This window comes from Pieris rapae, chromosome 18, assembly GCF_905147795.1.
Source record: "Pieris rapae chromosome 18, ilPieRapa1.1, whole genome shotgun sequence".
NCBI classification, from domain to species: Eukaryota; Metazoa; Arthropoda; class Insecta; order Lepidoptera; family Pieridae; genus Pieris; species Pieris rapae.
This window is the reverse complement of record NC_059526.1, coordinates 1,318,896-1,425,665: the sequence shown is the minus strand read 5'-3', so window position 1 is coordinate 1,425,665 and position 106,770 is coordinate 1,318,896. Positions and strand designations below refer to the sequence as shown.

The 106,770-nt window shown below is 33.2% G+C and overlaps 5 protein-coding genes and 3 non-coding genes across 10 annotated transcripts; 3 read left to right on the top strand and 5 right to left on the bottom strand.

Moving 5' to 3' along the window:
* The first annotated feature begins 2,138 nt into the window (after positions 1-2,138).
* On the top strand, positions 2,139-3,678 carry LOC111002314 (facilitated trehalose transporter Tret1-like). Its single transcript, XM_022272467.2, has 3 exons — positions 2,139-2,233; positions 2,422-2,557; positions 2,747-3,678. The coding sequence occupies exons 1-3, from the start codon at positions 2,198-2,200 to the stop codon at positions 3,676-3,678; spliced, it is 1,104 nt and encodes a 367-aa protein (XP_022128159.2). The 5' UTR covers positions 2,139-2,197.
* A 4,328-nt stretch (positions 3,679-8,006) lies between these two features.
* Positions 8,007-33,284, top strand: LOC110991608 (glycine receptor subunit alpha-2). Its single transcript, XM_022257042.2, has 9 exons — positions 8,007-8,261; positions 13,044-13,191; positions 16,370-16,452; positions 16,740-16,966; positions 23,270-23,404; positions 26,117-26,217; positions 27,046-27,206; positions 28,683-28,755; positions 31,898-33,284. Exons 1-9 carry the CDS (start codon positions 8,182-8,184, stop codon positions 32,024-32,026), a joined length of 1,137 nt encoding a protein of 378 aa, XP_022112734.1. The 5' UTR covers positions 8,007-8,181; the 3' UTR covers positions 32,027-33,284.
* On the bottom strand, positions 9,288-10,540 carry LOC123689974. Its single transcript, XM_045632227.1, has one exon. It carries the CDS (start codon positions 10,184-10,186, stop codon positions 9,422-9,424), a length of 765 nt encoding a protein of 254 aa, XP_045488183.1. The 5' UTR covers positions 10,187-10,540; the 3' UTR covers positions 9,288-9,421.
* A 2,476-nt stretch (positions 33,285-35,760) lies between the features above and the next one.
* Positions 35,761-90,147, top strand: LOC110991603 (chloride channel protein 2). 3 transcript variants are annotated; one of them, XM_022257034.2, is made up of 24 exons: positions 35,761-36,057; positions 70,974-71,136; positions 72,650-72,772; positions 73,897-74,025; positions 74,531-74,664; positions 75,146-75,302; positions 76,625-76,713; positions 78,314-78,435; positions 78,842-78,943; positions 79,558-79,660; positions 80,321-80,449; positions 82,009-82,171; positions 82,753-82,844; positions 83,406-83,544; positions 83,964-84,067; positions 84,617-84,817; positions 85,417-85,510; positions 86,379-86,520; positions 86,747-86,870; positions 87,312-87,428; positions 87,857-87,952; positions 88,270-88,356; positions 88,561-88,728; positions 89,176-90,147. In XM_022257034.2, exons 1-23 carry the CDS (start codon positions 35,989-35,991, stop codon positions 88,714-88,716), a joined length of 2,835 nt encoding a protein of 944 aa, XP_022112726.1. In that variant the 5' UTR covers positions 35,761-35,988; the 3' UTR covers positions 88,717-88,728; positions 89,176-90,147. The 3 variants fall into 3 exon arrangements, with proteins under 3 accessions (XP_022112726.1, XP_022112725.1, XP_022112727.1); XM_022257033.2 differs by lacking the exon at positions 35,761-36,057 and adding an exon at positions 53,590-53,741; XM_022257035.2 differs by lacking the exon at positions 35,761-36,057 and adding an exon at positions 54,667-54,754.
* On the bottom strand, positions 80,628-80,709 carry Trnas-gcu. The gene has a single exon. It is a non-coding gene; the product is annotated as a tRNA-Ser (tRNA).
* On the bottom strand, positions 81,048-81,129 carry Trnas-gcu. Its single transcript has one exon. It is a non-coding gene; the product is annotated as a tRNA-Ser (tRNA).
* Trnas-gcu lies at positions 83,748-83,829 on the bottom strand. Its single transcript has one exon. It is a non-coding gene; the product is annotated as a tRNA-Ser (tRNA).
* A 4,283-nt stretch (positions 90,148-94,430) lies between the features above and the next one.
* LOC110991618 (inhibin beta B chain) lies at positions 94,431-104,076 on the bottom strand. The gene is made up of 5 exons (XM_022257060.2): positions 103,694-104,076; positions 97,138-97,244; positions 96,786-97,004; positions 96,073-96,348; positions 94,431-95,726 (listed from the first exon to the last, which is right to left on the bottom strand). The coding sequence occupies exons 1-5, from the start codon at positions 104,001-104,003 to the stop codon at positions 95,565-95,567; spliced, it is 1,074 nt and encodes a 357-aa protein (XP_022112752.2). The 5' UTR covers positions 104,004-104,076; the 3' UTR covers positions 94,431-95,564.
* Between the last annotated feature and the right edge of the window lie 2,694 nt (positions 104,077-106,770).

Genomic DNA, 106,770 nt, shown 5'->3' with positions numbered 1-106,770 from the left:
GCATCTTCTACCGCATTTACCATGGAGAGTGTTCAGAGGAGTTGTCCGGATTAATACCTGCAGCTGAGTTTCATCATCGGACCTCAGCTGCAGCCTATCACCTCGACGTCCACCGTTCCGCAACTGCGCGTTTTTCTAGGCTGTTTTTGCCGCGCACCACCACTTCGTGGAACCAGCTACCCACTGAAGTATTTCCGAACCAATTCGACTTAGGGTCCTTCAAGAAAAGAGCGTACCAATTCTTAAAAGGCCGGTAACGCACTCGTGAGCCCTCTGGCATTGAGAGAGTCCATGGGCGGCGGTTTCACTTAACATCAGGTGAGCATCCTGCCCGTTTGCCCCCTGTTCTATAAAAATAAGAATAAAATACAATGTTTATCTCAATTAGACTTTGGTCTTTCTATCGAGTTTTTACTATGATAAAGAGAGATGGAATATCTTATATTTCGTTCATTATAGCTTAGTTTGATGACCGGCTTCGCCACGATGTTTTCGTTCATCCTTTAAATTCGCACATACATAAAAAGTCTATTGGTACATAGCATAGGGGGTCAAAAGACCTCTCTCAATTGTCTATATACAAAAAAAATATTACTTTAGATTTACAATCGAAATTATTCCGGCTAAAGATATATTAAACTGCTGAATCTAGGCTAATCGACGATCCAGCTGTTTACCAACCTTACAAACAAAACTCTTAACAAGTTATGTGAACTAGATTTTGAGTATACGAGAAAAAAATGTTTTGTAGAATTGGATACAGATACCAGCAAACTTCTTAAGCATTAATAAACAAGGGAGTGGGGGGAAAGTTTACGAATCGTATCGCAGCGCGGGACAAACTCTCCCGTCTCAACTGTTTTACGAATTACGCGATCACCACCCTCCCATCGCTCCCTCTTAAAAATTGCTTCTGGCGCAAGCAAGGACATTTGTTCAATATATGTTGCCGGTATCTATAGTAGGGGTAGATTGAAAGGATCTCAGAAATGAGGACTCTTAGCGGATATAGTAAAAGTTTAAGGACAATTTAATCACAAAAGGAATAGATACTATTGGGTTAATAAATATAATATTGGAGAGCAAAGAAATTATCCAATTTAATTGTATAGAAAAAGTGTCGCCTGATTTGGCCATACTGTGTTTTAAATAATTTGCTTGTTTCTTCGAAAAACCTTCCAGAAGGCGGAACTAAAATTGATTTCTTTAAAAACTGAACGAATGACTGCCATGGTTCGTTACTTATTTATTTATTTATTTACATAATCCAAACAATAATAATATATAGATAAACTCACGTAAAAACAACTTACATTAATATTAAATATGTATGTATAAGGACTGGTGATATAATAAGTATAGGCCATAAGTAGAATTGGTGACAGAGGCCAGTTCGTGAGCTATTGTCAGCCAGCAGATCTGAAATACTTTTCAGGCACAGTTGGAGACCATGTTCCCCTCCTCCAAATATTTAGTTCACTATCCGTACTTCAAGTGATCACAAAGAAAACTAATATCCACATTACTTTTTCTACTAGCGTTAGGATACTATTTTGCCCTTTCAATATTCAACCACATTCACTCGTTTTTAGATAACAAACACGTTTATGAATAAATTATACTTTACTGTATTTTAATGTATGTTTGTTCGTCTTTACATCATCATACTAGCTAGCATGATTTTAAATGCTTTTTATTTAGTGATAAGCAGCGATCCCATTGCCTGTACGGATGGGGTTGGATTTACAAGTATACAAAGCCGATATTAAACGTTTTCAATAAACTTGATTGATAACTAAGATGAAGTTAGTAGTAGTTTTTATTTTAGATTTGAATTTTTATGTATTCCATGAACTGTATTGTGTCTAGTTTATGTGATACATTGTGAATTGCTTTTTATGTAGGTTTACAATAAAAAAACTAAATCGTAAAGGAAATAAGTCCCAAAAAACGAAATTCTTAAGAAATCATACTGTTTCTATTCCAATGTTTGTACTTGCGCAATCCAAAGAGTGAATAAATTATCCACGATCCAAAAATGTGTCTGCTATATGCCCCATTATTTTATAACCGTACAAAGTCGTACAACGAATTGTTATTCCATGAATTTAATTAATAAACCAATATCACCTGTATTTTATAATGTTTCGATAGTGCGGACGATTGATTATTCGAAAAATAAATAATTGTTACAAGCATGAGCTGCTTTAAAGACGTATATTTTTGGAGACAGGTATGTTTTTGATTAATAAAATAAAGTTTAAACCAAATTTCTTATTAATGATGATCCCCACAAATACAACAATATGTGAAGATGAAATTAAGTATAATATGCATTGATAACGGCTCTCAACGAATTTGGTTCTTACATAGAAACTTGGTCAAAACCAATTTATACTATGAAATTGTTTTATTTTACAGAGTCTAATACTTATAGGAGACAGCATACACTCAGCCGGAACTGGTCTTATGCTTAGTTTCTCTTCTGTCCTGAACCCAGCTCTTCTATCAAACTCTACGGACATACGAGCTACACCAGAGGAAGTGTCATGGATTTGTAAGTATGCTTGTATTTTTAACTTTGATTCACGTGGTTAATCAACATTTAAATATGTTATGAAATACCGATTACTTTACATCAACAAAAAGACTACCATGGTATTTGAGACTTAAAGTACGCTTGTGAAGAGGAATGTATGACTCTGGATTTACAATATCAGACACTGACGAAGCCCCCTTGTTTCAGCTGCAAGTCTTGGTTTTGCGGGATTGGTGGGTCTAATATTTCTCCCACCTTTCTTCCAACATTTCGGAAGAAAAACTATACACATCGCTCTTAACTGTCTACTTTCTATTGGATTCCTTTGTTTCTTCTTTTCAAATAGCATTACAGGATTGTTTATTGGTAAATTTATTCAAGGGATTGATATGGGTGGCGTAACTATAACCATTTTTATTATTGCCGAGTATTCACATCCCAAACGACGTGGTTACTTTATGACTATAAAGAAAGCAAGTGTATCACTAGGTTCTTTACTCTGTCATTCTTTATATTTCTCGTGGACTTGGAGACAAATCGCACTTATAGCTGTGGTACCTTACACAATATCAACAGTTATGATATTATTTTGGCCAGAAAGCCCAGCCTACTTGGCTATGAAGGGCAAGTACAATGAATGTGAGATGTCTCACACTTGGCTCTTTGGAAATTCCCAGAAGAGTATTAAAAATCTACATGAACTAATAACAGCTCAAATGGAGAGACAGAATAAAAAGCCAAAGACTCCAAAGGAGATGGTTAAAAGAATTGTGGGAAAATTCGCTCGGAAAGACTTTATGATGCCAACATTGATTGTCGCGTTACTAACATTGATGGTGGATGCTTCAGGGCGATATTACATGATACTGTATATAATACAGATTGTTGTAGAAATAACTGGTGATACATCAACAGCAGTATACTGTTCGATAGCTGCTGATATATTTACCATGATCGCTTTGATCCTCCAGGGCTTTGTTATCAAGCGAATGTCACGGCGAAAAATCCTTCTCTATTTTGGAATTATCAGTACAGTCCTCACATATATTTTAAGTCTTATGATTTACTTGCAATCGAAATCGCTTTGGTTGACGCCTTCATTAATCGTTTTCAATTCGTTTATATATTCGGCTATGTAGGAATAATTCCAACAGCGTTTACTGTGATTGGAGAAATATATCCATTGGAGCACAAAGGTACAGGTTCCTTTGCAGCCGGTGTATTGTTTACTGGCTTATATGCGATAACTGTAAAATTTATACCAAAAATTATAGATGATTTGGGCGTCGAAGGGATGTTCGCGATTTTTGCAACGTGTTTACTAATATGTGTTATAGGTTTATATTTCACTCTAATAGAGACTAAAGATAGAACGCTTCAAGATATAGAGGATGAAATAAAAGGCATTAAGAGGGAGCACGAGCAGTGTTTTATAAGTGACACGTAGAGACTATAATCCTTTTGTCGTCATAATAATTAAGCAATTGATATGGCAGCTATAAGTGACTTCATCTATGTCGAATTAGTTCACAGCCAGAAGTTAAGATAATAACAATATCACAGGACCTTAGATTGCATTTTCTTCTACTATAAACTTTTCTTTCTTCATTAAAGAACTATTTAATATCATCTAAGTATTTAACTTTTGTACGACCTAATTTAATGTATTTATACGATAATATGTTTGCTTGTGATGGTATTATTGCTACAAATACTTCGATAACGTAAAACACCTGTTTTTTTTTAAATACCTACCATTATATAACTTATATTAATGTAATAAAAGATATTACTAAAATGTGTTTGATATCCATCCCTATTCGTATATATTTAACGGGCTCGCTTACAATATATGTAATTACTAACTACATATAATTTTTTTTATCTCTGAATAACACCAAAACTTGGCAATTCAAAAGAGTGACGGATTTTCTTGCCCGCTCTATTACCTTGACTTGAACTGGTAGTAAATGTAAATTTAAAATCAATTTCTGTTTACGTTCATAAGTGTACTTAGTTACCTATGTGAATAAAGTTATTATCAGCTTGACTTAGATAGTGTTTAAAGCAAGCAAGCAAAATATATTGTATTTCAAAATGCAAAAAACTGTAAATAAATATGAATATCCCTTGAACTTATGTTCAAACTTATAAAATACGAAATCTAAAATGTATATAAAAGTATGCCAGTGCTATGAGTCGGTTAATATGCAATTAATATTATGCATTGTGGGTCTACTCTCATGAATATTGGTGAAGTTTTCACGTTTTTCTAGAAGTTTATATTACATTGTCGAGACTATATGGGCTAACGAGTAACTAGAGGGTGTCGTTGCTCGCACTTAACTTTGAGGGTACTTACGAAAACCAAATTTATCTTCCCCATTGTATCCCAACATAGGGAGAAAAATCTCTAAGAATAGGAACATTTTTAGTAAAAATATGTCCATCATTCAAATGCTGTTTACATTTTTGTAATGTAATACTAGAATAACAGTTGACTTCTAATGACGTCTGTGACAGGAAAACAAAAAGCATTCTTTAGAAACATACTCTTCAAAGAAAATTTCATGAGAACTCAAATTCAATTCAAAGCCTTAATTTAACTAATACAAGAGAAAGTTTACAAAAATATATATGTATACAAAAAAAGTTCTTTAAGAGATTTGTTGCGCAGCAACTTGTACAGCTTGCCTTTGTGGCACAAAAGCCTCCAACTGTTTCCAGTGCTTCCTATCCCTGGCAAGTCTTTGTCACACAGGACCGGAGGCTTTTTTAAACTTATCAGCCCACCGCGAACTTGGTCTTCCTATATTTCGCTTGGTATTGTAGCGAGGTGTCCATTGAGTGACTTTTTTCGACCATTTTGCTCTCTGGCCTCTGAAAAGGTGTCCTGTCCATCTCCATTTAAGGCTTTTGGCTCTGGTCATTGCGTTGCATTCATGAGATCTAGCGTTGTATTATTAGTAAGGGTTTTCTGTTCGTTTATCAAACTAAACTAAACTATAATGAACGAAATATAAGATATTCCATCTCTCTTGATCCATAGTAAAAACTTGATAGAAAGACCAAAGTCTAAGGGCCTGTTTCACAATGTCTGGATAAGTTCCAAATAAGCTATTTATTACTTATTCATAGGATAAATAGTATTTTTGCGTTTCACGACTGTCAGATCATCAGACTGTCGGCGCTATACGTCATGAAATTCGAAGTATCTTATTTGGAACTTTTATCTATCGAATAATTTATGTGTTGCATAGCTATTTGACACTTTATCCATACATTGTGAAACAGGCCCTAATTGAGATAAACATTGTATATTTTAGTTTCTACATATCGTAAGACTGACAGATGACGAATCGACTATACAGTCAAATTGTCTTTCGGCCCCTTGAAAAATACTTAATTAATTGAATAGGACGATGATAAACTAAAAAAGGAATATTATTTTGTTTTTAGTGTTCCAAATTTTAACTAAGTTTTTGAATTTAATGTTGGATAATTCCTATCTTCGGCAGGCACTCATTATTCCTATTATTATTAATATTAGTGCAATCTGTAATAATATCATAAGAACTTAAGTAATATGAAGCCATAATAGGGTATTGAATTTAATTGTTACATAAAAATAATACATAAATAATAAATCACGAATTTTGATAAATCTCTTATTTACTTCATTCCCAATTCGTAGTTACTTAACCGTTTGTTTTAACTCTTAGTTATTTCAATATTTCTCATCCCTTGATTTTCAAACTATCGAGATACGTCTGTAAATATCAAAATAACACTCTTTATTTTGAATCAGTCAAAACAAAGGTACGCTTGGTCTAAGAAGTTGAGATGAAAGCCAAATTGGTAGAGAATCAATACAAAAGTGGTTTGAAACGTGCCTGAGTGACAAGCAAGAGTCGCCTCAAGTGACTGCAAGCTAGCCGCAACGCGACGCAATAAGTATTTTATAATTAGCATCATTATAAATAACTATTATCTTTGACCAACTAAATTCAGCGCGTATTTTTAATTCCATCCGATCTCCATCGGACCCTAGATCTAGAAGGCGTCACAATAATAAAAAGACTGCTGGAGCCCACGAATATAGATAAAACACAAGACTAAAAAGGACACACACAAACGCTGTTTCCTCCACAAAAACGCTTCACATGTTTGTGACGATCCGTAAAAAAAATTACCCTAATGCGCCTAAAGAAGTTTCACTTCAAAAATAAAACACAAGAAGCGAGTGTCTTCCCCTTAATAGAAACTGTAAGTAGTGTTATTGGACATTTTAATGTTAAATATCCTTATTAGTAAATAAGGTTAGACTTAAATTACTTATTAGTCTTAAGGTTAGCTCTTGCAAAATGCTTTAGTACACATATACTGAGACATCATAAAAAATTGTGACTTAAGTTAAAACATTGTAAATTTAAACAAAAAAGGTTTTTACTGAAATAAAGTTTCTTAAAGTGGACGCTAGGCAGTCACTTGTGTAATTTTTATTGTGAAATTGTTTTAGATTTAGGTGACATTAATAAATTAAAAATTTACCTATTATAAGTACACACAATACTGGGAAATTGTTCTGTATCTTAAGATAAGTTGAATAGAACTTATTTATTTATTTATTTATTAACACTTAGTTGCATTACATAAAAAGAAAATATTAAACATAATTTAATGACAAGCAACTGGCGGCCTTATCGCTTTAGAGCGATTTCTTCCAGACAACCACTGTGAGTAAAGGAAAAAACCACTATGAGTATATTAGATAAGGTAGGCAAGAAGTGCAAAAATAGAAAAACTTAGCAAGTAGTCAAAGTTTCATCAAAACCGGTTTAGTAGTTTGTAAGGCAAATAAGTCGATTAAGATTTTTATACTACTTTTACGTTTACTTTTACTATTCTTTTCAGTGTAAAATATTTTTCAAAAAGATATGTTGATTCTTAATAAATAAAATAAAAAAGCCTTTTATTTCCAGTATTTAACTCTCGTCTGAAACCCCAAGTTGGGTGTAGGCCACCTCCAGTGATGCCCATTTATCTCTGTCTTCAGGCACTTTACTCCAATTTTGACCAGCTATCGCTTTAATGTCGTCCTCCCATCGTGTATATATAATAGGTCTACCTTTTGTTCTTTTGCCTAGTGGGCCTTTCCAGAAAGTTACTTTTTTAGTCCATCTATGATCAGTTAGCCGGACAACATGTCCTGCCCACTTCCATTTCAATTTTTTTGCGTAGCTAAAAACGTCTGTTGCTTTGGTTATTTTTCTTATTTTAGTTTGACGTTGATTCTTAATGCGAACACGAAAATATAATCAATTCAGGATTTCCTTCACACGATATAATCCACTGGAGTGTCAGTATAAAAACAGATAAAAATACCTGCTTATTAAAAAACGCATGCGCGGAATATTCATACAAAAATGAATTTTTACCGCCTTTAGTTCGCTCGTCCGCACGCCGTCAATCAGAACTCAAAAAAGTTACCAACTTCCGAACGCGTTTATCGTAATATTCATGTATGGAAATTTAAAATGATAGATAAATATATGCAAAACTAATGAAATAAGTGAAGTTAAAAATTAGGAGAAAGACTATTTTTATAAATTATAAAAATGTACTTATAGTTAATATTAAAAATGGCGGCCGAAAGGTATCTATGGTTAGCTACTGCTTTGCTTCGGCTGTGGTTGGGGGCTGGCGATCTATGTTATGCTCAGTAAGTTATACACTTAGATTAAGAACCTACAATTAGACCAAGATCTTTGACTCGTCACAAAAGTTGGAGTTTAATGTCATCATAATAACTAGAATAAAACTCGATAATTTCACGAATGTTTCAATTTCATCCTATAACACTGTATAAATTGATATTATGTACAATGTATTTTTTAAATGTCAGCATGTAAACATTGATGAGCCAAAAGATTTCTTAAAAAATCGAAACCGAGATTTACCCATATGAGCCCTTACTCTGTTAACCACTAAGCCTGAGAGATAGGCAGGTAATAAAATTCCTAAAGTCTATCATTTGCAAATTGTTTACTCCTATATGAATTTAAATGTACGTTGTTGAATATAGAATTGGTTTAAATTTAATTCAGGCGCATAAGTTTAGTACGAAGTGATTTAATAAAGTTAAAAATAAAGTTCTCTAATCATTTGCAATTTATTTTCCCTCTATTAAAATTAATTTATTTTATCAAGCATTATTTTTATAACAAGGACTTTGTCAATTGGTCAGATTTGAGTAAGTCAAAACGAATTGAATTTGATATCGCGTATATCTCTCGTCTCCTACGCCTAAACCCAATAACCTACCTCAAACTATTTTTGACAATCTGAGGGAGAGATACTAATCCAAATATTGATAAAAGTGTGCCAATAACCAATCGACGGATTGATATTGGATAGGAGTATTAAATCTGTTTAATATTAAGTGGAAATTCACGAATTTACACTTAATATTTTTGTGGAACTAACAAAAAATAAATAAAATAAAATAAAAATAAAATAAAATAGCCTTTATTGCTGAACTTATTTTTACAGTAATTTTTCTTACAAATACGTTTATAACTTTTAACAGTTTCTTTTCTTTTCATAAATCAGGTATCGGTAAACGGTCGTTTCTACATTTCAGCTTGTCTTTCGACATAGGCCTCCTCTAAAGATTTCCACTCTGTTCTATTTTTCGCTATGCGCGTCCATATTGGGCCCGCCCATTTACTTTGTTTTTCATGTTAGTGTTATTTTTTCCTTTAGAGGGTCGTGGTCATTTTTCCCCACGATGACCAGTCGGCTTGGGGAAGTATTTTGTTTTGTTATTTTATGTTGGTTCATGTTGAGCTGTTTATTTTTCCGTTTACCGACAGTTAATTGTTATTCTTTGTTAGTTGTTGTCTTAGCGGGAAGAGACGAAAGAGAATTAGCTCTAATCCTCATTACGTCGAAAGCATTTGGTCTATTGTTAATCGGCGGCATTAGAGTTTGTTGTTTCCTTGGTTGAGCATTGTTTTGTGGGGATGATGATGTTTCTCTTTTGCGCTTTTCCTTATTTATGTTAGTATTTTTTCCTTTTACTACTAGTTTGTCAAATTTCAGGTACGCGATATTTCCCTTTTCTCTCTCCTCTTTTAGCTGCGCCTGCAACGTTTTCCTTTTCTCTATTACTTCCTTTGTGTAGTCTTCTGTTACATATACATTTTTGAAGTTTTTCTTCTTTCCCATAACTTCATTCTTCTTCCATTCGCTCGTAAAGGAAATCAGAATTGGTCTTGGTTTTCCAGAAGACTTTCGCTTTCCTAGACGATATATTTTGTTTATCTCATGTTCTTGTAATTGTATGTCAAGGTCAGTTTTGAAAATATGTATTGTATTTTGTATTAATTCTTGTGTAGACCTTTCGCCTTCATTTACTCCAAACATTATCAAATTGTTTTGCTTCTTTCCTCTTTTTAAACTTTCTACTTCCTTTTCGAGATTTTCTACTTTTATTTTTAAGTTTCTATTTTCTGTTATAATAGGTTGAAGTTTTTCGTCTAATCTCTCCATTATATTATTTGTTATCGAATCTTTCAATTCTATTGTTTGGTTCAAGATTTCATTCTTCATTTTATCAAACAATAGTTGAAACTGATCCTCCATTCTTGTAAACTAAATCTGCGTGTTATGGAACGTAATTAGTGGTAGTTTTTATTTACTTGCTCTGGCAACACTAGTTAGCTGTTACTGTGACAAGTGTCAATGTCATTGATCTTTTGTCTATGCTCAATATGATTGGTGGATTTCTAACCTCTAATTATCACTTTTTGGAGATACTTTTGTTGAAATTCAAGAACTTACGTGATATTGTGTGAAATCGGTAGTTCCACTACACGGACGACACTTCAATTTGTGTTTTGTGACGTCGCAGTCTCAAGAACAGTGTACGAAATTATTTTTTAGCACTCAATAATACGGAGCTACACAATTACGATGCTTACAGTATGACAGCCCAACTTAGTTTTCAACAAACTTGTTACTTGTTTTTTTTAACAAACTACTAGTAAAATAGGTCTTACAGTAAAATTATTATAAATTATTCACTTCAAAATCAGTTTTCTTTAATCTTTGCTATTTATTTTTCCTTCATTATTATTATGTATGCCTGTAAGACCCCGTCACATTAATATTTTTTTAGAATTTACGTAAAAAAAATAATTTCTTTGGGTAAAATTATTCTCGGTGAGAGTTGTCCCGAATTTTGATCCCTGTTTGTCAAAATCACACCTTTTGACATCATCAGATTTTTACACTTGGATTTCAGGTACTTGACATGCATAGTTTTTATTAGCAAGGAGACTCGAGTAAAAATTTAAAGGCTGGCAACACACTTGCGATCTGACAATGTGAGTGTCCATGTGCTACAGTATCACTTAACATCAGGCGAGCGTCCTGCCTGTTACCTATATAAAAAAGTGCGTGCAATCAAAGCATGTCATTGTGTATATTTCTTCACACTGTCTACAAAAACTACTTTTTTCGACAAAAACGCTGCATATCTTTGTGACGTTTCGTGAAAAATTTACCCTTAGGCGCATGCTTAAAGAAGTTTTATTTCAAAAAAGTCTAGACAATGCTTTACATGATTTTCGTCACTACCGGCACATTTTTTACATTTCCTCACAGTTTTCACAGGTTGGATTTTTAATTGCGCACATATAATTTAGAAAACTGAATCCGTAACTTACGTATGCACTAATATATAAGAAATGCATATAATACTACTAAACCGATTTTGATAAAAGATTATTCCGATATGATTTTTAGTTTCCGACAAATTTTGTATTACAGAAACACATGCTTGGAAGCCTTAATACATTTATTTTTCTAATTCTTCTACATTAACTAATGCGATAGAACGACATAATTATACTCCCCGATTATCCTACATAAAAAAAATTAAAAAAAATTAATACCTAAATCTTATGACTAACAATATAGCTAACTATAGCTAATATAGCTAACTCTTCTGAACTCAGCTACTGTACAAACAAATATAGAAAGTCGTTAGAAAATTATGTTTATTATTAATTGTATTGTTTGCATACATGAAGTGAAAACATTTGAAGCCATCCTATAAGCCACTAAGATTTCCCTTAATAATAACATCAGCAAGTGAGTATATCAATTTTTTTTATAATGTAAAATGTAACTTGTTTTTACCCGCTAATATAAGCTTATAAACTCAGTTTGATGCTAGTTAAATCTACTTAACTGTTGTTAAGTACATTTAACTAGTAAAGTTAACAATGGAGTTTAAATTTTAATTAAAACCTTTCGTTACGGCTTAACTGTTACAATAGTTCGAATTCCGGAAATAAATTTAGTCTCCCGTAACAGGTTATATATAAATAAAATATTTTTTAACATAAATACACTAATACCTATTGCTGAACCACCCACTAAATTGAGTGACCATGGGCATGGACATGCCTGAATGCGTTTCTGCACAGCTGAAAAACTCGCACAATACAAAAATGTGCAACATGGTTATGAAACGTTTATTATTTTATTGAATTTAATAAAAATGTTTGTATTTTGAAATGTCGTTAATTATGTGTTGTTCTCTTTTAGGGCTATTGTAGGAAAAATGAAATTATAAACGCTTTAAATGGTAAAAAAAGCATTGCGTTTCTGTAGCCTCCTCTGGGGTTTTATTGCATGCATTAAACTAATAAAGTATTGTAATTTAAGTCATTAATTAACTTAATATACAAGGTTATATGTTTTTATATTACAGTAACAGGTACATCTGTGTTCATTAGCAGGCTCTTCCCATGAATCGAATATCTTGAAATATTCAATTGAGTGTTGCATCCTATCTCCTAGTGCACACGATATTGCAGGCGCGCTAGTTTGTAGGGCAACTTCTCTGGCTTTTCGCCATTCGCACGAGTCTCGTTTAGTGGTTAATACCATGTCTTCGTGATGAACCTTATGTTAAGTGATACCGCTGCCCATGAACACTTACACTATCAGAAAGCTCGCAAGTGCATTGTCGGCCTTTTTTTATTTACGCTAAGCGTAAGTGGGCTCTTCAGTGGGCATCTGACTTAACATAGTGGTAGCCAAAAATGTCTTTAAAACTTTGTTGCATCAACGACCGATGATGAAACTCAGCAATAGGCAGTAATAGGAATCCGAACATCCTCTGAATATCTCTACGCAATGCGAACATATAAACCCCGCCCATGAATATTGTTAATAAAAATATTACCGATGTAGTGGGGGCGTAATTCCCGACGCGTTAAATAATAGCAGTGAAATATAAAGTCCCTGGACACTATGGCAGGGGAGTAGAGGGAAAATTAAAAAAAAAAAAAAAAAACATATAAACCCGCTCTGAAAGCGCGGTCATCCAGGTACTATTATATTATTTACTATATTTAGTAATATAATCAGTCAGTGATCTGACTGATTTTATTATTAATAAATAAATAAAATGATCTTTTATTATAAGGTCTACGCTGCTCTCCTTCCAAGACCTGCTGCCTGATGACCCAAGGCTGTATGACAAGATGAGACCCCCAAAGAAGGATGACCAGCCAACCATCGTGAACTTCCACGTCACAGTCATGGGACTTGATTCGATCGACGAGAATTCCATGGTTAGTATAATTTTCAAAAATGAACTGCTGTATTTCTTTTTGCATGAAATATAGCAGCCAATACAGAAGTCTGCAAATACCTTGACAGCTTAACGCGCCTTTTAAAATGAAAACAGAGTTTTGTTTATTTTGGTCGCTGAATTTGTATCCGAGATAGGTTTGCAGTTTAACATCTTAAATTCTACAGCAAACATTGCTACTACGTGTTATTTATAATTGTGAACAACTTGTAATTATTTCCTATACAAATACACTACAGGTCAGTACTACAAATATGTTTCGTTCAGTTCAGTTCAGTTCAAAGCCAACTTATCGACTATCCCCCCATATTTTCAAAGAATAAAATATAAAAATTCGTTCCTTATTCCACATTTTTTTTTCTGAATTTCATAAATGCCATACGGTCAGATTTGGGTTTATAGGTTTTCAAGCGTTCCTCTATGTCAAAAGCAATTTTTTTTAAATTGCAACTTTCTTTTTTAATATATTTTTTATGCTTTAAAGTTAAAAACAAATTTAATCTTGTTTTTGTTATTTAAATATATAATAATAATAATAAATAAAATAATTCTTATGGCATTAATAAATTGATCGTTAATGACTCGGATGCGTTAACGTGTTACATGTAGATTATATCCATGTTTTATTATCTAGATTATAAAATGGAGCTGGGAGTAGCAGTAGAACTAGGGCAGCTGAAGGCAAACTAAATAGAGCTATGTGCTTAGGGAATTTAACAGCTTTTCATTATTACGCTCTTCATTACAAATTATATTATGTATAACATAGTAGAAAATAAAACAGATACTAGACAGACAACAGTTAAGTAAAAACTGAATTCATATATTTTTTTTCTATGTGGAGTGACTTCTCATCTGCATTCTACTCATCATCATCATCATCTGCTGCTATTCTAACATTAGAATATGGTGACGTTTTAGTCGTGTCACATACTGTTCTATGTGAGTTGGTGTTGGCCAGTTCGTTCGGGTGACAGAATAACCGCTCTTTGTATTTAGCTGCCAGTCTCCGGAAAATACTTACATTTCTGTAGTTGTCATAATACAGAGGAAATAAAAAAGATATCTTAAATGAAACACTGAAGCTGCTTAACTAGCTTTAATTCTTTAAATCATGAGCTCATACCATAGATTAGATTACCGTAGATAGATATTAAAGTACACTCAAAAACAGTTGTGAGAACAACAACTCTGACCTGTCTAAGCTTTAATAATTAATGCCTTTACTCGTGGAGAGATTTCAAAGACAAAGTTAAAGGAAAAACAAAAGCTCGTTGCAGTGGCGACGTATATTGTCTTATAATTGGAATATTTTTATAGAACTTAGGGCCTGTTTCACAATGTATGGATAAAGTACCAAATAGGTATGCAACACATAAATTATTCGAAATATAAAAGTTCCGAATAAGATACATCGCGTTTCATGACGAATAGCGCTACCTGACAGTCGTGAAACGCAAAAATACTGTTTATCCTACCAATAAGTAGTAAATAGCTTATTTGGTACTTATCCGGACATTGTGAAACAGGCCCTAAGACTATTAAACGTGTAGGTGACCAAATTAGCTGTTTACGTTATGTCGTTTGATACGTGAATAAATTGTTCTGAAAAGAACAGTTTATACGTTTACGTTATGTCGTTTGATACGCGAATAAATTGTTCTGAAAAGAACAGTTGTACGTTTGCGTAAGATACAGGTGTGTTCTGAAAAGAACAGTTTTATCAGTGTTGTCGCATAGGCTGTAGGCATATCGATAGTGATCTCAAGAGAGCACATCCGAACGCTTCAGCCGCTGCGCGCAGAAAAGGGTCAAATTTTTGCCGCGCCTCGCTTTTGTTGAAACACGAGTCAGGTAGCGAAAGATCCCTTTCGACCACACCCTGCGCGTATTGGCTGAACGTTTTAAGTCAACATGTCATTACTACTTTTAAGGATAGTCTAAGTTTTTTATACAAATGTATCTATTTTTGTAAAATATTATTCATTCCATATTCAAGATTCAATATACACGCTTATATACTCAGTTCCATCTTCAACCTCTTCTCGGCAAGTTATTAGGGAGTTTTATTTATCTACAACCAAACATCTCCTAAAGAAAGAACACTTCCTAAAGTGGAACAATTTATTCACGTATCAAACGACATAACGTAAACAGCTAATTTGGTCACCTACAAACGTCATTAATCAGCTGTGTTCGTAGATTTGTATGAATGAAACATTAAATACCACGAAATGAAGCATTCAACCAAAATATTTAATGTAAATACAGGTTTTTTCTAAAGCGCCTTTGAGTGGCTTTTTTAAAAGTACCCAGTTAACCTATAAACCTATTTAGTTGCAAAATGTATTTAAATGTTTTACAAGGCGTATGCCGAGTGCACATTTAGTGAGAAATTTTGTGGAAATATTAATAATTGGATATAATATTTTTTGCTAGGGATGACATGGTAGTTTTAAATGTAATGTTAACAAGTATTTAGAGTTCTTTATCTGAGTTAATTCTGAGTAGTAACATTCCTAATGTTACAACTCAAGATTATGTTAACAAACAAACTATTTAGGCAGTCTATTCCTGTAGGACGGATAACTTGGAGACCTTGGGTTTGAATCAATAATCATTATAGGTGTTCATGTTATTATGTATAGCTATTAATATTAAAATAATAAAGGCATTTTAATCCCATACTGTTAAAAAAATTCATATGAAATAGGTGTTCATAGTCAAAAAGCCAAAGTAAATAATTCATTTTATACATTATCTTTTAGTATACTCGTAGTCTATACTTATTTTCAAAGATTACTTTCTAGAACAGCGTTTCCTAACCTTTTTTGTCCCATGCCCCACAATAGTACATTCTAAAATTCTCATCATACATAATTTTTAATATAAAAAAATTTAGTTGTTCATTTGAGAAATTCTTATTCGCTCTCTTACTAAATGATATGTTTATATACAGTAAGTAATTTTTCAACACCTATAATGAAACTGAAATTAAAATTCCAAATGATTTTTTAGAAATTTTCGAATAGCTTAACAAATACGTTGCCCCACATTTGCATTGTAGGTAGGCCCAAGGTTGTATAACACTGTTCTAGAATATTCTAACTAAATCCCTATTCCTAATGGTAATATTATTTGTAAATATTGTCTTTCAGACATACGCAGCTGACATATTTTTTGCCCAAACTTGGAAGGACTTTCGTCTGAGACTACCTGAAAACATGACAACAGAATATAGGTATGTTGTGAAAAGTTAATACTTGATATACGAAGAATAGCACTGATGACAGCGACTTCATCATGCGAATTTTTTCCCCGAGGTCGTGTGTTCGATCCCCGGCTGTGCATCAATTCCCTTTCTTTCTATGTGCGCACTTAGCAATCGCTTGAAGGGTGAAGGAAAACTTTGGGTTACTACCAAGTGACTTATTAAACCTAAAAGTTGCCATTTGTTGTTGTGGTGTAAGGTTTTGGACATTATGTAATACTTTAACGCTCACAAACGCATATTTTATTATTGTCCAGGCTTTTAGAAGTGGACTGGCTGAAGCATATGTGGCGTCCAGACTCCTTCTTCAAGAACGCGAAGTCTGTCACCTTCCAGACTATGACCATACCAAACCACTATGTCTGGCTTTATAAGGATAAGAGCATTTTGTATATGGTGAAGCTGACTCTGAAGTTGTCTTGTGCTATGAATTTCCTCATCTACCCTCACGATACCCAAGAATGTAAACTGCAAATGGAGAGCTGTAAGTATGGTTTGATAGTAGTTCCGTGAAGTTAATAATTAAGCTTTTACTAACTAATTAACGATATTCAATCGAGCAGATATTTTGTCTAGAGCAATCGTGGCACAAAGGTAATCAGAGGATTTCTCGGTTTGTATTTTTGTACGATTATGTACCGTACTGCTACACTAGTACACTGCCTTTTGTCGGTTGCGGCATCCAGGCACTAATATACTGGTTGAAAAGTATGGAAGGATCACCTTGCCATTATAGTTTGATTTTATGTATATATACTGCCAAGACATTTTTGACAAATTTGGTCGAATTTGGTTGACGTCCGATTATGAAGCTAAGCTGTAGGCAGCTCGAATAACTCTCTCCTCCGGTGGGATTTAAACTGGCTATGCAGGTTGAAACTAAGCTATTTCTACAGTTGTGGTGCGGGTCCTTATATGCACATGAAATGGATTCTTATCTAGTTTTCTCTTGCTATGGAAACTTGTGAGAGGACTGGCTAATAGCCACACAATATTTCTAATAATCATAGGTATTCTTGAATGTATTTATTTATTAACAGTTTTACAATTATAAAAAAGCTGATTACATAAGTTATCAGGCCATGGGCGGCCGTATCGCTAACAAGCAATGTTTTCCTGGCAACCCTAATTTGGAACAACAAAAATGAAATACCTACAATGGGTACATGTAGTGTATAAATTATCAATAAAAAGATCATAAAGTAACACGTAACACGAACTATAACTAAAATAAAGTCAAATCTAAAGAAAATCTCAAAAGTTGTTTTAACTTATCTACGAATTTGTTCATATATTTTTAAAGGTTGAGTAATTCATGTTCAAATTCATACGCTTTGATTGCTTAGAAATCTTTGGAATTCATTTTAAAATCTAACGATATAGATTACTATGTCAAGTATCTCTTAAAAAAGTGAATTTAAATGTATTTGAATTAGTAAAAAGGCACAAATAGAAATCTCTATGTGTTTTTGAAATACGATGCAAAGCTGTTGTCTATTGACGCAGAACGTAGAGTATAGCAACTTGACATAATATACTATAGCAACGTAAGGTTTATGTATAGACAACGAAGAGTCAAACAATGGGGTTCACAATTTTACAGGGGTTTTACACAAAAAAATGTTTTTGTTTTTCGAGCGTTCCTTTTTTGACTTGGTTGAAGGTCCTCTTGTCTCCATTTTTATAAGTATAAATCTATCGTCAATGGTTAACAAACACGAAATTTTGTTAAAATCACAAAATAAAACAGTATATCTAGAAATCGGAGGAGAAGCCATTAACTATTCCTAGTTTCATAGATAGTGTGGTCTAAATCATTTAAATATTTTTTAATTAATTAAGACGAAAATAACGCTATATCTATAAAAAAATATTTTATTTTAAAAGAATTATAAGTTTGTAAGCAATAGTCGAATGAATATTTTTGCAGGCCTCGAATAGAAATTCGAATTAAAAACATCTTTGTAATGGTAGGTTTAGATACTCTAAAATTGGTGAATGCAAAAAATAAAAATAGCGTGCTTCTTAGAAGAGTTTAACGTCCGAAATTGTTAATTTTAATTAACTTCGTAAACTATTCAAAATTTAAGCAGACTGAATATTAAATAGTATTTTAAAAGGAATCCAATTATAAGGCTTTCTTAAGATTGATTCTATATATTCTATGAAATTTTGCTAAGCCATATTTTACTTTGAATAAGTTTAAAATTATTGTTGCTACGACAACCATACGCGAACAAGTGTTTGCAGCTTGTTATTTTTAAGTTGCACACTTACAGTTTTAAAAGCCTTTGAGAAGCTATAAAATATATAAGCTAAAAAACTTTTAGATTTTTTACTGGCATTGGCACAGTAGGTAACGCATATATCCAGTAAAGACTTTGATTCTTGGATAAAACTACTTTCGGAAAATAAATATGTATTACCCAATCGTAGATAAAGCGTTGGAACCCGGATGGCAATAGATATCTTACATTGCTGGGAAACTGTCTAGCCATAGGGAAAATCCAGAGAGATATTAGTGCTTTGTATGGAACTCTTAAACCTCTTCGCAGATACGTTAATTCGTGAAGTCTCGTCTTACCCCGAGTTCTCTTATGTCTTGTCACCTGTCTGGCACAGAAACTGATACTCTAATCTTCCTTGTAAAAGATCAACAAAACAGAGGCTGTAATCTGTGGGAGGTGTATGGGGGGAGCGGCGTTGCATCGGTCACAAGTTTATCCTAATTATGCAGAAATCGCATCAGCTCGTATTTTAATAATTAGAGGCAGCCCTGAGCTTAGGTCAACACCTCTTGCATTATTCAAGCGGCAACCCTGAATAACGGCGACTCAGCATATTTATACTAATGAGGAACTAATTAAGAATTTTTTCTGCATTCACCGCTAGCCTTGAGATTTTGCTTAAACAAATTGATTGAATAGTGTAATTTGTATGCAACACAGTCGTGGACTTAGCCTTCTATAAAAGAGCAATTTTATTACTTCATTAGTACTTCTGATTTTTTTGTGAACACTGGCTCAGTGTGAAAACTTGAAAACGAATTTTCATCATAATCAACCCAGAAAGCGGTTGATCTAATTGAAAGTAAATATATATTATAAAAACTCTCAATTTAATGTGAATTATTTGAAATGCACTGTGAAAAATATGCCGCAATAATGAACACTGCTAATGAATCTCAATTCGACGGAAAAATAATTAGGTCAAAGATCAGGTCAAAAAGATCTCATAGTGACATTCATACTGCTTTTACTAAAAATGTGTCTGCTTTTCCATGCAACAATGAATCATATATTCACGAGCAAGTATTATTTCTGTGATCCTTAAGGACCTTGTCCTACTACACGGGAAAAAAGACGCTTTTGGCCCTATGATATATAAACTTATATACGTATAGATAGTAGTAACTTAACTTTGATATTATGATTATTTGAGTTATTAACCAATAGTTTAATCAATGACACTCCAAACAGAGCTGAGTAATAATAGCGATTCTGATTTCTATTAAATTTCCTACTGCGTAATTAATATAAAACGTTTATTAAAAAATTCTTTGTTTAAGTTCTTGAAGTAATCTTGCAAGAGCTAAACATCGTTACTGTCTTAGCTAAACTCATTAAAAACCCTGTAAGCAGTCTGATTTCTGCTTACGTTTTCTAAATAGTCCTACTTATGATTTGACCTATTTCTACGTTATTTAAAACGCAAATAGACAAATGGAAAAAGCGATCCCAGGATACAATAGGTGCTTACGCACAAGTGGTGGAAATGTAGGTAAATTTTGTCGGCGATACAAAATTGATTCCTTGAGTATTCGGTATGTAGGGCAACTGGCAAGGGTCCTCAATGCCGTTCAGCCTCTGATGTCAGCTCATTTTTATCGTGAAGATCAGTCAAGAGCAGTGATTGAAGCTTAATGTCGTGTTGAAAGAACTCCATAAATAGGTGAGGTGCTTCAGTTATTTTGGTTTGGTTTTTTTTAATTAGAATTTTTTAATTAGATGCCGATCTCTGACTAATGATGACCCTAGTTCTTTTATTTAATTTTGTATATTTATGAAATTTTCGTATGCTAGTTTTGAAGTCTATTTTAGTTGAGATTATGTAAAAAACACGTTTTCAGGCGTTTCATTTCACATATAATCAAATGGCTTTTGTAAAGACACATTTTAAAGATTAGATAAATATTCAATATCTGTTTAATATAAAAATACAGGGCTCCCTTTTAACGCTGAATAATACTATAATTGAATTGCCTTGATAATTATCTTGCACTATTTAAACCAGGTCAATTAACGATCGCATGACCATTCAGCAGTGAACGATGTTCTTGTAAAATCTGATAAGATGACCTGCAATTTGTGAAATCATAGTCAGGAGAGGTATTTCCGAAGTGATCAGCTAAGAGCGTATTTATATTGGGCCATGGTCCTCCACTTCCTACAGTCCTTCATAACATTCACCATGCATGCAGGATATGGGTAAAGCTTTAGCAAACCATATTCTTAAAGACCTGGCCCATTTATTCAAAGCTCTACCCGCTCGTTTGCCTATTCTACAAAAAGCTACACAATTCATGGTATGCCGTCAGATCTACAGTCAAATGCTTTTGACCTAAATAAGTCATCAAACAACGTAGGACGTTTGAAAACAAAAAGCTCGTTTTAATGGCACAGACTATAGAATAGTCTAGTCCACGTCTGCGCTATAAATATCGCAGCTGCCAGAGAAAGAGATATGACACGTTTCATAGACAATATCTATTTTAGAATAATTTTGATTTTATAAACTTTGCATTCAATTGTGAAGCTCGTTAAACTCAATATTATATATAACAATGTTTTCTTATTCTGTAAGAACCGTATTCTTTTTTAAATGCCAAATCCAAATTTTCATTTTTAATAGAGGCAAGTGTAATGATAGAAGTAAGTAATCACTCCCGCCGCCATTAATTGTGTGATTTGCTCAAAAACAAAAAGTGTTATAGTGCATTAGATACTTGTAGTGAAATGTATAAATAAATCGTGGGGAAATGTAATTTCAATTTCGTGGAAAAAGAAGTGAAAAATAGTGATCGAAAATAAGATAGGCTAAATAAATAGGCTTTTTTAAACTGGGGTTTCGATAGCAGGCCATAAAATAAAAAATGCTGGTAATTGGAATAAAAATTAAGATTAGGGATGTCGACTAGTGGTAAAAGATGCCGTTGCTCATCGGTTAGGTTCTAGAAAGTTTACGGAATAGTGCTTCTAGTGTAAACACCTTTTGTAACTTGGGATTACTGTTTCTATTTGCCTTTAAAAGCAAAATAACGTTGCTTTAGGTCAATTAATGATGAGAAATTGGAGTGTTTACGGACAGAATCGCTATTATTACTGAGCTTCCTAAGACTATAGTCTGTTGGAATTGTCATGAATAAATATTTGATTTTCTGCAAACACTAGTCTTAATATATAGGATTATACACAATATTCTTGGCATACAAAGTAATAATAGTTATAAAAGAAGAAATGGATAACTTAAATAAATGTAAATTGTTTAGTATCTGGCAGTGTTAATGCTGGCAACATTTTCTTTTTATTTATATTTATATATATTTAATATAATAATAAATATATTATGTACGTGAAATAAAATGAAACTTACTTTTAAATAATTCATGTTAAATTACGTAATTCAAAATACTAAACATAAATAACTCTATTTTATATGTATTTCAACCTTACAGTAGGTACATAATTCACACTGTATAAAACCTAATACAGCCATAGCACATACGTATTACATACTTGAGACGAACCTAATGGGAAAAAAAATTGATATATATATATATATATATATATGGGACTGGGACTAGTGCTGGGCAGGCTGCCTCTAATTAATTTGATATATTTGTTTTAAATATTGTTTGATGATTTGCTTTTTTAAAAGAGTACCGAGAGTTTTTTACGCCGGCTTTTTCTCTCGGCCTACACCCTCTGTATTTGCCGATGAGTAGGGATGCCTACAAGTTTGAATTGATTGACGTGGAATAAGTGATACCTAGAAGATCTTATGTTCCAAAATAAACGTATTTTTTTTTTTTTTTTTTATATATATCTTTTATTTATTGTTTTCTCTTTGATTATTGGTATTTTGTGTCTTTATGTGTGTGTGTTGTTCTTAGTAATAAATGATATGTCTACGTCTATAATCTATATCTTAAATTTCTATTATTTTTTGAGTTTATCTTGCTCACGGAGTCAACTTTGAGTACAATTAGCGTTTTAAATTTAGACTGAGAATATCGATTTTATATTTTAAGCTTACAGTCAGCAATTTTTTCCAATTGACCTAATATTAAATCACTAAAGAATTCGCTCAAACGGCGATTATAATTTTGCTTACTTAGAAAATTTGCCGATTAATTCGCGTGCATAAATTACTACGATATTAATATTTAAATTTGTACATTTGAATTATTCATGTATGCCCTAAACCTAAGTTCCACCCACTATTAGGGGGATGAAGTTTTATAAATATATTGCTATTTATATTGTGAACACATCGAGTTGTTTTAGGCATGCTCAGAAATTCAAATTAGTCTTTCTCAGTGTAGTCGCTACAAAGTCAAAATTACTACACAGTTTGATGATGTATACAAAACATTTTTTTTTTAAATTTCTTATTAACTTTGAAGCTACTATATGTTTGTACAGGCATTATATTAAGCTTGTGTGAAATGGGGGTAGGTCGTTTATACGATATAGTTGTGAAACAAAACAAAATATTTTTTTTTCAGTGTCCCATACAACAGACGACATGATATTTCAATGGGACCCCGAAGTACCGCTGGTGGTAGATGAGAACATAGAACTGCCCCAACTAGAGCTGGTGCAGAATAGGACAGCTGATTGCACACAAGTCTACTCTACTGGTAAGATAACCGTAGACGTGTGTCTGTCCTAATATGACTAGTGGCCCATCCCAGCTTCGCACGGGTGGAATTTATGTTATGCCTATTAGATTGTATATTAGATTTAGAAGTCTGGGATTTGATGAATGATAATAGAATAAATGATAACAACGGTGCAATTATGTGTCTGATAATATAAGAGAATGTATGCATTTAAGTACTTATGAGCATTTATATATATATATATATATATAAAAATATATATGTAATGTTAGGTTACATAACTGTCGTTAAGATTTATTAGCCTAATAAATAAATCCGTTTAAATATTTTGCTATTGACGTGGAAAGAAAACCAAGAAAATTTATTGGTCAAGGTACACACACACTGTTTAATGCCAATGTATATGTTCATAATAAATATAATTGTCTTTGATTTGATATGAAAGCAATTATTTGTTTCGTACTTCACATTTACTATACTTTAGATACGGTCGTTCAGATGCAAACAGTAAATATATTTAGAAATAGGGAATAGCTTTTTTAGTTAAAACAGATCACAAAGGGTTATGTTTACCAACTAATGAGGTTTTAAGTATTTACAAGTAGTCTATAGTTTTATTTATTTCGTTATCCTACGTCTAACATATATTATATAAAACGAAAAACTACAGGTATAGCCAAGGATGGAATGCATAATTTCTACAAACATTCAAAAATTTACGTCGATTTTACGAGAAGTCAATAAAAATTATTAAACACATTTAACTAAGTAATGTGTGTGTTGTGGTATGGTGTGAAAGTGAGGGTGTGTACTAGTAAAGTATGTTATGGTAACTCACCGGTCTATGACTGAACGAATTGATTCGGGACATATATAAAGTATTTTTATTACAGAAAATAATTCAAGTGTTGCATGCCATCTGTGGCTTAAAATTATTGACTGACTTTAAAAACACGAGAGCAGTGTTGGCCTAGTGGCTTCATCTTGCGACTTTTATTTCTAAGGTCGAAGGTTCGAACCCCGCTTGTGCATCACTGGATTTTCTGTCTATGTGCGCTTAGTGTTTTTTTATTTGTTTATTTACACGTAATTGTTTTTTTAATAGATTAGGAAATACTAGAAATAAACGATATAAGAATAGAAAATAATGGAAACAGCTGGCCTGGCGCCTCAAGACATTTTATTTATTTATTAAGGGAGCTAAGCAAATACATCTTTATACAGAAAAAAAACAAAATAAATACATTGGATTTATCTACAAAAATTTAACTGAAAAAAAATATAATATTTTATATATATAATATGACGAAACATCCATTGTATGCACAGAGACATACATATTTTTAACTCGAATGTAGAAAAGGAAGTAGACATGGGGGGAAATTGGCTGTGCCAAAAATCAATCTGGAACTGTTTAGGAAAAACACCACAGCACAAATAAGGGACTACAATAATTTACCAAAAGAATCAAAAAATCTTCCGACTAGAATCTTTAAAAATCGTCTTGTATTACTTTTAGAAAAAAAAAATATTCAATAAATAATTATTTCCGTGAGACACTGTAGTTGATATACATTTATAATTTATGATATGATATGTACGATACAATCAATGTTAGAATTTACCAATTCATATGACTATGTAGAATTCCTTTAGGTACAAATTTGGGCGCGTGTGGCAGAATATGAGAACTAACGATTATTATTATTATTCTTATACAGGGCTCGAATCCGCTAACTCAGGACTAGACTTGGCGTTTTAAACACTAAGCTAATTGCTCTTTTATGGGTTATAAGAGTATTTGACTTTAATAAAGCGAAGTGGATAAGAAATTTTGTTATCTTAAGATTACTTCGCGAAAAATGGGCCACAAATGTTTGTTCTAAATTATGTTGATTTTACGATTGTTTCGTAGATTAGATTAGATAATTGATTTTAATTGTTTAATTTATTGAACAATGACTATTAAATAAACAGATTTTATTATAGTAACATACAATATTTCTATGTTTTTCATCAAGCAATCGACAAGTGTCCTCGCGATGTTTTACCATGTTCATTGTGAACATTAAAGATATATTTAATCAATTACTAAGACTTAACTTAAAAAGCATGTTTATTTTAAAAAGTGCAATAGCCTAGGATTCCCTGTGTCGTGATTTAGTCTCATCCATTTAAAAGGTTGACAGTACGTTTTTAATTAGTCTTATGTAAATACCATTGTAACCGGTACAAGAAAATATTAATTGATGTATTCTTTTTAAAAACATTTTACGACTAAACAAACACTATAAGGGTCTGTTTTAAAATGCCCGGATAAGTTCCAAATCAATTATTTATTACTTGGTAGGATTCATTAGTGTTTGTTGCGTTTCACGACTGTCAGATAGCGCTATTCGTCATGAAACGCGAAGTTTCTTATTCGGAACTTTTATCTTCCAAATAATTTATGTGTCGCATAGCTATTTGGTACTTTATCCATACATTGTGAAACATACCCTAAGAATACTTTCAGTGTCAGCATAAGACAGGTAGAGCTGTTGTTTTGAGGTTGTTAGTGAATGCATAAAATTTTGAATTTGAATGAAAGTGGTTAAAGCTTCTAAATAGGCCGATAGATTAGATAGAAAAAATGTACGATGAAAAGCCGGATAAGAATGCCCCTTTGGAAATCATATGCTTAGGCTCTGTATACACGAATGGCTTCTAAACTAACATTTTATTTTGTAGGTAACTTTACATGCCTAGAAGTAATCTTCAAACTGAAACGTCGGCTGGGTTATCACCTCTTCAACACCTATATACCGACTTGTCTCATCGTTATAATGTCTGTAAGTTATCTATTTATACATTATTAATATCTTTAATGATTGACATTATTAACTAAATTCATAGAATTTCTTTTAAAAATTTTCTACCTGTGTTTCGTAATCAATTTCTTGGTAACTTCTTCCTAAAGCCTACCATTTAAGATTCTTACGTGAACAATTCAACATTTCAATTAAAAAATTGTACATTATTGAGTTATTATTTCATTAACATACATTTTAGAAAGGCTAAAGTGGGCATGGCACAGAAATGTGCCGAAGAATTCGTCTTTTAGATATCGGAGGCAAACAATTTAAAAATTGTTTATCATCGTACTCACTACATAGGTAATACAATTCGTATTTGAGGTCTATTATACAGTTGAAGCAAGCCACTAGAAAGATATTATGTAAAACAAAAGATGTCAACTAGGCAGCATATAAAATATTGAAATTGTTGCTCGCTGAGAAAGTTTCTTTTATGTACTTTATAATCTTAGAATAAAAACAGCAGTAGTTTGTTTAAATGTACGAATTTATTAATTCACATTTACATTCTCCCAATGTAAAATTTAGTTCCTATTAAATATCGTTTCAAGTGTTTTTGATTCAAAAATAAATTAATGTATGAAAAAATTTCGCTTGGATGTTTATAACAGTAGAACAGCTAAAATTTTAAATTAATTAATTAAGCGTACGTAATTACCACCTTTTGATTACTACCTTTTTTTTGTAATTTTAATAACTACCTTGCTAAAAGAGAGTCTGACGTCATCTGACCATAAAACAATTTAAATCAAGTACACAGTTTTGGTCAATGCAGTTCTTTTTTGATTGATGAATTTCTTCTAGTGGGTGTCATTCTGGATTAAGCCCGACGCTGCGCCCGCGCGAGTGACACTCGGTGTGACGTCATTGCTAACACTTTCCACTCAACACGGGAAAGTTCAATCCCAGCTTCCGCCAGTTTCGTATTTGAAAGCTGTTGATGCTTTTATGTCCGTATGTACTGTGTAAGTATATAGCAACGTAAAGCTCTTGTTTGTATAGATTTAGTAGAAATAGCAATACATACTTTAGTGTTAAGTTTCATAAAAGCAGTTTTCATTGCCAAGTGTAGATCATTTTTCCTGCCACGCCGCTCTTAAACTTAACTTAACATTTTAAGCAAATATTATGGTGAAGATAATGGCGTGCAAATTTGTATTACATAATCAAAAAGTTATTTTTATATACATAGTAGTTATATATTTCATTTACAATCACATCATCATAGTCAATTCTTATATTCCAACTACATCACCTAATACATAAAAATATATCTAATAACTAACCTTAAAATTTAATTATTAAAAAATATTATTAAAAGGAGTCCCTTATATTACTTTATCACTACATCATATTATTAAAATATTAAATTATTAAGTAATAAAATAAATCAGTAGCGCTACAACCTCTTTAGGTCTTGGCCTAAAATTTCTGAATCTGTTTCATGATAATTTTTGAATCTAATAGGCAAGAAGGTGATCAGCCTCCAGTGCCTGACACACGTCGTCGACTTTTTGGGTCTAAGACATCTCGGTTTCCTCACGATGTTTTCCTTCACCGTTCAGGCAAATGTTAAATGCGCACATAGAAAGAAAGTCCATTGGTGCATAGCCGGGGATCGAACCTACGACCTCAGGTATGAGAGTCGCACGCTGAAGCCACTAGGCCAACACTGCTCAAAATTATTAAGTATGGTTCACTAAAAAAAATATTTTTATATAAGCTCCATTTTTAAAAACTCTAGTAGGTACATACAATATATATGAATGTTTTGGTTGGAATCTTAATAGCCATACAAGAAGAGTTATTTCTTTACAATTCCATATTAAGTTGTGTCTTAACCAATTTCTCCATAGTAGTCCATATTAATGTATTTTTGAACGAATAAGGACATTTATAAAATTAGCTTTTTCATTATTATTATACGTATTCGAGTAGGTATTATAATAATTACCCTTATACCTTGAAACATTTAACTATTATTACAAAAGATTTAAGACAGATTAGAAACACTTAAAATTTTATTTTTCTAAGCAATTGTTGTCAAGTGTTTAATTATATTAACATAAAATAGTTCTATTACTCCGGAATATATATATATAAATTAAACAATATTTCCTTTTTGACGTGACGTCTAATGTCAATGAACGCCGGCTACACGCACCAAAGAGCATGGCTCGTTGTCACGTTACGCTCATTGTCCCGCTATCTTTCTTCCACTCGATAGACTTTGTGTCCGAGGCTTCACTCCTTTTTATCCATACAAAAAAGCGATAATTCAATAAATAAATTGAATTTTATTCATAAATGTATGCAATTATTTTATCAATGTTTTGTTATGACGTTGTCTCGTTAAACTATTGGCGGTACTGACTTTTCTTTTTTCCTACATTCTTTCCTGAATTTATTTAATTTTTTAAATAAGTGCTCATTCTTTTCAGGTTCGTGTTCATGGCACTGATGGAGTATTGTCTGGTGAACATCATACTTGATGACGGTGGGAGAAAACCAAAGGTAACGCATACAATTAGACAATGAAAATTGCCGCCGCTTTAATTTGAATTACACATTGTGTATTGCATATCACAAATTACTATCTAGGATTTATACCCTGGTTTATTATACCCACCAATTCGACTTACGCCCGAACCCAATAATGTATTCACAATCTGAGATCAGACCGTGACAGTCGATTAATCTCCTATCTGCATCCCAATAACCAAACCCTACGAAGAAAATTCATTTTTGGCGACGGATAGAATGCAATCTCTTCACTCTTTACACTCATATTTGATAATCAATAAAAGCCAAATAAAGTAAATAAAACCGTACAAATAATATAAAAATATACATGTCTATGTTTCAAACATATAATTTTTTTTAAATTATTTTAAATATTTTAAAAACTGGTGTAAGTTAAAACTTTTAGATACGTCATTTTCTACAAAGGTCTATCTACATACATCGATCCGACCTACCATGGATAGTTTGTATCGACAGTTGGCTATTACAATCCGTTGATAGGTTATTGGATTTCTTAAGGATTAAGATGTATATCTCATATTATCAAAACTGCATTGAGATAGGTATTCGGGGGTTAGGGTCCTTCAAGAAAAGACGAGCCTCTGGCAGTCACAATGGTCGGCGGTATTACTTAACATCAGATGAGCCTGCCGGTTCGCCATCTGTAACATTAAAAACCCTTAACTTATAATATTTAAATTCTGAACAAAAGTTATAACAATATTTTATTCACACTTAACATTTTAAACACTTTCCAGCTTCTCAAAGCGTAGCAAAGAACAATGCAAATGTCACAAAGCACTATAGAAGGGTTGAATTTACTCTAAAGTCATACTTCCGACTATGCCTTTGATTGCGAACAAGTTATGAAGCGGGTCAAAGTCTTTATGATGTGCATGAATCGAGGATGTCGGTACTTGGAAAATATCAGTTTTTCTGAGAGTTGGGATTACGAGTTAACTAAGTTATTGGACGATTGACTAGTGACATTTTGAAAAATGGGAGTTATAATTCGTGCTTCGACGATAAATACTGTCTATATTAAGTTTAGAATTATTAAAATTAAATTTGTTTTGATTCAACCCTTGCTTTTGCTACGATTTTTACAATTAATTTTGCAAGGTTGTCCCGGGCTACTTACAAGGCAATATCTTCCAAGATATCGATAAAGCTATCCTTTTCATGTTATTTTTATTTTTTTGGAGGCAAATGGATAGGAGGTTCACCTAATGTTAAGTGTTAACGCTGCTCAAGGTCAGTCAATTAGGAATTGATACGCTCTTTTCTAGAAGGACTAAGTTGAATTGGATATCCGTAGGGGGCGCGCCAAAAACTATCTCAAATACATTCAGTTCAATATATGTATATGGATAATATATATATATATGTGATATTTATTATATTATCCGATTCACAACCTTTTAAATCTGATGCAACGCTATTACTTTATTTTTATGTGTATCTTTTGCTTGTATGACGAAAAACAGTAGAAAAGAAAAAACACTCAGCGGAGTTATATGAACTAATACCTACACTCTACAGCTAAGTATTACTATCGCACGTCAAGGCAAAATAAAGCATACCATCCGTATTACCTCGACGTCCGTCGTTCCACAACTGAGCGTTTTTGAAGGCTGTACTTGCCGCGCATCACCACTATGTTGAACCAGCTGTCCACTGAAGTATCCGAACCATTTTGACTTAGGGTCCTTCAAGAAAAGAGGCTACCAATTCCTAAAACGCCGGCAATGCACTTGCGAGCCTTCTGGCAATATCCATAGGCGCGGAACAAGTCTTGCCCGTTTGCCTCCCATTACATAAATTGTGATTTTCTATTTACTTTAAAACCGACATGTATATTAAAATATATTTGTTTACCTTATGTTCTATCATTACAAGTTTTACTTCCGCGATTCCAAGGCTGCCACATCAGCGCTATAGATTGAGATAACTTCAACCAACTTGCATACAGAAACGTCACGTTCATGCGTGCTGTTTATCATTATAAATAATCATTGCTCATATGAATCCAAAACTACATAAGCTATACAAATACTTGCTGAAGTATGAACATATCATCAATGGCTAATCAGCCCCTTGTGCCTAAACCTCCTCAAGTCTACCCAGTGCTTGCTGAACTTCGAACCCCTATTGTTTCTTGGTCCTTAACAACTCCGTCCCACCAATGCAGCCTCAGACTACCGGTTTTCTCATGCCACCGGGGTGAGTTCAGTAAGGACCTTTGAGTTCTGTCGCCGGCATTCACACATGCCCCAACCACTTGAGCCTGAATGATGAATTGTTGAATTGACGATGTTGGTGTCGTCAAGGATGTTACTTGTATATAGTTCTTCATAGTAAAAAATAAAAATAAAATACGTTTATTTTGGAACATAAGATCATCTAGGTATCACTTATTCCACCTCAATCAATTCGAACTTGTAGGCATCCCTACTCATCGGCAAAGATAGAGGGTGTAGGCCGAGAGAAAAAGCCGGCGTAAAAAACTCTTTTAAAAAAGCAAATCATCAAACAATAAAGTATTGATGTTATATAGTTCTATAATATAGCTATTAAATATACAATTTTATTTACTTTAAAAATTGTATTTGTAATTAAAAGGTGTTATCCATGTTATCAAAATAATTTAAGCTAATCATAAACATAGACAATTCAATTCTTATGGTTGTTTTAGTAGGTTTAAAGTACTAAATATAGGATTCTATATAATCTCTTTGATTGATTGCCTCTTCTGAAATATTCAAGGACATTAATAATTTTTCTTTTCTTGAGGCAGTTTTTCCCGTGCACGAACATGTGTTAGCTAAAATAAAAGAACTTTGTATATTTATTAAAAAAACTCTCATACCTGAGGTCGTGGGTTCGATCCCGGGCTGTGCACCAATGGAGTTTCTTTCTATGTGCGCATTTAACATTTGCTAGAACGGTGAAGGAAAACATCGTGAGGTAATCGACATGTCTTAGACCCAAATAGTCGACGACGTGTGTCAGGCACTGGAGGCTGATCACCTACTTGCCTTTTAGATTTAAAAATGATCATGAAACAGATTCAGAAATCTGAGGCCAAGACCTAAAGAGGTTGTAGCGCCACTGATTTTTTTTTATATTTCAGGAACCAGCTGAAGCGGCAAAAGCGAAACTGCGTGCTATCAACATTGATCGCTTTTCTCGAGTTTTCTTCCCTCTTCTTTTCTCTGTACTAAACGCAACATACTGGATCCAATTCGCCCAATATATATGATTAATTAGATTTCAATCAACATACGTGTCAAATGACAGACTTAAAGCAGGTGTTATTGAGTTACCTACCGTGTACCGTTCGGGCGATTGGAAAAGAATTATGAAATTTAGATATTTTAAATATCTTACTTTAAGGTCATTGGTAATTGGGCCTATATAGTAAGACCTTTATAATAAGAATCTGACATAGTTTGGAAGATTTTATTTAGACTTTGTTCTTTTCCTAATTGCAGGATCGGTACCCTTACAGCACATAACTTAGAAAATATTTTTCTTCTAAAACTTTAGTGCTCGATTTTGATTCAAGACACCAACAAGTAACTATGGCTCAGTTTTATTAAAAAAAAATATTTACATATTAAAAAAACTCGCTCTTTATGAAATGTTCTTTCGAAGGCTGGCTGTCACCATAGATACTTTTTGGATGCCGCACTTGGATTTAATTTGTGAAATGGTCTTGTTACAATTTTCAATAACCTCTGAATTGCCCAATGTAAATTGCTTTATTTTTATGAATTACTGAATGCAGAATAAAATGGTGACTATTATTTATAAGTAAGTTAGGTTGAGATACTTAACGATGACTACAATAATATGTTACTACGAAAATACAGAAGAAAAGTAGCGCCGATTGATACAATTTTGATTCTCTAGATCGTGTTATGTAACTGAAAAGTAGAGTAGTGTAGTTGACCTTTCAAATAATATTTTAAAAGTAGAAAATTCTGCTTCTTAAGGTCTTGCTTATATAAAACTCATAATTTTACCACAGTTAAATTTTTGGAGTAACAAATTGAAGAAAGCTTTTCGAAATCCTAGACCATGAAGAGAATAGTTTTCTAAAAGTTTTTCTTAATTCTAATATGTTTATATTGTTGCAACATCACATTATGTAAAAATTTATGAATAAATAAAAAAAATAATATGATATCGATAATAAATTAATAACAATTAATAGATATTCAACCAAATGAGATTTAAAAAAGCTTGGGGCTAACCAGCCGAGCCATGGACTTTATTCGACCAAAGGCTCGCGATTGCGTTACCTTTTAGGAATCGTTTCGCTCTTTTTGTTCGTTAACTAATTTAAAGTGTATTGCGATTTATGTATGTCATACAAAATTAAGATTTAAAAGTAGTATATCATATATATAAGAGATACAATTCAATATGCAGTAAGATTTAAACGTATTTAATAGAGAATGCAAGGGAATTGTTTTTAATTATAAACATCTATTTGTTAAATCTTAGTTTACGTAATATTAATATTCTATTAGCTTCTAGATGGAATAAGATGAAACTTGTTAAGTTTTTATATTATGTTGAATAATCACAGATTATAAATACTTTAGCAATTACTTTTTCTTAGTGGCCAGTAATTTTAAAACTATAGATAATCAAATGTCACTTGTGATTTATATAAACAGATTATAATCTAAAAAGATAATTCTATTTCCTATGTAACAGTTAGATATCGTTATGAAATAACCTAACGTAGATAATGTTAAAGTTTTATTATAGTTTATTTTGTTTTTAAATGTTGTTTTATTTAAACCTTCTTTGTAACAAAGATTCAAAAACAGATTCAGATCAGATCTCAATTCGTATTTTTATGAATTAGGATCTCCAACATCGTTGAAGCGTTGAATCGTGTGATGCTCATAAAATGCGATATTTATTTAATGACCTCATAGCATGTAAATCCGCCTTCACTGGAGTATCACAAAAGCATGTACATGACCACTTTACGCCGCTTAGTAATTGTAATCTTCGAATATAATCTTGTCCTAACAGGGGACCCTAAATCAACTATACCGATACTGGAAGCTTTACCAATCGGTAACTCATAAAGTTATCAAATCAAATTTAATTTTATTATCGATTTTAATTTAATTATAAATTTATTATTACGAAGCTTTTAGCTAAAAGAATTCTTATACACAATTCGTAAAAAGTTGGTTCGACATAATTTGACTTTTATAAATATCTTGAAATCAGTGGCTGTTCAAGCTTTTAAGGCTTGGGTCTCAGATTTATGTATCTGTTTCATGATAATTTGTCAATCTAATAGGCTAGTTTCTTTTGACTTTCTAGTTCTAAAGCATACAGGTTTTTTTTGGAGATGTTTCCTTTACCGTTTCTGTCGGAATGATAAATGCACACATAGACAAAAAGTCAATAGGTGCATACCCACAACGTCAGAGATTGGAGTCATACGCTGAAGCCACTAGGTCATCACTGCTTAGTCTAACGCAACAAAAAGGCGCCATTCTTACTGCACAGGATTTAAATTAACGCCGTGAAACGGCGTCGCACGGTAATGTTTCTAAATGTTGGAGCGGAGCGAATTCAATAATCGGCCGTAGCCAATTGATTTTTACCTGTACCTACAGTATTAATAAATCCCTAACAATTACAGAACTCGTCATGTATAGAACAATGGTTGTAAGGCAAACTTTTTGTTATGCTCTACAGAAATAATGACTATTGTTTTCATTTGTTGAACAATCCTGTTAGATGTAAGTATATAATGCAACGGCTAATAAACAATGTTCCATATTCGTTTAAGGAGCTTGTAATGGGTTCAAGTTTTGTTGGGTAGACATATTAGTTTCATCACGATGATTTTTGTGTTAGGTACGGCATTTGTTCAACGTGCATATATCAGATTTGGATCCGATATTTTTCACTATGTTTGTTTCAGAATATTATGATTACAAGTCCTTCTAAAATTAGGCAGTGAAGTTGACATACTATTTAGGCCTAAATTAGGGGTGAGTTTAGAAACGAGGCGCTAAGCTTGACTCACTAACGTCACCTAATTTGACATACGGGAGTCATAGTTCCCTCTCGTTTTCTAAGTCTCTTACCCTAAACGATAACTTGAAGAAGTATATAAAATCTCACTAAAATACTTGTTATTTTGATAACTATCCTCGTCTTGAAGTCTCTACAATACATTGCCACGATGGTAGGAATAAGTCCAGACAAACGAACAATGGATTATTATTGTCACATGAATTTTGCGACTAAACCTCATTTGATAACTTATCGGATAAAGACAACGATAGTGGTTTTACTTTGCTTTTACAATATTGTGTAGACGGCTAAGAGGAGTTTCTCTCTCGACACTCTTTTGAATTAGTTAATTAAGAAGAATGTTGGCAGTATAAGAATTGCGTAGGTTCTAACTTTTATTAACTTATTTAAACTGTGTGTTACATAAACAAATAATTTAGTACAGAATACAATATCGATTAATAAAACCAGCAAATGTAAATGTACGCTGGTATATTAGACAATATTTATTGGAAGAAATTATATGAGTATTATTAAAATTTGCAATACTTATGTCTTTTTTTTTCGCCATTACCGACCTGTGTATCGTTAGAATGGCTAATATAATAAAAGGATAAGTAATAAAATATCATTGAAATTTAAATAAATTCGAATAAGAGGTGTTTTTTAAGTTGCTGAGAATATTAGTAGTGAATAGTTAATCGCTAAACTGTAATCGATAAGTTTTTATGTTGATTAAATAAAACTAATTCAGAAATATGTCTTAATCTTTCCTACATAATTAGTTTAATCCTAAGTATATAAATTGTTGATAATGCTAATTGTTTGCAATTATTTGAATTTCGCGATCCGTTAGCTTATCTGTCATACTGACATTGATTATATTTGTCAAGCGTCTTATATTATGTATTTGTCAAGTTGTCAGTTGGTCAGCGCTCGGCACGTAATTTGAACGTGTTTGGTGTTTCCGGCGCGCAAGGGCAATTTGCATGTATTCGCATTTATTCAATTACAAAATAATTTAAACAGAGTGTTGTGAATAGGGCGATGGGCGTATGTAGCTGGACATTCGAATGAGTTAGGAAAAACTATTAAACTTTACAAAAAGTTGTAAACTGTTTTCAAAACAAAAGTTGTGTACTAATTGTGTGAATTGTTTTTGTGATGATGAAGGAGCTAAATAAAGAGGAAGGGTCAGACGATGAATCCGGACTTGGATATCAGAACACTTTGGTAACTAAATTTCTTTTCTAGAGAATTTCTGTTATGTATATCATTGATGTAATTGCATGTTGCCCTACAATAATAATATGTATGTTTATTAATTATCTTGCTCAAAATTATCTTTACATATTTTTTAAATACTATCTTGATTAAGTCATGGACTAAATCAGTGCAACGTTCTCAAAGAATATCATTCGTGTAACGTGCTATAAGTGCGCATACGCGTCTGCAACCAAATTACTTGTTTCAATAGATCCCCGCGATGTTATTTCTATAATATACAATGCAAATGATTACCGTAGTAGATATAATAATATATTTAATAGAGGTTGAAGAAAAACAAAATAGAGTGTTTACTTAGAACTGGTTTTAATGTTTTAGGTTTTTCTTAAATTGTTTTGAATTATCTTGATCTTAAGAAAAAGTGTCTTCATGTATTGTTGATGTTTAATAAATATTATTTCTAATTCAATCAATTTAATCAATCACAAAAAGTTCAATGGTCACAAATTTCAAAACAATTCTGATGTCCATTTTATATTCCAGACTTAAGTACCATTGGAAACTAATTTCATACACCATTGTTCCACCTATACCTGAACAATTACTAATTGTCTACTCTTTAATAATTATATAATGTCATAATATTTAATAATTGTTTGTTTACTTGATATATTATATGTTACATAAGCTATCAAGAATTGAAACATACAATTATTCACAATTATGATAATTTATCGCCACATCATGACATGACTATGTCTTTTGTGGTATTAATAACATTCTACAAATTTGATAATTTTTTTTGTCCATTTACCTTTTACCTTATAAATTGATTTGAGATACTAATTTGTGAATTATTTTTAATAAATATGCTACAAGTAATTAAATTGAATTTAATATAAATAATTGCAAGTTTTATTAGCTATTTTAGGGGCAATATTATATTAATATTGATATTTATGAGACCAATGAATTAATATTTATATCTATATTGTATTTTAAGGGATTCAATAGCGAGGCATCCCAAAAAATTACATGTACTCATACTATATGTATGTATTTTTGTGTTAAGGCCCTAAAAAGGCTATGGCCTATGAACCTAGATTTAATGAGACTTTTAAATATGGAACACAATTCTATATCTGTATTATTTTACTTTAGCTATAATGTCAACTAGTACATAGAATACTGGATGAAATGGGAAAGAAGAAGAAATCATTTATCACATCCCTGATAAAAGAATCCTTATTATTTGGGAAATAGATTATATCTTATATTCCGGTATAGTCCTTGAAAATTAGCAGATTTTTCGCAAATATAAATGTTTCTAGCCGTGTTTTAGATTCCTTATTTCAATTAAATAATTATTATTGCTTCTATATAAAACAACAGGCATTAAATGTTCAAATATATTTCTAGCACGAAAACTGCTTACATAATGAATCAGGTGTGCGGGATACGTAGGAACGGATCATCGTATTTCTTATTTTACGTGTACGCATTAAGACAGGCCGTCATTGCATTGGTCAATAATTGTAAATGATTTGATTAACCCGAAAAAAGACAAAAAACGAAAAAAAGTTTGACAGACGCTAACTTTTATTTGAATAATGTTTGTGAAGATCAGAGAAATCCTTATTTATTGTTGTCTTTCCAAAGTACACAGACGAAATAAAGAGTCAAATCAAATCTAGCTCTAACTAGATTTTTAAATCTTTATTAAGCTCTCGACAGATTGCAATGTTGTAATATATTTATCTAAGAAATTAAATATGTTTATAACGTTATCAGTTTGTTGATAAATCCTTATTTCCTAATTAGTCATGACCTAAGATAATATTATTTTGTATAATGGACAATTATATGCGGACTTTATTACGTATGAAATATTTGTTTTAATATGTAATAATAATGCGTCTATCCCTACTATCCCTTTATGTATCTAACATTATTTGTCTTGGGAATGGTGGGGTACAATAAATTGGAAACTAGACTGGACTTACAGTTGGCCTACTACGTACTGAAAGTCTTGAGGGGTGTAGGTATGCAACCAAATTGTACTCCAAGAACTGGGTTTCTTAGTACCTATGGGATATGTGCGACGGCGAAGGCCTGGATTATTTGCGATACCAAGGCCAAGAACCAGTTGGATCCCTGTTACCTAGGACGTTGCGCCTGCTGTCTCCGACACTATCAACATATTTGTATGTTAGCAATTCACAGTAGCGATATTGTGTAGGTATATTATGTGTTTAATTTTTATGTACTTTATTAAGTATATTTTATTAAATGTTTCTCGATATTATCGTATTGGCATAGGCTTTAAGGGTAATGTGTGTATTTCTTAAATATATAAATAAAATTACGCAAAAATTACTAAACAATAATGATATAATTCACTAATATCAGTGGTTATACATGGCCTCTTGTGGCCCTAAGCCTCTTTAAGTATATTTTGCAATCTATTTCGTGCTACTTGTGTCGAACTTCGAACCCCTATTGTTTCGAAGTCCTTGACAACTCCAAACTGATATAATTGTTTAACCATAAAAATATCTGCTCGCAAATTTTGATTTATTTTATATTGTACCATTAATAAATAATTGTTTAGCTGTTAGAGCATAAAGTTAATGTATGAGTACGAGCCATTACAGGTACCATCTATCAGGCAAATATCTTGAACAAATGTCCTAGGGCAGAAGCGATTTTTAGGTATCACTGGGAGGGGGGAGAGTGATGTGTCGTGTGTGTTAGTCTATTATTATTTAAAACAACCCAATATCCGTACAATATTATGTATGATATTGCGACCTTTATTTAGTCATCGAGCTGAGCAATAAGAAATCTAGACCAATAAGTATGACTAAAACCTAAGTCCGAATTCGAAAGCAATCATTTTATAAAGAGACAAAAATAAAAAAATCATTGAAGATAACAATGAAACTAACGTAACTTTTTAGTTACAAGTGATTTTTTGCTAGTTTTTATTATGCCAACAATTCGAATATAATCAAAGTTCGTATACAATAGGTATAAGGTGTCATGGTTAAATGTATGTGAGTTGTGAAGATTTGACTTTAATACATATATGAGTATGGGGCCATTTAAGTATTACGTAAGAACTATAGGGGTGAAGGGGGGGGGGGGTTTGAGTATATTATTGCGTAATTACTTACTTCAACTGTTTTTATTTACTTTTTTTACAAATATTATCCACACATTGTCTATGCTTCAAAATGATATGATATGTAATAATAAAAATATTGTAGGAATATACGAAATGCATTTTCGCATATTCCTAGAATAATTTAATACGTTTATGTACCATTTTTTTAGGGAGGGGGGGATAAATTGTAGTGAATTTGTAGCCCCTATGTTAAAACTACTTTGTTAGGCTGTAAATCTACGGAGGCTCTAAAGAGTTTTCAGCGGTCTTAATTTCGTCTTATAAAGTAGGCTTTATTCTGGACAAGGTTTTCTTACAATGAAAAACAAACTTAAATGTTGCGGACCCAAAAGGCCTTCTCAAGAGCCTTTCATTCTCCTCTTACTCGCCCCACTCTAACCTATTTCATCTTACCATCTATTATACTTTTTTGCCTTCTTGTGGGTAGCAAGTCATTATACTTCTCAGATCCTCGCAAGATGTGTCCTGTCTTTTCGAATACTCTTTTCAATGTCCTCTATCTGTCTAACCGTTTCTATTTTGTTAATATGTAGTAGACTTCACTTGTGTTCTTTGAAGAACCTCTAATTTTTATGGTCAGGGCCCAAGTTTTGCAGCCGTATCCCGTAAGCTGGAAGAAGTCCTGACTTCTGAATCTTTTTCTGGATATACTTATGTCTGTTATTTTTATTATTTACGACTAATTTCCTTACACGATTTCGATTCCATTTTGGTCTTAGTGTGTTTTAAATATCACGAGATACGCAGTGTTCTGCGTGATTTGTTGATTTATACTAAAAAAATATAACTCAATTGATGTTTACTAGAGAGTTTAATTCCAAAAAGGGGAGTAGTACAACTTCAATGATGGTACAGGTTAAAATCCTTTTACAATATTTGCCAGTTTTATGATTGGAAAGTCATAAACCGATAATCTTCGCATGGATTATCATATACGACGAAGACGCTGCATTGTTAACATTTATAATGTTCACACTATTAAAATTTGATTACTCAGCTACGATTATTAATACAGTGTTTAGGCCAAGGCTGTACATTATTGCTCGCTCAGGCTCTATTAGTATTATTTGCGCGATTACCTTAAATAGATGTCCGGAATTACAGGCACAATATTTTTATAATTTTTTATAAGCCGTTAGTTATTTTGTGAGTGTTGATGGAAGGAAAGTTTTCTATTGTTTATAGCATTCCTCTCGATACAATGACACTAAGAGCCGCTAAGTGTAATATATGAACGATGTAGGTATTACAACATTTACACTTGGCCTTTGCTGCTCCAGTCGCTGCAGAATATATTTTCCTTAAAACTTCAGTATCCATTCCAGTAAGTATTCACACGCAGCGTTTGTTTTTGAAATGGAATCTCGCTTGTGGCCTTAACGGCCTTTGGCGAGCTTAGTTCGGCCTGAATGGGCGGTTTTCCCGCGACTCCCGAAAGGGCGTCACCTGTGAGACTCAAAACTCGGCTTGGGCCTTCGCGGGGTGGTCAATCGCCTGAAGGGCAGGACGGAAGCTTACTGGAGTGAGCGAATACGCATAAAAGGCCCTCGCCTTGGTGAAGGCAGTTTTTTAATACCCTAATCTGTTGTTTTTGGCTACTATTAGTATATGTCGGGGCCTCCTACGAGCCTTTTTTTATTTATATATTATATTTTGTATTTATACTCACGTTAATCACTATCTGATAGGGCTGAGTGTAAATGGGAATTTGGAATACGGAAGTCATACGCTAAACCGCGACTCGAATTATAATCAAAGATTTAGTTTTCGTAGTATATTTTTATTTATTTTTAAAAGCTAACGCTCGACACACTGATACATTGGTTTAAGAAAAATAAATAAACAAGATTTTATGTGACTAAAAAACTTATAGGCGATTAAACTTATATACATGTAGAGGTAAAAAAAAAATCTAAAGGAAAATTGATTTTAAATAGCAACTATGGATAGCCATATAGACCTATAGAATATGTTTACAAATAAGTTACATTAACGTTGCATAAGAGAGTTCATCAGTTTAATAAGTTCATTTAAATAACCAAATAACGTTATCTAAACGCAATGATAAATGCCACATGACTCTTATCATAGGTGTTAGTGATAGCGAAATGGATTAGATAAGCCTTTGATCTGGTATAACGAAGTGCCAATGTCAAATCTGGATTTCCGTTTTTAGGAAGTTGATGAGGCTATACACAACGTTTTAATACCTGTATGTACAGCTTTATTTACCATCTTATTTTATGTCATAAAGGAGTGTGATGCTATTCTGTTAATTAATTAATTATCAGGTTATGGATGAGATTTATGCTGTTAATTTTTTTATAGAACAGGGGGCAAACGGGCAGGAGGCTCACCTGATGTTAAGTGATACCGCCGCCCATGGACAACTGTTGTTATATACTGTATATTTATGTTTGAATCTGTATTCTGTTTTTGGCTTTTATATACACTCCGCTCCGGATCGCCGAGGTGTTCGGTCGCATTGACTAGTAAACCGCATCAATTTTGTCCTCAACTTTACTTTAACAACGGTGCCAAGCAGTCTGCGGATCAAAGAGTGAGTTAGACGCTACGCACAGAACGAAACGCATATACATTACACTGTTCGTCGACGCGTAGGCTCCGCCTTATTTCCCCCTCACCGCTCACCCCTACACCTGTGCAAGCGCATCCCGCACACACGGTCATCGTATCGACCCGACGGCAAATTTAGGCCTACATTTTAATATACTAAACCGTGCAACATGTCAACTATTCGCACACCTACCGAGCCTAAAATGACTGCACAGACGACAACACCGTTAAACCACTATGCTTCTGACCCACAAATAAACATTTCCAACTGTAAAATAGACAATACAGACCAATTTTCGTTTATTTCGAGAAGAACAAAACGCAAACATGAAGAAATTACGGAGCAAGGAATGTCTCAACTTCTTAACATGTTAAATGACTTTTCATCCAAACAGGATGCAAAGATGGCTAATTTGAATGCTGCTATAACCACCATATTAGAACAAAACTCGGTCATTCAAAACACAGTTGAATTTATCTCCAGTAAATATGACGAAATGTTACTATCAATGCAAAAACTCCAGGAGGTAAACATGTCATACAAGAAACAGATAAACTCTCTACAGGCCAAAATAGACATGTTGGAAAAAAGCTCCTGTGCTACAAAGCTTGAAATTCGTAACGTTCCTAAGTCTGGACAAGAAAACAAAGAGACCCTCACAAGTATAGTGAAAAATATTGGGACTGCCGTTGGCTTACACCCCACCCTTGTGTCGAGCGAAGTAAGAGATATTTATCGTACAAAGTCCTCATCAATAATAATTGACCTTACCACCACAACAATGCGAGACTCACTTATTGCAAAAACCAAATCCTTCAACAAGGAAATGAAGGGCTCGAAAAAGCCACAGCTTAACACGTCCCATATAAATATTCCTGGGCCCACTCACACTATATATCTATCAGAACACCTGACGACAAGATCCAAGCACATCTTTTTTCTCGCCCGAGGGCTTGTTAAAAGTAAGAAGATTGCTGCATGCTGGACATCATACAGCAAAGTCTATATCAGGGTGGCCGAGGGCCAACCGTCATTGCGCGTGGACTCAGAAGAGGACCTACAGAAGTACTGATTTTAGCCTTAATATATTATGTCTTAATTTTACTTACGTGTTACTGTATCTTACATCATTTAAATTGCTCTTTTTTGTCCTATTCAATATCAGTTATCTGTTTGTACCAGTGTGTAAACTGGGAAGAATAAGGAAGCCGCATATAATACAAACCTATATTTATATAAACCACTACACATATATTATACAAACTTACACAACACTTACACATGTAATGACTATTTATAAGCAGTCAACTATACTTATTATGATTGCTAGAAGTATCGCAACATACTATACCCCAAGTAACAATAAAATTAACTTATATTCTCGACCTATTTGTGTGCACTCTCCGTCCCAAGTGAATGATAGTGTATAGATATATTAACGATTGTAACCATCTTTATAACGACCTAGATTCCTACAAAAATATTCAATTTTCAATCTGTGATCCCGAGGAATGTCAAAATGTGATCAGAAGTTCATGCAAATCTTTATCAATCCTGTCACAGAATATAAGAAGTGTAACCTGTAATATTGATAGTTTTATTACTCTAATTGTGCGAACTAATATGTCCTGGGATTTTCTTATTTTAACCGAATGCTGGCTTCCGTCTACAAAATTTATACCAAATATTCAAGGATACAACTATGCTGCCACTAAAAATAATTTAACTCAAAATGAAGGGGTTATTGTCTATTACAAAAAAGGTTCCAGTCCACTCATCGAGGAACCCCAGGAATTTCACGACGCTAATTGTTTAGTAATTAAAATCGATCCCTCTACTGTTATAATTTCTATCTACCGTCCACCAGGATATAAAGAACCATTAACTTTTATTAATTCATTAAACGTACTTTTAAATAAATTAAAAACTCATAGAAATATAATTATTACAGGCGACATAAATATTGACATAGCTCTAGGGACAAGTGACCAGCGCTCATGGGACTATCTGAATCTCCTTGCTGAGTTTAACATCCATCCCGGGTACAACGCTCCAACCCACAACCGCACGTGTTTGGACCACATTATGGTTAAGTCAAATAATGAAGCACACTGCCTTATACTGAAAACTACCATAACTGATCACAACAGTGTAGCCCTCCATTTAAAGATTCAAAAGGACTATTCCTTAACTCCTCGTCAATATAAAAGTAGCGTAAACCTTGCTAGATTGGATCTAACGATCCAAGGACTTGATTTTTCACAATTGTATAATCTGACAGATGTGAATGAGGCAGCTAGGTTATTTACAGACTTATTAACAAAAGCTATTATAGATAACTCCAAACAGATAGCTGTACCCAGACGTAAAAGAATTATAAAACCCTGGGTGACACCTGGGCTCCTCAGATGTATGCGCAACAGGGATAACCTTCACAAAAAAACTAAAAAGAATCCAACTGACGCAATATTAGCAGTGACGTATAAAAGATATAGAAATTTCTGTAATTCGTTAGTAAAAAAAGTTAGGCGTGCGTATGAAAAGGATGAAATTACTAGACATAGTACAAACAGCAGGAAACTTTGGGAGACCATTAATAATATTACACAATATAAGAAACCTATATCATCTTCTATAGAACTTTTAAAAAACTGTAACCCACAAGAAAAAGTTAACAGTGTAAATTCATTCTTTGTAAATGTAGGGAAAAACATTGTTACCGGTCTAGGGATTGAAAATAGCTTTTCCTACAACACCTCTCCCGCCCCGACAATAAATTCTCTTGTCCTCATGCCCACTGACAATGCTGAAGTTAAGAGTTTGGTGATGGGTCTGAGAGACACATGTGCTGTTGGTAATGACTTGATACCTAGTCGACTTCTCAAACAGCACATCGAAGTTTTGGTCCCACCCATCACTTACATTTGCAACCTCTCCATGGAAACAGGAGTGTTTCCAGACATTTACAAGAAATCCCGCATAACGCCTATCTGCAAGGGTGGTGACAAAAGCCTTGTAGACAACTACAGGCCTATCTCCTTACTTCCCATCATGTCGAAAATCTTGGAACGTCTGATTAACAGGAGATTGGTTCATTTTCTCGAGAAATATAATATAATCTCTGACTCCCAATATGGTTTTCGTTCGGGTAGGTCCACTGATGACGCAGTGCATAGCTTGACTGATTTTGTAGTTAGAAATATGGATAGGAGGGAAAAAGTTATCGGTATCTTCATGGACTTGAGCAAAGCGTTTGACACCGTTTCTATTGAAGTGTTACTGCACAGAATGGAGAGATTGGGCGTTAGGGGCATAGCTCACAAACTTTTCGCGAGTTACCTCTCTGGACGTACGCAAATTGTGAGGGTGGGGGATTGGTCTAGTACTGAGCTACCTGTGACCTTCGGTGTGCCGCAGGGCAGCGTCCTGGGACCCACACTGTTCCTTATTTATATAAATGAACTGTGTGGGATGGACCTTAGAAATGGAAAAATTGTAGCCTTTGCTGATGACGCCGCCTTGTTGTTCCATGGTCAGGATTGGTCTGAGGCCTTTCAACATGCTCAGATAGGTTTGAATTTAGTTTCTGATTGGCTATTTAGAAGTTCCCTGGCCCTTAACTCTGATAAAACCAAATTCATAACCTTCGAAATTACGAAGCGTAAAATCCCTTCTAATCTTGAACTTGTGTCACATGCTGGATCATGTTTAACCAAAGTGCAATGCGGATGTCCAAAACTTACCTCCACAAGTACCTTGAAATACTTAGGTGTCATGCTAGATAGCAACCTGAATTTTCAAGCTCATATTGATCTATTGACCGGTAGAATTAGAAAATTGATTTATATATTCAAAATTTTGAGGCACATTGCTAATCACACATTAATAAAAACCGTCTACTTATCACTATGTCAATCCATTCTGGGCTATTGTATATCTTCATGGGGTGGCTCCGCAAAAACACAACTTCTGAAGGTAGAAAGAGCTCAAAGAGCTATTCTCAAGGTAAGCGCTTTCCTTCCGTTCATGTATCCCACGGCAGAGACTTACAAACATTGGAAGGTTCTCACTGTTCGTCAAATCTTCATTCTTGCCACAATACTACGCAAACACTCACTTCTCAAATATGACCCACACCTCAATGATAATAAGCGTAGAAAAAATGCACTGTGCCATACAAAACCCTTTCGCACAAGCTTTGCTCAAAAATTCTTCTGTTTTTTGGGTGATTACTTATATAACAAGGTAAACACTTCTCTCTCCATATATCCCCTAACAAAAAATGAGTGCAAGAAGACGGTTACACTGTGGCTATTAGACTTAAACTATGAGGTTACCGAGAAAATGCTTATCATAACTAAATAGTTGAGCATAAAGTTTGACACAAATTTTATGTAAATTTTAGTTAATAATTATTTGGAGTATAATTGTGCAATATTTTTACGTCAATTATTCAGAACACACACATACACAGACACACATACACAAACACACACATACACAAACACACACGCATACACCATGTGGTTTCCTTATAATTAATATAATTGTCTATTCTTTACATATAATCATTTTGTCGATTCGAAGAAGTGGAGGCCTGATGACCTGTAACTCAGGTGCACAACCTTTAGCAGGCATCAGTCTCACTTAAGCAATAGCAGTGATCCAAATAAGAATGACAATTATTGTATACGTTTTTATATGTTTTTGTTTTTGTGAGAAAATAAATAAATATATTATTATTATTATATATAATACAATTGTTTAGACAATGTATAATGTGGAACTGTACGAATACTCATAAGCAAATAAATAAATCTCGTTCTTTATTATAGAGAATGATATACCACCAGGTTTATAAGGAATATAATAAACATAACAATGATTATGAATAATGATTTATTTATTTAAAAATCTTAATTAATTACAAATATAAGATAAATTATAATGAATATATAAGGAAATTATAAGGAAATTATTAAAATAGAGATAAAAAAACATAGAAGTATAAAAATCACTAAATACACCCACCTTCATCACCTTCTTGTCTAGATAAAACAAATGATCCTTACCTTAAAAGGCTGTAGCGCCATTTTTAAATAAAGATCATAGATTAAAGATGAAACTGTTTACAGATTAAAACATATCGTTGGTGAGAGATTTTTTTATGATTTGTTGGAACATGTGTTAATCCTAAATTTACTATCTCGTGTGTAGATCAGTAGCAGTTTACGCACTCAGCTTTTATCAGGTACTTACGTGATTACGTATCGTACACCTAACTCAGGTGGTCGAGATTAAATTTTCTAATATTTTGTTTTATAATATTTTTTAGGACATCAAATGGGACTGGTCCACCATCGTTACATTACAATACCAACTTTGCGCGAAGACAATATTGTAATTAAAGACATTTAACTGAGGTGCCATTATTACTATTAATATCAACGGGTGTACCTATGTACACGCGTTAATATAAACATTATACACCGTGTTTAATGATGTCTTTAAACCAGTGTTTCCCAACCACTTTTGTGCCAAAGCCTAAAATTCTTGTGGACCCCTCCCAAAAATGAACCCAATTTTGAATCAGTTTTTGAAATACGTGAGTCTCATAATCAAGTCTGTACTTTGAATGTTTCATATAACATACATATATTATGTTATATGTTTGAAGAGAATAATCCCATAATTTAAGAAAACTTTTTGTAATAAGTATAATTAAGGAAGAGCAGCAAAGGACAATGAATAGAAGAGTCAGTAAATACACATTATATCAATTTGAGTAAGAAACTATTTCCATGTTTTGGAGGTTTTTTTAGTATATCCATCTTAGGGCTCCCTTGAACGCAACGCACTCTTGAGTCCTAAGATAAGAGTTTTCATGGGCGGCGGTATCAATAATCAGATGAGCTTCCTGCCCCTTTTTAATTAGGTACATAAAAAAGTTAAAAAGTTGCACTCGTATTTAACGTATGTGCTGTAACAATGATAAGATAATAACATCACCTTGAATTATGTGTTAGCCCTGGTTTAGGTTTGCAAGATCAATTTTTTAATGAGCAAGTTTAAAATCGGAGGTATCTGATAATAACACGGTATCTCGTTAGTTTTTGACCAAAACTACACATACATTAGAACTAAACGAATACATCAACCAATAGCGTATATTTTTTATCGATCTCCCTTTCTCTCTCTTTCAATCGGTCTCAATCGCTCTCTCCCTTTTTTTCGACAAAAACGCTGCACATCTTCGTGACGTTTCATCCGTTATATTTTTACCCTCATGCGCCTAAAGATGCTTCACCTCATAAAAACTAATTATTCTAAAGATATAGTCAAAGATGACATATATATAATATATTGTAAATGATTAAATGTTTACGAAACATAATGATGATTAAATAATTACGGAAAATTAAAATTAAAGGATTTTTTTTAAATTTCTACAAAATCCAATATGCGTTTTTTTAAATTCTCCGATGCATCGTTCTGCATACTCCGGCCTGTCTATTTAAGTAGTTATTAAAAAAAGCTTTAATATATTATGTATCGATTACAAAGTCTTATAAGTAATTACTTAATAAAAAGTAAATATGAACAAAATATTTTTTATTTATTTTATAATCTTACTGCTAACGTACATATTATAAAACTAAACGCTTAAAAAATATACAAAGCGAAAACAGATTACGTATATAAACAATATATATATGTATCAGCAAACATAAGTAAGTACATCAATAAACAAAAACAAAAACACATGAAACATTTTAATACAGTGCAAATTATATTTAGTATATTATTGCAAGGAACGAATCTGTGCTTAGTACAATAGCAAATTGTCGTACATAATCTTTAAACAGACAAAGGAACCACGGAAGATTACGCGTAAGCGACCGTTTCCTTTGACCAGTAATTTATAGGAACCAAGGTATAATAACACTGAGACCCTTTGGTTATATCGGTAATGCTGATGTCAGGTACTCGAAATAAAAAGAAAGTCTATAAATCAAAAAGTATTACCAAATTTATAGAAGTTTATAACGTATATATTACCTACTAGCTGCCCCCGCGAACTTCGTTTCTCCTTAATGCCTAGCCTACCTTTTTAGTACATACCAACACGGAACATTTTGCTATGCTATCCCAGAGACTGTTTGGTTTCTAGAATGAAAAAGTTTTAGGTTTTTCTATGAGTTTCTCTATATAAACCTCAGAGCTCTAGTTATAAATTCTTAACTAACAAATAAGAAAATCGTTTATCGTATAGGATGGATGAAAATTAATGGATTTATGTATTTATGTATGTCATTAAAAACACTTCTTATCACTTAGGTGTTTGAGACTTAATACGTATAAAAAAACATAATAATAATTCGAGCCGTTTCGGAGGAGTATGGGAACGGACATTGTGACACGAGAATTTTGTATTGGTTTCCTAATTAAAAAATATTTAGAACTGTTACCCTTCATCGTGGCCGCAAATTCTTGTATTTGTTTTCTATATATATATGTTAGTAGATAATCAGCTTTCTATTCCTATTACGCCGTCGACTGGGCCCGGAAACTTGCATCACGATGTTTTCCATTCACCGTACGTCCGAAAGTCCGCCGGGGTCGCCTATGATCTCATGCTTGGGAGTCACATCCTCAAGTTACTAGGCCAACGCTGCTCGAAGCATTAAGCTTATTAATTGCTTCTCTACATAAATATTACATAACTAGCAGACTCGGCCAAGCGTTGCTGTGGCTAAGGTTTTTGTTATATTACATAGTAGTAAATTAATCAAGGGAAACCGTAGGAGAACTTATGTGAAACGTTGGTACCACGACACGGACCTAAACTAAACTACCTTTAACTCAGCGCCATCTGTTAGAATTGTATCAAATAATAAACAAATGTTAATGTTATCATAATTTTAGTAAGGATGCCTATTTTTTTTGAAAATGAAATATAGCCTATGTCACTCAGGAATGATGTAGCTTTCCAACAATGAAAGAATTTTTCAATTCTGCCAAGTAGTTTCGGAGCCTATTCAATTCATACAAACAAACAAAAAATCAAACCTTTCCTCTTTATAATATTATTATTATTATTATTATTAGTATAGATTAAATTCCTATGGTGCATAAACTCAAATTTCAAAATAACTTTATTACACTTGTGAACGTCAACAGAAAATATGTCAAGGGCCTAGAGCGGGCAAGAAACTCCGACACTCTTATTAATCGTCAAGATTTGAAAAATATGTGGGTAGTAACGGGCACGTTAAGATTGCCCCAGTGATTGGGTGTTTTTTTATAAAGAGAAAGGTGTAGGAACTAGTGTTTGATTAAAAATATGGTTTCACAAAAGATTAGAAAATTACCGAATAGAAAGCCATCAATATGCTTCGGCGACGGATGATACTGAATAACTGTATTGTTGTTATTATATTTTCATCCTTCGATGGAAATGACTGAATGCTGACTTAACAGAATGTATCTGCCAAGTACAAGGTTGTTACAGCACGTACATTATAGAGATATATTATCCTTAACCGTAAATAACAATAATTTTTGATTCATAATAAGATTATTGTTAAATAATTGTATGAATTATTTAATATTTCCAAGTAATTGTTATTTTTCTGATTCTTATAATCAAGTAGTTTTAATCAAGTTATACTTCAAAGAATCACGTTTACACACTCGTCCTGCCCACTTCCCTGCTCACTACGGCTGAATGTAAATGCGGCATTACACAGTTAGCTGACGAGCTAAAATAAGCGAGATTTTTCTAGGAATCTGGAGAAGACCTCGCTATGACAAAAGAAAACGAGAAAGAAAAATTTAAAAAAGATGGGAAGATGATATAAGTAGAGATGCTGGCCCTAGTGGCTACGTAAAGCTAGAAACCGAGAAGAGTGGAAGCTCTTAGAGGAGGCCTGTGTCCAAGGACAAGCTGTAAAATAAAAAAATATTATAATATTATTATTATTTTAATTATTTGTTTAGGTCACAATCGTTAACTGTACTTTTAACTCGTCTTAGTACGATTTTCGTTAGTTTAACCGATTATATGCGATACTGAAAATGTCTGACACCTGGTGGTATATTTCCAAAACCAAAATTCCTTAACCAAAACTATGCTTTTTGGGGATAATAGAGGGGAAATTTCGATGAAAAATATATGACGTAACATTGCTCAGTACAGGTTCTATTAATTATATTTGAAAATACGCGCGGAATGTATTGTACTTGTATTTTCACATATTTCGCATCGTTGTATTAAATGACACTTAAGAAGCAAAGTGGGCATTTGTCTGGAGTCTCGGCTGTAGAAGTGGGGAAGGATTTTATGTGTCCATTGTTAGATACGTCACGTAGTTTAAATGTTTAGAAAAACATACACCATAACTTAATATAATTTTATTTTGGAGCAATTTATATACATTAACCGAGCACATATATATATACATTGATCTAGATTTAATAAGCTTTGTATTAATACCAAGAGCAGTGTTGAGATGTTATAGGCTCGATCCTCCGACTGGAACGGTAAAGCCAAGCCGGTTTCCTCAGAATGTTTTTCTGAGGAAACCGGCTTGGCTTAGACCCAAAAGACCCATTAGGGCGTCTGTCATTCGTAGTAAGCCTTCTTGCCTATTAGATTGACACATGAACATGGAGCAGATAAAGATCTCTGATGCCCATATCTAAAAAAAGTTGTAGTGCCACTGATTTTTTTTAATATTATTATTATTAAGATATTTTTTTAGCTACTTACAAGATCAGTTGGAGCGCATCATAAGGTGACGTTTAATTAACACACTCATAGCTTACGATCAGCGCTATAATATATATATATATATTGAAAGAACTGTCGAGATCGCGCGCAGCTCCCTAAGCGCACCCTAAGATGTCAAAAATCATTTGACATCTGACGGTGACATTCTGTCCGTTTAGCCTCTGTTCTATAAGAAAAAAATCTGACGCTGGTTAGTATTTACCGAGTTATTACCGAAACGGCAATGGACATTAATAAAGTACATTATTCGTGGTACTAAGGCAACAATTGTATCGTCGTCGTAAGCAAAGGGTTTTGATAAGACTAAGAGAATAAAACGCGCCGTGGACAACAATGGACATGTGTCGCCCTAGCTCATGGCCATCCAACTTCCGCACGATTTGCAATCTTACATACATACAATGAGACTTCTATTACATGCATACTACGTTTACAAATTTTATACCGTGAATAATTTTTAATTTAAATATAAGGGCTGAGCTTAGCATAAGGCTTCAAAAAGGCTGGTCGTCTTGTGCATGGTGTTTTTGGACTAAAGATTTTAAGTCTATCGAGGTAGACCTATTTGTTTGTACACAAGCTGAGTTAACAAGTTGCTTGCTATATCGTTAGTTATCAGATTTAAGTAGTAATATTTAAAATATTATTATTTTTTTAAATGCAATTCATTTTTAAGGATAGACAATATGTGGGTAATATGTGTAAGAGTCAAAAGATACTGTTGACGTAATCACCAATTAAGAAACTGTAGGCCCCCTCGCCCCTATATTGCTTACGTTATACCTGAATGGCCCCTATCCGGCAGAAAAAAATCGGGGTTGATTAATAATAATTTCTTGCAAGAATATGGTACAAAAATGTGTACGTTTTTTTTTCTCATTTTGAAATTTGGTCTATTATTTATATCGTACATGTCATATCATACAATTTTAAATTTATATCAATTAACGTAAAAAAGGATTGATTGTTAGGCAATAAAGGCATAATAATAATATTACTATAATAACAACTAATAGCCAATGCGATTGCTGGGTGACTTTATTTTCGTGACAAAGGATATTCAACTTTGTTTTTTGAATTCGCTTTGAGAATATTTATATAAAAATATGGATCGTCTTGAGACAGTACTCACTACCTGCTACTATAACACTACCTAATGATTCATTTTGGCCAAAAATCACGTGAATAATAATTGTTTAGTGATGCGAATTATCGATATTATTATCGAGACTCGAGGACGCTCTAAATTGTAACGTAAACTGTGGTAATGTGCTCCAATGATCACCGGTAAGATTGAAAGATGTTTACACACTATCCCCTTATAAGATTTAACTAACTAAACTATAATTCAACTAAGATACTCTTTTGTCGTTTACCATGATGAACAGAGACATTTTAAAACGGTTTAATTAATATTTTATTAACACATATATTAATTTAGCCGACTTTTCAAATCAAGTGCATTATTCTTTTAATTGACTATAATGTAACGATAAATTAAAGAAAGGATATCCTTTAACATTGTATGAGTAGGTAATACCTATATGACGTCAAAGTTACGTACTGTTTTTCTTTGCTCAGCATATCGTGAGCTCGCGTCTTAAGTTTCAGAATTTCAGTGCGCGGGAGTAAAGTAGGACTATTATATCAGTTCACCTGAACCTGCGGTCTTAGACGAAAGGATATGCGAAATAGAGTAGAAAAACGAAATTGAAAAATGAAATAATAACAAGTGTCGGTGAAGTGTAATTTGAAAATCGAACTTTGCACTCGGTTCAAAAATAGAATCTGTATTATTTCGTTCGATTAAAATTATTGATTTTAATTACATTTTTGAAAAAGGAATTTATTGATTATTAAAATTAGTTACAATAAAAAATAATTGCTGAACTATTTAATTTCGTGTTAAAAATACATTATAAATTCTAAACGGTAGATAATCATTTTCTTATAATTTCCCTTTTATTATATTCGTATTTCAAAACGACACCTACGAATTCATACGAAAAAATTAAAGTGAACGTTAATTATATGAAAAACGACAAAATATGGTAAAATGGAGGAAACAACAAAAACTCGTGTCGGGGGACACATCAGAGGAGGAGATCGGTCACCATTATTTAAGCACTTTGGTAAGTGAATTTAGACACAAGAGATTAATATTTCAACGGCTGTATACTAATTAAGATTGAAATGAATGCCTTGATTTGATTTTACAAATAAATTCTCATAGAATTTTTTTTGCAATTAGACTATTAAGAAAATACTTTAATAGTCTAGTTGCTTGCAATTTTGGCGCTTAACGTGGATTCAAAATATTTTTTCTCAACACATTTGTAGACAGATACCATTCTTGAAATGGGAGTCGATAGGGAGACAGACATAAAAGATGGGAGGATTCTTTTGTCGAAAGAAGGTTATTTCTTTATTTACAGCTTGTAAATAAATAAATATTTTTTTAAGTTTTCTGGTGTTACTTCAGGCATATTTACTTTATATTTAAGATGTAAGCTGAACATCGTAATTATGTTTATTAACATTTATTTATTTACACTTAAAACAAACATGCCTCATACAAAATAAATATATATAAAAAAGCAGGTTACTTAAATTATTGGGAGTTTGGCGGCCTTATCGCTATCAGGCAATTTATTCTAGGCAATGAAAAATAAAAAAATGAAGACCAGAAGAATATAAATGAATTTTATTATAAGTTATAGCAGTTGTCAGTAGGAAAGATTAGCCATAGGTTTGATAGAATTCTTAAATAGACATTAAATATCTTAAACCAAATTTTCATTTAATAGACTACTCTGAGAACGAAGTACTTATAGCAAATTTTATATTACGTTTTTGTAAAATGCTATCAACGATGTATTATCAATGTAAATATTTGCAAAATCAATCTAACTACGTCATAGTATACAAACTTTACAGCATTCTAATAAAAGCGCTATCTCTTTATTTCATAATGTTAATTTAATTTGACTGAAAGGGACGAAAGATTACGATAAAAGAATAAGTTGATTTATTTAAAGAAGCGAGTAGTAGAGCTCACGAATTGCATGGGCGTGGTTGGCATGCCCTGCATACACTTGTGGGGGGTGAAGAAGACTAACTGGAAGCCTAGCTGGAACTGTGACGCGTGAGTACGAAAGGAAAACCTCTTTTCAGAAAACGTTGAGACGGGCGATGGTGTTAAGTGGTATGGAATACAGGAAGAACTTGATATGGTTTACCTGGTATCGTAATAATGACTAAACTTTCTATATGATCGTGAATACAATTGAAATAAGTTCCTAAAGGATTTGAATTGTGTAACACGTATAGTTTTTAACGTCCGTTCTATTCAAATTATTAAACCAAATGTAATATTGAAAATGTCAGCAAAGTATAATACTCAATCCGAGTTGTTCCCCCTGTTGTCTCCACCGTTCCTAATAAGTAAAAGTTTTCAAAATTTTAAAAAAAACCGCGTCCGTCTAGGCATCTTGGAGTTTCATCTATGGCTACGTGATGAACTATTTAACTTTAATGCAATTAACAAATCTCAAATCGGTAATTAATTAATTATTGTTTGTTATCGAGTCGAGTTGAGCATGTGATCGAGTGCTAAATAAATTTTCACACTGTTTATCACTGTTCAAACAAAGCGAATTTTGTATGCCTTTTTATGAGGTGGAATTATTTTAGATTTATAATATATGACATGGTATCTTCGGAATTTTATACTTATTTGATTTTATTTTATACACGGCGAAGCATTGTTTAAAGACCGTCTTTAGGTTTGAGGTAGTAGATTGCCTCTATGTTGACACATGAATATAACTCAACAATAAACATATATATATAGACTTTAGAATTGGGAGTAATTCGGTCGGCCACGCCGGTTCCCTTTCAGACGACTCTAGGCATAGATGGCTGTTGATGATGATCCATGAGAATAATCAATGGACAGGACACACAAACATACATATTTATGCTACCTTCCTATTTTGAGGTCTCAATAGAAAGGTGTATCTAAGGGTACCACTAGTGGTGCAGTAACATTGCTCAGTTCTAGCGTTGTCCCAAAAATTGTATTAAGATTCTCAAACTTAGAATTCCAAATCAATATTGTTTATCGACAGTTCCAGTAACCTCAGATGTTTATTTATCGATATTATCGTAAACAAAATATTCACGTGATTTAATTAAGGAAATATTGTTATAGATAATATTATCAACGCGAGTTGAACTTGTTTAGTGATATTTGGAATACCCTTTTGGGGTTATATGTATGGGATATGAAGATCCGGTGGACGAATTATTGGAATGTATGGCATCTATTCGCTGCAAATCTTAAGTATGTGACATATCCAGAACACGGACCAGCGGCTATGCTCTTTGATGTTTTTGTAGGTTATTCTTCTTTAGTTCTCTTCATTTCTGGAGGTCTCAGTTGCCCAGCCTATCATACTTCACTCTCCCCTGTCTTCGGCAAACCTTTTCGCCTGGGTAGCCTTGTAAGGCTAACCTTTACCTGATCGGTCCATCGAGTAGAAGGATAGGCCCCGAGATCAGGTGCTACTATGCCAGTGACTACGAGTTTTTCTAAACTTTCTGGATCCCTGCGTGGTCCTTGTCCAAAAAACTTAGTAAGCGTTGGTAACGAAGTGTCGAAAGACGATTTTTTTCCTGTAACCGTATGTTACCAAAAGAGTGTAAAAAGAGTTGCGGAGAGTCTATTGCCAGTTCTTCTCTTCCGTTCTACGCCCTCGATTTGAGAACTGGCAGTAAATGTAAATTCGCAATTAATTTAATTTTTTGACGTTCATAAGTGTACCTATATGAATAAAGACATTTTTGTTTTGTTTTACCCACGGGGAAACCCAAGCATCCGTCTTACCACATTTCCAAAGCGTCTATTTTTCTCCATTCCGATTCAGATCTATAAACTTGTAGGTTAAGAAGGATAAGATACGAGCTGTGATTGGAAGTTAGTATTAAATAATTTATTTACGAGTACTATATTTTCTTATATCGTGATAAAAAAAACATTATGCAATCACAATAGTTTGCGCAATTTTGAAGTGTCCTTGGATAGAATACAACTTGATTGTAATTTGATGATTAGGTATTTTTTTGCGTCTAGGTTGAGGATTTAAATAGATTATAGAAGGTTTCTGATATTTATAAACCAACAATTTTGCTGCAGTTAACGATAGATCACAAGTAATTCGTCGGTACGTATCCTTCATATTGAACTAATAAGCAGGTTAGGCACACAAGTCCCTTTGTCACACGAGTGAATCATACGGAAGCATGTGTTAAAATTGTTGTGTTGGAGTTAAAAGTCCACTTTAATCCTAATAAATGAATACGGACAATTGTACGGTGTTCCGAAATTTAAAGAAGCTATAATGTTCCCTAGACTTTGAAGTAATTCATTGAATTATATATCCACTTACTATAAGATAACATACCTGTTTATGTTATTATGTTAATATGTATAAAAATGATCGCAAAATATGTTTAAAATCTTAAAACTCGATGACAGTTCCGCCAACTTGTGTAAAAAAAATATTCATTCCGTGTTATTTGGAGACAAATTGGAAAAATAAAATTCAAAAGTTTTGATTTGAATCCCTTAAAATCTAGTCTTTGGGGTAGGTATAGCAAAACTGTTGGTTATTTAAAGGAAGGTTTTGTAAATATAGGATGTGACATGTGTCTCTTTACGGGGTGTAAAATCATTATTACATATTAATGTAGAAAAAATAAGAAATTCTCTTAAACCCATCCGTATATCTTTCGGATCTTTTTGTTTAATTTTTATCTACCCTACTTGTGTAGTTATTACGATTTAATATCAACTTTTGCCAGATATTGGGTTTATAAAATATGTTATTTATTTGATTACCTATTTAAGAACCTACACTGTTTTGTTTTTTTAAGAACTTTGTTAAGTAGATTAAGTATCAACATTTAGGTAAGAGCTTTCATCCCTAACACAGGTTTTTGAACTTAAAAGGGATGTACTGTACTGTTTTATTGCTAGTTCTTCTCTTCCGTTCTACGCCCTTGATTTGAGAACTGGCAATAAATTAGATTCATTTAATTTTTTTTGACGTTCATAAGTGTACATTATGTTACCTATATAAATAAATGAATTTTGACTTTGACTAAAATGTAGATTTAAGACTATTAACTTAAGATTGATTTTGATAACTGAAACCCCTTAGTAATACTTAATCAGCGGGTAACATTAACCTCGAGTTCCACATCGCGTGATCAGTCAAGTTCACTTGTCCTGTGACATTGGTGATTTCCTCGCGGATGAACCTTGCTAATTTTCCCGATTGTACTACGGAATCCTGAAGATTGTTGGGAGCCTGTGGTGGAATATTCCTAGAATATTTGCCTCCTGCCCGTTTGCCCCCTTTTCTATATAAAAAAACTGATTTAATGAATTGTGTCTAGTACGATAAGTATTCAATCATCTGTTTCCTGTAAATTGTTTCCAAGATTCGAACGCTGGACCTGGTCGCCACAGAGTCGTACGTTAACGATACGCTAATTTTCTAATAATACCTATAAGAATTATCTTTCAAACGTTTATCAAACTATACTTAAGCGTATAAAATAAAAATAATAATTCAGTGGCGCCACAACCTTTGGGCCTCAGATTTCTGTGTTGCATGATAATTTGTCCATCGAATAGGAAAGTAGGTGATTAGACTCCTGTGCCTGACACACGCTGTGGACTTTTTGGGTCCAGCCGGTTTCCTGATTATGTTTTCCTGCACCGTTTGATAGAATGTCAAATGCGTACATAAATAGAAAGTCAATTGGTGCACAGCCGGGGATCGAAACTCTGATCTCAGGGATGGAGTAAACGCTGAAGCCACTAGGCCAATGTTTCACTTTTAAAACGTATTGTATTTAATGTTTGCGTGTTGTTCCCACGGTAATGTAAGTGCGTGCTCCTATTTCACCATGCTTTCAGCTGATAGAGAATCTTTGACTATCTCAGACAAATGTTTGTTTTTAATTTATATTATTATTATTACTGTACATGTTATATGGAACATGGTGTAATGGCTGCAGCTTTTTACAAATGTAACACAAAAAAAACCTTTCGATTAAAAAAAGTGGCGGAGAGTACATTGCCAGTTCTTCTGTTCCGTTCTACGCCTTTGATTTGAAAACTGGCAGTCAATGTAAAATTAGAAGTATTTCATGTATATTAAAAAAGGTTTTGACGTTCATAAGTGTACATTGTGTTACCTATACGAATAAATGATTTTTGACTTGACGCGACATGCCTGAACTGGTCCGGGGTTCGAATCCTTGCCAAAAATAGTATTCGGTTAATACACATAATTCACACATCTATCTAAGATAAGCAAGTGTCTATGCCTTATTAAAAGGTTCTGAAAGAAAAACCCCGTCGCGTTTTTGATTAAGTTAATCAAGTATCAAAAATATCCTTCCGTTTTGAAGTGTCGATAAGACTTAACATCGACAGCCTTGTAATGCATAACATTAATCTGAGGTACTTCACTCGAGTAATTTCCACTTCACGTTAATTATGAAGAGAATAATTAGAAATTTAAATTGTTATATTTTATTGTATAAATTATTATATTTATTTATTTTTAGTCTTAAATTATTTCCTGATCAACTAATATCAACTAACACTGTGTTAGTAAATATATTTAACAGTATGTATCAGGAACCCTCTCCGGTCAAGGCCTTCTCCAAGGCTTCCCATCTTTCTCTCCCGAGCTATTTTTGCATCCATTGGGGACCCGCGATTTTTTTGATGTCATCATCCCATCGTGAGGTCTGCCTCTGTACCGTTGGTGTACCGTGGTGGGCCTCTCCATGTAGTTACTGTCCACCTTTGATCAATAAACCCACTTACACTTCAGTTTTTTGTGTGGTTTAGAGCATCAGTCTCTTTGGTCTCTCACCTTATTTTTATGTGTGTTATCTTGTCTACCTTTTTTTAGCATGCTCCTTTCCATGCCTCGTTGTTGTTTTATGTTTTTTTTGTAAATTCCTATGTTTGACATGCATATTATGTCAGACATGGAATAAGGCATGGAGAGAAAAAGCCGGCGTAAAAAACTCTCGGTACTTTTTTTAAATAATCATAGAAAGTGACAATGGCACAAGAAACGCGAAATATCTTATTTGGAACTTTTATCTTTCGAATAATTTATGTGTTGCATAGCTATTTGGTACTTTATCCATATATTGTGAAACAGGCTCTTAGTCTAATAAAACTGTGGTACAGTCGTTTTAAGATAATAATTGGTTGCTATGGCAACGCTAGCTAGTGTTATAGCAATCTAATATTGTATAACCTACAGTTCTTGAAATTAGTATTGTTTGTCTCATAATACATTATATCCTGTTCTCCCACGCTTGGTAATTGTATAATAGTTTCATCTGATATTTCAACTAAAGTTATCCGACACCTTCTACTTATATGCAGCATTTAATGCGGATACTGCAGGTAGGGTTTCGTTTTCTTGACAGTTTACTATAAGAACTGGGATAACAGGAAGCCTTCTGAAAGAGCTTTTTGCTAGCTTTTTCTCCTTCTAAAATCAAACTAAAATATGCTGTGTCAAAAGTTTTGTAAATTTGTATCATAAAGTGCGTGTCTTAGTCCTTTATGATTGCTATATAGGGCTACTCGATTGTGAGGATATGGATCTGGTAAGCGCTGTGCTTTCTCATGTCATTTTCACATATGTATATCCTTTATATAAAAAAATTTGATAAGTGTCTGATTTTTCTGATTGTAACATATGTGATGTTTGAGAGCAAAAATAAAATAAAAACAAAAGACGTTGAGTTTTGACGTTGACGTTGAGTTTGAAAGACGAGATTTGGTTTGTTTATTAGTATTTAATAGACACATTTATAGACATCTTATTAAATAATGATTAAATTAAAACTATGTTAATTTTTTTTAATGTGGAATCGGATCTCGGTGGGGGTGTTCCCTGAGAGATACGACCTCCGAATATTCAAAATTCGAGCATAGTCCTCCCTCAAAGGCCGTCAACGCACCGACTAAAAATGGGTGTCTATGGGCTGCGATGACCGCCCTTTTTGGGCGTCCCGCAGGCTCGATTGCCCCCCTATTATATAAAAAAACTAGCAGACTCGGCCAAGCGTTGCTGTGGCTAAGGTTTTTGTTATATTACATAGTAGTAAATTCAAGGGAAACGGTAGGAGAACTTATGTCAAACGTTGGTACCACGACACGGACCTAAACTAAACTACCTTTAACACAGCGCTATCTGTTAGAATTGTATCAAATAATAAACAAATAATTTGCAATAAAATAAAATTGCGACTATAATTAAGGATCTTACCTATCCTATCTCTCAAGTTGGATCGAACTGCACATGGTGTGCGAATTTTATTATAATCGGTTAAGTGGTTTAGGAGTCCATTGAGGACAAACATTGTGACACGAGATTATATGTATTAAGATGGAGAATTATGATCTGGCCTAACTTAAGGCTAATAAATAATTTAACTCTAACCTAAAACTTTTAACAGTTAGATACTGTTTAGCACTTAAGTCTAATGTGCACTTATACTAATACACTTGTTCAAATGGTTTAGTCCTTATCTTCTCACTAGGCCCGTAGTGTCAAGTAGTTGAATATCCTCGACATTCACGTGATGGTTGAGCCTATGTTCGTGGGCTCCAGCAGTCTGTCAGTAATGTGGCGACGTCTTCTACACTAAGGTCCCTATGGAGGTCGTTATTGCGAATGTACCAGAGCATGACAGAGCAGAGCAGACATGTTAATGAAAAAAAAAACATTAAAAAAAAATCAGTGGCGCTACAACCTCTTTAGGTCTCGGCTTCAGATTTTTTTAATCTGTGTCATGATCATTTTTAAATGTACCTAATAGGCAAGTAGGTGATAAGCCAGTGCCTGACACACGTCGTCGACTGTTTGGGTCTAAGACATGTCGGTTTCCTCACGATGTTTTCCTTCACCGTTCGAGCAAATGTTAAATGCGCACATAGAAAGAAAGTCCATTGGTACACAGCCCGGGATCAAACCTACGACCTCAGGTATGAGAGTCGCACGCTGAAGCCACTAGGCCAACACTGCTCTAGCTATGTTAATGATTAGTTAAAATTATCAAGCAACTATAATAATATCTATTTTTGTACTGAAATTACTTGTTAATAAACAATGATTTGTCTCTAAGTCGATTCGTAAAACAGCCAATTAACATTGCCACCTCGTTAGGTGTAATTACGTTGTCATTATAAACACATATTTTATTCTTTGAGATAACTATGTCGTTAACTATATGGTTATTGCTGTTATGAATATTTTAACTTGGATTTTCGTCTGGTAATATGTTTGTACTTTTAATTGCTTTCCTGGTTTTGCCAGGCAAAGTTTCTGGGTAATCTCGATAATACTAGAATCTTCTAAATACTTTACCAAATTTGTAATCAACTGAAACTGAAGCGTCAACCTTATTGATAAGCCCGGGATTATTTTTATATTACTAGTAAAAACCTTTTCGAACCAATTCGACCTAGGATCCTCCAAGAGTTCGTACCAATTCTTACAAGGCCGGCACCGCACTCGCGAGCCCCCTAGCATTGAGTATACCTTAAAAAAAATGAATATACATGTATGTAGTCTCATAAATACATCAATAAACAAAGCGACAGCTTTAATAATTTACTATTACTAGCCAATATAAAGCAAAATGGTTGGTTTGTTCCGCTCCACCGGGTAGATGATTTTCTCTTAAAGTTGGAGTAGGTATAAAATGATTAGAACTAATCTCAATACCCCATAAAGAAACCATTTAAATCACAAAGAGCGTCTCCGTCACTTGCATAACAATAAATAGATCGTGACATACAGATGATCGACACATTGTAACATTATTAACATGCGCAACTGTATATTATATTGTTTGTTTAAGTTGTTAGTATAAATCAAGGTGTGACAACGACCTGTAAATGACTAAAGAAAGATCGTATCTAATGGACTCAATATACTTACCTAATTGCTAAACATCGGGCTAAACATCGAAGAAATATCTTACGCCCGAACCTAATAAATAATCCACAATTTACAAGATTGAAAACAATCTGAGATCAGAGCGTGACTGTCGAGCGATCTCCTATCTGCATCCCAATAACGTTTGGTTACCAAACCCTACGAAGACAATCCATTTTTGGTGATGGATAGAATGCAATCTCTTCGCTCTTTACAATCATATTTGATAATCAATATAAACCAAATAAAATAAATAAAACCGTACAAATAATATTAAAATATATCTATGTTTAAATCATATCAAATAGCTTTTTAATTATTTTAAAAACTGCTGTTAGTTAAAATCTTAAGATAGAATATTGGCACAGTTGAACTGTCATTTTCATACAGAGGTCTATCCAAATACAATATAACTTCTACAACTTAATATTTTAAAGATATTGTTACTACTGCTAGATAAAGTTAAAGTCTTCCCGCTTTCTAAAATAAACTCAGGCCTTTGCCATATTATACGTATAGTAACACACCAACGATTTAAAAAAAAGGAACAGACGAGGTACCACTTTGCTTTGCTATGCTTTGAATGAAGCACTTATTATGATCATATTTGACGATGGACTCGCAAATATAAAATAAATTAATAGGTAGTTTTGGAATCATAAAACTTATATATTCCAACCGACGTTAGATAAAGTCGATATAATAAATAATAATAGACTTTCAAGTACATAATACAGGATAACATAAATTCCATGTCATTATATACAACCTCCGACAAACTGAAAGCCTCCAAATACCAACGAGCTCTCTGTCATTGAGAGTGTCCATGGGCGGCCGTATCACTTAACATCAGGTGAGCCTCCTGCCCGTTTGCCCCATTCTATAAAAAAAAAAAAATTCCTTCATCAGTCTCTCATTCTCGCCAACCATTTTCCTATACAAAGCATAATCGACTAAATTATTTTTGACGGTAGCGCCGACATCCAAAAATCAACCTTCTACAATTTATATATAAATTAATGCTTGGCGAGCGAAGTGGGGTGAAAACTAGTATATAATTTATTATTCACTGCGTAGCCTTTCATATAAGGAACCTTTGTCTCAACCTCACCTTGCTTATCACGACTGAACTGTGAATGATTTATGAATACAATGCGCCATAAGGTAAAATTTACGATCGAAATTGAATACTAAAATCCTGTCAAGCCTAGTGCATAAGTTTGTACCTATACCTACACCTACAAGGCAACTATAAGCGTACAAAATACTAATGTTTTATATATGTTCAAGTTAGGTGTTGCGAGCGATTTTTTCGTTCTTATTAAACTTTTAAACAGAATCTACGCATATAGTAGAGGCGTTCGTGTAATAGATTCCTCATATCGCATCTGAACTGTCTACGAGCAAAGATAATAGAAAAATGGAAAGATAGATATGGCGAAACAGCTGTAATAACTTATTCCTTCCAAATGTTGTTTCGGCCTTTTAAAAACATAAAAAAATAAACGGGATTGATTACCCTGATGTTGACCGGATTCTTTTCAGATACAAATTCAGAGTCTTTTACTCTGCATTTTCTTGTAATACAGCTGAAGAGATGTTGATGAACAGAGGCGAAAGTTGTTAAATGAAATAGGTAGCGCAGTATCATTCTGTTTACCAATGTGTGTGAGTTGTACATATATGTTTAATACCTCCAGCGACAACATAGTCGGGGAATTAGCTAGATGATATGTTTAAAAAACCTTAGAAATGTAAAAATATTCTAAAATATGCTAATATAACTAAGAGATAAAATTATTAAGTATTGCTATTCAAGTAATTTAAAAAAAGTAAGAAAACACTTAACCTTTGTATTTTAGGTTATTGGGGTAATAAAAATTGGGGTAAAGTACAGCCGAGAGGAAATGACCTGAGCAACACTTACATTAAAGCATTTGAATCACGGCTATTCAGGTGAAGGCTATTATCGGTATTTGCAAGTGAATTATAGTATTTGACGTGTAATCTTCACCAAATATTGTACTAAACCACCTGAATTAGCGCTGGTCACGCGGTGGCGTTATCGTAAGCCGAGATTATCCGGGTTAATATTTAATATATGCTATTAAATATTTGAGGGGATTTTTTTGTAATAAATTATACGATTTAATGCAAACCTCTGCACTAAAAAATGTAGCCAGTAAATGAAAATTTTAATAGTCTACAAGCCAGGGTTGTACATTTTCTCATTTAGATTTTCTTAGTTTTATAAGCGTAAGATACAGGCACTCTAACTGTTAGATTGCATTCATTGGTTACATAGCAATTAACATTTAATTATTTAGCTTACATTCTATTGTTGTATGCAAGAGATTATATATATATAGAGTAAAAATAATATCCTCTATTATTAAAACCCTTTTTTAATTCGAATATATCGAGGTGGAAATAGCCTTGCACTTTACGTGATAAAGATCTAAATTGCAATAGCCTAGTGTTGGTTGTGAAATTTATTTCGCGAGCACTTGTAGATATTAAAGATAAGTGGATAAAACACGAACGTAAAAATAAACTGAAAATATTACATAACATTATAAGCCATTTAACTGTATCTCTAACTGAATTAATAGTTTGTTCTTCGACGAGAGTATCTCCTTCCTATCTTAAAAGCGATATAAATTTTTTGGGAGCACATAGCTCCGAAAACTATATCCTGTAATTTCATCTCATAACTCTTCCTTTCTTGTTAAATCCTTTAACGTATTTGTAGTGGGAGTCCTATTCGCTTAGCTGCTTCTCTATCTTCCTGTAAATCTCTACTATACAATCTACAAACATTACCTGTCCACATGGTAACCCTAACTTTCGTACTAACTGATGTGATTAATGATCCAAAATGATTGTGATTCTTGTTACTGAATTGTAATTTCGGTATTTGAGCAGTGTTGGCCTAGTGGCTTCAGCGTGTGACTCTCATCTCTGAGGTCGTAGGTTCGATCCCCGGTTGAGCACCAATGGACTTACACGCTCGAAAGGTGTAGGAAAACATCGTGAGGAAATCGAGTCTTAAACCCAAAAAGTCGACTGCGTATACTTGCTAATTAGATTGAAAAATGATCATGAAACACTAAAAAATCTGAAGCCCAGACCTATATAGGTTGTATCGCCATTGATCATTGCTATTATTTAATTTAGTTCTTTCAGTAGAGACAAATCTGAATAACCTTGGAATTCTGCAACTGTCTCATTTCAATTTATCTTTAGTAGCAGCTGCGCCTGACACGGTTTTCAAGGATTTTCTTCGTCATAGGATCAAGTTGTTGACAAACTAAAAAGTCCTCTATGTCTCGCAAAAACACAAACACTACTGCACGGATTTTCATACGGTTTTCAGAAATAGATTGATTTCTAGCGAACACCTAACAGACGAAATACGTAAGCTTAAAATGCTCTAATATCCGTGCAATGCGGCAGTAGTACTATGTAATTATTTGTAGAGTACTAGTGTGCTAGATGTTCATACGATATTTGTCTTGAGAATTTCTTAAGAGAACGCTGCTCTTTCTAATATGGTTTTAATTAAATAAACGGCCTCTAAGATTTAAACAAGGTTAAACTAGAGTCAAGGTTCGTAATTTGCGGAACTAAAGTTCAACGACCCTAAGTTTAATGACCCTTATGTAATGTTTTGATAATATTTGTATTCTTAATGCCAATTAATTTGTTCTTGCAATGACTATATAAGTAATTTTATTTTTTGGTATATGACTGATTTATTTTTCTTTGTTGAACTGAGCATTGCTTGTCTATTGTTCGTGATATCTATTTATATTGTTTTTAGTTTCTATAGTAACATTTTGTATTAATTCATAGTATTAAAAAACTTTTAAATGCCTAAGATTGGACTTAGGGCTTGGGACTTCCTACAAGAAAAAAATTATTAGTATTCTTATAAGGCCGGCATCGCACTCGCTTTCTGGCATTGCGTGTCCATGAGCGTCGGTATCACTTAACATCGTGTTAAAAAAAAATAGGAAAGGCTGAAGTTAATTGTAATTAATCCAATCAAACCGATCAATGATAATTAAGTATGTCAACAACTATGAATATTGATTTGTTAAAGCGATAAATTCAAGGAAAATTTATGGTTTCAATGACTGAATTAGAAAAATGTGGATTTTTAATAAATTAGTATATATTCAATATTCTTACCCATTATAAATTTATTCCCCTTTTAATCATCTGTCCATGGAAAAAGGCCGCAAAAGGCCTTTTAACATGCCTTTTAACATTGCCTTTTAACATGCCTTTTAACATTGCCTTTTAACATGCCTTCCCGTGCTCAAAATTTGAGAGACTATATATTATATACTCTCTCTACTATATATTATTTACTCTGAGTAAATTGAGGCACTGTAAGCAAATGCGACCGTTTACCACACACGCAGGCCCAATCTCTAGTATTTTAAAAATAGAAAGTGAAAATCGTTGGCTCTCTTTGTATAAAATGTGAAAATCCTATCCTAGGTTTAAGGCTTTATGTACCAAAAGAAAGTGCCTACTTTGACTATGTGTGATAATGTCTATTTTACAAAGCAAACAGATTTTATACAGACTCCATTCATATTTACGTTTACCATACGTCAGACTATTGATCCATTGTCATACGCAATGTGAGTACAATATTAATCAGCTGATTCATAATGTATCAGTGAAAACGTATTGGCACAATGCGCAACTTGCAATTGAATAACTAACCGATACCATATTTGTCGTAGAATAGAAAATTAAGCAATTTTAAGAATATAAGTTCAGGAGTAAGATGGGGCCACATATCACAATATATTTTTGAAGGATATGTAATGCGGAAGTGTTTTTTTAAATTACTTATATGTCCCCTACAATGAAGCCAATCTGGCATGCGATCAGGCATGTGTGTCCGAGAAGCTAGGTAGGTAGCAGCTTTCCTAAAAAGGCTTAGCGTCGCCCGACGGGTCAAGGCAAAAACTACTCCACAAATACATGGTATTTAGAGTTGGACCCGACTGCGGAATAGTCGGAGACTGGGGCTGTGAGAGCCAATTCTAAAAAAAATAGAAAACACTCGGCGTGGTAAGCGGTCCCAATTGCTAGCAATGCCGAGTGTGTATGTGTATATTTATTGCGTGTGAGACTGATATGTTTAAATTCGCATTGCATTATTTATAATAATAATAATAGCATTTAATTTACATACATTTATATTTAAACACAATTCTATTTGAATCCTCCTTTAGTACCCTTTTTGGCAAAGGCCTCCTCCAAATCCCTCCATTCCCCACGGAACTGTGCCACTCTTTGCCATGTATTTGCTGCTTCTTTAATTTGGGCACCAGTTTAACACTTGTTTTTAAGCCTTGTTTTAAAGACAGGGATATTTATAGTTTATTTCCATTAAAACATACATGTTGAGAAAGAGAAAAAATGTTAAAAGAATATAAAAAGTTAAATATTTCCACCACCGCGCCGTCGCGGTACACTGTTATTGTATCTATCAAAAAACTTTTTAAAACTTAAAGCAATTTGTTATAAAGACGCGCTTCGGAATAGATTATATTTTTGCGACCGTATTCGGTTCTGATTTAGGTATATGAATACTATAATACCGGTTAATAGTTTTAAATAAATTTTTATATAATTTCGTGTCGATGTATGGTTAGTGCAAGGAATAATAGGACAAAAAGAAAAATTATTTAATTTGCTTGATAGATTCTCATCATAATACAAAGACTGGTTCACGCGGCTACTGTAACATATAAATAATTAAACCCGCAGAAGTTAGTTTAGTAGGTTAAGAATGCATCGCTATTTATAGTGCATCCCACGTTTCTATGATTTTAATTGTCAGTGTCTTGTATGCTATTTTTATATTATGACGTAGGTTCTTATCAGATTCGTGAATGATGGATGGGAAATTCAAACCCTGGTAGTTTCCTACTTGAAATAATGTGATTCTTAGCATTTTTGTTATTACCTTTATTAAATTAACTAACGCAGTGTAACTGAAGAAAAGAAAAAGATAGTCTAACTGTCAGTTGAAATGATGTTGCGAGGACTCTAAAGAGATCTCTAAAGTGGAAAAGAACTCAAAATTTCTCAGAGTACTAGTAGTAGTAGTGTAGTACTCGAAAAAAGGCTATTTTTATTTGCCCTAATTGACTCCTAAAGGAGCAATATTAAACCATGAAAAAAATTCCTCGTTAAACATAGATTATTCTTTCACAGGTTCGGCCTATTGAGGATTGGTTGAAGCAAAGATTAGATACAGAGCTAAGAGATTTTTTTTATAGAACATGTAGCAAACGGGCAGGAGGATCACATTATGTTAAGTAATACCGCCGCCCATGGACACACGCATTACCACTAGGCTCGCAAGTGCGCTGCCTGCCTTTTCAAAATTGGTACGCTCTTAAAAATTCTTACGCTAAGTCGATATGGATTGGAAATACATCAGTAGCAGATGGTTCCACATAGTGGTGATACGCGGCAGAAATTGCTAAATCTAAATCCTTATTGTATGAATATTATTGAGACAGACACTCTTTTGATAATATTTATTTGAGGCAAGTGTGTGATTAGCCTGCAATATTGCTGGCCACACAAAAATTTCCTTCACGAAAAAATCTTCTCTCTATCTCACTTCACAAATGGGATCCGAAATGGTGAACTCAGGATTGACGCTAATTGCTAGTACCATACGGTTTGCCGTTTACCTGGAAGGTTAATTAATCTTTTATTTTACCGGGAAATATTGGATTTTTCCTTATATGAATATTATTTATTTTTCCCTTTAATTGCAGTCACAAAAATTTCATGTCACCATGATTGTGATATATATTATAGAGAAATGTTGATAATAATTGTTCTTTGATAATTTCCATAAATCTTATATGTCACAATGTTTACGAAGTCAAGGTTGTTAAGTTTAGACGCTGAGATGCTAATCAACGGATATATGTTACAAAATATATATTAGCTAGCTGATAAACTCCGCTTGCGCAGGCTTACCTCAGCGATATTTATAGCAATTTTCAGTATGAATTTTTCGTAACACCGAATTTTACAGAACGTAAGATATTTTATAGATGACATTAAAACTGATTTTTTCATGTCCAGCGAATTTTTCGGTGTTATACGTTAAAGGCTATATTATATATACCTACTTTAATAAATTATGGTTAAACAATCATTATTTCTGTTTAATTTTTTTTTACACGGCAATTGGTATTTCATTTAATTTTGCACCGTCTATTATCACAACACAAAAAACAAGAAAAATAATACAAAGAAGCAACATAGAACTAATTTAACAAATAACACACAAATCTATAAAAACTCAGAAATCCCTTTCTAGCTTGGGTAAAATTTGTGATGTCATATTTTCTTGTATACTACACGATGTTTTAGAACTTATACATATAATGCACGCCAAACGCCTAAAGGGCAACAAAAAAATGATTTTAGTGGAATAACACCTTATATTGTTATTTTGCACTATAGGTCGCAAGCCTTATTTCTGGTGTACTACCCCATATTTCAATGAGACTGTATTTTCTGTAGTTTCTGTGGGATATAAAGCAAAAAACATATACACAATATATGATCGATATTCTTTAAGTTTAAAATAAGCTTGAGAATTACAATAAGTTTATTTATAGTTTTATAGTCGTAAACGAGCCTACTGGACGCCCATTTTTACTGGGAGGGAGGAGTAATAATAAATTACTTTATTTGACTCAAAATAAACATTACATTCTAAATACAATAATCACTGTGGTTAAACTAGGCCTAGCCTAAATCTTAAACGCTAGGAGAATTTTTTTTAAAGAACAGGAGGCAAACTTGCAGAAGGCTCACCTGATATTAAGTATACTCTAACTTTGAATAGAATTGGAGGCCACATCTCTGAGGGAAGACCCCTACCGGTAGTCGATTACACAGTTCCCTAGTTAATTAAGTTAATGTAATTAAGTTATATGACTCACGTATATATCGATATCCCCACTACGTTTTTGACATCCGATAGTCATACTTAACTTAAAGATTTTTAGAGGCACTACGTAAAAGTTGTTAACCTGTCTTTATTTAAATGTAGTATATGGTTATATAAAGTGGATCTATTTCTTTCACCGGGCAAGGCGTAGACATAGGCGAGTTTATGAACAGGCTTCTGTTCTGGCTCTAACACGCTTTTATGAGCAAGTATTTCTGACGTTAAATTTGAACCACTGAACCCTTAATATATAATAAAGGGTTTAGGATAACCTTAACTTATTTGATCATGATTTTCAGATGTATGGTCGTTATCAACGCGATCTAAGTGAAGCTGCAAGAGAAGAAGCAAGACGACTGAGGCGATTACGAAAGAAACGAAGAAAAGATGACAAAATGCGACAGAAGGAGTTGGAGGCTACGGGAAAGCTTAGGCCCAGAGGGAAGGTGGTAAATCTTATAAGTGAGTATATGGCTACAAATAGCATCATTTTTAGCATCTCTTAGTTGAAGAAAGTAAAAGAATATGGGGGGCTACCAAGTCGAGCAGAAAAGCGGCACGGCCGCTACTATCCTTTCTCTAAGCAGTTCAAGGCATTTTCAATCCCCTATTTTCGTTGTGGATAAAATTATAAGCCTGAATTTTCAGGTACCAAGTTGATATGAACACTTAATGTTGAATTACGTTAAGTAATGGTTAAACTAAGATATAATTGAATCGACACTTTGTTACCAAATTATACAAAATCATACATATAACATAAAACAAAGGGTTGCACTCCGGAAGTGCCGGCAGAAGTGAAAACTTGAATATCATTGTGGATATTATACTACATTTAATACGCCGCGCCAGCTGTCTACTCTCCATCCGTCTTACGAATTTTCGATCAGGTCAAGTGTCCTGACGCGAGATTACCATTTATTACCCATTCCAAATAAAGTTTTAAGTCACTTGAAAATGCAAAAAAGCAAATTACATAAGTTATTAGGCAAACTGCGATATAATTCAGGACATCGCATGTGTTAACAAGATATACAAATATAATTATACTGTAGTATTAACCAAAAGAATCTTTCTAGATTTTTATAATAATATACAATTACATACTTTCATAAATGTGTATCCTTTCTCGGTCCTATATCTAGTTGGTATATAGTAGTATTTATTTATTCATATATAATTATCTTACAGCTACAAATATAATACACATAAAAGAAAACACTTAGACACTATACAAAGACAATCAGATTAGAGTGATATATATAATAAACATTAAAGGAACGACACTTAATATTTGAAAGAAAAAACTAAATTACAACTGATAGAGTCAAAGTCTTCCCGCTTCTTAAATATTTCCTCACTTGAGATTTAAGCATACAAAGAACATAGGGACAGAGAAAGCGACTTTGTTTTATACTATGTAGTGATGATGTGTCAGCCATCTTCAAAGTCAAGTAATCATTCAGCTAAAGTCAGCTGTCCTTAACTTCTCCAAGAATTCTTCGTATTATATTCACAATTGTTACATGTACGTACACGAATGATCTTCGTCATACAATTAGTATGCTTAAATCTTTGAAACTACGCAACGGATTTTGATGCGGTTTTTTTTAATAGATAGATTCAAGAGGAAGGTTTATATGTATAATAACATCCATTAAATAGTGGAGAAGTACTGTTATTTTTGAGGTTTCTAATGTGATGTCGTAAATAATTACATTTTTTCCGCTTACATTGCAAACGCAGTCTGAACCCTACGAGTTTTATCAAAATAATGTACTAAGTATTGTACACATTGAAAAGGTCTACAGAAAAGTCCGTGATGGTATATGTCTATCTCTTATGGATAACCCACATTTTTATATACAACGTTCACAGATTTTCTGTAGTGTATTTAGTATCAGCATTGCACCCGTGCGAAGCCGGGTCGGGTCGCTGGTGTCTTTATATTGAATGATGTAAAGTTTGTTGGCAGGTTATTTATGGAGGCATTCGTTCGCGAAGCTGGGAGAGGACTGGTTCTTTTTAGCGGCCTTGGGTATCATCATGGGTTGTTTGAACTTCGCGATTGACCAGGGCATTGCCGTTTGTAATAATGGTATGTAGTATTTACTTGTATACATTGTTATGTATGAGAGTCAATATAAAATAGTATTGCTAATAAGAGATCTAGTAGGTTTATAGCTTAAGCAAAATGAAATAAAAAAAAACATTGCTATAACTTTTTTAGATCTGGGCCTCAGATTTCTGTATCTGTTTCATGATCATTTGTCAATCAAATAGGCATGTAGGTGATCAGCCTCCTGTGCCTGATACACGCCGTCGAATTTTTGGATCTTATACCCAAAATGCCAGTTTGCTTATGCAAATCGGCATTTTCAAATGCCGACAACCTACGTATACGCCTCATAGGCTGGTTTGCCTTCTTCTTATATGAAAAAAAAAAACTTAGTTTACTACGACAAATAGAGTCAATAGGGGCTTAGAACTCATATTACACGCCTAAATCCGTTCATAATAACATATACATATCTTGAATAACAGTGTCGTGATGATGACATATATTTTTGTTGGTAACCAAAAGAACTGCTCTAAGATATAACCCATTTTGCTGAAATAAAGTGTATACCTATATTGAATTTTTGAGTTTGTCGATAATTATGTCAGAATATATATCAAAACTGTATTTATTCATTTAGCTTACGTAAAGGAAATTGAGGTAAGTAGACTTGCAGTATTTACAAAATAGTATGAATTAGGTAGTTATAGTAGTAATGTTGTGAGGGTGCAGTTTAGAAGTTTTGCCCTGAACATATTATCTCTCTCTTCAATCGACTTCTCATGTCTAAGCTTCCTAAGCATAAGGGGTGGACTATCTGTTTCCACCGGCTTCTGTCTAGCCCCTCTGACAGTGTATTGTTCTGTGGACAATGGGTCTTTTACTTGATCGGTCCATCTGGTTGGTGAACGTGATGTTTGCCTTCTGTGTTACCAACTATTGTTCTCCAAGTTCTCCTCTCCTCTGCGTAGAGATGAGCACATTATAGAAATAAAGATTTGTATTATTAGGACAATAATAATAATTTGTTAACGCCCGAACCCAATAATTAAACCACCATCTCAGATTGAAAACAATCTGAGATCAGACCATGACAGTCTTAATAGCTTTCTATAGAATAGCAAATTTTTATGAAACTATTAAAACAATATATAATGTTACAGCCCGTACATGGATGTACAACGATGTAGCTACCTCAATTGCTGGAAAATACTTCGCCTGGGTCTCGCTTCCGGTCTGTTTGATACTCTTTGCAGCTGGTTTCGTGCACATTGTAGCTGCCCAGAGTATAGGTAATATATTTTCAATATGTTGCATTTTTGTGAAGGAATCTATATCGTGAGGCGAATTGCGCTGACTGCTGAATTCAGCGTCTTGAAATGTAGATATGAAAGAGAACGAAAGTAAGTAGGCATTGTTTATTCTTAAATTTATTAAAGTTTACTACATTTTATATAGTAATGTATCTATTGTATATCTTACAATCTTTTCTAAAATACATAACAATTATGGAAAACATAAATATTACACCAAAAAGTTAAATAGTGTTTTAGGTATCATATAGGCACTAATGTTTTTTTTAAATTGACTTGACCAAAGTTTACGTATAGGGCGCATTCAGTTTCCGACAATTATTGAGGGTAGAACAGAAGAGTAGAGTAGACTGACAGGGAATTTTTTCTCCATCAATTACTATTTTAGCATTAAGCTGCAACCATCTTCGCTCCGTATCACATCTTGAAGCAATTATTTATATACAAACAATAACTAAAACAACCTAATAATACCTGTCTTCAGGATCTGGTATTCCTGAAATGAAGACAATACTCCGAGGAGTGCATTTGAAGGAGTATCTTACATTCAGAGCACTGATCTCCAAATGTGTCGGTCTGACTGCCACTTTGGGAAGTGGATTGCCTTTGGGAAAAGAGGTAACAAACATCTTTTTTAGAAAAATATATAGAATAAAAAAAATATCAAAAATCTCTTTGAAACGTAGCATTAGGCATCAAAAATATCTAATAGAGTTTTGTAATTTATTTATTTATTGAATAAATAATATTAATATTATTTATTTCCTTTCCGGAAGCAGTATGAATGCATAAAGTTATATATGTATTATCCAATCAGTGATGCAGATATTGATATAATCTTGGGGTCATTCACCTTTCAGATATCATAACTTGCTCAACTGTTCATTTGTCATTTCGTATGTTAAATGAAGATGTATTATGTATAGAATGTATGGTATATTTTCTAGTTATTCAAACGTGACAGTGTTGTAAACATAAAAATAGTTTAGAGTGCGTTGACGCTTCTCTTAACTCACCGACTATATATTCTTATTAAAAAAATTGTTTAGACAAAACAGACTAGTGTATCGATGTTTTTTAATTATGTCCTAAATTCCAGGGTCCCTCCGTACACATAGCTTCAATGGTCGCATCACTTCTATCTAAAATGGTGACAAAAATCCAGGGAGTTTATGAGAACGAATCTCGTACAACTGATATGCTAGCAGCCGCATGCGCTGTCGGTGTAGCTTCGTGCTTCGCCGCGCCCGTTGGAGGTAATCACGAAAGAACTATTTATTCCGTTGTTTAGAGATGTGGGGACTCATATACCGCATTTGCCATGGTGAATGTTCAGAGGAGTTGTAAGTGAGTGCAAACGGGTAGCAGGCTCACTTGATGATGGCCACTCATTGCCAGAAGGCTCACAAGTGCATTGCCGGCCTTTTAATCAGTACGTTGTTTTCATGAAGGACATTGAATTGGTTCGTTAATACTTCATTGGGCAGCTGGTTCCACATATTGGTGGTGCGCGGCAAATACTTAAAAATTCGCTAAAATCGCTCACTTGTGGAATGATGGACGTCAACGTGATACAGATGGTATTTTGTATTCGAAACTTTAGCAACAGAACGTTCAACTGTGGTATAATATAAATAGCTGTAATTAGTGAAGCCGGCCTTGTTACAAGGAATGCTCAGAGCCAGTTATCTCTAGATAAATCTGTGCAGAGCCGCACATCCTTGCTAATTAATTGCGTGTAATCATTATGGTCGAATTAATTAACATTCATTTTGTTAATTTTTTATATAAATTAATAATTATTTGAATCCAGTACGAATACACTTTATAGTTGAATTGTGAAAGTACAGACACAATTTCACTTTCTTTTAACGGTATTATTTAAGAAATTATACATAAAGAGTCTTTGCATCCGTCTATGACTCATATGAGGTCGAAGATTCAATCCTAGAATATGTGCGTATTTATCTTCGCGATGCAGGAAAACATCGTGAGAAAACTGGCTGGGTTTAAACCCTAAAAGTCAGGCATAGGCTGATCACCTACTTGCCTATTAGATTGACAAATTATCATGAAATAAATACAGAAATCTGAGGCCCAGATTTAAAAAGGTGGTAGCGCCACTGATTTATAATAAAAATGTGGTAATATGAAAAAAGAGAAATGTATGTTTAACTTTTTAAATATTAAGTATTCCATCCACTAAAATGAGTGTCCAAATGAGTATTAACAAAAAATGTTACAAGAACGGGAAAATGTTCAATTAAGATTTAGTTTATTTTGGTTAAACTCGCTCTCTCAAGATTATTCTCAGTAACTATTTTTTTTGGCCCGGATCCATTTATCAGGAAGACTGTACGACCGAAACGGGTTAAACCTTAGGTAAACTTTTGTTTAATGTTCAAACTTCATTTCTCATTACAAAAAAAATATTTACATGAGAAACTTAATATTAATATGTATATATACGAGCGAGATACACGTCGCCATTAGCTGTCTTAATTTTAGTCAACTGTGTTCATTCTAATATGCATCTTTACTGCCTTTTTGTTTAGTATGTTTTTATTGTTGTTTTCAGGTGTACTCTTCTCAATTGAAGTAACAACGACGTATTTCGCAGTACGAAATTATTGGCGAGGTTTTTTTGCCGCTTGCTGTAGTGCTATTGTAAGTAATAAAGAGTATATGACTATGAAGACTATATGACAGCCATACAGTTAAATACGCGTTGACTTACCATAATATTATAATTATTTTAAAATTATTAGATAACCCGATGACAAAAGATAGACCACATGAAATGTCGTTAATTCATTCATTATAATTAAATAAACTTAATATATAAAACATATGCTAACGAAAATAGATATATTGTGTTACATAAATCCATTGTTTTGTTTGCTGTCCATTTTGATATATTGTCATGTTACTAAACTACGATTTCGAAAATACATATATAAATCAAATGTTGCTGATATATGTACCTATTTTAAGAAACAACATTTACAGTTTGTTAATTTACTTTGCAAACACTTTTATCCTATTTCTGTTTTTATCCAAAAAGAAGTCAGTTAAAACATAAAAGATAATTAATAATCTAATGAATCTAACTAAGACATATAGCTAACTTTGTTTTTGGGACAAATAAAGAAACTTTTTATTATTTATTTTTTATTATTAACTTTATTATAACTAATTATTATTACTTATACATAATATGCCCGTTTGATTTTCAAACGGGCATATTACGAGGCATATTATCCTTACAAACATAGAATATACAGGTTACATTTGTTATTACATTCTTTTCTTCTCTTCCTCCTCCATCATCCACTAAATAATCATATCCAGAGCAGTGACCTCTTACAGGACATTAAAATTGTCGTCCCTCACTCATTCTTTAGGTCTAAAATCAGCAATTTTTTTCCAAATTCCTCCTACCAAAACCAACCTAGAAGTTCAGGCACCTCTCGTTCGAATTCTTCGCGATTTTAACAGATTGAACATAGCTTATTCGGATAAGCTATGTTATATGCTGGATATATGCGGTGGTTAGGTGCCTTTCTCGCCAATTTCTCTCTGATGTTTCTTTTTCCTGCTTTAAGTACCAAAAAATTTCTGGTAATTTTATTGTGTGCTTATATTATATGTTTTAATTTCTTTTTTTATTTATACTTATGTCAACCACAATTGTCATACATTTTGCTGAGTTCACAAGAGTTGCTAGCTATATTGTTAGTTATGGATAGATAGATTTAGGAATATAAGTTTAATTTTTTAATGTTTTTATCTAGAATAGTTGGTGTGGGATTTTGGAATTCTATCGTATTAGTAATTACTGTTAAGATAGAAAAATGTAGTGATAAATAAATAAATAAAAATAAATAAATAAATAAATTTTAGATGGAAGATTTTGTAAAATAATCAGTAGATTTGATTGATACAGATTTGATTCAGATTGCATGATGTCGTAAAATATCTATTAAATAAATAAACCCCTTCACGGGTAAAGGATTACTCCAGCTCTAAATATCTCCACTCCGTCCATGGCTTTCTTTCTCTATTCGCTTCCTGCTATAAACCTACACCCTCTGTCTTTGCCGATGGGTAGGGATGTCTAGAAACTGAAGAGCAATTTCTTCTATCCACCTTTTTTGTGGCGCCCTCTTCTCCGCCTTGATCTATTCAAAATTCTTATAGTTGTTGTCATACGTGTACAATACAAAACATTTCATAATTATAGGCTTATAAAAATATTTATTTTCAGATGTTCCGTCTGCTATCAGTATGGTCAGGCGCAACTGCCACAGTGAAGCCTCTGTTCCCAACAAGTCTGCCTCAAGACTTCCCCTTTGACCCTCAGGAATTTGCCGTATTTGTTCTTTTGGGGTAATTCAGTTCCACACCAAAATATCTTTCATAATACTTTAGTTAGAGCAATTAATTTTTAATTTGTGCAGTCAGGATTCGAATGCAGGACTTCACGTTATCGTGGTAACTAGTTAAGCAATGAATTAAGAATTATCAATCAAAAATAGTGATTTTTACTGGCTTTGGATAATAACAGAGAATCTGTTAAAGTAAAATGTGCCCTATATTATAATACTTTTTACTTTTTTAAACTTTTTCTAAAACACTGTTTTTTATTTTATTTTGCTATTGAAATGAATATAAAAAATATCATGATGCCAGAAATAATTCTTCGAAATATCGTACGTAATTCTGTAGAAGGCGCTATTATTTTACCGATATATTAAATGCTCTAATAAATCATTATCTTTATAACTTTTTTCAGGATAGTTTGTGGTCTTATGTCGGCATTGTGGGTGTGGCTACACAGACAATATGTACTCTTTATACGTAACACAAAATATCTGAGTACCTTCTTACAGAAAAAGTAAGTACAAAAAAGTGAATTAATTATAAAAGATATGCGTATTTAATAGGACAATGGCTTTGTGGTATGGTAAAAGTAATTGTTGCTGCAGAAATACTTGTGCAAGGCTACATAGTAGGAATACTTGTGTTTGAGACGTTTTTGTTGAAGTATAGAAATCAAAAAATGCTTTTATGCGAGATAAACTTACTTTACTTAACTTTCTTCCTCCTTTCATAAAAGCAATAAATCAGTTTTAACAAAGTATCCCATCCCTTTTTACCACAGTGTAAACACAATTTGAAAGAAAGAGATGAGAGATTTAAAAGACTGCAATTTGACTGGGGTAGTATTTCTGGGCTGGACAGACCCCTTATCGCTTAGGGGGTTGAAAGATAGATAGTAGAAGATTCTCAGACCTACTGAACATGCATAATAAATTTCATGAGAATTGGTCCATCAGATGAGTATGGTAACTAACATTGTGACACGAAAATTTTATATAATATGTAGACTTAGTTTAATTGATTTGTCATCATTTCACACATAGGTTTATCAAAGTTCAAGGAATTGACGAAACTTGGCTCCAAATTTTTTAAGATTTTATTGGAATTAAATTGATGTATTTTTTACAGCCGTTTCATCTACCCTGGCTTCGTGACGTTAGCAGTAATGTCCATACTGTTCCCACCGGGGATAGGGAAATATATGGCCGGAGGTCTTGGGACTCCACCACAGGTAAAAAATAGGAATTAACCTATAAATGTTTTATGTCGAAGTTACTTTTATAGGGCAGTGTTGGTCTAGCCACGGAAGAACGTAATGCCTTAGATCGAAAAATCACGAAATATATATGTATTCCTGCTATGGAATTCCATACCAATTGATATAAGACGAACTCAGTCTTTCAATTTATTTAAAAATCTCCTTTTTATTAATTTTTCTTCTGCCTCGTAATTAGCTAAGTACTACTTATATATAATTAATATATTATATTAATTGTGAGTCATTTAAACTTTGGCAGAGCTTTGACCTGTCTGTTTATATACTATTATCTATATTTTTTCTTTAGATTTTATTTTAGTTAAAGTTGTATGTTATTTTTAGTATCCTTTGTTAAGTAATTATGCAAGGTTGCGTGGAAGAAATCGCTTGTGAGCGATAAATCCGCCCGTTGCCTAATAACTTAACTTAAACCTTACTTTTAGTTTTTTTATATGTATGTATATTATGGTAATGAAGTTTAAGTAAATAAATAAATAGAAAAAATTTCAATCAATCAACACTAAACAATAAATAAAGATAAAAATAAAAATAATTTTATTCAGACCATTATAAGTCACCCAATCGCTACATTGTCCCGTGTCATAAAAAAGTGTTTTTGTATATTTCTTTTAGGTGTCTGCACTATTCTCTAACTTCACGTGGTCCGACGAACTGACAGCAGAACAGGCGGCGGTTGTCTCCGACTGGCAAACACCTGAAGTAGACCACTTCGGCTGTCTCATCATTTATTTCTTTTCTATTGTAAGTAAATAATTTAGCAGGCATAAAATGTTTAATTTCGTTCTTAAAATGTGCTTGTAGTTGGTTTTATCGGAATTAGATTGTGTAAACGAGAGTTTAATTTTCAAGTAAAGTTTTATTAATCATTAAATTACGAGGTTCGCTTTTATTATAGAGAAGTTAAAAAAAACAAAAAGATCGACGAGGATGGGATTCGAACCCACGCGTGCAGAGCACATTGGATTAGCAGTCCAACGCCTTAACCACTCGGCCACCTCGTCACGTCTGGCTTTCAGCAATATATTAATATTATATCGTTTGATGAGATACCGTCAGAATTCATAAAATATTTTCAGCCTTAATTAACGTTCAGATACTTTCTGGATATTTCATTTTTGTGTTTACTTTTTATTATTATTAAATATATGCTGTCAATAAAGCATTAGGTTCTTAAAATGCGGTTTTGACTAGATCAGGACATATAATTATGGAAATATTTTATTATTTTAATTATCAGAACAAAAAAGTTTAATTCCTGCTTATTAATATTAAACAAATACACATACACTTAAGGCCACATAGACAACAAGAATGCTAAATATTTTAGTCAGACAAAAAACGACGAGGATGGGATTCGAACCCACGCGTGCAGAGCACATTGGATTAGCAGTCCAACGCCTTAACCACTCGGCCACCTCGTCTTGTTCAGTATGCCTCATTTACAAAGGCACGCTGAATTAACACCTAATTTACACAAGTGTTCACCGTCACTATGATTTATAGGCATCTGGAGTATATCAATATGGCATTATATCACCTTCACATTATATGAAGTCTAGTGACCCAAAAGTGTCTGTCAATTTTATATAGTCTTATATTTTAACTTCTGTTAATATAAAAGCGTAAATTTATATTTATAGTCAGTTCTCAAATCAAGGGTCGTAGAACGGACGAGAGGAACTGATACTTTCTCTTCTGTTAACTCTCTATGGGTGATCATAATTCGTTTTACGAGATTGTAAGATGCTTCAATCTCGTAAAACCAATTATGGTTTTACACCAGGAGGTGGAATTACTTATACTTAAAAAAACAAACAAAAACGTTTCCGTACTAAGTATGGCGATACAGGAGCACAAACATCCTGAGGAATTCGCCAAATCTCCATATAATAAATAAAATAAAATAATAAAAAACATCAACAATGACGTAGAGATCGGAAGCCAATACCGTAGCGTAATAAGTAGCGTCTAGATAGCTGTTTATCCTCGAAAAGTTTAATTGACCCAGATTTGTGTATATCTATATTTTAGGCTTTTTAGTAATGTACCTTAATTACGTCCGTCCACAAATTTCTTGAAAACTAAAAGTAATTTTATAAGAATGTTGATTTGAAGTGGTCTAACTTCGGAACTGCCCAAGTTTTATCAAATTTGATTCAGTATTTGCGTAATACTTTAGTAATATACATTTCCCCTCCAAAAACACGTGCACAACGCAAATAACGCATTTCCTTATACGCATGATACATACGTGGACAAATAATATTGACAAGTTTAAGTCTAAATTACTTTTATTTCAGTATTTCCTAAGTATGGTGTCATGTACCTTACCAGTGCCGGCTGGTATTTTCGTACCAGCATTCAAAATGGGAGCGTCTCTTGGCCGTTTCACGGGGGAGGTGATGCACTACTTCTGTCCCCTGGGTGTCGCGTATGGTGGTAGAATACAGAAAATATTGCCTGGTAAGTTCATCATACGTATACGAAAAACAATATTCCTTAGTTGTAGAAATATAGATTTTCATTTACTCATGGTTTTAGAATTGAATGTTTTTGGGATTTTTCAAATGAAATATCGGATGCTTCGTATAGGCTGGATCCAGAAGGTCTCTTGACGAGAAAGTTCTCAATTGACAGAAAATGTCAAAAAATGCAGTACATTAAGCAACCGAAAGTTGCGAGACTGCTACCACTTCCTTTAATTAATTACAATGGGTAAATTCCGGGTAAATTTAGGGAGTGCATGGGTTTTGCGGAAGAGTTTCTGCATCTGGCACAGGACAAGATGGACAAGACAGTCTTTCCGAGACTGATAACTGACCACCAGTTATGGCACCAAACGATGCCACATATTTGCTAGTAGAGTATTTTTGTTTTTAAACTGGTCATTAGTAGAGAACAGCTGTTGAAAATTTACAGGTGTAAACTTTGTTTCACATATGTTCGAAGTATTATTTGATCGTACTTTATATTTGCAGCGCTTTCGCTCCGCTGGCTTCATGTTCGTCTTACGTGAAACAATAAATCGGAACTAATATTTTCAGGTGGTTACGCGACGGTCGGCGCCGCAGCTTTTACAGGTGCAGTTACACATACCGTATCCACTATCGTGATTATCATTGAGATGACCGGACAGGTATGTTGAATTTTTATTAATATATTGTTTGTATTTCTAAAATCTCCCCCTCATGTGAACAGCGTTGGTCTTCTCCATGAGGTCGTAGGTTTGATCCTGTGCTGTGCACCAATGGACTTTCTTTCTATGTCTGAATAACCTTGATGAATGGAATCTTTCACAGTCCGTTTCACAAGGCATTTTCTTTTGCAAACTAGCGAACTGTGGAATCGACTACCGCTGGGGGTCTTCAGTGAGAGATCCCACATCCAACTATTTAATATTCGAGTGTACTCCTCCCGTATAGGCCGGCAACGCCACTGAAAATGGATGACAGCCCTTTTTGGGCATCCCGCAGCGTTTGCGTATATAAAAAGAAACGGTGAAGGAAAACTGCTTGCCTGAGAGACAAACTATTTGCCTATAAGACACATTATTGTGAAACAGATTCAGAAATATAATGCCCAGGCCTAAACATTGAAAATTGAATCTTAATATATTTATAAGAAATTTCTTAAAAACATAAATGTCTATAGAGGTTTCAATTCAAGTCAAAGTCAACTCCTACTGACTCTTCCACAGATAACGCATCTCCTACCAATAATGGCGGCAGTCTTGTCAGCCAACGCAGTGGCTGCGATGTTACAGCCATCTTGCTTCGACAGTATTATATTGATCAAGAAATTGCCCTACTTGCCCGATCTGCTCTCATCTGCCAGCCGTAAGTTTTGCTTTTATATGACTTTGGCATACTATCATGTTTGTTCTTATTTAAGGTTTGTTTTCTATAAAAAAAATGCTAAGAAACTTAAGATATCCAACATTATATGCTATAATCATATATATGCTGTGTAGAAATAAGAAAACATGAAATGTATGTAGAAATTAGTTTAAGAATCTAAAAATTAAATGATCTATAAAAAACGACGAGGATGGGATTCGAACCCACGCGTGCAGAGCACATTGGATTAGCAGTCCAACGCCTTAACCACTCGGCCACCTCGTCTTATGAAATATTTAATTAATTACCTAATATTTTTTTATTTCTTATATATATTTCATTAATGATTTATCATTAAATAATAAAATGTGTGGTGAGTGTTTTGAGGAATTACCACACTTATGTAATCATTTTCACAGGTATGTATGATATTTGTGTTGAGGACTTCATGGTTCGGGACGTGGTTTACATCTGGAATAGGATGACCTTCCAGCAACTGAAGGATGTTCTTAAGAGTAATAAGGTGAGTTAAACAATTGTGAGATCAGCTGTTTCCTGGGCTTGAAGCCATGAGAACAAATATTTATTTTAGTATAAAAGGCCATATGGCGCAATGTTCAGTTGATTAATACTTCGTTGCATTGTAAGATCAGGTAGCTTAGATAATAAGGGCGACCTTATAGCTAACAAACGACTTGGCCCAGGCAATAAGGAAATAGAGAAATACCTTGGGAAAATGCAAGAAGTATCTGCACTATATTTAACAAAATTAAAATATAAATACAAAATAATTCCTAAAATTATAAACACTTAATTATTCATTTGTTGATTAATTACATAATTTAGTTGATAGTTGACTTTGGGTCCTTCTGGAAAAGAACGTTCAAATTCTTTAAAGGCCGGCAACGGACTTGCCCTCTGGTATTGATTATCCATGAGCGGTGGTATCACTCAACATCAGATAAAAAAATAACTTTGTAAGGAAGTCTGTCTTAAAAAAGTGTAAAAATGGCTACTGAAAAAAATAGTCTAAAAAGGACTAAGAATTATAAAAGTTTTAATTTTATTCTAGACAATTAAGAGTTTCCCACTGGTAGACAGTCCATCATCCATGGTTCTCCTCGGCTCCATACATCGGTGGGAGTTGGTGAAAGTGATTGAGCAGCAAGTGGGTAGGTCTAGGAGACTGCAGATAGCCGCCCAATGGCTAAAAGAAGCCGAGAGGAGACGGGAAGAGGAGAAGAAAAAAGTTAGACGACCTTCACGATTTGAGGTGAAATAATCAATAGTAGATTGTTCTAGAATTACGATAAGAGAGAAGTTATGTTATGTCCCATAAATTACCGTCAAGCCAAAAATCAGGTGATACAGCAGGTACGGCTATGGCTAAATGTTATGCTCCAGAAAATGATATATTTGATTATCGCCAAATAATTTATACCACATGACATATATTAATTTAATTTACATAAATAATACATTTTTTTATTACTTCTGAATTCAATATTAAAAAAATGATAAAAAAGCAATGGTGTAAAAAAATTATACACTAACAAATTATTAGACAGTTCAAAATTTGGTAATTTTACAAAACATATAGTAATTCAAAAAAAAATAGAAAAATCAACTACTGAACGAATTTTAGTAAATTTCTCACCGTTCTGATATGACTTTAATGTGCAAAGAAATTTGTGAACATATATCCATGAACTTATCTACATAGATACTATACAAATCTAAATAGATCATCCCACTTAATTATTAATTTCACTTCAAATTTTCAAGCTCTACAAGTTTGAAAATTTTTGATATTTTTGGATCCATTGAAAAACTTATATAAAATGAAATTCTAAAATTTCTGTAAACCTTCAGGTTACACCAGCGCCTGATATGCTCCAAGTTCCTGGCTCTGGAATGACCAGAGGCTCCTCCCTTACATCGCAAGACCAAAGCGGTCTTATACCTGGTAAGTACTGTCTCTACTACGACAGAGAATATATTTCATGAATCAATCATAAAATGATTTTTTAAACATAATAAAAAAGGGTACCAAGTAGAAACCTGAGGCTTACATCTAAGCTTTTGGATGTACCGCGCGCACATTCCAACTTGGTTAGCAAAGCGCCACTCACGCGAGCAATACAGATCATTAACAAAATTTCCATTGAGGTGGACCTATTTGTTTGTACGCTGGCTGAGTTCACAAGAGTTGCTTGCTATATTGTTAGTTATAAGATTTAGGAATTTAAGTTTAATTTTTTAATGTTTGTATGTAGGTTAGTTGGTATGGGTAATATAATGGAATTCTATCGCATTAGTTGTAACTGTAAAGATAGGAAAATTTAATGGAAAATAAATAAATAAATAAATAATTGTTGAATTTTTTATTTTTTATTTTTTTTATAAGGAGCAGACTAGGCCTAGTGGTTTCAGCGTGCGACTCTCTTACCTGAGGTCGTAGGTTCGATCCCCGGTGGTGCACCGTGGAGTTTCTTTCTATGTGTGCATTTAACCTTTGTTAGTCCAAGTCTTTGTGTAGAGGCTGTTTCAGAGCAGAAAAATCAGTGGCCTACGTAGTCCTGAAATGCAAGGCTGTGACGAACAGAAATCTTTGGAGTAGTGAGGTCGCTCCATGAAGCTGAGCTTCTGGAAAGAGTTAGGCTTGCTTAATTAGCCAGGATTTTATGTCCAACGGACGAAATGGGGATCTAAGTTCGGAAACCGTGTCCACACTACTACTAGCGTGTGTCAGGCACCGAAGGCTGATCACCTATTATTAGAATTTTTAACCTCAAAAAAGATATAGACTGAAGTTTTACGTGTATATCTTTCAGCTCCAGGCCAGCTCTTCCGACCGAAGTCCATATTGAAGAAAACAAATTCGTTTACTCTTACACGTGGTCTGGCACCTCCCACGCCCCAATCAACGTTGCCACACCCCTCTGTATACACTACTGTCACTGGCGCCGAGACCAGGTAATACAATATATTATAATTGAAAATTTGAAAAATTTGTGATCCTATTGAGTTTATTTACAGAATAATGTAATAAATGAAATGTCACATTGAAAACTCTTCTTTTTGGACACCCATAGGCTTCCCACCACCAAAAAGTTTTTAATATCTTGCCCAATAGCCCATAATAGACTGATTATTTGATACTTTATGTTAATAAAGTAATCTCTAAAATGATATATTCCAGAATACGCGCAGCATTCGAAGCCATCTTCAAAAGGTCCACACTTTTGCCAGATGTGGAAGGAGGATTGTCAGACCAAATGGGCAGTTTGCAACGCAGTCCTTCTATTAACAAGAAAGTTCAGTTGGTAAGAATTAACCTGCAAGTTATTGTATATTTAATATTGATCTTATATTCAATAAAGTGGTAAGCTGTGGTGAGATGCAATCATCAGGTTGTGAACTCCGGCTAATCTTATCTAAGGCAGAGGAAGTCGACAAGTGTCTGACAAAATTCCACTTACCTTCTCTTTTTGTGTTGTTTCACTTTTTTTAATATGTAATGCTGTTTAACCTACATGCTAAATATAAAGTAAATATGCCTAATCTATATTTAGTATCAGCAAACAATTAATTTATAGCCTGTTCTTCTACAAAAACCTCCTCTATAATTCTCCGATATTCTCCTTTTGTAGCGGTTCGAATCCACATTGGACCTGCTAATGCCTGCCTCACTTTTGTTTTCCAACGTTAAAGTTTTTACATAAGCGTATTAAATAATGTTAAAAAAACATTTTTCTGATATGTAGCCTAGAGAACGTGTGTGCGACATGTCACCCGAAGACCAAAAAGCTTGGGAGCAACTGGAGATGGCCAGAGAGATCGATTTTGATAAAATGTTGCAGATTGCTCGAAGACGGGATATGGTGAGTTAATTCTAAGTAGAATTAAGGCTGTGTTGAGAAAATTATCTTTTCAGTCATTTTTATTTTATTTTGGCTGTCGTTAAATGATATTATCAAAATTTATCTGGCTGTTCTACGTCTAGTTTTTTGTCATAGGGTTTTTGTACTGATTTTGTATAAAAAGTAATTTTTGTTGTGTGAGGAGTGGTTTTTATATACGCAAAGTTTTCCATACAAAATTTTGTCAAATTTCAAGTTTTCCCAAAAATGTAGTCAAAGATTATATTAATAAAAATTTCTACTTAAAGAGAAAACGTGCATCTAAGTATACGAATCAGAATTAGACTCAACCTAACTCTAACTCTCATACGTCAAAAGTGTCTTGGGTTTTGATATATACGTTATAAGTTTCAATAACGCGAAATTTACACTTAATTATAAAATTCCAGAACCCTGATGATACAGACTATGAAGACGAGACGCTATATCTGTGCCATATTGACCCTGCGCCATTCCAGCTCGTTGAACGGACTTCCTTACTCAAAGTAAGTTATTAAAAATTTAATGTATTGATATCTTATTTATATATTTCCAGTGCCCTGTGGTTCCCGCATTAATTCGATCGTAGCTCAAATATTTCGTTTTTATGATTTGGGTTTTAGGATATATATTCCTCATAACAAAGCAACAGAATGATGTTGTTCGTGATGACGAAAGTTTAATTTGAGATGAAATATCCGTTTTTAAAGAATTATAGAAAAGAGAAAATTCAATATGGCAGTTTCTATTGAAAAAGTTATTCGTTAAGTGTATCATTTGTCAATAATAAACTTAATATTTTTTTTTAAATATATATTTTCAGGTACATTCACTATTCTCTACGCTGGGCGTAAGCAGGGCTTATGTGACGGCAATTGGACGACTTATTGGAGTTGTTTCGCTCAAAGAGGTTCGTTATATACCGTAAAACAAAATAATTATAGAACATAAGGATTGAATATATGTATATGATAAAAATAAATACAATTAATTTTAAAATTCATTTCTTCAATCTCAAAATCGTCATAGTATTAGTAAAGTCGTCACGTACGTCATACAAAAATATTTAATATGTTTAGGACAATTACAATTATATAAATACCTCATATTACAGCTACGCAAAGCAATAGAAGACGTCAACTCTGGCGTCTTAACAGCGGCTAATCGTCCATCACCGCCTACCACTCCATCACCGGTGATGATCAAAGTGCATTCGCTTGAACCAGCACCGCCAAGTGACAGTGACACAGCGAGACTCACTAAATCATGAAAATAATTTATTGTAAGTTACCTTACTTCAAACTTATTCCAATTTACCTCCAAACTTACTCTAAATCCCCTCAAAGTATAACTTTAACTAACTCCAATTTACCTCAAAACATATTTTATACTTACTCTAATTTACCTCAAATTTATCTTAAACTTACCCTAATTTACCTCAAACTTATGTTACACTTACTTTTATTTACCTCACACTTATATTAAACTTCCTGTAATTTACCTAAAGTTTTACAACCTTCAATTCAGTTTACTTCTCAAAACTTATGTTTGTCTTATCTTGCTTGAGGGAAGTTTTCAGATGATACGGCACTAAAGGCTTACTTGAGTTATAAACAGTTAACGGATAATTAATCCGTTAATATTTAAATTCAACCTAAATCCCAGTATTGGGTTATTTGGTTTAGTTAATTTTAAGTATGTGTTACACAATAACCATTTATCTTTTCAGAAATGGATAAATCTGGACAAAGTGTCACAAATTCATATTAACAGTATTTTTGATAGTCATTTTCTATTACGGTGCTTTCATTAGATAATTATTAAACTATACAGTGTACACTCTATATAACGACACTACACTAACGACGACCCTATTTTGACGTTACGAAGAGTTAACGTTAAATGGAAAGAAGGAAAATCTATATTACAAAAAGAAAACGTTTATTCAGACTAGTGTCAGTAATTACATAAAAATGAATTTTTATTATAGTCTGATATTTTCGTCTGACTTCTTTTCTGCACCTGCCACTATGACGGTATAATTTCATGACTCTTATTGTCGACGCATTTTAAACTGAGTCGTCAGGAGATACTTCCTGACAATAGGGATGTGTACGCAATGCGAAATGTGGACCCGTTATCGATACTTAGCTACCTGCTTACGAGGGGTTGATACTTAATCGTGACCTTCATTTTTGAAGAATTAGAAAAGATAAAAACAGCCAGTTTCAGGGCCACATTACGATCTAAAAAGTTTATAAATGATTCTGTCGAAACAAGCATTTTATCTTACAAATTAAAAAAAGATTTTCAGATATTGATAAATTATTCCTATTAATACTTAACATCGATCATACTTCATGCATCTCTACAATTCTGACGCATATTTCCTTCCATAAAATTCCATTTAACTTTCCATAAAAACTGTAAGTGCGAGCGAGACAGACACATAAATATAATTTATGACCCGATGTTTCTGTTCATTATGCGTCGACTATACTTACAACTGTCTGCACGTTCAAGCAATCACAATTTTTTACAAAAAAAAATAATTTCTTATAAAGATAGGTACGTACGTAGTAAAGAACGTACACGAATTCGCAGTTTTAACTCAAAAAGTACTTTTTATTATTTTGTTGTAGTTATTGAAGGTGACTGTACAATAGTATCATTGTATAAAAGACAAGCTAAACGAACCGAAGCCGGGTGATTTTGAGGGGGGATTTTTAGGGGGTTTGAGATTATATCGACACGTTACATAGAGTTTACACTGTATATTTAACCGTTCGATTACATAAAATACCTATGTAAAACTCAAAATAATTAATATATCTTTAGGTATTTTTGTCGAACGGTATTTAGGCAGCATTTAAATATGAAAATCAGTAAATGTATGGTTGTGCTTGAAGCAAATTATTCTTGCATTTGAAGTATTAAACAAGCCGTTATGCGGACATGTACAGTGGTATCTCGACATATTTTTTTAGAATTTAAACTGTTACCAAAAAATATACCTACATTTTACCCCCTTATTAATAAACGTTGATATTATAAATAATTAATAGATATAGTATTGTCTTTTATTTACATAACTTTTACACATTTAAAGAAAAACACTTTTTTAACGGATTATAGATATGTATTATTATATTAGTCGATACCAACTCCGGGGAAATAAATACAGATAACACAACATTTTCTGCAGCTGTAATACTTTTTGACATTTAACACCTTTGTCTTCAGTCACCGTGACCACGCACGCTGTAAAGCACGCGAAACGTCGGTTTAAATTTAAAATTATGTACAAATAATTATAAGTTTAAATATAATAATACATATCTATAATCCGTTAAAAAAGTGTTTTTCTTTAATTAATAGATAGATAGTCTTACTATCGCGAGTGTCGAGAGGCCTTAAATATTACTTGAATTTTTTATGCAGTCATCACTATGACGTCTTTACAGCGAGGTGCCTAGTTCTGCGTGTAGTTTTTTATTCTCCGAATGTGGAATATCTGATATTTTGTTAGTTGTTCCTTTATTTGGTTATTCAATTCTAATTACAGTTCTACAAAACATATTTTACAATTTCTATTATTTACTAAAATTCCTACTTCTATACAATATTTAATAATAATATCTTTATTGGCTATTTCTAATTTCATTCTTTTATAAAGATGGATGGGACAGTCAAAAAGGATATGTGGAACATCTTCTGTGTATCCACATATACACTATACATGCTCTCTCATGCAAAAGTTATATGTTAGGGCACTCATATCGAGGTACCACGGTAATATGAAAGCATTATTTGTATTACTAAATGCAATATTTAAACGGCTTGTAGTATAAAAATTATCAAGGCTTGTGATCATAATAATCATTCCAAAACATTTAGTCGATAAGTCAACAATGCAATGAGTCAATTTTGGGTAGATCTTATACAAATTGTGTGAAAACTGTGTATGCCTATGCATATAAAACTATGAATTGTGCCATTTCTTCGCGATACTGACTATTTTACGATTATAGTAAAGGTAAAAATTATATACAGCCAAAATAATTGAATAAATAAATAAATATGTTTATAATAGAATTCAGCCGGGACCTTTGATTTTGGTCAATATAACCGGTTTGCTGTTCTAAACGATGTCTTCGTAAACGGTTTTGACTGTATATATATTGGTGCTAATTTTGTTGTATATATATTTGCTTGTTGAAACATTTTTTGTTACCAAGGCAGTACCTGCAAAAATTCGTAAGGCGCTTTTATAAATTATACAAATTTGTTTATAACAGTGTCAATTTATGTAACAATTCTATTCCTACATACCATTTTAACTCTAAAATAACACGAAAATGGTTTTTTGGTTATTTAATGTATTTATTTACAAAAAATACATACTCATAAACCAATACAGTGTTGTTCGAAATTAAATATAATAGTTACTGTAAACTTCGAGTGAGTTTGTTGAGTGTGATATAAAGATGTCGACAGTGTCAAAGGCTGTTAATATGTGTAATAGTGTGTGTATGCTTCTAGCCCTTGGTAGTATATAGATCTTATATTTTAACATAAGGCTGCTAAATTTGAGATTTTAGAATTAGCAAGAGACGTAAATGTATATTTTTGCTTTTATTGGCATTTTGCCCGTTTTTACGCTTTACATTATTTGGCTGGCAAAATATTTATTACAATATACTGTCGCGAAAATAATAAGGCGCTCTTGCCTTCGAATGTCTTCATGAATTATTTATTTATATAATTAAGAAGACTCCCAATATTATCTTAAATATGACCACTTTAAAACCGGAGTATAGAATATTCCAGAAAATGTATTTTTTTTATTTATTACATTTTGTAGGTTTTGACTTGTTTAACTACAAACCATTTTCAAGTTGTGTAACTATGATGTTTTAATTATTTATCACTCCACACACAACTCCACAAATAAAGTATTTCCGAACCAGTTCAAAAAAAAGAGTACATATTTTTAAAAGGCCTTCGCACTCGCGAGTGGCACATGAGTGTCCATGAGCGTTGGTATTCGGTAGCATCAGATGAGCCTATAAACTAAACTAAGCTTATTACAAGTTGCAAATATTTTCATATGTCAGCCAAAACATAGTTGTAAGTATAGATTGTTTAATTTGATACATTTTGTGATATGTTGCTTTTAATAAAGTGTTGTACGTTTTACTGTTTTTTATTTATAGTTAACCCTTCCTTATTGAATTAAATTATATTAATATAGTCTTGACATAAGTCAAAAGTTTTTTTTTGTATTATTAACATTCACTTTTAAATTGTTAGCAAAGAACATACACATTTAGATTGATTTAATATATAAAGAACTTTATTTTTCTAACAACTATACGAAAAGGACCGAGGGAAAGGAGGAGAACACGGCGCCCGAAAAAGGTGGATTGGTGAAATAGTACAGTAGCAGGAAGTGAATGGAGATGGACAGCCATGGACAGAGATTGTTGGATAAAGCTTTCCCCGGTGACCTTCCAATGAACGATATACCGGATATAAAAAATCTAGTGTTAACTAACAAAATTGTTTAAGTTGGTAATACAGATTTTGTGTGATCCCAGTCGTTCAAAATACAACTTAAATTATCTGTCTTCGTTATTCGTAAAAAAAAGTAGTTTGATCCAATAACACGCATTCTAGATCCTTCCTCATATAAAATAGATAATATCGATGGCGCTTTAGAATCACGACTGCAGAGGCCGCGGCAGAATAAATAGTTTTGTTTCCAAAACTTGAAACACTTTAACGTGTTTAAGTTTGTATAAAGTTTATGAAAAAATGTTTTGCGGCTAATATTGTACAGTCAGCGTTTAATTCCAAAGACTTAGTTTGCCATACCAGGTGCTATATGATTCTGATGTTCTTTTACCGCATTAACCTACATTCATTGCGATACTTACGACGAATTATCGCGTTTACACACTCGTCCTGCTCACTTACCTGCTCACTACAGCTGAATGTAAATGCGGCATATGAATGTAAAATTGTTTCACTGAATGAAATAGTAAAATAGGAAATTTTTGATTGTGATATTCAGGCCTTTTCTTACCAAATTCCATTATTATATTCGATATAAATATGTTGCATGGTAACGAAAAAAATAGCCAAGTTTATCTATATCTAAATTCATTATTGGAAAATACTGTTACCAATTAGAAAATATGTATAATGGGAAAAAAATTAAAGGAAAAAATACGCTGTAGCTGCTTAAAGTTTTTATTCTCACTATTTACTTAGAGCTATAATACTAGATCGCTTACATAATATTTACAATTTTATTATTAAGTACAGATTTTGTAATATTACTAATTAACCGCAGAAAATCTCCTGTAATTAATATTTCTGATCCACAAAAATCATTTGTTGCATCACCTGACCGAGTGAACTACAGATAATCAATATTACATAAACCAATTATTATTTACTTTGAAATAATGACTTATAATTCTCAAAAGGTCATTGGTAATATAATTTTACCTTTAAAATAAAACTATTCAATTTTCACTGACAGGAGTTGAACTTAGCGCTAAGTCTTCTATAGTGTATTAATACGATGGAAATATTTTTTTAACTTTAAAATTTAAGTTCTATAAGATTCTATGTGAGATAAAATACTTTCAGTCCAAATTTGAAGTGTGAAATATACCGTCACTCAACATCACACCGTCATATCTGATATAGGATATAGATACAGAAATTTGTTTTGTATTGTTTATACTATCTAGATTTCATAACATTTCGTGAGTCTAAAATATTTTACCAAGATTCGTCACACAAAGATATTTTTCATGTTTCCTTAGTAAATATACAAAACACGTTATCTATCTTAAATATAGATTATAATTAAAATCATATTTCATCGATTTTAATGACTTTACTAAATATAAATAATTATTTGTAATTTTTCAAATCAACAAATATTTACTTTTATTATCAATAAAAAAATATATCCCAAATCAAACAAGCGAGTATATTATTAATCGCTAAGTTTTAAGAGCTTCATTAGACTTATTGGAGTATCATAATAATAAAGTTTCAGTTGACATATACGCGCCTACAGAATATAGAACGTAGTAGGTATGACTGGCCTATGTCAATAAATTTTTGATATACGGATGTCACATAAATCTCGACAGTCTGTAGGTAATATATAAGAACTTGTTTATTGACTGTGATACCATGTACGTTGTGATATCAAATATCACATGATATTTTAAATAAACATTTTAAGTGGAAATATAAATAATTACTTTTTATAGATTAAGTTGATAATCACGTATGCGATAACTAAATCAAATTGATATTACTAAGTCAAGGTTATCATTTATAGTTAAAGAAATATGTACCTGACAGATGACATATCACATTCAATTTTGGATCTTAGGTAGGTACATCTTTCATTAAAAGTCGAGACTTAACGCTAAGTATGACTTCCATATGTCATTACTCATTTCCTCACATTGTTTTTCGTCACCGTATGAGCAATTATGCACATAAGTAGATAATTCCAGAATTGGAAACCACGTTCTCAGAGTTAAGAGCACTAGACAATGTTGATTATAACGGCAGAATAGATTTTATATAAAAATTTACTAATTAAATACAACATGTATGAGAAATGAATGTGTTAAATTTTTCAAATCTTTCAATTATTATAAATAAAATATTTAACGAATATTCTCTAAGTATCACTACATCACATAGTTTCCCTAAACGATATTAAATTAACTAGTTTAACCATTCAAAACCTAAATTACAATAACTTACACATCATTCTAGTTAACCTATGCAGAATTCACATACATTTAAAACTAAACAAATATGTTACATGTACAACGAGCTGTCAAATATTAAAACATTTTCCTGATGTTTGTGAAAACAAAGCGGCAACAATTCGGGACCCTGAGAGACACCATGAGCATACTAATATTAAGTACACCGAGACTCTTTGTAGAACAGACCATGGCCTTTCATAACGTCGGGCATATTTACAACCTTTCTACAATCATCCGTATGAATGATGTGTTGGTTGAGTCTTTTTAAGTAAACAATAGTTACGTTACTTAAACATTTTCAGCATCACATACACCCACAAGATTCGACCACCATATTAGGAAGCGTCTTCTGCGTCACAGTGTTATTTGAATCCATGTAGAGTAATTGTAACGAACTAAACGTGGTTGGGGCACAGCATGGCTTGAACTCTGCCCTTTTATCATTCGATACTGAATAAAAGTATTTCTGTAACAAAAATGATTACATTATATAGGACAAGAAAATTGCCGTGTCTTTGATTAAAAGTAGTACAGTGAAAATGTTTTTATTATACTATCTCGATTTCACATTTATTTAGGCGATATATTTTTAATGTCTGTATTTTTAGTTTAATTAAAAAAGGGGCTTCAACAGTAAAGCGTTTTCTTTCCCTGATGTATTTAACACCTAATTAAACACATATTCATAAAGGCACGTAACGTCAAAACAGTTGGAATTCAAGTTCCATTTTAAATGATAAAAACACTATAAAGCGTTGTTATAGTTAAAGGTTGTCTGTGAACTACTAAACAGCCCTGATCTGTCTACTCACCCTAATAATATTATGATGATAACTATCCGCTTTAGTCACAGCAGAAATTGGTAAACACGAGCCTTTGCAGAAGTAAGCATGGTACCCAGCTGGTCGTATGATCCAATCATCCCAACCCAGTTCCCGAAAGCTGACGTATAGGGGTTCCCGGCAACACTCACTGGTATTAGACCCACACTCTAGGGCGCGCCCCTGGCGTCGCTTACCAGCGTATTTAGTATATAGGACTAAGAATGGGCGATGTTTCTCGTGGAAGGAGAGCGGCGCTCGGCGCAACTGGAAGAAACGAATCTCATTAAACAAAAGTTCAAAGTGTTAGCTCTGCGTTATAATTAGGTTTAATATCTTATGTTGACAACGTGAATAATATTTAAATTGATAAAAATTTTAACTTTATTTAACATGACGATTTGTTATAAAATACAAGTTTTAATGTGACAAACATTTATAGGCAATCGAAGAGAAAAAAAATACATTGATTCATAAGTAATTAAATTTAAGGAAAATTGATTTTACAATGTGAGGGGACCAACTATAGACATCCAAACCTACACCGATTATCAATATCTAGATTCAAGAGTGTACACGAAATTTAGTAGTGCGACACGCGGGTTTCGTTATATGGAGATGTTAATTTAAAAAAAACATTTATGTGCCTTGAGGTGTCCAAAAATATGAATTTTCCGGTAATGTCATATATACACTTAACTAACCTGACAAGTTCTGCACGCAACATGCAACGTATGGAGCCTCTCTCGTCCCTCCAACCAGACCCTGACTGCCCAAGCCAGTTCCACACGCACCCAGCCCTCACCAATATCAGTCTCTTTGATGGCGATCGGCTTTGTCTTTTTGAATTGCTGCTGACTATCCCAATGAGCTGCCTCCGATATTACAAAGGTCTGGTTGTATTCGTCAAAGGGATCACGTTCCTAAACAATATTGTTTGATGATTAAAAAAAAATCATAATAATGTGATAGTTCCTTATTATGATAGGTGCATTGACTAAGCTATAATTACGGTTTAACTTGATTTGGTTGAAATTATAACTGAGGAGAACATACCTTATAAAACCATAGTTCAACAACGGTAACTTCTTCTGGTTCCACATCCGGCGGAAGTTCGAATTGTAAGCAGGTGAACGGATATCGGCCGGAAGTAAGACACTCCCCTGTAACAATGATATTACAATAAGTCAACAATTCACAATCGCTTCGTCAATATTCCAGGACGTGTTAAATGTTTTATATAGACTGAAGGAAAACCTCATAAGAGCCCTATATTGTTTATAAAAGACAAAAGTTCCGGCGAAAGAGTAGTTGTTTTGTAGCAGAAGACCATTGATATATATATTATAGATATGTATTATTAAATAACGCAAAGAAGCTACATCTATGTTACTATAATTAATATGATTACAATCAAGTTTATGGTATTTACAATTTTCTTTTCGTATAATATGTATTTTAGTTTGTCAATAATTATTTTTGAACATTGCACGGAGATACTCACAGTTTACAATGTTGTTTTTAATCTACGCAATTCCAATTCGGTCTTTAACATCACCTAACTTTTATTATTAAACAAAATCACGTCTTGAACTCGTGCGCACATTGACACTGATAACTTTATTGCGCCTATATAAATTGCGATAAATACGGAAGAAAAAGATATTATCAACAAGTAGTTCCCAGCAGCAATTTACGTAGTGAAGTAAAGTTTGCGCATCCTGTCTGGATATATGCAGGTTAGGGGTGATCAAACTTAAAACCAATTTGATAACAAATATTTTGATTATTCGTATATAATACATTATGATAGGACCTAATTGCTGGTAATTATTATTTTTTAATGCACGAGAGATTAAATAAAACATTTTATATAGTATATATATAAACTATATACAGTGGTGGAAATAAAAATTGAGATTTTTTTCATAAACTTGTCAAGGCATTAGAGCCTTCATAAATCTAGAACGCACCTATGAACTCATTGATCAAAAATAACTCACAAATTGGTTAAACGCATAAAAGCTAGTCGCTTATCGGACGCGGCCTTTGTGGCGCTCCTTGGTCCAATTAGTGAAGGGTCACTGTGTTCACAGGCCCTTAATTAAGATCCGGATCGTATTGTAAAGTATTTATAGATATAGTTTAGTTAAACAAATATATAAGGCTTAAACACTATGCCAACATATAGTGAAAATAATGGATTTAAAAAATATGTATAATCATGAATAGAGCAGTGTTGGCCTAGTCGTAGGTTCGATCCTGGCTGTGCACCAATGGACTTTCTATGTGCGCATTTAACATTTGCTCGAACGGTAAAGGAAAACATCGTGAGGAACCGACATGTCTTAGACACAAAAAGTCGACGACGTATGTCAGGCTATAGAGGCTGATCACCTTCTTGCCTATTAAATTTAAAATGATCATGAAACAGATTCAAAAATCTGAGGTCAAGACCTAAAAGTGGTTGTAGCACCACTGAGGTGTGTATAATCATCGATTAGTAAATTATATCTAATCATTAACCACTCGCGACATTGCCTGAGGGTTTTTACCCGGCGCGCTTGCCTCTCCAATAAAACAAAAGTAGTTCATATTATATAAGTGTAAAAAAAATTTCTTGAGGTAAGACTTTTTTTATGTAAGACTTATTAAGAAGGAACTTATGCTGAAGCCAACTGGAAAAAACTACTTGGTAACTATTAAGGTACATATTTACAAGCAATACTATATCGTTTTACTAGAAGTTTTTTGTGGTATTATTTTACTGACCATTAAGTTATCTTCGTCTATATAAAGAATATTAACCTTGAAGATAATATTAAAAAACACGGATTAAGTAATTAATATACTTAAGGCAATGCACTTGAGATAAAGCTAATGTTATATATAATTGAAACTTTAATTCAGAGCTCTCTTTATAAGAATTCTCACCAGACTGAAAGTTAAAAAAAGGGCCTTGACAATGGCAATATTTTTTTTATAGAACAGGGGGCAAACGGACTGAAGGCTCACCTGATGTTAAGTGATACCGCCGCCCATGGACACTCTCAATGCCAGAGGTGAGTGCGCTGCCGGCCTTTTAAGAATTATGAGGTGGAAAAAGGGCTGTGTGCGTACTACTTTGTCTTTGAACGTCCTTGAGAAAATTAAGAGAATAAATTTTATTACTTACAATAAAAATTTCTCAGCAACTTGACTTACGAGTTTATACCGCATTTCATTAGTTCTAAGAATAGTACAAAACAGCCTTTAAATCTTCAGCGTTTTCTTTCCAAATGCCAGAAATTCAGTCTCAAAAAATATTTTCTGAATTCGGCATATGTGCTATGGCAAAATTAATTAAAATTAGTTGATTTTTCATAATAAAAATCTGGAAAAGTCGCAAGGTAAAAAAATGTTACAATACTGTTGAACCCGGATGAGTGTTAAAAATTAATTAGATAGTTTATCGTTATTTAGTGAAAATATAGTTAAGGTCAAAAATCAGCCTATATGTTATCTCGTCTGTCGCGTACGCTTTATAAAGGTTGTCACGTATACCGAAAACAAAAGACCAATTCCATTCGACGCCTACGCTTGTGGCAACCCTAAATAGGAGATGTTTTAACTAATTTTAAGCATGAATGTTCAGATCTGGAACTATCGACTTGTTCTACAGTTGCCGAAAGTGTATTAAAATAGTAATATATACTTTTGATTTATATTTTTAAAATTATGAATACATTTTACATAAAAATCACTAATAATCATAATATAAACAAATAAGTGTTAGATCACACTATTTTATTAAATGGTAACTGATAGTTATAGTCGAAAAAAAACCGCATTTTATAATAAAATAACCCCTAATTTTTGTGTGTTACGGGCGGTTCAACCCTAATTTTACTTTTAGATACTTCATACAAAAATACATACAATTTTCATCCCTCTACGATCAACCCCTATTGTTTTTATAGTAGATAGTTATTATATATTCGTTAAAAAAAATGTTCCTAGAATTAATATACAATATAACTAAACAAACATCGATTTCAAAGTGTAAAACAACCACGGATACCCGACTTAGTTCAAATAAAATTGGAACTCAAATATCACCGTTGACAACCCTAAAAATTCCACTGAGACGTCACTCATCGACGGCGTGATCACTACCTCAAGCTACGTGTTAGATAAGTTTGCATTGTCGATGTGTCACACACGCTATGACGAGACAAGTTCCGACATACGTCACCACAAAACGTCATTTTAGCTATAGTGCTATTTTATACCATAAAACGGTTATTCAGTAGTTTAACTAGTTTTCACAGAGTAATACACATTGTCTTTGCGATAGAAATTTTAAATGAATTATATTTTTCTGTCGAAGACTGTTATAAACTAAAAAAAAAAGATTTTCAGTCAACATCACATGACAAAGGGCAGTGCCATGTACTGCCTTGAAGGTATAATTATTCCTATGCAATTTTTTTAGATTATATGTCAATGTGGATGATTTTCGAATAATTCTCAAATCGTCGAAATTTGCAACGCGCCTTTTGTCTGTAAAATTGAACTTTAAATTGTAGGTTGAACATGTAGATAGCTTAATATGTGTTCATAATCATGTGTGTAGCACGCGTTTCATATCTATCACCATTTTGATAAAAACTCTCATTAATAGATCGGTGTGGGGTCAATAGTTCATTTAATAATTGGTTTTTTAATTGCTCACATTTCGCTCCATTTTGATAACGAAAGATCCGTCTCCAAAAAACTATGCTAAAATTTCACGCAATATAATTTATTTTTTTACCCAGGTAAAGGCATCATACTACTCAGAGAACCGGGTGAGAACTCACTAAAAGGGCTTAACATGAAATCCTGAGCTAATATCTTTCCCTACAAATTAGCATTAGTGGATCACGCTGGTCAAAAGGGTTCCTCTAAACAGGCCCTTGGGGAGGGAAATCGCATTTTTATAGGACAATATGTTGTACCTAAATCACTTTGAAATCTAACCTTACCATGTTGTAAAAGATAAGTCTCACTCATACTTTAGCCTGAGAATGCCAAGAAATTGTAATTTTCTAACTAAACGCTACGCTCTTCCAATAGATGTCTGTTGAAAATTCCATCCCACAGCTCATCCTTCATAGGCAATTCATTCAGAATTTCCGCCATTAAACTTTGGAATATGCTGCCCGACTCCATATAATTGGCTTCCCTATCATCTTTTAAAACTCTTCTATATAAATCTTTCCAAATCTTATCCTATCCTGATCAATCGTGACCTGTTTGAATGAATTCTTAAGATTAGCTCTTTAGTTTTTAGTTAGTTATTAACATTATATTTTTTGTTTTTGTTAAGATTAAGGTTGTATATATAAATATTTTTTTATATAACATTTGGACTTTGGTTGCGTACTTCTTGAACCATTATAATTTTCTTTAGTTCTTTTCTTACTGGGGTTGCCTGGAAGAGTTCGCTTATTAGCGATAAGGCCGCCCGTTGCATGCCTTTTAATTTTTATGTATATTTGTGTTTCTTTCATAAGTAAAAGTACTGTAACGAAGTGTGAATAAATTAATAATTGAGACGAGTGAGAAGGTTGGAATTTAGCAAATCATTCCCTAATATAATTTCTATTAAAACTCCTCATAAAATGATAATAGTTATGTATTGCTGATAACTTGTAGTACAATTACTCCAATTGTAAATACAGATAACAAATGATTAAAAATCGGTTTCTGAACACGCGCTTACACATGGTAGTAGTGTGACCATATTTGACCCATATAATCGTTTTTTTTTGTATTAATTAAACAACTGTTAGATAAAAGAATACAACATTTGTACATATGATAGTAATTGCTATATTTGAAGATGGTTTATAACTTTAACATGGTTTTGGTATAAAACAATTGAATTACAGAATAATAATAAAACGACTTAAAATATATTACTAATGAAACGTTTTGATTATTTGGTTCAAAGTACAGCTAAAAATATAAACAGTACAAAAATGCAGAGGCCGCAAAAAAAAATTCGCGCGTTCAAAAGTCCATAGTTCAATAACAACAAGTGGATCTAGTAAACTAATTGTTACATCAGAATATATGACCATTGCTAGATTAAATAATAAAAATTAAATGTTACGCTTCTTATGTATAACTTAGTCCATCTGTTACCCGCTTTACAACGCATTTTGCTTTAAGTGTTTGTATTAATAGACTAAAAACTGACTAAATAATCTTAGTCAGTTATGAATGGCTTAAACCAAGCCATGGTTCATTTTTGTGCTAAATGTGTTTTACAGTTATAGTTAGGTCATACTTTTTGATATGGAATCTGCAAATTGAATAAATCAAAATCAAACCATAAATTATTCAATTATATTGGTAATTATGTACCATAAAAGCAGTGTTGGCCTAATGGCTTCAGCGTGCGACTCTCATACCTGAGGTCGTAGGTTCGATCCCCACCAATGGAGTTTCTTTCTATGTGCGCATTTAACATTTGCTCGAACGGTGAAGGAAAACATCGTGAGGAAACCGACATGTCTAAGACCCAAAAAGTCGACTAAACAGATTCAGAAATCTGAGGCCAAGACCTAAAGAGGTTGTAGCACCACTGATTAATTTTTTTAAAAACATTTAAAAATGATTAAATAAGAAATTTGCAATTTGCTATCAGTTTTTGATTTGGAAACTGGTCTGGATCTAACCAATTGTTTCACTTGACATATCGAAACGAAATGTCATAATAATAAAGTAAATAACGCTTAGTATCAGCGGGATACAATTCAAATGGGATCAAATGGAAGCACGCACTTAAATTCTTTTAAGGCTATTTCTATTCATAATTGATTATAATGTAGTTAAATTCATTAATGTTACTAACCAAAAAACACATTAAACTGTTTATTTTTCAATATTTGAATCTTATTTTAACCTAATACCAACAATAAATTACCTATCAATAGACAAATATTAGTCTTAACGACCAATATAAACGATATATGATTTGAAAATAATCTAATATAATCGTAGAGGACCTACGATTTTGCGTAGAACAGCAAGCAGAAGGTCTACGACTCGTAGCCACAACAACATTTTTCTTACGATTTATAAAAATTACAAATTGGATTTGGACTGTGAAAAATTTATAATCCACCCAAATCATAATACATAATATAATTGATACAGTTAGATAAATATATATATATATATAAAGTATAATCCGATAATAAACAGTAATTAGATAGTATAATCTCATGCTTCCTATTATAATATATTAGTCTTAGATAAATACTATAATAATGCTTTTATTAGATAAGAATTAAGATAAGCACATATACTAAAGGGAAGGAATAAAATGAATAATATATTACTATTCCCATATTATCTATATGGAGTATTTAATCAACTTCTTAGTAATAATAATAATAATAAAACAGATTAAATACGACTTCGACGATTTCGACTTGATTTATAAATTTGTATGTTTACAAAAAATACCATATATTGTGTTAACGTAATAAAATTACTTAACTAATTACTATAAGTATAAATCTTTGCATATTCTCCAATATTGAGTTTATTATAATATCTTAAGCCCTCATATTTTTACCTTCAACTGGGAATATAATCTTCTGTTCTGTTCTGCCATAATAATCATCAAATTCTGGCGGTTTATCAGTACCATGGCTTAACGTCTGGCCCTGGGCAACCGGCATCGGTAGACTATTCACCGGCACAGCCACAGCTGGCTTCTTACTGAGCCTCAGTTTCTTAAGAATCTGTTGCTTGATGAACTGGATTCTCGCCTCCGTCAGTTCAGTGATACTTAGGTCCCCTTTCGCACAGTTCCCACACGTCCCCATCTCCCCCCACGTTATGCTTAAGCTAACTAGAACAAAAAACACGATTGCACGGTTCATCGCGGCAATTTCCTTCGTCTCAGACAATTGAAATATGAAAGAAGATCTAGACACATGCGTGCGGTGTAACGTACGATACGCGACTGACAGCGCTCGCGCCACCTCCATATATTTATACAGATACAGATTTTCCCAAGTCCAAAGGGGTGTTCCGTAAAATTTAACGATAAGAACATTCTTCTTAGCTTGAGGTCACAGATAGTAAGTACAGCTCATGGACAATGGACTGTAGATACCAGAACAAATTATTTAGCTGCGTTGTTTTGTTTTATTGACCTGAGAGGTATGATTTTAATAGTTTAGCGTTAAGAGGTCGCTAGAGATTTATAATTCTGTTGCTAAATCAAAAATTTAGTTTTAGTATATATATAATAATTTTTACTAAAAAATATTTTTTTAATAACTTAATTGATTAGTAATAGTATTGAGAGCAACTTTTTCTTAGTAATAAGCTCAGAAGTCTATTGGAATTTAATTAAAAAAACAGTAAATGTAACTTATAGTTATTTTCCGATAAAAAAATAAGTGATGAATTTCAAAATTATTTTCTTAGCCCGATCCGAAAACACGTGTGATTGTTTTTAGAGTTATAGATTAGTGCAAAGGCCAAAGAGAGACCTAATTCCTGGCTATTGCCTCCTAAATTTCAACGTTCATTAACCTAAGATAAAAGTTCAAATCGTTGCGAAGTTAATAAAACATAAGAAAGCTATTAACGATAATAATCACATGACAACGTGTAAGACTGTTATGATTAGGCACGATTTTAACGTCATGTCAAAGGGACCTTGAATTTTTAAGTCGCAAAAATTGTCGTATTTTTTACCATACATTTCTCAAAATAGAGTGTATAGAGTTTAAGCTCGTTCATAATCCAAAATTAAATATTTTGTTAAAACTAAGGCTATAAGGCTTTTTAATATCTATAAGTTTAGTCGACATGACAGGAGACCGAAGAGCTGGTAATCTTCGGAAGCTTGCCTTAAGAGACTCCTTTTAATAATATATTTTAGTTATTTTATTTTAGGGTTAGTTATTTTTCATTTTTTAGTGAATTATTGTAATTAGAACTTGTGCAATTTAATTTATATATATATATATATTAATTGTAAGTTTTTTTATATAGAACAGGGGGCAATTGGGCAGGAAGCTCACCTGATCTTAAGTGATACCGCCACCCATGGACACTCTTAATGGCAGAGGGCTCGCGAGTGCGTTGTCAGCCTTTTAAGACAAACCTTTTTAAAAACGCGCAGTTTTGGAACGGCGCGGCGGACATCGATGTGATTCCAGCTTCTAGGACAACTGGAGCGACCAAAAATGAGGCAAGGATTTTTAAATTGATTTCGACTGGATTTTAGAATCTCTACTAGTTAGAGTGGTATAGTCATTAGCCAGCATGTTTCATTCAACAAAGCCGCGGACTCCCAGGATTTTCTATCGGGACAAACCTTGTACCTGCGAACCCAAAACTATTGCATTACTTAGACATTCAAGCCTTTGTTATCATCTATGGAGGCGGCAACCAATCTTGTTCCACCACTTAATAAAATGATAAAACCAAGTTTTCTCATTTTCGGCAGTTCATGACCCCTACAGCATCTGACAGGCGCCTGACAGATAACACTGATGTTAATTAATTCCGTTATTAATAACAATGATAAATAACATTTGGTTGAACCAATCATTATTGTATTATGCGAAATAAGGAAATGTTGCGTTATTTGTTGTGAGTGGTTGGTTATTTAAAAATTACACGAACGAGTACGTAATGATTTTATTTGAACCTTGATTTGTTTACAATGTATCTTACATACCGCGATTTCTACAAAACACTTCTTTGGACATAGTATCGCAGGAGATGCAATTATCGCGCACTGTTTATTGTATGTATTGACAAATTCGACTAATAATGTAAAATGTAAATTTCCTTTAAAGATAAATTTGCGCGCTAATGTGTGTGGAAGAATATGCGAACTTACGATTGTACCCACCTTACACATTTTTGTAACATTCTTACAATAAATTATTATTATTGTTTTTTTATTGAATTATTCCGGCTTTGAGTCGTGCCAACCCCATAGGTCACTAGAATTAACCTATGACAATAGTTTTTCTGGTCAGTCAATCCCCTTCGTAGTAGGAGTGCCATGCTGTTGCTTTCGGCCTTCAGCCAAATGTGCAGGCACGTTCGGAGCAGTGCTCTGACTCTCATGATGATGCTCTGAAATGCTGAGAGCAAACTGGCGTGAAGTGATGCAATAGGTTCATTTTATGTATTCGCTTCTCGTCCGGTGAGACTTTCGGAGTCTAACACTTACCCCGTCAAAGTATGAAGCTTTCAACAGAGACTACCACGATAAGAATATGAAATGCATATGCAATAGCAAATCTCTTTACACTGGAAGTTCTCGGGTAGTTGTCTATTACTACCGGAATATACTGAAGTCTGAAATCGAAACTCTACTACGTGGAGTCACGGAGTGGTCGACTAAATATAGTCTAGTATATTCTATAGAAGACACAGGCTTTCGCGTGATCTCCTATAAAACAACCTTTGCCAGCAACGGATTCTCACTTTAGGCGGGACCTCCCGATTTCCAACTCCTGAGACCGTAATCAATGAAGAGTGGTTCGAATCGTCGACGTCCAGTAAATTTTCGAGCGGCTTGATACCTTAGCTGTGACACCTGACGGTGTCCGTATTTACCATGGAAACTGTTCATAGTTGTTTCATCAACGGACGTCGAGGGTAGGAAATTCCAGA

Bases quoted from the DNA above. Each gene is read 5' to 3' on its own strand.
- LOC111002314 (XM_022272467.2), top strand. From the start codon at position 2,198: ATGAGCTGCTTTAAAGACGTATATTTTTGGAGACAG. The intron at 2,234-2,421 runs GTATGTTTTTGA...TTTATTTTACAG, and splicing joins ACGTATATTTTTGGAGACAG to AGTCTAATACTTATAGGAGA. The intron at 2,558-2,746 runs GTAAGTATGCTT...CCCTTGTTTCAG, and splicing joins AGAGGAAGTGTCATGGATTT to CTGCAAGTCTTGGTTTTGCG.
- LOC123689974 (XM_045632227.1), bottom strand. From the start codon at position 10,186: ATGGAGGATCAGTTTCAACTATTGTTTGATAAAATGAAGAATGAAATC.
- LOC110991608 (XM_022257042.2), top strand. From the start codon at position 8,182: ATGGCGGCCGAAAGGTATCTATGGTTAGCTACTGCTTTGCTTCGGCTG. The intron at 8,262-13,043 runs GTAAGTTATACA...TTTTATTATAAG, and splicing joins GGCGATCTATGTTATGCTCA to GTCTACGCTGCTCTCCTTCC. The intron at 23,405-26,116 runs GTAAGATAACCG...TTTATTTTGTAG, and splicing joins CACACAAGTCTACTCTACTG to GTAACTTTACATGCCTAGAA.
- LOC110991603 (XM_022257033.2), top strand. From the start codon at position 53,658: ATGGTAAAATGGAGGAAACAACAAAAACTCGTGTCGGGGGACACATCA. The intron at 76,714-78,313 runs GTAAGTAATAAA...ATTTATTTTCAG, and splicing joins CCGCTTGCTGTAGTGCTATT to ATGTTCCGTCTGCTATCAGT. The intron at 86,521-86,746 runs GTAATACAATAT...GATATATTCCAG, and splicing joins GTCACTGGCGCCGAGACCAG to AATACGCGCAGCATTCGAAG.
- LOC110991618 (XM_022257060.2), bottom strand. From the start codon at position 104,003: ATGAACCGTGCAATCGTGTTTTTTGTTCTAGTTAGCTTAAGCATAACG. The intron at 97,245-103,693 runs GTAAAAATATGA...TCATTGTTACAG, and splicing joins GATTATATTCCCAGTTGAAG to GGGAGTGTCTTACTTCCGGC. The intron at 96,349-96,785 runs GTTAGTTAAGTG...CGTTTCTTCCAG, and splicing joins TTGCGTGCAGAACTTGTCAG to TTGCGCCGAGCGCCGCTCTC.